The following is a 144,179-nucleotide window of genomic DNA, read 5'->3' as shown; positions in this document are numbered from 1 at the left end:
TTCCTTCCTCTTATTCCCATGGCACTTAAGAACTTTTAGACCTCCGACTAGTCATTTAACTCGAGGGTCAGACTATGTCTCATTCACTTGTGTGTCCATTCCCCAAGCCATGCCTGTCTAGGTGTTGACTCCTGTGCGGAGTGGCCACAATGCCCCTATGCATGTGGATAAGGCAGATGAGCTCAGCCCATAGCCTTCCAGCCCTCTTCCTCCACTTGTCTCTAACCTTCCACCTCCTCTACCTCCTTCCTGTGACCTCTTCTCCATGTTCCCATTTTCTCACACTGCTTCTTTCTTCCCCTAAGTCAAGGAGTGAGAGCATTGAGGAAGAGACGGATCAGTATCACGCCAGGGTCTCAGGCTGCCTCCACGGATTTTCCTGTGCCAGGCCATTTGGCTGCTGATTGCTGAACTAGATGAGAAAGCTCGGCCCCACCCAGGAGTCCTCCAGCTCCCACTACCTCATGTGTCCATCACAGCTTTCTGGATCAACAAACCCCTCCTTCAGTCAATAGGAGCTTTGTGGACTAAACAACAGATGCCATAGGGCCTAGAAAGCAAATAAATATGGTTATTCAATGTTATATCACACTGTGCATAATTCAGGAAATTCAATTATGGTTTCCCCAGCAACAGTAATACAACTTCAGGCCTGGTACACAGACCGTTTTCTGGTGCACACGGGGGTGGCCCTCAGCGCATTCCCATGGTTGGAGACAATGTGATCTGTCAGACTTGCAATTGCCACTGGAAACCTAGCTGGGTCCTCCTACCAAATCCTATGATTCCACATTTAAAGCTGTTTTTCAACATTTGGTATTAAAAACTTGGGGAATAAAAGGCACTAACATAAGCCCAGATGTGTGTAGGTATGGAATGATTAAGAATTACAGGCACAGATACAGAGGCTGGACACATCTGAAACACTGAATGGCTGAGCAGGACTCTCAGAATGTAAAGTATCAGGATCAGATCTGCCTACTGCTCTAAGGGGTTATTAAATTGGGGGTCTGCGATGTCCCTAAAGAGACCAATGGGCATAATGCTTGGGAACATAAATTCTGGTATCAGATTCCACAGATCTAAATTCTACCTAGCTCTTCCATCTATGTATCTATTTGACTTTAGGCAAGGTACTTACCTTTTCTGTGTCTGTTACCTCATTCATAGAGACAATGACATCAGTAAGAATATAGGGTTACAGCTGGGCTCGGTAGCTCAGCCTGTAATCCCGCGCCTTTGGGAGGCTGAGGTGAGTGGATTGCCTGAGCCCACGGGTTCGAGACCCGCCTGGGCAGAGAGACCTCATCTCTACAATAAATCAAAAAATCAGCCGGGCGTGGTAGTGCATGCCTGTAATTCTGGCTACTTGGAAGGCTGAGGCAGAAGGATCACCGGAGCCCAGCAGGTCGAGGCTGCGGTGGCCAGAAGCGGCCACTGCACTCCAGTCTGGGCGACAGAGTGAGACTCCAACTCAAAAAAAAAAAAAAAAAAAAAAGAATATAGGGTTATTCGTTAGTTTTGCTTTGGAGCACAGAGCATTATTGGATCTCTAGGCAGGATTTCCTATTGACAGCACTTAGCAATTTTGTATGACCTCTCTTATAATTCTGTTCTGGAGCCAGGATCAGAACTGGGACATGTTACATACGTACTAGCCTGAGTTTGTTCTTTTTTATTTTCTCAGCAAACTGTATTTCTTTTTCCACTCCCCATTCCTCTGTGAACTTTAATTAAGCCCTCTCCCATCTAGAGAGCAAGGCAAGGGTTAGGTTTTGTTTTTGGAAAGCCTCCCAAGCTTGCCCGGCAGCAGGTTTTTCCACAGTTTGACAGTTCCAGTTCAGCTCGGTGTTGCTGATTTATAAGACACTGAGCTCATTGGCTTTATCCTCTGTTCTCCCCCAGTCATTTCTCAATTGAGTCGCACTGGCTGGAAACATCTGAGAAAGAAATTTACTGAGAGATGCACAGACAGCCTATTCACATTTCATAACTTTTCGGGAGCCTTCCCCGAGGACCCAGCGGTAGCCAGTTAACTCAGGCACAATCTCTAGCTAGTGTCCCTTCCTCCATTGCCCCACCCCCTGGTACAGACAAATCCAGGCCCCCTTGAAACTCAGCTTTGTTGACTCTAATGCTAAGTGATGGAGCCAACACAGCTCATACTGTTCCCAGACCTTGCCCAGCCTTGCCCGTGACAGCAGGATTAGACAGGGAAATATGAACGGAAGGCACCCAGTGGATTTAGTGATTTAATTGTCTGAGCACTTAAAAATTCAGGATTAATTCCACTTTAAGTGCAGTTGCTTCATTCTCATTAACAGGAATCTGTTTAAAATAATTTATTTGGATGGGTACCCCACAGAGGCTCAAAAGAAAGTTTTTGCACGACTCATCTACCTCTTCATTTTCCTTCTCCTTTCCCCCTCCCCATCAATTTAGACTTAGCACATAGAAGCCTCTAATCTGAAACTGGTGTTTTCCACTAAACCCTCCATTTGTGCTTGAAGTAATTTGCAATGGCCACTTTCTGTGTCTTGCTCTCAGACATGTCTTGGTCAATTAGTGAAATGTCACAGCCGTGTGTAGTTATTGTAACTCCAGCTGTGAGCTGTTAATAATAAACTTGCCCACAGGACAATCCTGCCATATGGTTGATGGTCAATCAAGATTAAAATATGCATTAGGAGAAGAAAAAAAAAAAGCTCCTGTCAACAGTGAGTGCGTGTAGGTCACCGTTTGGGATACTGGCATGTAACAACCCAGTTTGGGTTAATGTTGTGTCGTGGGCTTCCTTGACTTGTTCTTACTCCACAATGTTTGTCCTGAGACATGCAGGCGTGATAACTAAAGTGACACAGCTGGAATCAGAAGACAAGTAGACAAAACATGGTGAAATGTATAATATGGGTCAGGGAATAGGGATTTGTTGAAAAGAAACATAACTCGGATTCTTGAGTAGAAAAAGGAGACAGATCTGGGTTTTGGTCATGGGAAATTATCTGTGTGCTACATGACAAATTTTATTTAATGGGAGTTTTGAGGCAAATTTTTAAAAAGCTGATTTGTGGCAAATGAGTGTGGGGGGGAATAACCCACTTGGGTGACTTCAATTAATTTCCTCTACAGGGTCATAGGACTTTTGAATTATTTCAGTTTGGTTTTGAATTTTGTTCTTTTTTGGGGGTGGGGGTTGGGAGTGTGAGTGGGGAAACTCTTGGCAAATAGCTGAACCTTGATTTTTGTTCCCAGATATCTGCCCTAGTATGGAAATCAAACGGTAATGCCAATCAAGCATTTACTTGTTTCGGTGGCAAAACTAATACTTATACATCTCTATGTCAGTTTCATCTGCAATTACCAAGAACCAGTGTAGAATGGTTAAAAACCATGTCAGTTGTCTCCATCAGTCTGTACTTTCTGTATGTTTAAATGACAAGCTCTAAATAGAATATCTATAATAGATCTCCCTTGATAATACCCTAGGAGCCAGACCCTGAACAGTGTTCGGGCTCTTTAATATGGCAGTTATCGGTCCAACATTTTTCAATTTCAATTTCAATTTAAATTAAAAACTCTACCAGGAATGGTAGCTTACACCTGTAATCCCAGCATTTTGGGAGGCTGAGGCAGGAGGCCTAGTTGAGTCCAAGAGTTCGAGACCAGGTTGGGCAACATAGCCAGACCTTATCTCTACAAAAAAATTTTAAAAATTAGCCAGGCATGGTGGTACATGCCTGAAGTCTCAGCTACTTGGGAGGCTGAGGAAGGAAGATTATCTGAGCCTAGGAGGTCAAGGTTGTAGTGAGCTTTGATCATGCCACCACACTCTAGCCTGGGCCATGGAGTAAGATCCTGACTCAAAAAGCAAAACAACAAAAACTAAGTAATCGAAAGCCCAGGTTAAAAGCAGTACATGCAACTTTTTCTTTGAATTCAAACACTGCATGTTCTCCTAAAAAAGATATTTTTTCTTCTTTCTTTTCCCTCCTGGTCACGAAGAGAAATCATTCAATTCTTACTAAGTTTCCTTTTCCTTAGAAAGAAGGAAGTGTTTTCTCCACCAAAAGTAGAACTTCTAATTGCTAGTCAGAAGGTAATCATGCAATAAAGGACTTATTAAAAGCTTGAAGTCCTGTTTACTTGCTGTGGAGTCTGGCTTGATTGCTTGATAATTAGAAACACCCTGCTCATGAATGGACTGGAGTCTTCCCTGAGGGAGTGCCCTTTCAGGGAAAGCATTATTTGTGATTATGCTTTCGTCATTGAGAAGGTAAATTACTTTTCCTTCCTCCCATTTTCTTTCTAGATTTGCCTTAAAATCATGAGAATCTGGGGAAGACTGCCCTCTCCATACATACATACAAGCATGTGCACATGTGCATAAGCGCGCGCGCACACACACACACACACACACACACACACACACACACCCAGGTCTACTCTATACTAGTTGGTTGATTGCAAAGGGTTTGCTGAATTTCTTGTCATTCTGAGACTGTTCCACTAACTGTGGTTCTCAGCTGGGTGCAGACAATGTCTAGAGTTGAGTTTGGTTATCAGAACTGGGGGAGAGGTGAGGTGCTACTGGCATCTAGTAACGGAGGTAAGGGGTGCTGCCAAACATCCTACCATGCACAGGATGCCCCACCCCCAACTGAGAATTATCTGACTCAAAATGTCAATAGTGCCACTGTTGAGAACTACTGCTCTACTGATCCACTGAATTTGGGGTGAAAGGGTAGATCTATGGATCAAGTTTCAGAATGGAAGCAATGAGACAAAGGGGTACCAAATTCCTCTTTCATCATCTTCCTTTTGTCCCACTAAAGAACTGCGACTGATTCACCCCGATTCTGCCTAAGCCAATGTTCTCCATGATGTTATAAAGCCGGAATCAGCAACCTGCAACCTAACATAGTTGCCACCTGTGTTTGTACAGCCAACAAGCTGCAACTGGTTGTTACATCTTTAAATGGCAGAGGAGACAGCAAAATGAATAATATTTTGTGAGCCATGAAAATTATATGACATTTAAATTTAATGCCTATGAATAAATTTTACTGGGACCCAGCCATGCCCATTTGTTTACATATTGACAATGTTTACTTTTGCAATACAGCAGCAGAAGAATTTTGACAGATGCTACATGGGCCCAAAGCCTAAAATATTTGCTATCTGGTCCTTGCTATAAAAAGTTTGCTGACCTGTACTATAAAACCCAAAAGCAATTATGTGTCCTGCACAATAGACAGACTCATTGATTCCTGGAGGTCCCGGGTCCCACAGTGACTAGGAAAGGTAGGTATATAATGCTGCATTGTTTCTACATACAGTACTCTCAGATGTCACCAGGTTGGTAGGAGGTCACTTACGTACACGTTGTTTTTCTAATCTTACCACTCATTATAACTTTCTTGCCTCAATAAAACTTTCATCAATGTGGTTTCAAAACTGGGCATTCCTCTCAATCTCCCTCCTCAGCAGTAGCCTGAATCAAGGATAGAAAACCAGAGGAGAAGGCAGAAGGGTTTGGATTATCCATCAACTGGATCCTCAGCCACAAGTAACTGAAAGAAAAATATAGAAAAACACAGTAACCACTAATTCCCAGACATATCCCTCCAAGATTGACAGGCTCTCACTATTTCAGAAATAGGGCAAAAACCCAACAAAAGCATTCATTCTCCTGGAGTCCCAGCAAAAATTGGGATTTAGGGATGTTTGCACATACCCACACAGATACAAAGAGGCTTGCTGGGAAAGGATTCTGCAAACATGGAGGTTATTGCTATTTAACCTCACCAATTTAAAATGAAAAGGAACACAACTCAAAAAGCCTGTCCCTGTCACCGTGCATGCCAGAGATGTTAAGCAGCCCCACACATATATATTCTAGTTTGAGACCAGACAAAGACACACACCAGAGGCTGTGAGAATGCAGAAGGCAGAGAAATCATTTCTGGATTTGGAGACAATAATGATAAGAAGATAGAGGAAGAGAAGGAAGCCATCATGGCTTATTGGTGTTAGAAAGTATTCTAGCACTTTGTAAGATCCTCACAGCAACCCAACATGTTGATAGTATTCAACTGACTTTATAGATGGAAAAACAGGGCTACAAGAAGTTAAGTAACTTTCCTAAAGGCACAGAGCTAGTAAGATAGAGGTGCTAGGATTCAAACCACAACTACCTGACTGCTCTATCCTCCATGTGGAAGGGATACTTCATAGCAGAGGCAGAATGTGAGCAGATTTGAATAGTAAGATACAGATGGGCAAACTAGAGAGGAAAGCATTGTTAATAGGATAAAGGTATATAAATAAGAGTACAGACCCTGGAATGGGTGTGTTACCTTAGGGGCTGCTCACAGATGGAATAGAGGGGTTTCTAAGAAGCACAGAGCTTGCACAGGGTGGACACTGGAAAGTTCTGATGAGGCCCAAATGTTGTCATGCAACCACTGTTAGGAATAGATATTGCAAAGTCTTGACATTGATGTTGAGTCCATGTGGAAAGAATGTGCTATAGTAAAGAGATGACTGTTATGGCAGTTTTATTCATAACTGCCAACACTTGCAAACCACCAAGATGTCCTTCAATATGTAAATAGATCAACCAGTACAACCATATGATGGAATGTTATGCAGTGATGATATGAGCAATCAAGACACCAAAAGACATGGAGGAAGCTTGAATGCATATTGCTAAGTGAAAGAAGTCAATCTGAAAAGGTCACATACTGTGTGATTCCAAGTATATGACATTCTAGAACAGGCAAAGCCATGAGACAGTAAAAAGACCAGTGGTTGTCAGACATCGGGGAAGAGTAGAATAGGCAAGGATTTTCAGAGCAACGGTATAATCCATATAATACTATAATACTATAATGGTGAATCCATATAATACTATAATACTATAATGGTGAATACATGTCATCATACATTTGTCAAAACCCATAGAATATACAGCACAAAGAATGAACCCTAATGCAAACTATGGACTCTAGTTAATAATAATATACAAATATTGGCTTACCAATTGTAACAAATATACCACACTAATGCCAGATGATAAAAATAAGATAAATTGAGGGAGACAGAAAAGAAGGCATAATATGGGAACTCTGTGTACTTTCTGTTCATTTTTTTCCTATAAATCTAAGACCTCTAAAAAAATTAAAAGAAAGAGACTACCGGACCACACCCAGATTGGTAGACCTATCTCAGTCATTAACCAGCTCTATGACTGAGTAAATCACAGTCTCTCTGGGTCTTACAGACCAAAAAATCAGTGCATGACCATAGCCAGAGGACATCCTGTGACTCAGAAAATGGACTTTTTGCCCAATTTTCTCCCCTTATTGAAGAGTGAAAGAGAGACAAGGGTGCCTGGGCCTCAGGGCATGAAGTGGAAGTCCTGCAGGTGTTTGGGTATTTGCAGCAAGGGATCCAGATCCATGATATTATTTCCCTCTTGCACATGAGGTCACTTGCATCCGGGGGTTCCAACTACCAGTGTGTTTGTGGTTGTGGGTTTTGTTTGTTTCAAACAGTTACCAAATCCCAACATCTTCAAATGTTTTAAAGAATGCTGATTATTTTGCAGCATGGTAGAAACTGACACCCACAAAATTTAAATTGACTTTAGAGGAGTAGATGTGAGAATTAAGTCTTCCTTTCTACACCCAGCTTCTGAGCTCATGTGCTGAGCTGCCTGACAGAAAGTTGGCCTCTCCAGGCCCCATGGCCACCATGGAAACGGTAGTGTGACTGGCAGCTCTCAGTGGGGCATCGGGGATGGACTAATATTTACAGCAGAGGCAGCCTCTGGTGTCACTGAGTCCCCACTCACCTCGTGAGACTGTAGCTTCCTGTCCTGCTTCACAGAGTTGGCCCAAAGGAGTGCAAGATCTGAGCTTTACGTTAAGAGGTCTGGTTTTAGCTTAATCCTTCAAAAATCACAATCATATTTAGCAGATCTCAGCAGGCACCGTATAAATAATAAGAAATCGCCCTGTGAGAATATGGCTCAGGAAGAAGGTGAACATAAATGCCAACTAAGATGGGTAATTTAACTTTACATGAAAACATATATGTTAATGAAAATGTATACAACTTTTAGATTGTGCCTAAATGTTCTATACATATAAACACACATATTTTTTAAGCAGTTTGGGTAGAGAAAATAATAACACTGACTTTTACTTGTGTGTGAACTTTGCATCCACAAAACTTAAACAGATGTGCATGTTTATGATCTTAAGGATGCACATATGTAAAACATTCAATAGTATATTTATTCACACAGTTGATTTAACTGAAAGACCCTGTATTTACATATTTCAATTGTTATGTGGGACAGTGCTACACACATTGTTTATGTATGTTGACATTTATGATTGAAAACCTAGTGGCTCTGTGGAAGTTAGTTCTTCATGGGTTTGAAACTATTCCAGACCTAAAACATCATGCCCCACTCAGGAAGGGGTAAGCAATAGGAGGAGAGCTGAATGTCAATTGGCTCCAAAATACTTCATGAGGTTAAATAGTAAAAAATTAAAATTAAAATTCCCCTGCTTCACACAAATCACAAAATCAGAGGTTATTTTCTCATTCGGGGAAAGAAAGCTCTCCACTTCTGTTGACGTGTGATATTTGAAAGAAGAGGTGCAGGATTTGGGACTGAGAATGGAGAGGTGGGGAGCCCTATATAAGGGTCCATCCAACACTTCTCAATGAGGATTCCAGAAGGCCTGGTCTGTAAATGCCTATATTGTCTTCCTGCTCTGCATTCACAGATTTTGCTTGCTACATCCACAAAAGTTTTCTTCTTGCATGCAAGATTTGGGGTTTTAATACTCACTCTGTTTGGAAAAATTCTAAAATCAGAAAGGATGTGGTCAGAAGTGTTGACATGTTTGGCCACACATGGAATACACAGCTCAGAGAAATGAAGTGGCACGTTTATCAGGCCTCAATGCAAATTCTCAAGTTTGGGGCCCGGTATAGATTTATTTGAGCTGTTCTGGCCAGAGGTGACTGTGCATCTTCATGGCCTTGGCTGCATACATTTACTGCCCTCCCCAGCTATGTTAGGTACCTCTACCCTTTGGCACACAGTATTAATGGCATGGACAGTTCTGCTAATTTCCCCTATCTTTATCAGTAATTCAGTCTTATGAATCCAATAAATATCAACCAAGACTCGAATTGGTGAATTCTTTGTCTTTCCTTTTGCTAGTTTTCCACACGTTTACAGCAACTTATCATACCAAGTAAGTGAGGCATACTTGTGCATGGAAGAGTGTCCCTTGGGAAGCACTGGTAACATTTATTAGATCACATCAAGTTGTTCTAGAAACATAATACATGCTGTAGAACTAATCTTCAGATGCAGAAACTGGAGACTCTCTCAGAACTTGACAATTGCTCTCTATTTTAAATGCCAATGAATGCGGAAACAAACAAGGCTAAGGAATTTTCTGTTCCACTCTGTGGAGCTGCATGACGTAGAGGAAAAGGGGATTTGAGTCACTGTCTCTGCTGCTAACTCTCACCTTCAGCATACATATCAAGTAAAATCAGATTAAAATGATCATCCAGGGCAGCTTCCGGGAGCTTGAAGATAACTGGGGACAGTATGCACGCATAGGAACTTCAGGCCTCTGCTGTCACCAGCGCCTCAGTCACAGTCCAGGACCAGCCCCACCTCCAGCCTAGACCACAACTGAGGCTCCTGTGGTAAGTCCTCATTTCACAAAGCCATGGCTTGTGAGAACTCAGCGTTTAGAAAACCAGTAGGCAAGTTCCAACCCATCTGCAAAGACAAAGTACATAATGGGAACCAACAAAATGGGAAGGGGAAAAGGGGCATCCAATCGAATAAGCCGATTTCAGTCATCATGGAAAGATAGGGTCAAAAGTAAGGAACACGTGATATAGGGGGAGTTCAGTCCTGCAAGAGAAAAATCATATTCTCTTACACCCTTTCCTGAGTCCTGCCCTCACTGTTTCTCCGCTCTGCCAAAGGGGAATTTGCAGAGAAGTAGACCTGCTGCCATTACAGCGGGTGATGTAGAGAAGCCCATGGAGGGAGAAGAGGGAGACAGGGGAGGTCAGACCCACCTTCCCACCACATTCAAGCATCACCACCATCAATCACTACTATGGAAGTTTCTTTTCCATACCTTTTAAGAGACCGGGAAAGCTTTATCTGAAAGCTTTATCTTAAAACTGGGGAAGGACAAGCCTATGTGTTTACATAGACCAGATGTCTTAGCTTGCAAACAGTTGTCCCTGAGTAGCTGCAGCTTGTGGAAGGGTGCTCACTCAGGCCTTCCCAACTCTCCTCTTGGGGCTGCCCCATGGGCGGCAGATGGAGGGAACCCACTCCTACGAGTTTGAGCACGTGACTGCTGTGTTTGTGGGGTTGATCGGGTCTCCCATCTCTACTATCTGGGAGAAGGATCAGTCATAGTTCTTTCCACAGTCATTTTATTTGAAAGCTTCAATTTGAATCCTCATACCTTTGTCCTCTCATCTGGAGTAGAAAGAACTTCTCCATGGGGCCTGAATTTGTTCAATTAGAGTCTCAGCATCTTCTGCTTTCTGCTGAAGTCAGAGATGGTATCAGGAGATGCAGTTGCAAAGTCCCTCATCTTGCCTACCTCTGAGAAGTCCATGGGGCAAGCTCCACAGAATACCAGAGACGTGCCTTGGAGAGGGAGACACCATATTCCACTCTCGACTGGAGGTCCACAGTGCTCCATCACTCCACACTGACAACCCTGAGGCTTCTCACTGTCAAGAGGCCTACCTAACTTCTTGAAGTTGGTGTTTCACAAACTTGTTTTATATAGAGCCTTGTCTTTTGAATCACACTTTCTACCATTTTGCAGAACTGATGTTCTGAAGAACCTGTCTCAGAAAGTGTTGCTGATCCACATGGTAGGTCATGTGGCATGCTCCAGAAAACAGCTCCCTTTCCATCCTCCTTTCCCTCTCTTCAGCTCAGAAGCACACGACCATTCCCATTAAGGCCCAAGATGCTGATCTAGAGTTATCAGCCCTGGGATCCCAGCCTTAATTTAATGCATTACCACTAATATCCAAAGAACACCAAGAGGTTCTTCCTATCTGCTTTAATGTTTTCCTGCCAAATCCTTTCGTTTCTTCTTCTTTAATAAAAGAACCTATGATTTGGGGCTGGACATGTGGTCACTCTGAGTAAAACTACAGTCCCCGCCCTCTTCTTACAGCTTGGTGTGCAACCCAAAAAGCGCTGGTGCAACATCTGGGAGCTACATTTAAAGGAAGGAACATGTGCCTCTGCCTTTTTCTCCTCTCTACTGCTGGAATAAGGATGTGATTGCAAGAGGTTGAGCAGTCATTTGGGTCATGAAATGGAAGCCACTTGCTGAGCAAGGCAGAAAGAGACTAGGTCCCTGACATTGTGAAGTAAAATAATGCTCTAGACCGACACATCAGGATTTCTTTTATGGGGAAGAGAAATTGACGTTTTTATTATTTAAAGCACTATTATGTTGCGATTTCTGCAACTCAACAAAGTCTAATCCCAACTGCTTCGGCTCCTCTCTTCAGCTAACCCTTCAGACTTCTCAAGAACAAACTGAAAGCCCAGATTATTTCCTAGAACAATCTCTCAGAAAGTCATCTTGACTGGGAACAAGTTAACCTCAGGTTGACCCCACCAAAGTTTCTCTCCTGATGATCATCTGCCCCCTCTATCCAGACTAGTTCTCACTCAAGATCTTTCACAAGAAGATCAGGAGACAGGGGCTGCCTGGGCATGCCTCCACACCACAGCAATTAGCACATCAGCAGACCCAAGTGGGTGGTCCTGTCTGAATGGCCATATGTTTTCCCACTCTTTGCCCCAGATAGCCATTCCCTGAGTTTGCCAAACTTTTGGTCTTCATGAGTTCCCCTGGCTGTGTTCCCATTCACTATTAGTCCCTTTCCCACAAGAACCATCCAATTTGTTCATTCGTATAAATGTACCATATATTCTAAGGGTTTCAATGTGATTTAGTTTCAATTCAACCTCACACAACTTCTAAGTTAACAAAAATTAACTGCTACCATGATCTTGCCCATCTATCCCATGTTTAAATCCTTGGTGCTAAGGCTAGGAATTCAAACAAAGGCACAACTCAGGCTATGTCGCCCACAGGTACTCTCTGAGCTGAGCAAGTCCTAGGCCAATGACAGTTGGCTAGACTTTGGTTCATTGCAAGAAACCAATGCATGATAATGAAGCCATCCAATGTGTGTGCTTCAAGTTGTGATGAATTTTTTTTCATCTCTTTTATGAAATATGTGAAAAGCAGAGGTTAATTATTTATATGTAATGAGGATAAAACTAGACGACTCTGGACATATACAAGCATTGGGTTATAAGCCTTTTTTGTTTATACCTTTATTGTAGCAGTTATCCAACCCAGTGTCTGGAATTAGAGTTCAAGGCAGGTGCCTGTCCTCTGCCATCAAGCTGCTTACAGCAACTGCATCCTCTGCAGTACCTAGCTTAGTGAAGCAGCTAAGAAAGAACAAGTGCTCCAGACTCCAATGGACTTGGTCTTCAATACTGAATAGCTGTGTAATTTGGAGCAAATTATTTCATCTTGCCAAGTTTTCATTTCCTCATTAAAAAAAAATAGGGGAAATGATACACACCTCCTAGGTAGTGCTGAAGATCAAAAAAGATAGTGTATAACATTTTCAGCAAATGGGAACTGTGATTATATCAGTCAAATGGAGTTTGCAAGAAGACCCCATGTCTGTAATTCGTGAATTCTTCTAGATATCACCAGGTCACCTTCTCTAAGACACTCAACCATGTTATTCATCCAGCCAAAAAGCACTAAGCATATATTACTACCAGGCACTGGAAGAGAAGTTAGGGACACTGAGATGTATTTGACACGTTTCTTGCCCTCAAGGTGCTTAGAATCTAATGGTGGGACAGGTCAACAAGTAAGAGCTATAAAAAGGTAAAGTTGCTCTGCTAGTAGTATTACAGAATTCAGCTGGTGCCCAAAGAAGGGAGTGGCCAGTTCTTAGGGTAGTGTGTAAAGATGAAGTCACAAAAGACTTCAAGAAAGTGGTGATTCCCAAAATGAGGCTTAAGAAACAGGGTCAGTATTAGTCAGGTAGCGCATCCTCAGGACATGTGACAGGGTAAGCAATGGCAACTGGAAAAGTACCTCTGGCTGGCCTGGGGAGAACCACAAATAATTCCCCATGACTGAGGGTCGACAGAGTGGAAGAGACCTGGGAGAGAGTTTGAGTTGGAAATGTGTCATAGGCCAGTGAGGGTGTTTCATCCTGATGCTACAAACAGCAGGGAACTCACTCAACAAATTCCAGTCACCACCCAACAGAGATGGACAGAGATACCCAAAGAAGGGACAAGGTGACACCACAATGACCTGGTTTTCTAGTATCCAGTGACAATGGGTTGTAGGGCCCTTGTCTTGTGCAACCTCTCAAATCCCCGCAATAGTCCATGTCCTGGTCCATCCCTTCCCACCTCAAACATCACCTACCTGGTGTTCCCCTTTCCTCAGGAGTTGGCTTACCTCAGATGATGGTGAATTATCTAAATTTTTTAATCCCAATTATCTTCTCAGTGCATGTCAGTTTATGTTATTTATTCCAAGTTATATATTTGCATTTAAACAGAGAATTTCAGGGGTCATGCTTTAAACCAATGAATAAAAACCCAAGCCCTAGCAGTTGAATTTCAAGCACTCTGGAAGTGTGCTTTACAAGAGCCTTCAAGCGCTCTGGAAGTGATGTTTCACAACCAGTCCTAGACTGTGGAATCAGCTCCTTTCTTGATGCTTGTCACTTGCACGAAAAAAACTATATGCCTCTATGCTGATTATACTCCAAACTTTTCTAATCATGACCTTTACTGCTACAGAATTAATTTTCTTCTATATTCTATTTGAAGCAACTTTAATTCCCACACTGATTATTATCACATGATGAAGAAACCAAACAGAACGACTAAACGCCGGCCTTTATTTCTTATTTTACACACTGATTGGATCCCTCCCCCTACTCATCTCTCTTATTTACACCCAAAATCTTCTAGGAACATTAAATATAACAATTAACACTCTTATTATACCAAACCTTCCCAACTCTTGGTCAACTAGTATCCTCTGGTTAGCCTGTATAATAGCTTTCATAGTAAAAATACCCCTATACGAACTTCACCTATGACTACCTAAAGCCCATGTCGAGGCCCCAATTGCAGGTCTTTAGAAAAAAATAATAATTTGCCTTTAGAAAGGCTAAGAAAATAGACAGTCACATTTATAAGCACAATTACGTACACTTCTGGCTCTGTCCCAGTGACTGGCATGTGGTAGCTGCTCAATATGTGATAAAAGAAGAAAAGAGAAAGGCAAGGAAGAAGAGAAGAAATAAGATCTAATTCATATTTTTTTACATGCCTTCAGCATAGAACTTGGTGACTAAAAACAGATATTTTTTCATTCCTAAGGGGGCAGGGCAAGGAACATAGATATCCAATTTATTGCTGCTAACTCTTTTATCCTAAATTTTGAAATATTTGAATGCACAAAAGGCTTCATGTTGTATGCTCTTTATTGGACGCGTAGATCTATGTTTATGGAAAGTCTTAATGTTTGAAAAGTCAAATTGCAAATATGATTCATTTTTTAAAGAGATCTTGATATATCATGTTGCATTCTAATAAAATTTTCATTACTGGCTGGAAAATGTAGATTATAATACTAACGTTTCCTATGGGATCCAATGATCAGAACTCCTTTGGTAAATGTCCTAGAGTTAAGGTTAATGCATCAAAGAGCTGTAACTTACTGACATTTAACACTGTCTGATGCAATATGAAAAATTCGGCAGCAAATGCAGGCTGGGCAGAAACTCTTCTTCAAGATTTGGAGTCTAGACCATTCACAGAATCTTTTCTCTTCATATTCTGAGATCAATGCAGTTCTGATATGTTCCTTGCAGATATACAGTGATTTAGGAAAGACAGCAAAAAATCATGGAAACAACATGGGACCTTCAGGCAGTAATACTACAACAAGAAATGAAACGTGAACTCTTTGAACTGAATTTTTCTGGGAAAGCACTTTCAAACTCTTGAAAGGGAAACATCAAAGTTTGAAGGGCAGATATGAAAAAGGTTCCCCCTCTTACACCAAAGTGACACAAATTCAACCTGACACACATTTATAGTGAGTTTTGTGTGCTAAGGAAGATAAAAAGGAAAAAGACACATGCTTATCCTCAAAGAACTTATTTCAATTATCTTTCAGCTGATTGAGACCTGTTTTCTAAATTATTGTTCCCTTCTGTCCTCTGCCTACTTCCAAAAGGAGGTACAGGATTTTTAAAATAGTCTTTTAAGATGCTCAACCTCTTTTGAAATAATAGGAAACACAAATTATAACTATGAGAAAATATTTTTTACTCATCAGTTTGGCAAAAGCCAAGGAGTTTAAGAACAGAATCTCTTGGTAAGAGTATAGGATAACAGGCACTCTTGAACATTTACGGTGGGCATGGAAAGAGATAAGAACATTACAGAAAGCAACCTGGTAGTGTTTACCTAAAGTTTAAGTGTGTATACAAGTTGATCCAACAACCCTACTTCTAGAAACATACTCTCTTTCACTAGTACTTTGCTCATGTTAAAGGATGTGTGTAGGTGTAATATGGCATCACTGTTGTCATAGCAAGAGATTAAAAGCCACCAATCTGTCCATCAGTTTAGGACATGTGTCAATAAATATGTTCATGAGTGAATAAAGAGAAGCTTTGACAGCTGAGGAAAACTTAAGATCAACATATATGAAATTAGAGTCAGATATATTTCTAGGTGAAAGAAATGAGGCACAGAAAGATTATATGTATGTTCCCATTTATGTTTAAAGAGGTGGTGTATACAGAGAGTGAGAAAAAAACGAGCTATGCCTAAAATATCTCTGGAAGGGGATTCAAGAAACTGGACACAGTGGCTACCTTGGGGAAGGTAAAAGGGTTGCTGGCCCTTGGAGCGGGAGAGAAACTTGTTGTGCATATTATCTACCTTCCTTGGTATCTTTTTACCATGGGCATATATTGCTCATTCAAATAATTAAATTTAAAACAAAGTGTTCTAGAAAGGACACTTCCAAACCAGAGATCTGTGGGAGCGAGCACATTGTTGAAATAGTCACTTCCACATCACCCTGTCATATCAGATGGAAAGAGTTCATTCTGGAGCACATGTCCTAAACCTAGATTCCCTGCAGAGAAGATTGAGGTGGCTCTGTCTAGGGGTCTTCAGGATTCACTTCCCAGGGTTCCATTTTGGAATGGTGGTGACTTCTTTCTGCCTTGACTATTGCCAGCATGAGAAAAAGTTATATTTCTCGGATTTCTGCACTCTAAGTTGTGCTTTGTGCTCACCAGGCAACTGGCCCAGTCGACCAGATGCCCTAGTTGACTGGGTTGACCAGATGCTTAAGTTAGCCAGATTGACCAGCTACTCAAGTTGGCTGGATCAACCAGATGCCCAAATTGGTCCATCTTTCCTTAACCCATGCTTTGTCCAATCTTCATGCCCTCAAACCCCACCTATCCACCTGGGGGTCCATGGGCAATGCTAACTGCACATCTACCTTGGATGTTGACCACTCTCTGTCTTCTGCTACTGCTGCTGATAAACACATCTCTGTTAAAGGACACCTCAGCCAGAGCATTTTTAAATTGCAATTATCTACATGTTTGTCTTCCCAGTTGGAATATGAACAAATTCTGTGGAAAGGAATCTGTCCATCTTAGTTTCCCCACACCAGACATTCAGTTGAGATGTTTAGTAACTGACTGGTTGAAGAGCCACTTCAGAGCAGATACCTCTGTACCCATGGGTCCAGACCATCACAGCAGGAGCCAGAGATGCCAACCCTGACAATCAGGCCTTCAGAGACTGTGCCTGCCCAATGGCAAAGGAGACTCCTCCTATTGGTTGCTATGTCTTTCCTGCTCCACCCTCCCAAAATTTACTCTCAGACTTAGAACTGAGAAAAACTTTACACAGTGAAATCTTCATGCTATGGAAAAGCAGGGTAGCTGTTCCACTGATTCATGTTCTTTAAATACCACATATCTAATACCAGGACACAGGTTGACCTGCAGCCTAGGGCATTTCCTTCCCAGGTTCCCCACCCTATTTATCCTGCCTGAGAAATTCCCACTCAGGGCAGTGATCCAGTGACAGTGTCCCCTGCCCTCCCCTGAATGCCCCCAAGGAAGCAATCCTGAATTCAGCAGTGAGCAGGCTTATTTACAAAGCCCCGCCTTTGAGAACAGCAGCTCTGTCCTGATTCCACAAAAATAGTCCTGTTTGTGAAAATGAAGTTTCGCTGGATGATACTTCAGATCTACATGCAACTCTCTGCCACACTTTTGCCCTTGACATATTGTGAGTAGTGCTGCCAGTGCCTCTAGCGCCAGCATCTTCATCCGAACACCTGGACAAGAAATGAAGTGCGGTAGCAGCAAACCTTACAAGGGTTGGTGTGGGCTGTGGGAGTCCTCAGTCTCAGCTTGAAATAGGATTCAGAGTCTGATCATGTCTGGAAAACTTGTGAACCAAAGGGCTTGGCTGTGTTGGCATGAGGAGTGTGGCCTAGAAGGAGGAAGGTTTGTGCTTCAAGGCCCTGAGCAGAGGCACTAATGGCCCAAGGAGAGACACAGAAAGGCTCCATCACAGTGAGCACAGAGGGGAGCCTGAGACCTTCCAGTACCACCAGAAGCTCAGACAATTAGTGTTCAGGGTAGCCTGAGAAGGAAGAGCATAAAAATCCCCAGGAATCAGCAGTGTCTAGTGGCTTTACAGGAAACAGACACCAACAAAGGACCCTGAGAAAGAACCTATGAGACTTGTGTCTGAGCCCATGTAAAACATGCCCATAAATAAAATCAGAAGACTTGGATGGATGGGCAGAGACACTGCCATCACACAGCCTGACACAATGAGGCAGCCAAATCTGACAGTTCACATCAAGGTGGTGGCCTTCTTATGCCAGGTGGAAGAGACCCGAGGAATTTTGGGCTACAAAAGCAAACAGACTGCTGCTTGAGCTTGCAGATGTCAGGGGTACTGAAAACTGGACTGACAGTCTCATTTCCAATGATGGCAGCTTCCAAAATGGAGAGCATATTCTGCCTCAGGCTCTCCTGCCCCACCAAGTCCGGTCCTGCCCTTCCTAGAGAGGAGGTTTGTAGGGACCAGTGAAATGCCAGCCCTCACCTTGTGTCTGCTGCTTCTAGAAACAACAGCTTGTCTTGGCTACAGACACCTCTCAAGATGTACCCAGAGCCTCGGTCTATGACGCAAAGAGAATATAACACTCGACAAGAGGAAATAAATCTGATCACCCAAAGCAGAGGCCAAAACCAGAAGGGCGGTGGTGGGTTTCCAGCAGTGAATAAATCCATGATTTTTTTTTTTTTTGATATACATTCCAGATGTTTAAGAGAAATCTAGAAGCCATTCAAGACCACATCCCTAGATTCCAAACCGGCTTCTCTGCTCATCTCCTCTCTACCCTAGGCAGCTCTCCTCTCTGTAGCAGGGTTGACATCCCCCAAAACCACTGCTTATTAATCCACTGAAGAGGTTCTCCAGCCATCACACACATTCCAAAATGCTTAGCTTTGCCTTTAAGAGTGGATGCACTGAATCAGTATTTCCAGGACTATGCCAGTTAAACATAAGGTGAGCAAGTTTACTTATCTATTCTTTTAAAAAAACCCTTTTTCGTCTTTGTTTGTGTTGCCTAGCACCCACTGTCCACTGATCATTTGTGGACATCTTGCCATCTTTTGAAATCCAACTCAGCATCACCACTTCCAGGAAGATTTTCCTGATTCTTTCAACTGGAATTGTCCTCTTTCTTCTGTAGGTCTTTATTGTCTCTGCTCTCTTCATGTGATTCCCCTCACATTACTTTGTGTTATGGTTGCTTTCCAATAGGCTGTATTCTTGAGAAGTGAGCTATATTTTGGATTTTCTGTACCACAAATTTTCTGATATCTCAGAGTACTTAGCATTATATCTCACATTTAATGGACACTCATAGTTTTTGAACAGGAAGTGGCCTGCTATGAATTAAATTGTATCACCCTGCAAAATTAACATGTTAAAGCCCTAAACTCCAACCTGATAGTATTTGGTATGAGATCTTTGGGACATAATTAGGTTTAGATGAGATCATGAAGATGGGACCCTCATGATGGGATTAGTGTCCTTTTAAGAAGGAAAACTAAAGACCTTTCTCTCTCTCTCTTTCCACGTGAGTACACAGTCAGAAGACAGCCATCTGCAAGCAAGAAATGGAGCCCTCACCAGAACCCAATCATGGTGGCGCCCTGATCTCAGACTTTACAGCCTTTAGAACTGTGAGCAAATACATTTCTGTTGTTTAAGCACCCAGTCTATCTATGGCATTTTGCTATGGTAGTCCAAAGTGACTAAGAGCCTTTAGTGGTCCTCTAAGCCAGCCTTTTTATTTTATACAGTGGTTAAGTACCAGATCCAAAGCAACACAGAACTGAGCAGGGATCAAAACCCAGTCAGTCTCCTAACCCCCAGCCCACAGCTCAAGCAAATATAACAAGCTTGCCAAATAACACAGAATGAAAGAAAAGGCCCAAAGCAATAAGTATATTTTTCTTAAACATGTCCATACCTTAAACTCTTTTTATCCTAGCTATGAAATAACAAACCAAAGGCCCAAGGGGACTTTCAGCAAGGTCTGAAATTGAGAATTTGGCTTGAAAGGTTGCAAGGATGAGGAAAGAAAAGGGGAGGCCTAACCATATAGTTATGACAATATCGTATTACAAAGTTATGAATTATGCAAATGAAAACAGCGGGATTCACAACCCCATGAGATTTCTTGTACCTGTACACAGAACTGTGTGAACAAGCATTTCAGAGCTTTGCTTTAAAATCTTCTGTTGCTACCACTATGTTAAACTGGCACAGGGTTTTACATCTCTCAAAGGACTTCCACATACATCATCTCATGGAATCTATGCTACAACCAGCACAGATATGACCAGCTCCATGGAGTTGGGTACCATCTTGAGCCTTAGTTCCCTGAAGTGGCCCGAGCAAAATCACACAGTGATTGGAGCTCAGACTGGAGTTCTCTGTGTCTACATATGTGAAAGAGACAGAGAAAAGAAAGAAAGAAACAGACAGATAGACACATACATAGACAGAGAAACAGAAAGACAAAGAGAGAGAGAGAGAGCTGGGATGAGGTTGATCTCACTTCACTACATACTTCAAGACCACATTCAGGTAAATCCCACAAACGTTCTGTGTCAATAGGTACCTGGAAGAGATCTATGACAGACCCGGGTTTAGCCCTTGCTGTGTCACCAATTCACTGTTGACTGGGATGAGTCACTTAACCTCTTTAGTTCCATTTCTTCAACTGTAAAAAAAAGGGAGGGGTGTTGAATAGTTTTGTCATTGATTCCTTTTAAGTTCAGACAACCTGTGATTTTCAAAATTAAACTGGGTTAGATAAAAAATCAGGCCAAGTTACTTCCAAAAATGCCCATGCCCTGAATCAGTTTCCCAGGAGGAATATATTATCCGTAATCCTTCATCTCCAAATTCTTCGAGTGGGGAGGTGGAAACAAGATGATGCATCTGGTCTGAATACAGCAAGAATTTAAGCCTGTCCTGTCATTAAAAAGCCCACCTCTAGCCACTGGTACCAACGTGGTTAATGTGACTTGTGATTTTGGAGGTAAATCAAATCCAAGTATGCAAAAGATAAAAAGCCTTACTCCAATGAGACCAGCAAAAGGCACATTTCTCAAAAACTCTTCCCCATGAAATTTAAGATCGTATGAGACCAATTTAGACCCTACTAGTAATTTCAGGCCATCAACAGCCTCAGATTGATAAATACCCAAATCATAGTAAATTAGAAAACAATGTTTATAGCACTAAAAATCACTTTATACAGCAGCTTCTGTATTTATTAACTGTATTTGTTACTAATAAAATACAGAGAGAATGACAGCTTAATATGTCATTCCATGAATATGTGTGTGTCTGTGTGTGTGTGTGTGTGTGTGTGTGTGTGTGTGTGTGTGTGTGTGTGTGTGTGTTTAGTCAGAGTCTCACTCTGTCATCCAGGCTGGAGTACAGTGGCACAATCACGGCTACCCCAGTCTTGACCTGCTGGTCTCAGTAATCCTTCTGCCTCAGTCTTTCAAATAGCTGGGGCTTCAGGCACATGCCACCATGCCCAGCTAATTTTTTAAAAAATTTATTTTAGTGACAAGGTCTCACTGTGTTGCCTAGGCTGGTCTCGAACTCCTGGGTTCAGGCAATCCTCTCAACTCAGCCTCTCAAAATTCTGGGATAACAAGAGTGCATCACCGCACCTGACTGAGTTTTTATTTTTAACACAGACTATTTTAAATTAATTTTTGAAAATTTCTTCAATGACTCTATGTCTTTAGAGCAACTAAAAACTTTCATTAGGAGAAAGACTTTAAAGCAGGGTTTTAAGAAGTGAGAAATAAAGTCATTGCCTAGAAAAGATGAGGGTTTAAAAAACAATTATGAGCCTGGTTCGGTGGCTCAGCCTGTAATCCCGCGCCTTGGGAGGCTGAGGTGAGTGGATTGCCTGAGGCCGTGGGTTCAAGACCCGCCTGGCAACTAGGTGAGACCTCATCTCTACAATAAATCAAAAAATTAGCCAAGAGTGGAAGCACGCACCTGTAGTTCCAGCTACTTGGAAGGCTGAGGCGGAAGGATCGCTGGAGCCCAGCAGGTCTAGGCTGCGGTGGCTGGGAGCGGCCACTGCACTCCAGTCTGGGTGACAGAGTGAGACTCCAACTCAAAAAAAAAAAAAACCGATTATGAAGATAATTTCAAGTTCCATAATACATAACTGTTGTATTCTGCATTAATTCATGTTGGCACACAGTGTGGAAATGTCAAGGAATCTCAACCAATGAGTTTCTTCTTGTCAGCAGATGTTCATGAGAAAGATAGCAGAAAAACTCATTCGTCAGAGGGAATGCAGTTTGGGACCACAATACAGCTTTTCAGATGTCCCACCTTCACAATTTTTTATGTACTAACCAGTGTAATTTCCAGTGTACTAACCACATGATTATCTAACATCTTAAGTTATGTTCATACTAAACAATGAAATTGATGAAATGAGAAGATCAATATGTAATTTTCAGTTCACCCCAAACACATTAAACTGTCAATAGCTACTTAGAATATTAAAACATTAAAATTAGTAAGTAGAATGTGGTTTCCAGGGACTAGGAAGGAGGGGGGTAATGAGAAGTTGTTTAGTAGGTACAGAGCTTTTGTTTTATAAGATGAAAAGAGCTCTGCAGATTGGTTGCAGAACAGTGTGAGTGTCTTAACTGTACACTTAAAGAGTGTTAAGATGATAACTTTTTATTTTATGTGTATTTTATGACAATTTAAAAATATTTAAAATTTTAAATTTTATTAAAAATGACATCGTTTTATAGTCTTACAGATCACATGTCTAGTTTAACAGATCACAACTGGATTTGCATATCTGCTCCTTCATTCAATTTGTTGCAATATATTGTTTTGATGGAAGCATATGAAGAATATCCAGCATCAAGGATTTTTTTCTAACATAGCAGTTATGTATTTAGAAAGGAGAAGAGCATTTTGATAGCTTTATCAGATAACTGTAAGTGATTTTTTTGATAGTATACCAAAATTCAACAAGTAGTAGCTTCTTAAAGATTAGTTATAATGTGCAATCTAAACTATACAAATTTTCTGTTGATATACTGTTACACTAAAATCTACTATACACCTTGTACATTGAATGAAATTTTTACCCATGCACAATTTTGTAACATAAAGCATTGGTCATTGGGGAAATATTGGTTCACTATACTATACAATCTTCCAAATATTAGCACATTTTTATTTCACAATATCACAAAATTTTGTGTTAATATCACCTCTGATATCATCAGAAAAGTTCTGAGTATTCTCAAACTATCAAGTTCATGGTGGTGAATATAAATTTTCCAAAATTCTAACTTTCTCTTGAGTGCTCAAATTTTATTATTAGCCATAAATACTACCAGTGATGTCCTTGACACAATAAACATAACTTGTTTATTCTTGTAAAAAAGAGCTACTGAATCTGCCAAGGCTAAATATCCACAATTTGTCTATTATTCTTTCAAACACAAATGAAGACTCATAAAAGAAATGAGTATACAATTCACAATTCAAACTATCACACAAATACTTTTCTTCATGACAACCATCATCTTTGGTGTGTCGGAAATGAGCTTTGTACACATCTCACCAGTTACACAGAATATTAAAAAGGTATTCTTTTACCTGAGTCAAGGTTTAATGAAATTAATGATTTTTCACTCTCTCATCAAGAACATTGTTAAGTGAGATTGACTTTTTTTTCCCTCCCCATGAATATATGGCTGTGAAGATACACAAAGACCACTAGTACAATTTGATTCTAGTGCTTTCATTCATGCTGAAGCAATTTACCTGCTATTGCTTCTGCATCATTGGTGCAAATGTCAGCACAGTGAGAATGGCAAATGACATTTTGGCATTAATATGAAAATGCTTGGATCTCACAAGTCCCCAGAAAGCAGTCCATGCACTATGCTTGGAAAGCCTCTGATCTAGAAGTTTCTCACAGAAAAGATGGCTCTGGAAACAGATTTCCTGGGATTGTATCCTGGCTTTCTCTTGAGCTGTATGGTGTTAGGCATGTTACTAAACTTTAGCAAGCCTCAGCATCCTCATCTCTAAATAGGGATACTAACAGTACCTACCTCCAAAGAGTGCTTGAAGAAAAAAAAAAGCCAAAGTCTATAATGTGCTTACTTCAGTGTCTGGCTCATTGTATGGAAGAAACATTAGCTTGCAATGCCATCTATTGTTGTTATTAGTGTTGTCACCTTCCCCTCCTTTGCAAAAAAAAAAAAAAAAATTTAAAGCAGGATTTATTGAGAGGACAGAAAAGTTCCCACAGTGGGAGAGGAACCGAGGGGGTTGCCCACAAAATATTATTAATAAATGTCTGATAAATGCTACCAAAAGAGTAGTGATCTTTTCATTTCTCGATGATGTTGTTATTTTGCCAAAAGATCTCATTTAACAATGAATCACTAAAGACACTGTCAATAAATGTTTGTTGAAGAATAAGGAATGACATATAGGAGGAGGCCATTGCAGATGTATCTTTATTTTTAGGAATCACTCCAGAAATGCTTCAGCTCCTTAATATAAATGAAGACTATAAAGATTTTTTTAAAGACTAAATGAAGTGTTTTAGTGCTTGAACATAATTATTCTAAAAGGGCTTCTCGACCCAAGACAACCTTAGGATAGCACCTTCAATCATAAAGAGAAAATTGAAACAGGTGGTATGTCAGGTATGGGACAGTAAAACAAAAATTATCCAAGTTAGTTACTGGGCATCTCTAAGAGAGGTTTGTGGTTTTTAAATGTTTCTCTTTTTTTTTTTTTTTTTGAGTTGTAGCCTCACTCTGTCGCCCAGACTGGAGTGCAGTGGCCGCTCCTGGTCACTGCAGCCTCAACCTGCTGGGCTCCGGCGATCCTTCCACCTCAGCCTTCCAAGTAGCTGAAACTACAGGCACACGCTACCACGCCTGGGTAATTTTTTGATTTATTGTATAGATGAGGTCTCGCCAAGTTGCCCAGGCGTGTCTCGAACCCGGGGTTCAAGCAATCCACTCACCTCAGCCTCTCAAAGCGTGGGATTACAGGCTGACCCACCGAGCCCAGCTTGTTTCTCATTTTTTAAAGGGAATAAATTGTTTCTCCCAAGACAAATTTAATAGAAAAGAAGGAATCCCCAGTTGTTATTCATGTTATCTTTTTAAATTTGGACAAAAAGCCGTGGCCTTTACAACAATGACAACAGAAACTTTTACAAAAACAGCACAACCTTCTCAATCTTAAAATCTTTAAAGACTGTTAGATTTCAGGTAATAAAATAGTTGAACAGTTACAACATTTGTCATTCTTCAAGCTGGGTGTGTAAATAATAAAGGTCAAACTCGGAAAACAAAGCTGACAATTCCATGGTGACCAGCCAGACTCCAGTTCCCATCATTTCTTCATATGTTGATAGACTTCCCCAGGAAGCCTGGGAAAATAACAGAAGTAACTCAACTTCCCCCAAGAGAAAAAGCTTCATTTTTCCTTGGCAGATTCATTCCTAATCACATAGCAGGGAACCATTATTAACATCTGGATATTCAAAAAGAGCCACTGAATTATTATAAAAATGTTTCAAATCATCGACCTAAAACTCAAATGATCTACAATGTGTACGATGCTTTCTTCCCCCTTTAGTCAGAAAGATAAATGGAGAAATTCTTTTTATTTCAACTTCCATTACACATTTGTTTTTAATCTGGGAAAATTCATGTCTGCCTACTGTACCTCCATATCAAAGACTAATATGTCAGCATTGGCTTCTGCTCCTCCCACCATGAATTTCTTCTGAGAACACATTTTTTTAGGAGTGAGATTACTGCAAAAATTAATTGGTTCAAAGCAACCATAGTCTACTACTAGAACAGATTCTAACACCAAGTTCAATTCTCTTTTAGCACAGCTACATGCTGTTAGGTTGAGTTAGAATGGGGCAGATCAAATATCCTCATGTTTAACCAGTCCCTTCCTCCTTTACACTGTTCCTAAAAATTTAACTGTCATGACTTATTACAAATGCACTCAGATACTATAATGCTCTTTGTCAAGCCTCATCCAAGTCTTAAACATTAGAAGCTGGCAGAACTTGATAAATATAAAAGTCACGCCTCTAGGTAAAGCTCTCTAATATCTTCTCATTTCTCTCAGGACATTGGAAAAATTCCCACCAGGGCTCTGCTTGCAACCCCATCAAGAATTGGTCAAACCCAGGTGAAACACTATTTTGGACCAACCCCTCCACCTCCCACCCACCCCAGCAGGGATGGACAGGCTAAAACCTTTGCAAGCAACATTTATTTAGGCAATGCCCATTTCAAACTTCTTGTCCTTCTAATGGGTACCAACTTCCCACCACTCTGCTTCACCTCCTACAGGACCAGCCCCTCTCCACCCACCTGCTCCAGCTTTCTCTCCTCCTACACTGCCCATCTCCAGCCACCCTGAACCAAGGCTCGACCGCAGGTGCTCTTTGTGTCTGCTTTTCCTGGTCATATGCTACTCAACTTTCAAGTCTCAGTGTAAGAGTCACTTCCTTGAGGACACTTTGCCCAGCTCTGCCTCTCTTACACTCAACCTCCACAGGCCTTCTCTGCCACACTAGCCACAATGGTAAATCACTCACAAGCTATCGAGGCAGTCCAAGCTATTGGGGCAGTCCGTCCGTTTAACGTCTGCTCCCCATGTGAGGTAATTGTCTGGACATTGACTCTTGCCCCAATCTCTGGCTTCTCTCTGTCCCTCCCTCAGGGAGTAGCCTCTGACCAAGTCTGGTCTCTGCATGATATGCATATTTCCATTGAGGAGTCACAGAATGCAAGTAATTGTGCACAGTTGAGAACAATGTGGGTGACACCTTTACACAAATGTTGCTTGCAAAGATTTTACTCATTGTGATTGCATCCACCATGTAGCAAGTTGAATAACTTGCTTGGCTATAAACTGCTTGCTGTACTATCCACCATATAACAAGCTGAATGAATAACTTGCTTGGCTATAAAACTGCTTGCTTCACTGGCAGGCTGTACTAGGTGCCTCCTGTAATTCTAATAAGCCAATGTCTTTTCCTGCTGACGCTCTGGTGACTTATTTAGAATACATAAAGGACCTTATACCCAAGCCCTCAGATTTGGGGCTACCACATTACACCCCACTTGGCCTCATAAATGCAAAAACCAGGTCTGTTTGACTAGTATAACCTCCCCAAAGCCTAGAAAAACATTCCCTCATTGTGGGAGAGAGTTTTTAATAAGGAAAATTCCTTCTAACTAAACTTTACATATGGATGAAATTCAGTGAAGTGAAGATCAAGGAGTGCTTCAGAGTGGACAATTTGTTACAGTCTAATGAACATAAGGTAGAGAAAGTGAAGAGCTGAGAGTTTTTGGTTGGCTGCAGATTTAGGAAGGCCAGCTCTTCCCTGACAGTTGTGTGGACTACCTATGTATCAAGCTAATAAACAGTTAAATAAAATAGTTCGTATAGTCTTATCTTGAAAAATATGCCTTCAAAGTAAACTGGAAGTCTGGATAATCAAACATAGTAAAATATAGAGGCTTCAATCAAGTTGGGTTTTTAGCACCAATATTATCCACATTTTAAAACTCTTAAGCAGGAGATAATTATTTTCTTCATCATGCACACACACATACACTCACACAGTATGTAGCTATCTGTTAAGAAAGAATGATTGTTGCCACTGTTTTGAAAAAAAAAAGATTTATAGGATGTTCATATCCAATTTTATTGAAGTGTAAAACCAATGCATATACGAACAGAAGTTCCTGTCTACAAAGAAATTGCTTCTCTCACTTAATCATCTTTCTTCTTTCATACCTATTGCAAGTTCAAGTCCTGCTGTGTCTCTCCTTTGTATATCTTCCAACTCTATATTCATTCTTTCATCCTTGGTGTCCCTCAACAAGTGATATTATGTGAGAGTCTTCAGGTCTCAGCCAACTATGACCAGCGTCCTCTTGTGATTAGAATGAGCATTTTGCATATTATCATGGGGGTAAGGAACCCAAAAAGTGAAGAAGAACACTCAGAATGGAACATGGGTACACATCAGTTACAAATTGGATGTGCTCCTGTAGTCTCATGTTTCCATTGGCTCCCATTTTCCCTTTGTCTTACAAACGGAAGTTTACTCATCTTTATTTCTGTCAGTGACTTCAACAAGGGTCTTTAATTATACCCTTTCCCCATCTTCTTTGTTAAGTAATTACCATAACCTTTATTCAAAACTTTGTAAGAAACTTTAATAAATGATTTATAATTAAATATAAAGGATCATTCGTAAATCCCTTTGAAAAGTGAAGCAATCTCTTACAATGTGAATAAAATCACACTGCTGAACTTGTTTTGTACAATTCTGTTGTTTCTGTGTTGTAATACAGTTGTAGCCCAGAAAAGCCTTTGCCCATGCTTCTGTTTGCTTACCTGGCACTGCACTCACTACTCTTTTTGTAAAAACAAAAACATACCAAAAAGTTAACTTGAAAGAATCTGACATTCAAATTGTTTGACTGACAATATTGGTTGAGACCGGAGGAATTGCTTTGAGTGTCGATTTACCTGTGTTGATGTGAGCTCTAAAATTTTCCTGAAGTGACTGCCCAGGCTGCAACTTGCCACATAACCAGTAGTGGAGGGAAGAAGGATAAAATTCCAAGGTGAAATGTATTAAACCCAGACTTATTTTTCAGCTTCTCCTTTGGCTCCGCCTCCAGTAGAACTAAAGCCTAATGATTCCAGGAAGTGAAAAGCAATTAAATTTCACTTGGTGTAAAGTTGAAGAAATTGTCCCATGTGAAAAGAATGTTTCTTTGCCACATTCCATAGGTGGCAATAAACAGGCAAATTTCACTGGTTTTGATATAGTGGTATGAGCTTTCACAGGGCTCAGGTTGATTTCATTTTAAAAAGTTGAATTTATGGGACAGAGGATTGAAAGGTTTGTACTGACATGTTTAAAACCCTCTTTTAAAAAGTGGCATATTGCATCGTTCCATTTAAGTGTTCACACCGCAGACTGAAACATAATCTGTTTACTGAAAAAACAACTTTTTATTGCCCTGTGAATAATTTCCCATTGAAAAAGAAAACAATGTACAGTATTTTAGTGCTTTGTGAAACATCTGGAAATTTTTCTTCAGTTGCTAAAGCTATGAAGAATTTGCATCCACAAACTACTAATTTTTTAATTTGACACAGAACAACTTCAAACTTACTATTGAACCAACCAAATTTTCTCCAAAAAGGCAACAGTTTCCAAAGACCCACTGAGGGCACTCAAAGAAACAAAGCAACCAATCCACTGCTAGGCAAGTCTGGTTTCAGGAAAGTCCATAAGGGGTGTTTTGCTTCTCTGCCTTCACTTTTCTGGATACAATGTAAAGTAGATTGCATTGGTGTGGGTTACCTCCCGCTGCTCTAACAAATAAGCCCCAAATCCCAGGGGCTTAACATATGGAAGTTTTTTTCTTACTCACCTAGCAGCCCTACGTGGGTGTGCCAGGTACGCAGGCAGCTTTCATGGGGAGGTGCAGGGACTCTCATGACTCCATCTCTGTGTCTGCCATCTTCCACAAGAAACTTAGCAACAAACAGTTTGCCGCCTAGAAGTGCGCCCATTAGTATGCTGACATTCCATTGGCTGGAACTCAATCACATGACCGAGAGAAAGGCGGGACTGCAGACTAGTCCCAGGAAGAAAGAGAAACCGGTTTGACACACTGCCAGTCCTTAGCGCCCATCCAGCACTTTACAAGATTAGTTTTTTTCCCCTAAATTCCAGCCCATACAATGCTCAATATTATCCAATCCCTATTGTAGGCTCTGTGTAAAGCACTCTACCAAAGATTCTGGGGAGTTTCTGAAATAACAGGTGCAAGGAAGCCACTGGACTTTAGACACTCTTTCCTGATCTCCTCTCCTAAGCCTGTTGTGAAATGGAACTAGCTATGGAGTTGTGAAATGGAACTAGTTGTGGAGATAGCAAATTAACCAACTCAAGTTCTCAAAAAGTGCAGGTTTTAGAGTCAAAAGTCCTTTCAGAATTTCATTCTGGTTTACCTTTTTCCCCAAGACTTTTATTTTTCCAGAAGAGAACTTTGTGCAAATGTGAGACTCAGGAGCTCTTTGCTGAAACATTTAAATAACTGTGGAAAGACCACAGTTATTTGAGTGCTGATGGGTAGGCACAACACCTAGACCTCAAGGGGATACGGTGATATGAGCCATTTCCCCTCAAGAACAGTTCCACCTAAAAGATAAGTAACTGAATGTTGTTTGTGGATTCTTCTGTTCCACTCTACACCTCCTTCTGCCTCAGTTTGTGTGAGCAGCCCTTCTCTGTGCTGCCATCAGATACTATCCTACTCCATCACCCTGTGGCAATTGTCTATTTCTTTGTCAGCCTCTTCCATTAGACTATAAATTCCATGAGGAAAGAGATCCTCTTATATATTGTTTATCCCCAACACATGTCACAGTCTCTAGCTCCTAATAGGTGCTAGCTAAATATTTGTCAAATGGGATTGAATGATACAAGTTAGAAAAATATAAGTTCTGGGCTGGGCTCAGTGGCTCAGCCTGTAATCCCAGCACTTTGGGAGGCCAAGGTGAGTGGATTGCCTGAGCCCATGGGATCAAGACCAGCCAGGGCAACTTGGCAAGACCTCGTCGCTACAATAAAAATTTAAAAAAAAAATAGCCAGGTGTGGTAGCGCACACCTATCGCTCTGGCTACTTGGAAGCCTGAGGCAGAGTCCAGCAGAGTCCAGCAGGTCACACTGATCTCTGGCAGAGATCACACTAATCTCTGGCAGAGATCGCCAGAGTCCAGCAGGTCAACACTGGGGTGGCTGTGAGCATGCCACTGCACTCCCGCTTGGGTGATAAAGTGAGATTCGAACTGAAAAAAAAATAGAAAAAGAAAAATATAAGTTTCATAAGACATTCAAAGAGTCAAAGATCTACTAGTGTTCTAAAGAGATAGTACCACACAGGGGTGGAAGGAGGAAAGATTTCCTGAAGCATTTGGAGTGGACTTTAAAGGAAAGGTAGGTCTCAACAAGCAGAACTTCTGGGATGACATTGCAGGTAGAGGCATGACATATGTAAATGTTTGGATGTGGAAAAGCAAAAAATGTGTTTGTGGAATAGTTTACATTCTTGTTTATCTTGCGCTTAGAGTGTATGAAGTGGGGGCAGATAGGAAACAGGAATGGAAAGGGGAGATTTGGCTATTCTAGAAAGGGTTTTGACTCAAGCTAGCAAGTCTCTATTTGATTCCATGGGCACAGGGGAGCAGGGAGAGATCATGTACAAAGAGGATCCATCAGCCAAGTGTGTAGGGGTGGAAAGTGTTGATGAGAGGCAGGAAGAGAAGAGACCTCTTGGAAGGCATGATAACAATCCAGATGAATGGCAAGGCCCTAAATGAGGAAGATGACAGTGAAGAGAAACAGAACAGAAGTCCAGGGCATAGATAGGATGGAGGGGAAACCCACAGCTTTTGACAACCAATCAGGTTTCAAGGAACGACGGTGAAGAAGGAGTGCAAGGTGAACCGCGATATGGTGCTGCCATTCATGGGAAGAGGAGTTTTGGAAGGAAGAGTTGATTTGGTGGTTAAGGTCAAGGTGAAAAATTGGGTTTAAGACATTTGGGTTTTGGGAGAGGCAGGGCAGTGTGTTGGGGAGATGGGACACCCAAATGAAACTGAGAGAAAACTGGAAATGCAGAACTGTTAGATAGTGGTGAGGATGGGTGATAAGGAGAGCCATTTGGCCCAGTCCTTGTATTCATGAAAGTTTTCAAACAGAGACTTTTGACATTTTTCTAAATGAGTGCTATGGTCTGAATGTCTCCTAAAATCATGGGTTGAAACTGAATCCGCACTAAGGTGGGACCTTTAGGGAAGTAAATAAGACATTCAGGCTCTGCTCTCATGAATGAATTAGTGTCTCATAAAAGGGCTGGAAGGAACTAGCACAGGCCCTTTTTGCTCCTCTGCTCTTCTTCTTGCCATGTGGGGACAAAACATTCCCTTCAGGAGGACACAGCAACAAGGCACCATGTTGGAAGCAAAGGTCTGGCCCTCGTCAGACTCTGAACCTGCTTTGATTTTGAACTTTACAGCCTGACAAACTATAAGAAATAAATTTATATTCTTTATAAATTACCCAGTCTCAACTATTTTGTTATAGCAGCACAACTGGACTAAGACAATTAGTTTAGCAGTCTTTTAATTCATACTGGTATTAAAATTTGGTTAATATAAACTTTGGAAATATATCACCATGTTGAATCCGAGTTGGTTTATTTTTCACTGTTCTAATGTATATGGAAACTTTAAAAAAATTACAAATGTCTTTGAAGGGCTCTGGCTAGGGGTTCCCTCATAGACTGCATTTACTTCCAATTGTAGCAGAATTTTCACTAAATTGTAACTGCTACTTCCTTACCTCCATCTCCTGGTCTCCTTGAGGGATAGAATGGTGTTCTGTAGCTGAAACAACAGTAGCTAATCTAAACTCTGGCAGAAAGAAGGCAACTAAAAAAAACTGAGACGGGATAATGAGAAAGAGGAAACCCAAATACATTGATGTAAAATAAGTACAAATATCAAAATGGAGGAAAATGTAATAGAAGAAATAAAAGTATCTTCCTTTCAAAAAGGGCACCAACACAAACTTATAGAATTTAGTAATCATACCTAACATATGACAGTTCTCAAATGCAAACCAGGTGCCATCTTTTGTGTGAAGCTTCCTGATGTTATCAGGGAAGTTCTGTCCAAGCTGGTGTTGAAGAGGGAGTGAGGAGATGAGAAATATCAAGAGGGAACACTGTCCCCTTTTTAACACGTGGTGTTCTTTTTAACACTTGGATGCCACTTTTGAATGCATAGAAACATCTCCAAAGAAGCTTTGGGCCACCTTTTCTATTCCTCTCTCCCTTTGGCTCCTGCATGAGCATGGACAGAGAGAAATGAAGTCAAGATGTGGGAGATTTAAATGGCCATAAAGATGAGAGAAAGCAATCCTGGCTTTTTTCTTCCCTAATAAACCCTGGGCAGATTGTTTCAAAAAGAAAGAACAGCACATTGCCCAATTATTATAAGAATATACTCTGTTACACCTGTTTTCCTACTCAAAGTCGACTTTGATGACCTTAATTTTACCTACACTACAATATAAATTTTCACTGAGATCTTCATCTCATCCTGACACCAATTAGCACATACATTTCAGCAGAAGAATCCACAGCAATTTAATACATACCTTTGAAGAAAAGGAAACGCTAATCAAAATGAAGACTGTCCCAAAACCAACTGAACAGGTGTGCATTTCCATAATGGCTGCACAATTCAGCAACGAGGTGGTGTTTGCTGCTTTTGCTTGTGAACTGAATTAGTAATCTTCACATGCCCTGTCCCGGTGATTGAAATAAATTACTTTGTTAAATTGCGAAGCAGGTTGACCCATCTGTTGGCCCATGAATGTTCAGATTCTCAGAGGGTTTATTATTCCAAATAATGACTGCCATATGCAGCGGTAAACAGTTCCTTTAAAACTGACTGAAGGATTTGGTGCTACTTTTGAAGGCAATTTATAAAACTATTCGTGTTCCCCTAAAGGATCTGCCCTTCAACTAAACTTCCAGAAAAGTTGTCTTGATCGGTTAATCCTGGCTGAGACACCTTGTTCGCTTTGGAAAGGAAAGAGGAAGGGAAGAATAGAAGAATACATTTCAGAATCACCCACTACACTTTAGGTGGCAGTACGTGTGTTAGCACTGTTCCATGAAGCCTCACAACAACTGTGAGAGGTGGATATCATTATCCCACAGAAAACAAGAAGTCAAAGAGTTGAGTGACTTATCCAGAGACAACTGCTATGTCGCAAAACTGGGACACGAACCCAGTGCACCTGGCTCTAAGACACATTGTGCTGTCTGACCCTCTAATGGCAGATTTTACAATGGGAAGTGCAGTGACAATACTGTGCTCACATGACTCTGACCCATGGGAAAAAAGAAGCAAACAGTATGTATGTCACTATTTTGATTCTGCTTGATTCTAATAGCACACACAGCCCCACTCTTGATCATGTTTGCCCCCTCTTCTCTAAGGAGAAGAGGCTCACTCTTCTCTTCCTGTTCTCCTTAAAGGAGGAAGAGAGCAGAGCTCTGAACTCACACTGGTAAGAATCTAACAGGAATGCTTTAAAGACAAAACTATGCAAGTCTTCTTTTCATATGTGGCTTTCCTGACTTTAGATCATCCTCATTTTCAAGTCCCTGGGGAGAATACATGCTCTGTTCACACAAGGTTCATAAACTGCCCCATCCACGGACTGGCCATGATTTGTTCATGATGTTAACAGTGACTCACCGTGGCTAGATTACAGATGTTAAATTGCTGATGGATGGCCCAAAGCCAGCACATGGTCGACTCTTCTGGCATTCAACTGCAGAATTAATCATGTGTGGAAAGGTACTTTTTTCCGTCTGTGAAAAATGAAATGGCTAATATACAGTATGGAATGAGTGCCCTGGAACAATTTCTTTCTTAACGGGAAAAAATAAAGCTATTAAAAGAATAAACTCCTGCATGTGACATGATGACAGTGGGATTTTTTTGACGAGCTAAATGAATAAGCTCTCTCTCCTTTGATTTATGCCGGCGCAAAGAATCTCTCAAGTTTCAAAAGGCAGAGAGCACGTTTGGAGATGCCGATGGTCTCCACTCCCTTTGTAAAGGGAGTGAGAGGCTAAGATTGAGCCAAAGTCAAGCATTTGACAGGCAGAGAGACCTGAAGAGGTCGGCACCCAAGTGCTCAGTCACAGGGGGGAGAAAGGGTGCCTTAGGGGGTTGCCAGAACCCTTGGACAAGGAGGTGTGCCCTCATTTCAACAGCCTCAGGCACCTCTGCATAGGCTGAAGCCAGGCTCTGCCTCTGTGGTTGGTCTCCTCCCAGGACCAGAGGAAATCAGACTTGCTCCCTTGCTGTCAACTTGAATCCCGAGGAGGGGACTAGAATTTAAGGTTGTTCTTCACCTCCACCAGCAATGAAATCAGAAAGAAGCAAAGCCCACATTAAGAACCTTAGAAAAAAGACTTAATATATACAGTAAAAATAAATTTGTGAGCCGGGAGCGGTGGCTCAGCCTGTAATCCCGCGCCTTTGGGAGGCTGAGGTGAGTGGATTGCCTGAGCCCGTGGGTTTGAGACCCGCCTGGGCAGCGAGACCTCATCTCTACAATAAATCAAAAAATCAGCTGGGTGTGGTAGCGCTGCCTGTAATTCTGGCTGCTCAGAAGGCTGAGGCGGAAGGATCGCTGGAGCCCAGCAGGTCGAGGCTGCGGTGGCCGAGAGCGGCCACTGCACTCCAGTCTGGGCGACAGAGTGAGATTCCAACTCAAAAATAAATAAATAAATAAATAAATAAATTTGTGAACATTGGTAATATCTAGCGAGTAAAAATAATTTAATTGGGTTATATATTTTGTTTATTTAAATCAAGAACAATGTATGTATGTTCAGAAAAGCATAAAATATCAGATAAATTCAAATTTGGGAAAAAAGTTAAAAACTATTCTACAAAATAAGCAATGAGTACTTTTTTAAAGTTGTGAAAGTCAAAAACAGACTGAGCCTCTGTCACAGATTGGAGTTGAATAAGGAAAGATCATAGATTGGATTCCTGACCAGCTAAAGAACATCAACGAGACAACAAAGAAATTTGTAGATTAATTAATAGTAATTAGCCATTCATCTGTAAATGAATGGAAGGTAATGCTTATCAGTATTAATTCCCTGTTTTAGATCCTTGTACTATGATTATGGAAGATGTTAACATTGTAGATACTTCTGTATTATCGTTGCAACTTTCTTTTTGTAAATCTGAAATTATTTCAGATTGAAAAGTTTTTGTTTGTTTTTAATAGGTGCTGATGCAAAAAAGACTACAATGAAAAGCTACAGCCAGAGTTCATTTTTCCTCTACCCAGTTCTGTTCCACAGAAGCAGTTACTTTTAATTCTTTCAGCTGTTTCTTAAAATAATTACTCATGCATCACCAAATATTATGTTTTTAAAAAACTAGGTTTCAATGTATTAATTTTACACAATAACTACTGACTCCCTGCCTTGAAGGGTAAGAATTTAGCACACTTTCAAATTATTTTGAAATAATTTTTTATTTTGAAAAAAATTACAAAGACCATGAAGAAAGTTTCCATTTATACTTTCTCCAACTTTCTCCAATGTTAATGTCTTATATAATCATGGTACAATTATCAAAACTGAGACATTAGCGTGGTATAATGCTGTTAAACTACAGATTTTACTAGGATATCTCTCGTCTTTCCAGAACTGTCTCTTTTCTGTTCTAAGATCTCATCTAGGACATCATATTGTATTTAATTGTCATCTCTACTTAGTCTCCTCTGATCTATGACAATTCTTCAATCATTCCTTGTTTTATGACCTTGACATATTTGAAAACTGCTAGTCAAATATTTTGTAAAATGGCCATCATTTTGGGCTTGTCTTATGTTTTCTCTGGATTAGAGTAAGTTACAGATTTGGGGAAGGTGATGTACTCTTTGCAACATTACAGTGGTATGTTATCTATATGTCTTATTACTGGTGAAGTTAACCTTGGTCACTGATTACAGTAGCATCTGCGAGCTTTCTTCAAGGAAAAGCTACTAATTTTCCCCTTTCATTAAAAGCATGTAACTAAATCCAGTTCACATTCAAAGAGAAATTAATTAGACTCCAAATTCTGGAGGAAAGAATACCAAAGAATTTTCAAACACATGTTAAATCCACTATAGTAATAAACAAATATTTTGAGGAAGATAATTGGAGGCTAGGCAAGTATCCCATTTCTCTTTAACATTTCACTCACTATTTTCAGCATGTCTTCTTGGATTTTGCCTACAGAAATCATTACTTGGGAGTTCTAATGATGATTTTTCAATTTCCCTCATTCTTTCATTTATTAACATTTCTTATTCCCAAGACTTGTCCCTTCTCCACCTGCATTTATTTGTTCAGTCATGTATTTATATCATTATGGATTTATGAATATTTGTTTTATTCTTTGGGTTATAATCTAATACTATCATTATTTATTTATTTTTCTCAGATTCTCCAGTCTTGACCTTTGGAAACTCTTTTGGGTTGAACTCTGTGTCATCCCATTCTTTCTTTTTTTTTTTTTCCCTTAACCACTTTTTTACATTCTGGTACCTAGAATGCTCCAAGCTCATCTTATATTTTCATTGCTCCAGCCCTAAAATTAGCCATTTTCCCAAGAACAACTGGTTATTTTTATTGGAGAATGGTATTTAGACACCCAAATCTGGGGCTTGGTGTGTCCACTGCTTATATATGTCACTGCTTCTAGTGCTTAAATAGACAGCACCAGGAAATACATGTACGTGTATTAACCAATATATATTTACTGCTATATCTGTTTAGTTGTAAGCATATTAAAATAAATATGACTTCAGACTGATGTCTCAGACTCTAGTCCAGCACCACAGAGTTTATTCTCACATCATTCCCTTACTTATCTGCAAATTCTTTCTTCCACAGTGAGAAACTTGACTCTCATGATCTACAATTGCTCATATAGGGATACAATTGACTTTTTATATTGTTCTTGTATCCAGCAACTTTGCTGAACTCATTTTTAGTTCTAGGAGCACTTTTGTAGATTCTTTAAGATTTTCTATGTAAACAATCATTGTGTCTGCAAATAGAGATGGTTTTATTTCTTCTTTCTCAATATTTATGGATTTTCCTTCTCAATTTCACTGAGTGAGAGTGATGAGAGGGGTGATTCTTGCCTTGATCCCAACCATTGAGAGATAGTTTCCATTAAGTATGAAATTAGCTGTAGATTGTTCATAGATACTCTTTATCAGGTTAAGGAATTCCTCATCTATTCTTTATTTGCAGAGTTTTTTCTTGAATAAATATTCAATTTGTCAGATACTTTTTCTACATCTATTGAGATGACCCTATATGGCTTTTCTTCTTTAGTCTGTTAATATGGCAAACCATACCCATTGATTATGGATGTTCAACCAGCCTCGTATTCCTGAAATGAATCTCACTTGGTCCTGTTATGCATTTTTACACATTATTAGAAGTAATTTGCTTATATTTTGCTGAAGATTTTTACATTTGTATTCATGATCGCTATTAATCTATGGATTTCTTCTGTAGTTTTAGAACTAAGTTTAAGAGTAGAATTTAATGACAGAAGATGATAGGGAAATATCTCTAAAGACTGCCTATCACTTTAGAACCTGAATAAAATGAGCATCAGACCACCAGATGAAGCAAAGTGAAGCTGAAAGATGTAACTTGAACAATGCAATTTTTAAAAAAACAAGAATTCAAAAAATTGATGTAAATACACACACATACACACACAATTTATATTCAAACCAAATTCTGTCCTTTCCTGGAGAATTAATGGGACTTGGGACAGCTGACTCTGGCAATACCTATAGCCTTCTCTCTGCTCTCTACAACTAGAACACATTTGGCCAAGGTCCTTCTGGATCAGCTACTGTGTAATAATGGCAATAATATCAACTGAACTCTCCTGAGACTTACTAATTAAATTTCAAAGTTTAATAAAAATAGAGTATACTTGTTTCCTACTAATATACTGACTTGTTTGGAAGTTGGGTGAATTTTAACTACACTTTCAAACTAAGAGGGATGGGTACATCAGATATATGGTGAAATTGAGGTCTATGCCCCTAGAATTAAGAAATCAGAAAATATTTACCTGAATATTGTGGGTATTAACAAATATTTATTGAATAAATATGTATATTTAAAGCCTATTATATACTTGGAATGATTGTCAAGACCCATGCTATTCAAATTTTCAACATTCTCTGTTTAGCAAAACAAAAATATGAATTTTTCTTTAATAGTCTCAATCTCTTTGAATTTCTACCCATGCATGTCCTAAAGGAAAACTCACCCCATGAGTTTCTTGTTTAATCATACTTATCCAAAGTGTTGCTTGTCAAATGTTCAAAGTAATATTTTATTCACACTAGTCTCCAGAGATATTATACTGCCATTGGCCAAGAGCAAATGAGGTCATAGCCTACACAGCCTGCTCTCAATTTCAATTTAGAACAAAGGGCTTCTCTTTAAGTGTGGCTGTTGCCCAAGACCATCCAGCAATGAAAAATTGGTCTGGAAATCTAATGCCATGAGTCTAAAATATCTGTATATGAATAACTGTTGTGACTTTTTGTTTCCTTCATGCCAGGCACTGTGCTAAGCCTTTTTAATACACATTATCTCACTTAATCCTCACCACCAATTCATGTGATTTCTGTCAATAGCCATCACTCTTTTTTAAAATAAGAAACTGCATCAAAGATCAGGAGGTAAAAGTTCACCAGAGATAATGATTCCCAAAATGATGCCTCCAATCTCTATCCTCAATAAAATTTTTATCATTGAGGTAATCATAAGTCCATCTCATAACTGAGATTTTGCTGGTAGTGGAGAAGAACACTCAATTTTGAGTGTTATAATAGCATGGGAGGAGGGTAAGGAAGAAGGGACCTGGAAAGTAACATTCACTGCATACCAACATCAACAACTGGACTGGAAACTTTATATTATCTCATTTAATTTGCACAAAAATACAGGGATCTATTATCCCCATTTTACAGAGAAGGAAACTGAGACTTAACACTTCAAAGGTAAAGGCAGCCATTAAGCTCAGGTCTGCCTGACTCTAAAACACAGCTTTATAAATACATTCAACGTGCTTCCTCTGCATTTCTTCTTGATTGAGAAAAGGAACCAATGGCTTGGACTGCCGTTCCTATTTCCTATATTATCACCTCTAGAGCACTGAAAATTGGGTTTCACATTTACAGTGGTAAAAACGTTGGTGGCCAAAGAGAATCCTTTCTTCAAACGCTCAATTTTAGTTATACCCAGAAAAATTTTATACTGAAAGGATCTCCTGCCTTTTCAGGGTTATTTGTTGAAACTTCTAATCAAATCAGACATTGGTAAATCTTTGCCAAGATTTTGTAACTGTAAACTGCACGAGCTCAGGAACTTTATCCTATTTATTATTTGTCCCCAATACCCAAAATATTGCTTAACAAAGAGAGGCATACAATAAGTATTTATTGGATAAATCAAAGTTTTTCAGGGCCAATAGCCCAACATTTAGCTCACAAATACTACTTGTGATATACAGTAATTAGCTTCGCCCCTATGTACATGTCTTGTGTCTATCCTAAGATCATAGCCTAAAGAGGGAAATCTCTCCCCAAGCCTTAGGACTAAATAGCAGCAGATGATACCCCTGGCAATGTTTGCAGCATAATGCCTGGAATATAGTAAATGCTCAATAAATATATATTGAATTAATTTTTGAAGAAGAAGAGCTACATTTATTCAATGCATACTCTTTGTCAGACACTCTACTTGCTTTACCTCCTAAAAACATCCTATACGAGACACTATATTTCCCATTTCATGGAGAAGCAGTGTAAGGTTTAAGGACGTTAAGTAACATGCTCAGATCTGTATAGTTAGTATCTGGTAGAGAGTTCTCAGCCTGAGTCACTCCACAGCATTTGGAGAACTTGCCAGTTTCCTTCCTTTCTCAAGGCCGTTGCTCTTCCCTCTCTTGGATCTTCGCATGGCTAACTCCTTATCATTCCAGGCTCTGTCCAGTGGCCCTTCCTCAGAGATCTTCCTAACCATTCCCCATTCTGTCCCATGATCCTGTTAGAGTGCCTCCATAGCATGCACCACCATCTAACATTCTTCTGTGCATGATTTCATTATTGTCAAGTGTCCCAACCAGAACTTGAGCTTCATTAGAGAAGTGACCCTGTCCGACTTGTTGGCCACTGTGATCTACAGTGTGGTGCTAAGCCCAGCACATCAAGGGACTTCCTAAATACTTGCTGAATTACTGAATGACTGCTGCAGGCCAGATAACCCCTGAGTGCTAAAGAGGACAGTACTTTGCAGGCCAGGTCTTTAGATAAGTATCTGGTGCATGACTGAAGTGTGTCCCCATACCTGTTCAGCTCAATTCCCATGCCAAGACTTCTCTGCCATTTCTGATGAGAAAATTGATTTATATGTGGGCCATTGAGCAACTTTTTTCATGCAGAGAGGAAGGTTCAATAACTTCATGATTGCAGTGTGCTTTATAATCTCTTCAATAAAAATTCCAAAGATGGAGTAAAAATAATTTCTATGCCTCTCAGATTGGAGCCACACCTAGCTTCTAAAGACCAAAATGTCAATTGTTCGTGGTTTCCAGAATGCTTCTCCACTGACAGCCCTAAACTGTATGTATCTCACAAGTTAAAATTTAAGGAAAAAATTTATTACAGAAAACTCACTCTGGCCTGGATCCAACACTTGATGGAGAATATTAATAATATTGCTTGGGCTTGACTCTCTTAAGTCTCTCAATTCCCCCAACACATGTCTAAAGAGCTTGATATATGTGACACAAATCTTGTTTTCAACCCACACAAGTGAGCTTATTGCCAGCATCATTGTTTTACAGATCTTCAACCAGATGGAGTGCTCTCACCTCATAGCCATGTTTCTTTCTTTGGAAAGCTTGGCAGTCTGATGACATCACCTTCCTCTCCATCTTCCCCAACTTTGCACTTTCTGGTCCAGTCCCTTAGAACTGCTCTGAGCTCACTCACTTTGAGGCATTGCTGTCTTTGCTTAGATACCCTCTCCCTCTACCTGTGTCTTCCTCTTACCTCTTTTGGGAGGCAGGGATCTGTGTTCCCACCTACCCTTGCTGATATTATCCCTAGGTTCACTCATTTGCAAATACTTCCCAGATTAACTTGGATGCCCTTGCTCTGAACTCTAGAAGAACTTTATACAGACCTTTGGCTTAATTACTTATGATAATCTACTAATGTGTTGGTTTCCCCAACTGAACAATGGGCTCCTGGCACTTGATAGATATCACCTCATAAATGACCAGGAACTGAATTTAGTGGTTCCCCATCCCATATTAAGTTAATGAAGAGGAAAAACATCACTCTCCTCCACTCACCCTTTAGAAAGTTGATTTCACTCATCAAATAAGAAGGCCCGATTTTCAGTACCTGATGTCACTCTCTCAAATCTGTCTCATTGTCTACAGTCACCCAAAATGATGCTGGTTGGAGATAATGGCCTCAGCAGCAGAGAACACATTGGCATCAAGAGCACGAAGGCATGCCTCAGATGAAAATGGCCTGATGCATGGACCAGAAGACGACCAGGAGGGGCAAGGAATAAGGAAGGCCTAGCTTCCTCATTTTTGCCCAGCCTTCATCTAACCAAATGCATACCTCTCTATATAAGTTTTTCCTTTAAGTCACCATAATCATTTCCATGAAATAAAAGAAATAATAATCATGTCCTCAGTAAGAGGTCAGTAGTCTGACTACACATGCCTAAAGGAGTCTATTACACTGGGAAAGCTCATCTACAGGACAAACTTGTGTGCTTACTCACAGTCACTATTAGCTTAGAAAACAATTAGAGAGCTTGTCCACCCCTGGGCCCATCTAAGACATTCCACAGCAAAGTTAGTTTAGCCAGAGTTTGTATCTGGAAACATGACCATACTCTGCCCACCTGGCACACACCTCACCACTTCCTAAACTCTGTAGGCCACAGAACCATCATGTCCCACATCTCCAAGGAATCCTACAAATTTTCCCAAGGAATCCCTGGGCTTTCTATCCCAGGCATCTATTCTCCATGCCAGTATCAACATATACGTTGTAGACTAGGAGGCAGTGTCAGACTTAGAGGCACAAATTTCTCCCTTGACCTTCTTTACCTGCTGAATCTCAAGAGCCTTCAGAAAGACTCAGTGATGAGACACCACAGTCAGCCTACCCCACGTGTTGATCTCTACTTCAAACTAGCCATCACCCTAAGGAACAAGTCTTCTTCCTGGAAATGTCAAAAGGAACTGTGATGTGGGATTAAAGAAAGGGTGCCTTCCTCTCTCTCCCATGGTTTTGCTACTTAACTTGGTCAATATATTTTATCACAGTTAGTTTCAATGATGAGACCTCTCACTGGGCTGCAGCAAGTCCCCAAATACAAAGTACAAATGATGTTCCAAAGCTACTGGCAGAGATTCCTTAACTTGAAAAGAAAAAGCCACCAAGGGTTAAAGAAGGAAATCTAACAAGAGGCCATTTCCGTAACTCAAAAAGGAGAATATTAACAATAATAAAGGAGAATGTCAAAAATAAAACTTGTGGACAATCTTCTGCTTAGAAAACAAGTGTGGATATTAAGGAGTGTAGGGGATTAAAAGTTAGCTTCACTCTGGAGTGGGCAGTTTTGATGAGGCAGGAGGAAGGAAACCACCTACTTTCTTCACTGGGTCTATTTCTACATGGGGACTACTAAGTTGGATTTTAGAAAATTATTGATGTTAAAATTATCAACACCTTGCCAATCAAAATACAGCAATTATCTTAATTCGACCACATAAGAAACCACCAGTCTACAGTATTAACTAAGGCAGCAGGTGTGACAACCTCCATGCTCTGTGCTGCAAAAATACTTACAAGAGGGAGGACCCCAAAAAACCCAGAACTATCTTTTGGAGGGTGAGCCCCTTGTAGTACAGGCTTTCCCCACTAAGTATGTGTTCGAGGAACCCATTAGCATCAGTGTACTAGTTAGTATTGTTATGAGAGGCTGTATTTGACTTCAGTGAATTTTTTTTTGTGGCAAACAGGTGACTGGTTCTTCCACCATGACAGTGCACCTGTCCATGCAACCCTGAGTGTTCAGCAGTTTTAACCAAAAACAGCATGACCCCCGTGCCCCATGCTCCCTATCCACCTGATCTTGACCTGAGCAACTTTTTTGTTGTTGTTGTTTCCCTGGATGAAAAACGTTCTCAGAGGGAAACATGTAGAAGAGGTGAAACAAAAAAACAGCAGAGGCATTAAAAGGCATCAAAACTGATGAGTTCAAAAACTGTTTTGAGTGGTGGAAAAAGCATCTTAATCAGTGTATTGCATCAAACGGAAAGTACTTTGAAGGTGACCAAAGTTTAAACATGAAAGAATAAATACACTATTTTGTATAAATAAATTCCTAAGTTTTAGGGGGTTCCCCCCACCATATACCTGTAATTGGTCTGTTGGGAGGAAGGGTTTGAAATAAATAAAATAATAGAGGGGAACTCTAAAGCATTCATCAAATATAAAGGATTCTGTTTTAGGAGTACTCAAGCTGTTATACCTGGCTAAATGAAGACTATTGTCATATCAAATGTGTGATGGAGTAAAGGATTTCCATTGCTTTTCCTCCACAGACTCTGTTGTCTTTTACCCTGTGTGAGTAGTGCTCTTGGTGCTGGAGACGCCATGGTGCACAAGATATGTAAGACCCGATCATGGAGTCTACTTTCTAGGGACAAGAATGGCGAAAGATGAATAATAATCAAGTAAATAAACCAACATGATTCTATCACAGAGTGGCATGTATCAGGGTGAATATAAAGCAAGGTGATACCATAGAGAGTGAGTCAATAAAGAATGATTAGCAGGGCCAACAGGGAGTTACAGTAGCTGGTCAGAGAAGGCCTCAGGAAGTTTTAAAGTAGCTCTAAATGGTGAGAGGTTTGAGGCAGACCTATGTAGGCAGGGAGAGTATCAAGTACAGAGGGCAGAAGCAAAAGGAAACCAGTGTGGCTGGAGTATAGCGATTGCAGAGAAGAGCGGTAGGGTTGGGTAATGGCCAGGTCATGCAAGCCCTTGTGACATGTCTGGTGGGTCCATCTCACACCATTCCTCTTTTCCTCCCTTCTCCCCCCCCTTTCTTCCCCTCCTCTTTCCTCTCTTCTCTTCTTTGATGTCTACCCAGTGTGAACCCGTTTCTTTCCTTCCCTGCATTTGAGGAATGTGTCAGCATGACACATTCCTCCCACGACAACATCATGAGAAGTAGCATCACATCTTGCTAAAAAAAAAAAAAAATCAACTTGAAAACACTAAGACTTGCTCTCTAGCCTCCCTTGCAGCTAGGGTGCAAGTGCATGATCTACACTCACCAATCCAATACAGAGGCCCCAGTCTTTACACTGGGAGCTAGTGAGGAAAGGCATGAATCCCAGAGAATCTACCAGTGTTCAGGTAATGCCAGCCATATCAGAATAGGATTCTAGGGAGCAATTAAGGCCCTATTTCAGAGTAGGGTCCAGTGTTTCATGTGAGGGTGGGTAGTCATGCACAGGGTGGTCTGGGATGTCCCACCATGGCAGAGCAGGGTCCTCACTAAATGGCTGTGGTGCTGGCTGCTGCTTGCCCTTCCTTGCTCCCGACTGCTTTCTGAGTCTGCACCTGCTCAAAGCTTTTATGTCCCTCACTCCTTTATCCTTTCAATGGCTTTCTCTGCAGCTTAAATCATCTGAGGTTCTCTTCTTTGCCCTACAACTAAAAACTCTGACAAAACATGATGAGAACTTGGAATTTTATTCTACAGACACTAAGAAGTCACTGAAGGGGTTAAAACAATATAACGTCACAGATGAAATAAGAATGTTTGGGGAAAATTCCTGCTCAATCTTAACACTACATTGTATTTCTCCTAAACGATGAGTTTGCTTTGGGCTTTTGGATAGCCTCATTTGGGTAATTGACAAGGTTTCTTTTTTATGTGTTCTCTGCTAGAAAACATAGAGTCCAGTTCAGGACCAGGACATAATGGAGGTAAATATATTGTTTTAGCCTTACTCTTGTTTCCGCATGGTCCTCACTGTTGCTTTTCTTTATCCCTTTATCCCTCTTTTACATTTATACTATCCTTTCCTAGTTTGCTTCACTGTCTTGCTGAAAAAAAGCTTGACTTTATTGGTACCTGTTACAGGAGCCACTAGCTGCATCTGGATATTTTGATTTCGATTTTAACTAATTAAAATTAAGTTAAGCTAAAAACTCAGTTCCTCAGTCACACTGGTCATAGTATGAGTGCTCAAAAACCATATATAACTAATAGCTACCTATCAGGCAGTGCAGATATAAAACACTTTCATCATCACAGAAAGTTCATTGGATAGTGCTGCTATACACTATAGTGTATATTATAATGTCATTTAACATAATAAATATGTTTTTTATTCTGCCGCCTCTCAGCATTCATCAGTTGAGGGCTGAGGTCCACTTAGGGAAGGGAAAGGATTATAAAACACCGTATTGAGCACAGGCTACCTACAGGAGCTAAAACAGGTTTCTCAACTCAGGCTATGAAAAGCTCTTCCCACCCCTCAGTAGGAAGGACACTTGCACAGTGATGTGTGCAGAAAATAAATATTCACATCACCCTCTCTGGAGAATAAACTCTAAGACAATAGGAATCATGTCTAGAGCATATCTGGGCATTGTGTGGACACTCAGGGAGGTATAGAGGGAAGAGATCAGAAACTGCCCCTTTCGGTATGAAATAGTACTATTTCTGAGGGCAAAACCTAGCAAACTTTCCAGTTAATTCTAATGTAAGTAGGAAGTTTACTATTCATTGAATAACAATAAAAATTATAAGCCATAATTTGACGACTTCATAGAGGTAAATGGTCTCTTGGAAAAAAAACTGAGGTCCCTATACCAAAATGGAAAAACAAGTGCATTCTTCCCCAGTGGTTAATAATAAATGATCTCTTTATTAAGCAAAATAGAAAAGTTGCTTTTTTCATTGTTTCAAGGTCAGCAAGACTAGGAACTGATTAGCAAGAGCAAGCAGTGTCTCTCAGACAGGAGGTCAGGCCAGATGGGAGCAAACATTCTCAGAACAGCAGTTTTCTTCTACAGCGATCTCTGGGAAGAGAAGGTAGCTGCTGGGACAGTGATCAACACAGTAGCAGCCTGGTGTGTTTTCTTGTCCACCCCTGGGGAGCTATTTTCTTTGTAAAACTACCGTAATTTTAATGGGCTGCCATTTGCTCATTAAAGTCATCCGGGAATTTAGTCAGCATACGGACCACAAAATAGGGCCTTGTATAATGTTTAGAATTCTGTCATTTAATAAAACATTTTATAAGCTCAGTGCGTACCTATTAACTAATAACTGTACTTCTTGGGGCTCAGCAGCCTACCCTGTGGGCTACAGTGCACTGACTACGACCAGTGAGTTATAGAGAGATCTTTTCCCAAGTTCCCATTTATCTTTATTATGACACTCAAATGTGGATGTTGCGTAATCAGTCACTGTTAAATTCCATCCTGGGAATTGAACCAGGCTTGGCTTCTTATCATTCAAAATCTTTTTGAGGGCAGCCTCCTTTGGAAGAGCTTCTGATCCCATCGAGGTATTTATTAACTACTGCAGAGGAGGAGGAAGAGGAGGAGGGAGAGAGAGAGAGAGAGACAGAGACTGAGAGAGACAAAGAGAATGTCACTGACAGAGCAGTCCTGAATGCTGGTGCATAAACTAGTTTTATCAGAATCTACCAGGATGGATGGCAAAAATGAACATCCTAGTCTCCAGCCCAGACCGACAGAATTATCTTCAAGGACAAGGCCCAGAATTGTGTAACAACCACTGCCTCCAATTTTTTATGATACATTGATTTGGGAGGCCCTTGGAAAACAGAATATTCGCCAGATTGAAGGGTGTACACTGTGTCCCCATGGTGAAATAGCTTTTAACAAGAAAAGAGAAAACAAAACAAACCCAAATACTGGCATGGTCACAGAATGCATCTCAGAGCCTCACTGCCAATTCCAGGAATCCTGGTTACAAAGGTAAAAATGTGAAGGATGCAACAGCCTCTAGCACCATGCTTAGAAAACACAAAGAAGACACCACTTGTTGACAGACTTGGGTTTCTTAGATTGTTCCACTAATTCAGAGTATCTTTGCCTTATTTATCCTTCAGTTTCTACAACTATGGGAGAGAGGGTTTACATAGCCCCAAATTCCAAAAGGAGGCAAGATTGCACAGTAAAAAAAGGAGGCCCAGGACTAGGAGGCAGAAGGATGGCAGTGTTTGAAACAGTGAGGATGAGCTTGAGGTGAGGCCAGTCAAGGAGCATGTAGAAAACTTCCACCCTTTGACTACCTTGTTTCAATAGCCTATTTCCCATGGTTTTCTTTAATATCTTTTCACCATAAACATACCAAATCAAGTCAGCATGTTACCCTAAAATTCATCCTGAAGGCATTACTTTTTGAAGTGATTAGGGAGAGCAATTTTTCCTTTCACCATTTTCCCACTTGTCTTTCTGATTGAGAGGTGGGCACTGGGGTAGAGGCGCATGCCCCCACAAGTTCCTAAGGGGAGAAAATGGTGCCTGAAGGAAATGTACTGGTGTTGTCCAAAGCTCAGAAATCAGCGACACAAATCATGACACATCAAGCCTGGTTCTCCTTGTCCTGCTCAGACATTCTGCTCCCCCATTTTTTGCCACTATTGTGGCCTTTGCTCCTCCCAAATATCTGATAATCTAGGCGTTATTATTATCCCCATTTTAAAGATGAAAAAACTGGGCTGAATGTGGTTGCTCATGCCTGTAATACAGCACTTTGGGAGGCTGAGGCAGGAGAATCACTTGAGGCCAGTGCAAGACCAGCCTGGTCAACATAACAAGACCCTGTCACTACAAAAAAAAAAAAAAATTAAAAAACTATCCAGGCATGATGGTGTGTGCATGTAGTCTCAGTTACTCAGAAGACTGAGGCAGGAGGACCATTTGTGCCCAGGAGTTGAGGCTGCAGTGAGCTACGATCGTGCCACTTGCACTCCAGCATGGGTGACAGAGCAAGACTCTCTCTCCAACAACAAAAACGGCAAAAAGATAGAAATCCTTAGGAGGAGCTTAGGGGGAGTTAAAGAATTTGCCAGAGTTATGGCCTAAATATTTCACTCATTCTTTGCTCCTACATTCAGACAATACCATCTGGGCACTGCAGGCTGCCAGCAATCTTTCCTAGTGATGAAAAAAGACACGGAAGGAAAAGAGAACATCACCTGCGGCAAACACAGTCTTTTCCCATTTACCAAAAACCTTCCAACAGGAAACCTTGCTGGTGCTGATGGACAAAAAGATAAAGTCATACTTACTTAGAACATAAGACGTGAGAGCCACTATAGCCCAGATTTGTAGATAAGATTTGCTACTCTTCTGTAACTGGCTCCATCTCCCTCCCACATCCCCACCCCACAACAAAAACAAAATTGAGATTAAAAAATGAAAAAAATTAAAATATCTTTACTTTCCCTCAAGCAACAATCAAATCTTTTTTTTAGGGCTTGTCTTTTCTGAAAGCTAAGCCCTCCCAGAGAGCATCTGGGATCTTGGACCCCTTCACAATAGGCAATTGATGATGGAGGACCCAGACCTCTGCATTCCTCGGGTGGCTTTTCTCCAGAGAGTCCCACCCACACTTGAGCTTTCTCTCGACTTCTCTCTCCTGGATCCTGCATCTCAGAGAACAAGGACATTCAGCAGGAGGCAAATTTGAGTCCTTTGGAGATTCTAAGGGGCTAGCTATGACCCAGCAGCACATCAAAGCGCCTGACATTTGCCCTGCCCAGACCCTTCGTGCCCTTTCCAAAGACCATCCACCCACTTTCTATGATGATTGGTATTGATACTTAGTGAGCAGTGACAATGCACCACAAACAATGAGAAACACAAAAGATCCTTTACCTTCCTCTCAGGGCCTTTGGGAGGCTGAGGTTATCCTGTAGATTAAAAAATAAGAATAGCTGCCATTCACTACACTTTTACCATGGTCCAGATCCTGTGCTAACCAACTGACTTTTAATCTTTACAAGAATGTTCATAGGTGGGAAGACATGGGTACCCCCATTTTACAGATGATAAAGCTGACACTCAGACCTTTCCAACCTAGTGAGTAGACATACTAAGATTACAGATTCTAAAGCCCAAGCTCCTAACTGGGATACCATAACTTCTCCTACTGCTTAGTAACTATCCATGACCAGGACAGGGAATATTATGGGCTCTGGGTGACACATATTTCCTGTTCAGGTTATCACCCACCTTGTTTTGGTAGCACTAATAAATATTTTTAAAGGAGAATCAACAAGATGGGAAACAAACTTCATATTTCACTTGCAATTATTTCACCTTTAGGCAGGTTTTGCAAGCACTCTACAAAATGAGGTATACAAGACAGGGAGTGGCAGGAAATGCCAAAGAGAACGAATATCTCTTCTTTCAGAGACACAGTTGTAATTATTCCAATAAAGTGTAATGAAATAATAAAACAGCCAAGCAAAGTGTGATTCAGGGGGACCTTTATTTTCTTCTGTATGCCTATTGCCCAAAAATGCCTTCAAACATGACATTTTCCAAGGTTTAGGTAAAAAATGAGAAAAACAAGAGCATTGCAATGATTATGCCTTTTATAAAACTAACTATGTTCACTTCAAATGGTTATTTTTTATTCTAAGATTTCTTTTTCTTTTAGTGTTATGATATTCTTTCTTCTTAGATAAGAGAAAGTGTTTCTTTTCTCTCTCTTTTTTTAATTGCCCTTACCTGACCAAATAAAGAGTTGACCACCTTATGTCAATTTTTCAAAAAACTCTTTTTAAAATTTTTCTCATTCAAGAAAGTCTGAGGGCAACTGTTTTTCATTTTTATAATTTTTCTGAGTAGCATGCATTGTCTTTGAAAAACTAATAAAAAATCATTTTGAAAGAAATAAACCATAAATTTTTAGGAAAACCATAAATGCACATATATCCTCCTTAGTATAAGTTTGTTTTACATTTTGCTTTAATATAGCTATTTCTGATAGAAAGCCTTCACTGGCAGAAAAATGCAGTAAAAGCAACACCAAGAAGGTTTTTTGGCAACGCTGAAAGATGGCAAGGGAATAAACACATCAGTAGGTCAAGTGAAATTTAACAAAAGAATATTTTTAAATTATCTTTATGGCGCCAAATCGATATAATAAAAATTTACTTGCTTATTGAGCAGTAGGAGATATTTTTCTCTGTTGCAGAAGTGAAACTTGAAAATATATTTATATAGCTCTACCAAAGTATAGACTACAGCAAATAATGCTAAATATCTGATGAAAAAAATTTAAGCTAATTATCTGTCCTTATGAAGGTAGCCTGACAGTCAAGGAACAAAACCTCTATTGTGAACAGACTCTATTTCAAGAGCAGACTGAGAGAGGATTTGGCAAAATGAAGTTTAGGCTTAGTCTAATTTCACATGCTAATGAGCATCTCCAGATAAAAGTTGCTTTATAATGGGTGCTAACCAGTTGGCAGATTAACAAGATTCAGACCAAACAGATCAGGAATGAGTCATGTTTGTAATAATACCATATGTCTAGATAGAAAGTGGGAGAGTTTGGTTTAGCCTATGTTGAAGGGATTTCTTGGGAACAACATAAATAAACATGAGACAAATCAGAGTATCACATAATCTTACAACCTTCGCCCAAGGAGACTGTGCAGGGTCCGTGTAACCCCTTATAATTCCTTTCAGTGTTGGAGAAAAGTTGTATCCATCCCTAGCCACGTTTGGCTATTTCCATTTAAATTTAAATGAATTGGCCAGGTTCGGTGGCTCAGCCTGTAATCCCAGCACTTTTGGAGGCCAAGGTGAGTGGATTGTCTAAGTCCGGGGGTTCAAGACCAGGCCGGTCAACTTGGTGAGACCTCGTCTCTACAATAAATCACAAAAATTAGCTGGGCATGGTGGCGTGCATCTGTAGTTACGGCTATTTGGAAGGCTGAGGTGGAAGGATTGCCAGAGCGCAGCAGCTCAATGCTGGGGTGGTCATGAGCATGCCATTGCATTCCAGCCTGGGTGACAGAGTGAGACTCCAACTCAAAAAAGAAAGTAATTAAATGAATTTAAGTTTAGAATTCAGTGATATTAGCACTTTTCAAGTGTTCAAAAGTCACATATGACTAGGGGATACCGTACTAAAGAGCATGGACATTTCTGCCATTGCAGAAGTTCTATTAAACAGTGTTGCTTTACAGCCAAAGATCTCACCCCATGAACCTGAACTTCTCTCATATTTCCTCATCTGAAAAATTAGGAAACAAATAATATCTGCCTCACAGGAATGTTAGGATAGAATCCAAAGTTTGCACTAATTCTTTGTAAGCTAAAACACATCAATGTCAACTATTTTGATGAGGGTGATGATGGCACAATTGATGATTATGAAAGGAAGCCCTCAGCTAGTTAGAAATGATTAGCAATCTCAGTCTTCACTCAGAGTAAGTACAATCCCAGATTATGAGGTTTTTCATCCAACAGTATGCTGTCTCTTTCTTCCTGAAAGCTTCTTCTACATTCCATGACTGGGGACAAAGACTTAAATGTAAAAAGAAAAGGTCTCAAGAATCCTATCTGAATACTAATTATGTGTCACAGCTAAGCTTTTACAAAAAAATTATATCTGACAGAATTCATGTTATCGACCTAATTTAGTGTTTCCCAAGTTGATGTCCCCCATCCCAAGGAGCCTGTGGTAGTATAAGTGTGGGGCAGAGCAGGGCAGGTGGAAAGGGGGGCGTGCATGGTAGGAAATGTAATATTAGAGTTGTTGCCATTATTACAAACATCTTCTCAGGAGTTGTATGTTTTCCAGGATGAAGCTAACCTCAGCCGAATGACAAAAAGCATTGGTGCTGTCTAAAAGCATATTTATTCAGTCTAATAATACTATTTGGCAGAACCATAAGCAAGTTTTGTTTTTATAGATCAAAAAGTCAAACACTGTCAATTTCATATGGTTCAACCTAATACTTATCTCAATTTGACCTGTAGCATAGGGGGCTAAGTGTTCAGGTTTTAGTTGATAGACCTGGGTTCGAATCTCACTCTTCTACTCAATAACTACATGTCTTTGGGAAATTGATAGAATATAGGAAAAACAAATGCCATCTGCAGTCTAAATCCATGAGAAAAGAAAATTAAAAAGTGATTTGGAGTAGCAAAAAGGTTGAAAATCACCGATCTATCCCTTGAAGTAGGGCCATTGTTTGCAACATACCACTGCCTTCAGGTAACTTTAATCATCTAGAACAGTGATCCCCAACCTTTTTGGCATCAGGGGCTGGTTTTATGGAAGACAATTTTTCCATGGACCAGAGAGGTGGGGAGGCAGGGGGAGTGGTGCAGTCAAACCTCACTGCTAATGATAATCCATATTTGCAGCTGCTTCCCAGTGCTAGTAACACCTCAGCTGTACCTCAGATCATCAGACATGAGATTCTCATAAGGAGAGTGCATCGCAGATCCCTCGTATGCACCATTCATAGTAGGGTTTGTACTCCTAATGCTGCCACTGGTCTGACAGGAGGCAGAGCTCAGGCAGTAATGCAAATGATGGGGAGTAGCTGTAAATATAGATGAAACTTCACTTGCCCACTGCTTACCTCCTGTTGTGTGGCCCAGATCCTAATAGGCCATGGACCAAGCACTAGTCCATGGCCCAGGGGTTGGCAACCCTGATCTAGTATATAGAGAAGAACAGAGCAAGTAAGCAAAGACTATCTCCTTAAGAAAGAAAGACTTATCAAAAAGTCCATGCGCTTCATACCTCAGGCATGATAGAAGCATCTTCACGTTTGACCAAGACAATTGTGCTTAAAAATTTACCCTGATGGTAGAAAGAAGCAACATTAACTGTAAAGACCAGATACAGAGTTAAATATACATATACTGAACTCCTAAGAAACCTTTGGTCTTGGCCTTTTCAACGGTCTGGCAATTCTACCATATTGCAATAATGCTAACTATCCCTACTTGAGAAAGTAGTAACAGGCCTTACACCATCAGACCATGTTTATGTAAAAAGAAAATCATTGCATTAAAGTTATGGTGCAGATGAAGGGAAGCCCAAAGTTCACCATGGATAAGGGAGACAGGGGAGAGAGGCTGCTCTGGGATCACGTGCCCATCCTAGCCATGCCTGAGGAGGGAAAGCAGACACCAGAAACTGTGTCCTTCAGGATACCTGATCAGTGCCAGAAGAGGAAGGTCAAAGCAGGCTGTCGGGTCTCAGAGAGAAATAGCACCATAGCCAAGACACAGAATCCAGACAGAGGGAGAAGTTGAAGAACCAAAAAATCTGAGAGCAAAAAGTAGCAGAGCAGACAATCAAAAAGTGGGCTAGAGGAAATCTGAAAGCAAAATTTACTAAAACTGTGGCTTTTACACAAGATGAGCATGTGTATATGTGGATAAATAAAATCTATTTAAGGGAACCAGAAACAGATGAACCTTTTGTACTGAAGACTCACTCATGTAGGATGTCTCATTTCAAACTACAATAAATTCCAGCTTATTACTAGAAATGAAGAAAATACAGTCTTAATTTTAAACAACAGCTTATTATTCATTCAGACAAGCTATTGATGTGACAGTATGGAGAAAGAGCACAGAATTTGGATTCAGACAAGCCTGAGTCATGTGGCTCAACCGTTTATTATGTTTGTGCCCCAGAGCACACACCTGAATTTCTGTGAACTTCAGTTTCTTCATCTTTAAAACAGAAGCAATAGTACCACCTTCACAGTGTCATAGTGAAGACTAGGCAAAGTCCACATGTAGCAAGTGCCAGGGTCAATAGCTAGTACTTGGTGTGTATTCAATAAACATTAGTTTCCTCTCTTCTCTGTATTGATGATTCATGTATTAGCAACTGAAAAATGATTTCTAGATTTATTTTCTCTGATTCTTGTGCTTCATCAGTCATGCCACCTTTATACTTGCTGAAAATACATTCCTTGCTAATAAGGCTGCCCTGTTTGTTCCTCCAAAGCAATGTAAATTGCAATCCCCATTTCAGACTTCCTTGGAATGAATAGCTGAGCCTTATTTTGGGTCTTTGTGCTGATAGTATCCTTTAGCCGAATGTCAACACTAAGAAGATTTCAATGTCAGCTGATGGCAGCAGGTTAGAAAAAAATCCTCAAGAAGCAAGAACAACCTCCCCTACACCTGTCCAAAACACAAAACACAAAAGCGGGCAGCTCCAGCCTCCCAGTGTGAGCAGCTGCTCTGGGCCAAGCCCTTAGCTCACCAGGCCCGACTGTTGCACCCTCTAGAGGAGCCCTTGATGGGACTTCAGTTGTTGGTCTCTGGATTTATCAGGAGCAGACATCTGCAGCCATGTCTGTGGGGACCACCCAAAGGGCAGCTGGAGAACCCTGGGGGTCCCTGCAGAATTTGCAGAAAGGTCAAGAGTCACATGCTCCAACCAGCTCACTAAAAGCATCTCAGGGAGACCCGGTGGAAAGGTCATCTTAAGATAGTGACAGGGCACAGCTTGAGGGGAAAAAGAGAGGAGGGGACAGAAGAATTTCTTTTTTAAGTAGCAAAAAGTACATCTGTTTCTGGCTCATTGTAGACTTTCAAGTCTGATTTTTATTTCAATGGCATTTCCTTGGCTTTTCCAGTTCATGTCTAAATCACAAAATGTGTCCATTGTGCACTTCTGGGCTTGCGTACATGTGCCATGGAGCACAACACTGCAAATGCATTTTCTCACTTCATTAAACATTGCTTTAAAATGGCATCCAAATGTCCGCACTCACAATCGCGTCTAGGGGAGATTGTGTTACTTTTTCCCCCCAGTGGGAACTGAAGGAACAGCTAAGTCACGAGCTGTGGTGTTTAATATTTTTCAATTTCACATGTCCGACTTTGAAAGCTGATTGTAGGGACAGCCACGCCGCTGCGCGGAAGGACTCTCGCTGTCCTGAGGAGGGTCCATTTAGCCTTGCAAAGCTCTGATCTCCACTGCAGCCGCCAAAACTGGCCTCACCCCCCGGGGAACCCTTTTTACTTCACTGGGTGAGGTGCTGACTCCACCTCCCCCAGGCAGGCCAGGACGCATTCTGCTGACTTAAGAAGATGCCACGTAAATTAGAACTCATGTAACCATATGGTTCAAACCTGCGGGTCATATTTTATGCACAAATGACTATGACAGGAGGTATTTTTGTGCTGACAAGTTGTATTTCATGCATGTTTACTTAGAATTCCATGCTATCATTAAAAGCCAAACAATAGCACTTTATCCTATTTTCATGCAAAAATTTCATTAAGTGTCCTTGTTAAAAAGATGAAGAAAAATTCACTCACATGACTTTGGCTTCCCCCTTAATGTTCTTATCCAAGTGATTGGTGGTTTGGTGGTTTCAGATGTTCTGACATTAGAAATTTGAAAGGAGTTCTTGAGCCCTGGTTTCCAGTCTGGCCAGTGTTGAGTGTGTTAAACAGCTATTTTATTTGGGTCCCCCAGATTGAAAGTGTATTAGTTTACCGACCACTACATGCTGTATAGTGACTTCTGAATGTTTGAAAACTGAACCAATTGATTCAATCTTCTATGACTTAATCTTGATACAGTAGCCAGTAACCTCCAAGGCCTCTAAGTTAAGAAAGAAAATAGTAAGCAAAATGCTAGTTGGGTCATTCTCCATCTTCTGGTCCTTTGAAGACAAACCTTGGAAAAATACTTCTCAAGTTTACTAGAATTCTGATAAAACCCACACATAGCAAATCCTAGAGACTTGGTGACTATTTAAAGGTTGCAGGAACTAAGAGACTTCAGCATAAATCCTGAACTCAAACTGGAAAAAAAAAAGTGTGTGTACACACACAAACATACACACACACGTTAATAATGCTTTCTGCCTTGAGAAAACGTCTAAGACTCCCACATTCTCCTCTGCCTTTCTAATTCAAAGGCAGATCCTATTTTCTCAATCAAAATTTACCATGTGGACTGAGAAAGGTATTCTTCTGATTTATGAATGAATTGATAGAAAATATTTTGACAAAGTTATCACAATTACTGTCACATTTAGTTCCATATTTAACAATTAACCCTTATTGGGGTCATTTCTTTTAATTCAAGACTGCCCTGACCATTCCAGGGATGTGGTTGCCAAAGTTGAAACCTTCTGAGAACCATGGGAAACTATTTGGAAGGGCTAAGAGACATATCTGCTAGCCCCAAGAAGGCAGTTCTTCACCTTGCACCAGCCAGGCAGACCTGGGTTTGAATCCCAACTGCACTTCTTACTTTTTTTAAGTAATTCCATAGTACCACCAAGCTGTTTCTTCACTTGTAAAATGGAATGAAATGTACAATGTTTAATGCACTTACCAAATGTTCATTTCTTCATACTATCCCTAACTGGAAGAACCACATAAGATTGCCAAAGGGTAGCTGCCCAGGAGGGGGAAAAGTGTGAAGGGACTGAAATTGGATTTTGCTTCCCTCCCAGGCACCTTTCTTCTAGGCGCTGTCTCTTTTCCCCAGGTGTGTGTCTTTCAAGTCTTTGCTGTTGATGGCTTAGGGACTGATTCATCCCAGGTGCATTTTAATGAGAGACTTTGCAAAAATTTAAAGCCTTTAAAGATTGAAGGGAATGATTTTTTAAATGAACACGTGTCATTCCATTACAAAAGTAATATATGATTACTACAAAAATAAAAAATGCAGAAAAGTAGCAGACGAATTGCCCATCATCCTCCTAATAAAACACAAGCAACATTAACATTTTGTTGTCTTTTCAGTATTACTGTTTTTTATAGCCTTTATTTGTGTGTGTGTGCACGCGTATATATATATATGTGTTTCTAAAAGAATATAATTATGTTGTCATTTTTAATTTTTACTTAGGACAACTTTGTGTCCTTCAGCACTGTAACCCAGGAAGCATTTTCCACATGATCATAAACTTCTCATAAATAATAATTGTTAATGGTTACAAAGTAAGGGTATTAAAAATTAAAAAAAGAATTTTACCTTTAAAAATGTGTCCCTTACTTTGTGCTTAACCCACAGTTTTGATTACCAGTTTTTAAAATGCATGTCAGTGATTCTCTGACCCCCTGCCGATATCTAAATCTGTTGAAAACTCTGTGAAAATTGATAAGAAAAGACTCTTACTTAATGCAAAAGTAAATTATAAAAGATCCATTACTTTGCTTAACCCACAATTTTGATTACCAGGAAAACACATCAAGACTTTGCCCTGTCCAGGAAGTACTGTGCCAAGTGCTGGCAAATATATTATCGAATTAGATTCTAGGGTCTCACCAAAAACTATGGCAAGATCAGTGATTCAACCCAAGGAACAGAAACTGGCTTGTGGAAAATATCAAATAACAACTGGGCAGAGCTGAGAGGAGATTTGCTGCAATGCTCATACTTAGTGAAAAGACCTTATGAGCAAAAGTAGACTGTTTTCTGAACTAGGAGCTACCATTGAACTTACCCTTGTATTATATTTCCTAATTCTTGGCATATCATATTAATGTACTGTCACTATTTGTTTTTGCCTTTCCAAAACCTAAAGATATAATTTTTACCCCTGTAAATGCCCACACAAAACTAATGTATGAGCAAAATCAGGTTTTGAACCAATTATAATGTGGGCAAGAAAAATGTTAACATCTTAAATAAGTATCAGTACCATTTAGCCTGTTGCTCGAGTTCTGGCACAGGCAGCACGAGTAAACAAGGAAGGACATGTATTGCCATGTTCTCTCTTCTCCCTCTGCCCACAACATGGACTTCAGACAACAGAGGAGATATCTGAGGCAAAGGAAGAAAAGGCTGGAAGATGGAACCCCTGAGGGAGGCCTACAGGAACCAGGGAGATTCCATGAGCTAAAGAAGAGGAGAGAGAGAACGTTCGGGATTTAAAAAATTAATCTTTAATTATGTGAAAGGATGTTTATGCAAGAAGGTGAGCTTATTTTTTTCATCTCTACTGGGGCAGGTCAAAAAAAAATGGACTTAAGCTGGAGTACAGTGGTTTAGGTAAGACAGAAGAAGGAATTTCCTGAATGTGGAGGTCGTTAAAAACTAAAATGAGTTACTAAGGGAGTCTGTGGACACTCTTCCTCTGGGGAACATTTAAAAATAAGATAAATTTTCTTCTGTCAGGGAGGGTTTAGAAGTAATCCAACCAGAAGGTCTCTCAAAGCATTTTCCAGCCCTATAACCTGAAGGCCAAATTCTCTCCAATTTTATTTCTACAGTTAACTAGACGTGAGATGAATGCCTGAAGCAGAATTCAGAATTTCAGATACAGTAACTACAGGCTATTGCTTTTTTGTTCTATAATAAGACACAATTTTGCATAAAAGACTAAAGTCGTAATCCTTCCTGGAAACCACATCAAGGAAAAAATCCACAACTCAAAACTTGGCAAATTAACTATTGCTCACACACCATCACTCTCATCCTCGAAAACACAAAATCCCATCTCCTTCTCTATGTTTTCTTGTTCCCTTATGCCTGCTGAGCACACCTTTCCAGTTCTTAATTTTATTTTTCCCAGGCAGTCATTCCAAATATTCCATTTTTACAGCTAGTCTGTTCTCCAAACAGGCTTTTGTAACCTAACCATTAACTACTTTCCCAGCAGTTATTTGGCTAAGTTTCAATCTTAGATATACTAAGCTTTAAAAAAAAGTTTGCATTTTGAAAAATTATACTCAAACACATTCCTTTCTTTTCACTTTCTCCTAAGTTTTAATCAAGCCAATCAGTGGATTTCATTACAGCTCCCAGGATAGAATATCCTGACACTGTGAGTATTGATATAACACTCCCCCTTAAAATTGACCAGCTTTGTTGAAGTTCCATGGTTTTCTTTTCTTTTAAATGCTTCAAGTCTCCTTTGTCTCAAGCCAAATCAGGAATGTTAAAAGGAGTTGATGGCCAAACCCTCCTTCATAATCACTGGTGCCTCCTCCTCTTCATTCTTACCCTACAGTTTTTTCTTTTCCCTTTAGCTTTTCTCTCCTCCTCCTCACCCCCTAACCCCAAAGCATTTGTCAAAAGTTCCCTCTGAGTTCTCCAGCCCTTTTGTCCAGCGTGAACTTTCTGAATTCAAATATAAAGAGAAGGAATTTGGCTTAGGTAAGAAAAGGAGAGACTGTCCAGGGTTAAGAGAAGAGGAAGGGGCTTCAGCTTTCTCAAAGTTATTTCTCGAGCAGGTTGAGAAAGGTCCTTGAAAATCTCACACATGTCATGGCAGGATTAGAGCAAAAAGAGCTATTTGGCCTCCTAAAGAAACAAGGTGAACTTATTCATCAGTTATGAATCAAAATAGATCATAATACTTAAACTATTCATGAAACTGTCAAGCGTGTACAACTTTGTTTCCAGTTGAAAATAAAGGTGGCCAAATTACAGTCATCAAAATAAAAGAAAATCATTATTATCTTTACTTCTGTAGAAACTTCTCAAAGAACTTCAAGTCTTAGTGAAGATGGGGTGAGGAGGGAAATCACCTTAATCTTTACATTCCATGAGGAAAGTAAAAGAGACGTGTTCTCTTCTTGTACAAATGGGGAAACCAGGAACAGAGTGATGATATAATTTACCCAGGGTGGCATATGTCATGGCAAGTTTCTCTGCATCATAATGTAGCACATTAACACTTCTCCAGGATGCCCTCTTAGGATGAAATGTATGAGTATAGTTAAATGGGTAATACAATGAAAAAATAAAAATTAAAAAGTGTATATATTTGTGCACAAAAATATATTAAATTGAACTTGTGAATAATATTTTTCAAATAATATATCATTAAATACTTAACACATGGAGAGGAGCTTATCAGTCATAGCTGGTTTTCTTGGCAGTAGTCAGTTTCATCGGCCTCTCCAATTCTGTAACCCCAAGACTCTATCCAGGTTTGACTGGAGAGATAACCACATCCCCAGTCCTCTTCAGGACACTAAGAGTTCAACTTTCCTTTCTCAGAAAAAGAGACAGAGACAGAGACCGAGATAGAACTAGAGACACAAAGATAGAAACAAAGATAGAAATAGAGAGAGAGAGATAAAGGTCACAGAAGATCCTCTGAATTGGTTCCACCTCAGGGAACATAGTCATACTCAGACACACTCAAAGACATGCAAACTGTTCTGGGATGCTGTGTTGGATGGTTAATCCTACTCTGTGAACTGACTATCCAGTCCTCCATGGAACAATCTCTGGGTTAATTGTCTTTTTATTCCCTGATGGTTGAAAGATGATAATGAGCAAAATTCTTTCATTTAACCCCTGCACTTCCTTACCCCAATTCATCCAACCAACACTGTTATTCCCAGATGAGAATTTGCATTTTCACACTTGGTCTGAGCTTTTGCCTTAAGACAACCAGCCGGTTCTGTCTTGATTCTTCTTTTTTTGTTTCTGGTACAGATTAACAGTAGACACACACTTGGACAGGAAGAATCCACACTTCCAGCTCATAGAAGCAGAAAGTCTGGTCAAGGGAGAGTCTGCCAAAGCACCGGTGTACCACAGGTGCCATATCCTCTGCCAAAACTTTTGGAAACACAGCTGGTCCCACTGCAGAAAAACAGATCACCCTTTGACCAAAAGCTCCAAGACATAGAGAGAAGAGAAGATGAAAGCTGCAAATCTCTTTGTAAATTATATATTATCTATGCCTAGAATGCCCAGAGGGGTCATGAATTTAGAGAACTCAACAACAACAAAAAGCCAATATCTGACACCTTCTGTTCCTTAAACTCATTACAGCACTGGGAATGAAAGTATGGGGGGGAGGCGCATAAATTATTTAGAAAAGAAAACGCTTTTGTTATTTTCTTATGTTTTCTTAGCTTTTCTCAACAGTCTCAAAACTGGTGGAAAAAGAAAAAGGCCTGTTTCCTAAATTATACCTTGAATTCTAATGATCTCTGGTCTGAGATTGAAATGATCCTTCATGCCTTTATGAACTAGACTGAAAAATACAGACTTCTCCAATCTTAACCCTTCCTTCTCTTTCTAAAATGCCATAAAGAAAAACAGAAAGGAGATTTAAAGCACATATTATCTGAGAAAGAGACTATTGGGTTTTATTTCCAAATCAACCTTTGAAAGTAATTAAACCCCTACACCATACACTGAATCGGGGAAATGTCTTGTGAAAGAGTTGCTGATCCTTCTCTGATACCAGAAATCCTACTACATATCTTCACATTTTATTCAGAGAAGGTTCCAGAAGCTCATCTCCACTGTGCTTTATAGCACTGAGCTGGTACCTGACAAATTGTAAATGTACAACGAACACGTAACTCTAATTCATTAGCTATGAACTCCTCAAGATGTCTTGCTCACCTCAATATTCACAGTAGGTAAGCATCCAATAATGCCTGATCAACTAAATGAACAAACGAATGAGCAATCATGTCTAAATCACTAACGGAGAGGTTTGCTCTCTTTCCCCCTTCCCAGTCCTCCATATGGCTGTTTCCTGAGAATTACTCCTTGTCGAGTTTCTTCTGCTAAGACAATTTCGTAATCAAAGGAATGCACCCTATTCTGAGAATCCTACACATTCTGTTTCTTATTTTGTCTGAGAAAGAATTTACTGAGGAGTCCTCCCTGCCGCATGTGGATTGAATTTCCATTCTTTTCTCCCCACTTCCACCTTTCTTTTATTTCTGTCTCCATCAGAGCAGAGCACTCAATATGCTGCAAAAATAATTTTCTGCAGAATGAGGTTCGGCCATAAGTCAAGGGCAGATTTATTAAGGCCCCTGAACAGCCTGTTCCCCGGCTTACGGTCGACATGACAGTTTAAATCTTTGATCACCCTTACATGTAACCCCTTCACTGCTGAACAATCAGATCTACCAGATGAGCAGCCCCACCTGGCACTTGAGATGAGTTGAAAACGGTTGAAACCCAGGTGGACAGGGCATCTTCACCAGGACCCAGGGGCATCCATAGTACTTTCACAAGCCTCGATGGCAATGCCTACTACACACCTGGGCAATATGCTATCACCTGTTGCTCCTAGGCAACAAGCCTGAACTGTCACTGTACTGAATACTGTAGGCCATTATAACCCAGTGGTAAGTGTTTGTGTCTCTAAACATATCTAAATATAGAAAAGGTAATGCAATGTGCTAGGCTATAATAGCTATGACACCACTAGGCCATAGGAAGTTTTAAGCTCCATTATGATTGTATTAAACCAATGTTGTATGTGTGCTCAGTTGTTGACTGAAACAGTATTAAGCAATGCATGACTGTATTTCCCCCTCCCACTGCCCACTACTCTTTTCTACCTGCTTCTGCCTCCAGAAGTCCACCTCATTGTTGTCTGCCGTGTCATGGGAAAATTCCAGTGCAACTTTTATTATCAGGATGGCTGTCTTGTGTAGTGAGTTTGTTGGATGTGATGCTCTGTGAGAGACTATTGTTTCTGTTGGTTTTTTGTTTCTGTTTTTAATAATGTTACCTTCTCTAAGAGTTTACCAAACATCCGGTACCATATAGACCAGTTTTATTAAAAACCTTGAACCAGTCGCGTGGAAAGGATGTATGGGTGTGATGACAATTACTTTCACATGTAGGTCAATGTTATTGTATATAGCACTTGGAGTACTTTGGGCATATCTCTCACACACACACACACACACACACACCCACACACACACACACACACACACCCTTCACAAAGCAGTGCTGAAAGCTGCCATTAAGAATAATCAAGTGTTTGCACAAATTAGAAGGCTCCAAGGAAAGTTCCCTCCATTCTTGCCAACCAAAGGAAAATATCTGAATTGTATGTCTCAGGTCACCTCCTGTTTTAGATTTCTTGGCCTAATTTTGCTTCCTTGATTTCCCCCAAACAAATGATGACTATTTCTATTCCTTCTACATGGATAGCACTTCACATGTATCTGAGTTTTCCCGCAAACATGACCTCATTCAATTCTCACCATCATTCCTGCAAGTAGATGTCATTGTCCTCATGCTACACACAAGAAAAAGCTGAGGTCTTAACCTCATGAGTTGCTCAAAGTGATGCACTAAGGTAGGTAGCAGTCCTCAAATCCTCTTTGGAGTCACAATCTCCTAACAAATAACTCCTTAAGAAATCATCACAATGCTGAATAGCTTGTGGAGTGGTGTATCAGTAAAATATTTCTTTTTTTTTCCTGAGTATTACAAATTCACCTAGTATATAGAAAAGCATAAAAAAAAGGAAAAAATGAGCGAAATTCCCCAAAGATAGCCAGGTTACCCCAATTTGGTACATATCCTTACAGACTTTTTTTTTAGTGAGAAGATCTTATTGTTGTCTTAAGGTCAGACACTACTCCATTTATTACAAAATATTCACAAAATGCTCCTTTAGCATATATGAACAGGAAGGAGGGATTATACATTGACAAAATAGCTAATGAGAACAACTCAGCCAATAAGCGTACTTATTGAAAGTAGTTGAATTGATTTGGCCTAGAATTAACCTTAATGATTTCTCTATTTCAAATATTAAAAGAGAAGGCAGTGCCTGTAAACTCCTGTTGAGTGATGCAAGAAAGTTTGGAGGCAAAAGATAAGATGTAGACTAGAATATAGATTAATTAGACAAAATATAATGCAATGGATTAAGGGAAGATTTGGTCAGGAGAGAATGATTTTTTGTGGTTATCACAGGGAGGAGTCTGCCTTCCAAATCTCCAGTCCAAGAACCTTAGCGTCCCTTGGTGGGAAATGAGGAGTTGCAAAAACTGGGGTGGAGAAGACAGGCTTGGAGAAGAGAGAACAACAATTTTCCAGAAATTGGGGGTTGATTTCCCCTTTCACAAAGAGAGGTAGAAAACCATGGCCAAATATGAGAACCAATACAACCACCATATGCACCAACCACAATATTGGCCATGGGGTATATTCCTCTAAAATTGCAGAAAATTAAAAGAATCTTAGAATCCAGGCACAGAGTGGCATCATCAGAAAAGAACTAGCACAGAAGTGCTTCGAGAGGTCGTACATCTTCTGTTTTTGTTTAGGTAAACATAAGTTCCTGCCCACACCCGTTGTTGCCAGACATCCTTGAAGAGATATAAGAATATATTTTTCTTTCAGTAGAAGATTAATTGTGCATCCACTGACTTGAGTGCTGGTGTGGTCCTCAGGGTATCACAAATCTGCTTGGAAGAAGCAAAAGAAAACAATACAGAAAGTACACAAAGAGCTGAAGAGAGCAAAATCTTCAGGACCCAGCTCAGTGCTATCAGGAGAAATAACAAAAAAGTAGTCCAATTCTGAGAAAGTTGGGTGTTTGCAAATACTCTAAGTATTTCCTACTTGGAGCGACTCATGTAAGTACACTGTGCTGTTGTTGGGATCCCCTGTTAGCCCTGCAGAAACAGCCTAAGGCCCTGCACTCTGTCCTCACACTAAACCTTGTGTTTATCAAAGGGGGAAAAAATGTCTGCTGGGCTGCCTTTTCGCTCCTGGCAAGTCCTCGATTGTCACTAACACCTGCCAGCTGTCCAAGGTCATCCACCCAGCTCACTTGCAGGGTATTTTCATTATCTGTCAGAACAGATGAGCTGGGGGAGCTCTTACTTGCAGAGAAATATATGTGCTCCCTCCCTAATTGCACCCATTCATCTGCTCCTTCTCAGAGCATTTTACTTGGGCCCTAGCAATGATTTCAGGCAGACGTTTATCTTGAGGTTTATGGGATATTTGGCCACACTTGCTAATACCGTGAACTTCTTTTTTAATCTATGTGCTTTAATGTGTAGTTGTAATAATATGTGTATCATTCCGTAAATGCTTTCATTATCAAGCATTTCAAAATAATGTTTATGATCGAATTTGGCTCCATAAATTTTTATTTATGAAAACAAGTTGCCCAAAAAGCATGTTTGAAAGCCACTTTCTCAACTTTTCTCCTCCAATAATGTAAAAGCCTAGAGTATGGCAGCCACATTGGAACAATGAGGATAACTGACAGGTTTTGTGCCTGTGTATTTTTTTTCTCCTGTGTCCCAAAGTTTCTAAGCCTTTAGGAGCCATCAGGAACAATGACTCTGGTTTAATAACTGTGAAATGCTATTGAACTAGCAATAAAAAATATTCTCCACCACCAAACAATATGATACTTACAACAGCCAGAATCCCTGCCAATCACAGGGCATTCATGCAAAAGTGGCTTGAGTTCCTTTAACAACAGGAGTGCCTCCTTGTAAAATGTGTGTGTGCACAAGCACTAGGGTTTGGCAACCCCAGAGAAGCCCTGCAGCCAGATACCACAGTTTGGATTGCATTGAACTATCGTATTTATGTTCACCTAGAAGGAAAACATCTCTCTTGTTTGCAGAAGATAAATTAAAACATCAGGGTTGAATGCTAGTGAACATGGTCTCTACCACATGTGGGTTTTTTTACTCTTTAAGTCCATTTTTCATAAATTAGAGCACATAGTCTATAGGCCCCCTAAACATTCCCAAGGTTTAAGTGAAAGGCGTGAGCAGGGCAAAAAGAGAACTCATTTAAAATAAACAAGGAAGGAAGAAATGACCGATTCCTTAAAGCTGAGAAGTGTTCCTTTCTGGGAAGAAATCCATAAGTTCCAGAGAGTCATCGACAAGACAGCTAACCAAATGACCGCTCATTGAAGTTAATAGCTATAGTCTCTTGATGGAGAATTATTTTCCTACATGAGATCAGGAGCAAACCTGATTTAGGCAAATTGGCTCTGTTTTGAAATACACATTAAGTGGAGAATTGGTGGGCAAACACCCTGAAATTGAGATATTTAGAATAAGTTGTCATACCAGACAATTGCACCATGTCTAGAAATCTAAATAAAGAAAAATGAACAAAAGAAGCATGGAAGATCATCTCAGATGCCATTTAGTTGGAAAAACCAGTTATGTATAAGCTGAAGTCACAGTAAGATTCCTGTTATTCTCCTGCCATGCGCTGTTATTATTCTCTATTCTCTGCTTGATGTGAATTGGAGAGTTGCTGCAACACAGATAAGATTTCTAGTTGGTTCTTTTCTGATCTAAAGGGGTGAAAGAAGAAAATCTCATGCAGTCAAGGTGAATCAGTACAGAGACCATACAGAAAAGCATACGATGTTCAGTATTTTCTTTGATTCTTGCAGTGTAACCATTTCTAAAGAATTTAAATAAGAAAGAGGTAGCAGACAAAGGGGTTCTAGAAAGTGCTGTGACAGAACTCTTCTTTGATTTTGGCACTATCGAGATATTTCAGATTGTGCCAGTAACATTTCGTAGCACAAAATATTGAAATTTTAAAAAAATACAAATCGTTTCATTAGTTTATGGAGTGAGGCCACACTACAGCAATGGTTTCTGGTGAGTATTGAGTCTCTCACTTGGCTATGGTCTCCCTGAGGAGAGGGGTCTTGTATGATCCTCAACTTCCTCACAGCACCAAGCACCATACCTATACATAGTACATTCTCAATAAGACTCCACTTTCTCATTAGCCGGAAATTTTATTCCTTTAACCATGTGAAACTTCTTCTGCAGATAAAAAATAGTCAAATGGTGGCAATTTTGTATGGTTAAAACCAATGCTTATTGACTACCTATATACTATTAGCTACTTCATGCAACCCACAAACGTTTCCTAAGCGGTACTGTGTGCCCGTCACTGCTGCTAGATTTAACTCTGTTTTACAAGTGAAGAAAGAGATATGTAGATTAGTTAAGAGATTGTCAAAACCAAGTAGTTACCTGAAGAATAGGGAATCTTGTGTAGTAGTCCCTAAACCTTGTATGTTAAAAATGGTTTCATTGTAAGTGAAAGAAACCTAATATAAACAGTCTTAAGCAGAAAAGTGGATTTAGTCGCTCATAAACTGGAAAGTTAAAGGGTAGATTTTTTTTCAGGCACAGGGGTTCAAGTGACAGCAAAAGTGTCTCTCTCTCTCTCTCTCTCTCTCTCTCTCTCTCTCTCCCATCTCTTTTTTCTACTTATCTCTTCTTTTGTGAGTTGGACTTACTAATTTTTTCTTGTCATAGGCTTTCTCTACATACAGCTTATCATCCAGAAGCATCCCACATCTGTCCCAGAGCCCACACTCCAACTCTCATGGAAGGATAGGATTGACCCTACTTGAGTCATGTGCCTTGGCCCAATCTCTGCCAATTGAAAGATGGCCAGCAAGTTTAGAAATGGTCATCCCTAGATCATGAGCCTATCCCTGGAGCCAAGGAGGAGGCTCTGTGATTGACAAGCCCTCAGAACCATCAAGGATAGAGAAGAAATAATCTCCCAACAGAAAGAGAGGAAGCAGCAGACAAAACCACAGATGTCCAATATCACCTTGTCAATCCAGCCCTCTAAGCCATCCTGCCGGAGAATTCTAAAACAAGGTATTTACTGACTCATGGGCTACATCTTCATCACAAAGTTAGTATTCAAGAGTCTGAAAGACAAATCACTACCTACTCCAATTTGGACCACCTTCTCTAACCCCCCAGCCACAAGATGTATCTGTTGTGTGTTTCTTATTAGGGCCAAGGGCTACAGAAGCTAGTATGCACTTTTGCTGAGCCAGATGGACTTGTCTGTGTATGAGCCAGTTAGTTCCAAGATGTATTATGTCTATGGACTATACTGTGGCTGAGTCAGACCTGGTCAAGTGTTTCAGAATTAGCAGCCTCTTATTTCATCGAATAAACTAAACGAAGATATGTGGGGGCATGAGTGCAAACCCAGCATACCTAACCAAACCTGCAAGAGGTGAGAGCCAGAGGGCAAGCTGTGCTGCATTTCTAGAATAAGACCAACATCACAGACATTTTGGAATTAATTTGTGGAGGGCAAAGGGTGTCAGAAAATGAAATTAAAATCGTCCATAGATTCTCTTACATTCTTATATGTTTACCCCAGGGTTTCTTGATAGGAAATAAAATAAATGATTAAGGGCACCTATAGATGTTTAATAGCTATTTATTGAACTAAACTGGATTAAATTTAGTGTTGTTTGTCCTTCAAATAGACAAGAATGCCATGGTTAGTAGACATAGCTGTCTTCCTAAAAAGAAAGTGACAAATCTGGTAGCAATTAGGAAGCAGTAGGCACAAGGTCCTCACAGAATTTGGCTATGGATGAAGTCCAGAGGATGTGACTGCATTCACTGTATGAGATGGTCTGAGAACACACGGTGGTAGGCTGAGGAAGGGGGAGGTCTGTTTTTCAAGAATACTCTCATTGAGCAAATATGCTCTGCCTATGTGCCCTGTCAAGGTCTTCTCTAATTTCCAGACTATTTACTTCACAGAGGGTGCCACTTTAATATCCTGCCACAGCTCTCTATGGTGACCATCAAGAGCAGCCTCAGGGAGGACCACGGCAAGTTTAGTAAGACAGAAGTCAAACATCTTAAAAGAATATGGCATTCAAGGTTCAGACATAGCCCTTCATAGACTTCCTAGCAAGAACATACAGGGGTCCAGAGAGCAAGGTGCCACCCTGCGGCTCTTGGAAGTCTTCAGTCACCTCTATAGAAGTCTAAACAGCCCTGGGGTAAAAGCTTTCCTGCAGTGTTGGCAGCTTATAAGAAAGCTTTCCCCAGGAAGTTTTAAAAGCCATGCACTCACCAGAAATTCTCCGTCAACCTTGGGCCATTTTATATGTCAATACAACCACGAGGTGGAGGATGAATGGTGGTGGGAGGAAGGAAGGCATATATTGTGGTTGATAAAGAATGCTGTTTCTAATTGGTTGAAGTCACCTTTTGCATTATTACTGTAGGCTGCAAATAGTGGAACATAATAATAATAATAATAGTAGCCGGGCTTGGTGGCTCAGCCTGTAATCCTGCGCCTTTGGGAGGCTGAGGTGAGTAGATTGCATGCCTGTAATTCCAGCTACTTGGAAGGCTGAGGCGGAAGGATAGCTGGAGCCCAGTAGGTAGAGGCTGCGGTGGCCGGGAACGGCACTGCACTCCAGTCTGGGTAACAGAGTGAGACTCCAACTCAAAAAAAAAAAATAATAATAATAATAATAGTAATCACACTTGCATGGCACTTCTGATGTGCCAGGAACTGTTCTAAGGGCTTTCTTTATGCTAACTCATTTAGTTACATAATCACCTTGGGAAGCACATATTATTATTACCCCTATTTTACAGCTGAGCATCACAGACAGTTAGCATTTGTCACCCAAGGCCAGACTCTGAGCCACTGTTAAGGGCTTTTGTCTTCTAAACAAGATAGAGAATACATGAGGGATGCACTTAGCACCTAGGATTATTATGCCAGCAATATATAATCAACATATTATATTATCAATAATTGTCATTACCAGATTATTATTACAAGTGGTGAATAATAAAGATGTTCTGATTTGACTAAAAATCACATAAGAAATAATAATGGAAAAACTGGATGGGCAGGCCAAGGCTCTGATGCTGTTTTCCACTCTGGGTTACTGATTTACTAGTTTGCAGACTTGGATTTAGTTTTCCCCTGGCACTTCCTATAGAGATGATTCCTCAAGTTTTTTGGTTTTGAGATATTATTATTATTATCATTATTATTATTTTAGAAACAGGATCTCGCTGTGTTGCCCAGACTGGACTTAAATTCCTTGCCTCAAGCAATTCTCTGGCCATAGCCTCCCAACAAGGAGTTGGGATTCCAGCCATGTCCGATTTCAGGTTTTGAGATCTTTAGATGAAACACTAAGAGTGGTTATTGCAGAATTGACACTTACGTTTCTGACTATTAAAATGGTGAGACTTTTTAAGAAAAATTTCAAACCTAAATCAGTCCTATATATATATATATATATAATTTAAGTATTATCAACCAGACTTTCAAACATTTCTATGTTTGACTCCAGAAAGGAAATTATGTTTATTATAGCATCCATCTAAGACAAAAGATTCAGCAACCATCACAATAAAAACCTAGCTGGATAGATGTCTTGCAGACATCATTTAAATATGAAGGCCGAGAAATGTATTACAGCCAATATCTGAATATTAGGCTCACCCACCCTCAAGCCACAGGACTGACTGTATGTGCTACTGAGTGGGAAAGATGTTTTGGTCATGTGTGGGCACAACTGAACCAACTGTGACAGTGTTAACTCCGTGTAGCTGGAATATGACTTATGAACAGCCTCTGTCTGCCTCTCTCCACACGCAGTCATAGGAGATGTCACAGGAAAGATGAAAAGCTGTTAGTTCCTCAATGGGCTTTTATTGACTGGATTTGGGTGTTGCCAGAACAAAATGGAGGAGTTAGGCTTATTTTTATTTTTTGGTTTGTCTGTTTATTTGCTTTTTAATCACAGCAATTCTCTGTGTACCATCTATGAAGAATTTAGGGGAAAGAGCGCTGTAATCTGAAGGGCTTCCCCCACCAGAGTACACATTGCCATTTTAAGAAGTATTTCTATCAGCTGTAAGCCTTTGCTTGCAAGTGTTTGTAGAGTTATTAATGTTAAAAACAGAAGCCAGGGCATCCATTTTAAGTTTCAGGCATAAAGAAGAAAATGTTTCCCTTGTTTAGAAAGCTTCTCTGTTTCCCAGCAGTGCTCAAATAGGATGTTTGTTTTAGGCTGAGAGACAGAAAGTGTAGGCAGGCAGACAGAAAGTGAACCGAGAAATAGCTTTAAAAAAAAAAAAAAGTGGCAGATCGTTAATAACCAGTGAAGGATGGACTCAGGAAGCCTCAGCGCAGAGCACATATTTCTGGGACTGGAGTTGAAGACTTCATTAATATTCTAGAGGAATACTATTCCCATGAAGTTTTCTATGGGCCTAAAATCTCACCCATAGTCCCTTCTAAACCCCTTGGGCAGCGGTAGGCTCTAAGTAGCTCACAAAACTTTGATTATTATTTGAGGAAAGATAAGTTTCTTTCTTTACCACATATTAGAAATAAGTTATTGTGCGTATTGTTAATCAGTGCAGGTTTGGTCTATTTTGATTCTCTAACTTCATATACTGTGCCAAAATGCTGAAAATCAATTTCTTTGGGAATTGTTTCCCTTTAGTAACATAGAGCGTGCCATATTTATTTTAACAATTTTTAGACCTACTTCAGCTTGACAAAGTTTATCAGCCTACACCAGAGGCCTTTCAAATTTCAGTTTAGTCTGTCTAAAACAGGCTTATCCCTAGAGGCCCATATGCATGGATAGAAGAAAACATAAAGTCTACATTTTGGCTAGAGAGGGATGGAAGGAGAGAAGTAGGAGAATTTTTCATTGCTTGATAGGCCAAAGTGCATACACTAAGTAACATGAGCGGCCCCAGGAACTGCTGGAAAATGGGCACCCCAACACCTAGAACTGGGCATGGGATACAAAGGGAAAAAAGAAGGGAAACAAAATTTTACTAACTCTGCCTACTTCGGAAATCGTGTTTTGAGAGGTAGAAGGTAAGCAAGTCAAAGAAAAGAAAACTGCTGGGGAAGAGAGGAGGATTGCTTTTATTTTATACAAAACCTCCGGAGGAGAGGGAAGAAAACAAGCAAGTAATAAATAACATACCCAAGTTTATCCCAAGCCCAAACACCTCTCAGGGCTGAGACTCTGCAGACCCTCCTTCCTCTCCAGACCCACTGCCGCTCATCTGGGGCAGTGGATGCCTTTCCTGCCTTAACACCCAGGTCTTCAGGCCTCAGTCAATATATCTGTGTAGGTATTTTGTAGCTGTTTCTCTGGCAGTCTGATAAGAACAAGCCCTGTTTGTTTAAATATCCACTTCTCCACTCGCTCTCTACCCTATTTGCACTCCACCCTCATCCTTCTCCAATTTTTTTTAATCCCTTAAAGGAAATGCCACCGAAACATAAGGAATTGGTCATTAGTATGTCTAACATTGGGCATTTTTTATGTAAAGCTCTGAATCTATAGTGAACAAAAGCAACTGTTCAGAACTCTCAAAAAAAAAAAATTGCCCAGCAATTTTAAGTTAATGGGCAAGATTAATGGATTGTCATATAATGTGAAGGGAAAGTTCTAGAAAAAAATGGAAGTGGCTCTACAAAATTGGTTTGGAATTGGAGTCTACCTAAAGGCCTTTCAGCCAGAGCATTTCTGTCTGCTGTGTTTTCAGCTAAGCGGTGTATTAATTTGAAAGCCATGCCTTGTGTGGATACCCAGCACTTAGTGGTTGGTTTTATGTTAAAAATGCTTAGTATGAAACCTGTGCTGAAAGTTTGCCCAAACATCTCATAGTTGATTGCAAACCCGAGTGCCTGGGGGCTCTGAGTCCACACCTCAAGAATGTTGGTGACTGGGGACTTTCTGGCTCCACACCTGGATTTGTCAAGGCCTCTTCGGGCTGCTGGGAATGTGCCCTGCCTGGGGCCCATGGCTCTCCCCATCAGCCCTCTGACAGATTAAAACACAACAGGGTCTGTTGCCTGACTGACACATTCCTCTCCTGTCTGCCTCTGAAAGGACTTTATTTAACAGTCCTGGAGTCGGGCTTTGACTGACAGATTGTGAAGGGTAAAAGTCATTCAGTTCCATTAAGCTCCGTAACTGCCCTGGAACAAAACACCTTCCAAAAAAAAGTGTGTTGGGGGGAGGGGAAAATAGAGCTGTGGAGAGTGGGGGCATGAGCTTTCTGGAGAAAAAGGGGGATTCTTTTCAGGTTCAAAAACAATCCTCCTCTTTGCCTTCTGTCTATCAATTAGGGCGGCATTCCCAGAGGGAATACAGGCCCGGCCTCATTGGTGTCATTCAGCTGCCAATCTCCTGACAGGGACTCCAAAGGGCCTCATGTAGTGCTGCGGAAACTGTCTGTCAGGCCATCAGCAGCTGCTATGACGACATCGCCTCTGTTTTTCTAGGACCATTATGGCAAGAGTGGGGGGAGCCCACCCCAACAGAGTCTGAGAGTCTCGGCTCCACATCTCTGTTCATATTTTCCTTTTACGACCCCCCACATCTCCTCAACCTCAGTGTGGATTTCTTCACAAAAACAATCCCAGATTTCCTTGCCTGACTGGGTTATGGGGTAAATAATAACTGGCCAGCCAAGGACACGGTCTTGGGTGTTAGAAAGGAGTTCTGCTTCTGGGAAAAATAGAGTCCTGACTGAATATGTTCAATGACTCTGGTTCAGATGAGTCCAAATAAACACGGTTTACAGTGAAAGGTGGCTCCATCTGCTGAAAGGCCTGCACAGGACGAAAGTGTGTGGAGAGCAATGACGCCCCGCAGACGGCGTCCTGCCAAGCCTTAACCTTGTTTGGGTTGCTGTGGGTTTCATTCCCCCCTGAGTTTTGCTTGGAGCCTGAAAGCTCCAGTGGAGTTCAAACTCTAAGCCAAACTCAGCACCAAGCAACCACTTCCCACTTCTCTGTTTTTCTGCCTCGCTCCCTGCTTTGCCAACAGCCAGACTCACACAGGCTGACTTGGGTTTGCCCCCAAAGACTCCTCGGCTTCGGCTCATCACCCTGAAGGCCCAAAGCTACTATCTGACTGGGCTGGGGGAAATCTCACTACTCCTTCCCACTCTCTACTCCCTCCTAACCACTCCAGATTCTGCCCGAGACCTGGGGAAGTAAATCAGAGCTTCCCTACCACTCCCCCCCCCGCGCCCGCCACCATGGCCACCTGCAAAGATGCAGGTTTATCTCTCTGTGCTCTGCAATGGCTGTGTTGGCCATGCCTGGTGTCTCCCTGGAAGTCTTTTCTCATTACAGGGAGCTACTTCCAAATGGTAATGATAGCACTTTGTACCAAGCTGAGAGTTGGAGCACGTTGCTGCCAAGCCCCACGGTCAGGCCATTGTGTTGCATGCTTCTGCTTCTATTATAGTTCTTCACACGTTCCACCAGAACCGAACAAAATGTTTAGCCAAACCCTGTAAGAACTTGTACATAAAGCTGTCTCCATGCTGACAGGACTGTGAAGTCTATCTCTTTTCTTCCCTAATTCTGGAAGCTCTGCAAAAGTCCAACACTTTCTGAGCATAATCTCCATCTGGGGTGCCTGAAATCTGTCTATACAGTAATACACTGGTTTCAGGCACCCCAATGTGGGGTGTTGGATATGTACCACCTAAATGAAGACTATGGCTGGGGAAATTCAGAAGTAACCAGATTTTTGGCTCTTGGAGTATATGAAGAGAGAAGCCAATGGACAGGATGAGAGAGAGAGGTTAACTTGATTGCCATCTTCCTGCACCAGTCTCAGAAAGATGCCTTCAGGAGCCAGTCCTTTGCTGTCCATACTGACAGAAACTGCAGCTGTCATGGGAAGCACTACATGTTCACTAAAGAGTGAACATTTCTACGCTGCTTTGCAGATCTGTGGTTGCTGTTGTTGCACCCTTTCATTCTGAAGCAGAGAGGAAATTAACCTAAGGAACGGGGCAAGAAGTCAAGGATACTCACAAAGAGCTCTCCCCTCCAGGGTCATCACCAGAAAAAGACTACAGTTGCTGGATCAAAGGACGCTGGGAGCATTTTGCTCAGAATGGATTACCTTGAAAACACCATTTGGAGTAGCCCCAAATGAGCAGATGCTTCGAGCTCCTGGATGCTGAGTGATGGCATGGATTCCCATCCTGGGGCTGACTCCATGTCCCCATTCAATGTCATGAAATGCCATCCTTTCTGTTTGTGTTTTCCACAAGAATTTCAGATCCAAGATGATGTGGTGCTCACATTTCTGGCCTTATCATCGACGGTGGGTTTCAAAAGTTTCTCAATCAAAGGTTCAGTTGTCTGAGCTCTAATGTTGAGTGTTCTGTACTGGAAAGACAACCATCTTTGTTTACTGCCTTTTCAAGCAATTCCTGGCTGTCTGTGCCCCCTTGGATTCTACAAAGTTCTCTCTGGCCTTGTGTTCCAACATCTATTATATTAGAAACTGTGCCTTTCCTGATTTTCTTTCCAATGTGCTAGCAAGAGTTAAGGGTCCTTTGGGTCCTCACAACAGTGATGCTTCATTCTATGTGTATAATTTTCATTGTGTGTATCTTCTCTCCTTGTGGTATTTCCCCTTGACAGATTACATCATGGATAACCTTCAACCAAACTTGTCACAGTTTAATTTTAACTGAATAAACACCACTCTTCCATCCTCCATTTTCATTCCCATGGAAACCATAAGGCTCAGTAAGTGACACTTGACATAAAGGTAGGCAACTTCTTTCCCCCATCTCCCCAACTCAGGAAAATTCTAAACCAGAAATATAAATGCATAACATGGCACTTTGTGTTGGTGTGTTACAACTCTTAGTCTGTCTCAGAATGGGATAGGAAGTAAGGACTTGAATGATCACTTTACAGCCCCCACTGAGACAAATCCTGTGAGGATGGCTCCAACATGTTTCTTAGAATGTTGTGAAATCTAAAATATCACATATACCTATGTTCAAAGGTATACAAAACTTCATGATTGTTAGAATTATCCACCGTCTTCTAATAGCCACACACAGAGATCTCTTGATAAGACAAAAATAACTTTGAAGGACATGGTACACAGAACATGTCAGAATAACCAAAAATAATTGACTGAAAAAATTCGATATATCATCCTTAAACAACAAAACTACATAAGAGAAGAGTATTCTTGGCACTTCAAGGAAGGGTTTTGGAAGAGCTCGTTTGAAAAGATGAATGGAATTGATCTATTAAAAGTACAGAGACAGCTGTCAGGACCCAAAACAGTAATGAGGTTAAGATTTCCCAAGTTAAGACTTTGATCTCAGCAATGCTCTTAGTCTGGGGATTAAAGATACTGGGGATTAATCTTCACTTTACTTTCCTAGACCCAATGGATTATAATATCATGACTTTACTAGAATAATCATTACATGGAAGAAGGCTGGCTTTTTAAAATGGGACTTGGCTAAGAAAAGCCAAGCCAAAAGTAAAATTAACCCTGCTCGGGAATAGTGAGTACTCAATACCCTTTAATAGCTGAGGAGACTACAAATCGAATCCAAATTTTAGGATTAACTTTATTTGCTTTCACATGACTGGCTGGTTTTGTAAAATGTCCTGCCCTTTAAGTTTCAAACAAATTGTTTTGTCCTTAAATATAGAAGGAAGGTCAGGTGTGGTGGCTTCCAGCACTTTGGAAGGCAAAGGCAGGAGAATTGCTTGAACCCAGGAGTCCGAGACCAGCCTAGGCAACATAATGAGAGCTTGTCGTTAAAAAATAAAAAAATTAGCCAGACGTGGTGGCAATGAGCCTGTTCCCAGCTACTCGGGAGGCGGTGGCAGAAGGATCACCTGAGCTCAGAAGATCAATGCTGCAGTGAGCCATGATTGTGTGTGCCACTGCACTGCAGCCAAGGCGACAAAGTGAGACTCTAACGCCAAAAATAATAAATAAATAAATAATAGATAGACAGATAAATAAAAGGATAAGGAATGAACGAAACAAATGGGGAGAACAAAGGAAAAGGGGAGAAATAAAGATAATTAAACTTGTCAGTAAGGTTAACAGTGATCATCCCTGAAATGTCTATTCATCAGCTGGCCTGAGAAAGCCACAGAACTCAAAGATGGGTCAGAACAGCACCAAAATGAGGAAGTCACAGATAACTTTTCTCAAGATGTTGACATTCTATTAATGCCTAAACTAAGAAATGAGAAAAAGTTTTCTCTTCTTCATAAAAGAAATTAGTATCACAGTACCTCCACAGCAAGAAGGAACTAATAGTCAAATTGTCAAACGAATTCTGTTCCATAATCTTTTTTTTTTTTTTTCCTCCTAACTTGAAACCTTTATTGCCTTTTGTGCATTTAGGAACTGAAGTTGTTTATACTAAAATGCTGGTTTGCCTTTTGTGGAAAAGCAAATTCTCACATGGCACAATGACTTCAGCTGCCCTGGGAAAGCATGTCTTTAACCAAGATTAAAAGTCCAGCACTGTTTATATGTTGAAAATGAAGGTATTTCATTGAATTTCATGATTTTATATTATAATTTTAAAGGAAGTGGATGTTAAAGTATTTCTGGCAGAAGATCTTTGTTTTAAAATGTTGTTCCAAAGTCCAAATCTCCATTTTTCTTGCTCTTCAGGCATTTTCTCCCCTTTATTTCACAGCATTAAACTGCCAATTCTTACTCCCTTCTGGAAGCTCCTCATCTTTCCTGGGAGAGAAGTTTTTTGAAATCTCTAAGTTTCTTAAAAGACTCTGGAGATGAAGAATTAATATAGCCCATCCTGATTTTCATTTTTTCCATATGCTTGATGAGAATATTTCATTTTATTTTATTTTATTTATTTTTTTCTTTGATTTGGAGTCTCATTTTGTCACCCATATTGGAGTGTAGTGGCCACTCCCGGCCACCGCAGCCTCAACCTGCTGGCCTCCGGTGATCCTTCCGCCTCAGCCTTCCAAGTAGCTGGAACTACAGGCGTGCACTAACACGCCTGGCTAATTTTTTTGATTTTATTGTAGAGATGAAGTCTCGCCAAGTTGCCCAGGCGGGTCTCGAACCCGCGGGCTCAGGCAATCCACTCACCTCAGCCTCCCAAAGCACTGGGATTACAGGCTGAGCCACCGAGCCCGGCTCGAGAATATTTTAAATGCCCAATTTTCCACGAGAATCGATTAATACTTGACCTATTTCCTAGTCATTTGACAGATGAATATGTGAATGTGGTACTCAGGCAAAAGGTTGACCAGTGACAATGGTGTAGGCCACAAACTCATGGTCATTCTTTTCTTCCCAATGACCTTGAACACCACAGCCAAGTCATTGTCCTCTCTAATTCCCAACTATATGCCATCAAATAATATTTCACATCAGTCTTGCCATGATAAAATATAAGTATGGCCTTTTCCTGAGTCCCTGGTAAAGATCTCTTATGAAACCTTGGTCTTTCTTCCCATTTCTTCCATGATCCAGGCCACGGGGAACATTAAGAGCCAAACTGAGAACCAGCCAAGAACCTAAAAGCAACTTGTCCAGTCAGACATGCTTATAAACATCAAGCAAATGAGAATTTTCCCTCAGTTCTCTTAGAAGTACATTTCACCAAAACTGAGCTTTCTCAACTTAAAATACTTGAAGTAGTTATCTAATTGGCTAGATAGAACCATTTTCTAGAACAGTTCATCACCATGTACTTTTAAACAGATGTCAAAAAACATAGTGTGCTCTTGATATTGGTTTGACATTTCCAATTTGGGCAGAAAGTGGTTTCCATACTGGGTTGACGCATTGCCTTTTCTAGACAAGTGTACTTTGTGATATCTGACAGCAGTAGCATGATTAAGCCACTGCAACCTGAATGCAATTTTCTCAATAGTGTTTTAAAAATATTTAAAAGAGAGTGGGATCGTCAACATAATAGGACAATGCAATCCTCCCTCCTCACCCTAAATATCAATGACCACACACAGAAAAAACCAGAAACAAGAAAGCTTTCCTTTTAGGTTTGGTTTGTAAAATCCAAGCACAAGAATTTTTTTTATATTAGAGTCCTCTTTATTACTGGTTTTCTATAACTATTTAGGTATAATTTCAAATCCTTAAAAAAAATTTGAAGTAAATATAAAGTAATGGCAAGGAGTCACTCTGAGATCAATATAACAGCAAAACACAAAAGTGTCCACTTACTAGTTAACCTCACCTTCATGTTTGTAGTATGCCATTGGCAAATCTGAAATGTTTTATTTATTGTATTTCCCCTCTGTGAAGTCAATTATCTTTACTATAACTTTATTTTCATCTCCATTAGTCAAAAAGCACATAATGCAATAAATGGAATCAACTGCTTAAATGCCCCCACTATCAACAATAGCACTTACAGCAGCATAATGGCAAGATCCTGGTAACTTGTCCTTGGCTGTTTTTAGAGGCCCAGTGTGAAGTGGAGACATTGAGCTCAATTATGTAGCTATTTTAAGTTTGGTTACTTGGCTTGAATGATTAGGATAATTGTCCCAATTATTCTCTGCACTTTGCGTGTGCAGACTCAGACTTTCAAATGTGATTGGGTATGTAGTGTTTAATGGGAAGACAGAAAACCTGGACTCTGTGTTTAAATGGATCTATGATTAAACCTGGAATTCTGAACAAGTTGCATCCTCTGTGTGTCTCCGTTTATTCATCTTACAAACAGTGAAAGAAATAGAAGCCCCATTTCATCATAGAAAATCTAGATGATTGAACTTATAAGACTTTTCAGCAGCTGTTAGAGAAAATGTCACATAAAATAATTCTATGTTTGCCCATATCTCCAAGAAAATAAAGCTGAAGCAGGACTTCAGTCCTGATGTTTTGTTTGGGGGTTGCAATCCCAGGAAAATAAATATGAAAGAAAGAGAACCAAAGCAGGGAAGGATACAAAGCAATGCAAAGTCCTGCAGCACTATTGGCCTTTGCTACACAATGGGCCTCCAATAGACTCAGGAGCCCATAGAGGGAGGAAGGAGAGGGAATTATCTGCCTGGTTCTCTCCCATCTCCTGTTTGCCATTTGTCAAAGCACATACCATACGGAAATTCATACCACAGGCAATTAATGTCCCCATGCTTCCAGATTGCATCATCCAGCCCCTCCGATAGGGCCCATGCCCTGCGGAGTGTCATTTCATCAGAGCCGGGAAGAGGTAGGAGAATCCAGAAGCTCAGGTGCATTGCCAAGATGGCATCAGGCAGCAGAACAATGTGGGCCTTACAGAGTGAAAACCACAGCGGGAACTCAATAGAGTGAGCAGCTGAGAGCCAGGAGACAAAACTGAGAGAATTCGAGGAAGCTCATGAGCTATTTGTCATGAAAATACAATTAGCCTGATTGGCTCCCTATTATGACGATGGATTTGGTATATCAATAAGCTATGTGGAGCTATCAAAGTGCCCCTCAATTTGCCAAAGTACACTGGCCCAAGTCAAAAATATTGAAATATCTGACTTTGAACAGCAACGTTACAATATTTTCTCTAAGTACATGATTTAAATAGAAAGAACAAAATATTAATCACATGCATGACTTTAAAACTTTCTAGAAGCCACCATGTCATTAATGGGAGACAGCATGGAGGAGAGAGCACTGTAATGGGAATTGGGCCCAGCTATTCCAATAACCAGCACTCCCTCCAGTCAGCAGGTGGGAATCTCTATGTTTCCAGTCATGATATTGGAAGTAAAACAGATGCAAAATCCATTGGCGTTGACCCTCTATTGAAGGCTTGAAGTTCTAGTTGGCAGTGGCTGTTTTGTATGTGTGTGCATATTCAATATTCATTCTTCCCTGTTTCTAATAATGATGCCCCAAATATCATTTAAGGGCCCAACCCCTTCCATAAGTCTCAATCCCTGCAGTGTAGGCAGGGCTGACCCCACGCCCTGCTCCTTTGACATGTACCCCAGACCCCACCAAGCAGAGTCACATGTTGGTTTCAGGAATGGTTCAGAATCCATCAGAACCAACTTGGCAGGGAGAAGGGTCTCTTTTTCCTCTGGATTTGGAACTTTGGCAATCTAGCAATCTATCATCAGGTAAAGTGCACCTGCATAATGGAGCCAGCACTGAGGAAGGCAGGGCAGAGACATGGAGGGAGACTGGATACCCCGAGTAGTGTTAGAAGCCTCTGGATTCAGTCAAACTTTTTGGTTACTGAGCCAATAACATCCGTTATTTGTTTAAAGTAATTTGAGTTGAGTATTCTGTCACTTGCAGCTGAATGACTCTCAACTGATACAGGGAGACAGATATGCCGGTAATCACAATGCAATGTGATAAATCTTAATGTGAACAGAAAAACTAAATGCTTTGGGAATTCTAGACAGACAGTGTTGCTTCTCTGGGTCTCTCTTGATGAAATTGCTTGTCTGCCTAAATAACCTTTAAAGTACCCCACCCTAGCCCCATCCCCTCATTCTATGGTTTAGAGAGGTGTTGCCTTGCTAGGGCCTTTCTCCTGGTCTCCAGAACTGCTACACAGGGAAGAAGCATATTTGGGCCATCTGTTTACTAGTAAAGCAGTGCAGCTTTCTCTGCCTTCTTGAAGATTCTGTCAGATTATTAACATGGTAGGTCACTGGTTGGAAATGCAAACCCACAGCCAATTAGTGGAAGAGAAGATGAAACTGCCAATGGATAATCACCACACCACCTGAGGCACTTTGAAGACTTACCTCATGACATTCCTAGGTCCTTAGGTATATCCCTAGACCTCATCCTGAAGAAAATGAATCACATATGTGTCTTCCTCTCCAAGGTGATGTGCACTGGTCTGGGTGAAGTATTGTAACTGTTCTATACATATATGAAAAGCATGTGAACACATGGGATAAGTGTCACAGGAGGGGTAATAAAAATCAGAGTTCCCAGAGCTGTCTAATCTAGCAGCAGACCACATTCCAGGGTTCCTTTCCTGCAGTGTCTACACTCAGGATATTATAAATGGGCACATAGTTCATCCATAAAATGGCTTGGAGTCCTGCCCTCAATATGTAAAGCCTCCATCCAGAGATGAGAGATCTTGCACACACTAAATGTCATATGGACAAAGAGGGGTTCTGCCCCTCTCTCTTCAGGCTGACTACACATTTCAAATGCAGTGGAAACAAAAGCGTGTCACCATTTCTGTTGCTACAGCTCTCAATAGAGATAACTATCTTCTAACCATCTACACAGTCCATCCTTTCAGCACACTCATCATTCTGGTCATTAAATAGTGACAATGTTATCTCGGGTAGCTACAATCAGAATTGAGAGAGTATGTTCTTTAATGCACTCCCAATACAGACCCACTCAATTTGGCTGGTCACCCTGAGGAAAAACATCAATTTCCTTATTTGTATCTGGACTTCAGGGTAGGGAGAGCAGAGCACTTATCTGTGTCAGATGTTCTACAAGCATTACCTTTTGTTCTGGCAACAGTCCTACAACATAAATACTCTATTATCACCATTTGGCAGAGAAGAAACAGGCACAGAGATTTCAATTAACTTGCCTAAGATCACACAGATAACAAACAGTGGAACCCAACATCCAAGGAGCTGCATGCAAGGCTATTATGCTCAGCTGCCTCCCCCAGTTCTTGATCTTTCCCAAGGGAAGATGCATTTCAGCCCTACATTTCAGTCCTACAACCTACTCAGTTTTTTTTTTTTTTTTTACTTGACAGATTTCCTTCTACAACTCCAGTCTCAACTCATCCCCCGACCAAGCTCAGAAATTTAAAAAAATCATCAGATAAGACAAGGTGCTTGTAACTAAGCTAGCAGTGTTATTCTCATTGTATTGCTGAAAATATAGAAAAGTTATTTGTGTGTCATTTAGCAAGTATCATACATATGGAGTCTGAGAGAATGTGTACTGTATGTATATTTGGGTAAATGTAATACATAGAATCTTCTCAACTCACAAATGTTGATTGCACTTCTCCTATGTGACACTGGAAGAATAGTAGATGCTTAGAGAATCTTTACAATGTAGACATGAAAACAAGTAACTCCAAATACAGAGAAGAATAAACTAGCTCAGTAAAAGTTTTATCAGCCAAATTCTTTGATAACAAAGTGGAAGAACTAGAAGCATAGAAAAGAGTTTTGAAGAAAGCAACATTTTTATTAAGACTTGAAGACTGAGAAGAGTTTGTGCAATTGTAGAAGGGAAAGAAAAATTCTAAGAAATACTGGGAGTAAAGAAAATAAGATGATACAATGAAGGCAATTTTCATCAAATGAAGTAGTCCAGCAAGTTTGGTAGGTGTGCGTCCATAGGGAACTCTAGGAGGAGCCAGACAAACAGAAGATGCCATGGTGTAGAAGACCTTTCTAGAGGACATCTATTGTCTTTGTCTGTCCACTATCCATCCCACCTTAAGAGAGCTGCTGCTCCAACACTGTGTGTGGTCCCAGCAGAGTTGTCATCACTGTGTCCAGGCACCCACAGTCATAGGATGGGCACGTAGCTCAGGAGATCATCAGAGCCAACAATAGTGACTTGTTCAACATGGACACAAGATTCAAATAGAGTCAATTTGGACTTCCTGGATTAATATAAGGATATCAAGAGAGAGAAATGGCTCTTTCCTCTGAGATTGAAAGGATAAAAATTCAAGGATGTTGACAGTTATCTTTCCCATTATCTGCAAAGAGGCCATCTGTAAAATGAAGCCATGACAATGAAGAACCAGGAGCCAGGAGATGACAAGAGAGAAACAGAGGCATGAGGGGACTGTCTGAGCCCCTGGATCCATCCTTGGACAAGCAGAAGATGCTGCGGTGTAGAAGATCTTTCTAGAGGACATCTGTTGTCTTTGTCCACCACCCATCCCACCTTCAGAGATGCCTTATGCTCTAGATCCATCCCTGGACTTCTCAGTTACCTGAGTAATTAAGTTTCCTTTTGGCTTAAGCTTGTTTAAGCTAAAAGGGCCCTGGCTAGTTCAGTCATGAGTGATAGACTGAAGAGTTTGGACTTACTGGTGTAGGGCTAGAGAACTGCTAAAAGTTTTCCCCCACTCTTGGGTGATTAGAGAACAGAGATAGCAGACAGAAAGACTATGGATCAAATAATATTTTAGGAAACAGGGGAGATTCTGGAGAGATTTTAAAACCTCCTATCTTCAGCCTCCCATCTTTGATCACAGGATGAACTTGTATAATAGGAGCTACTCAGGGCAGGGAAATACTTCAAGTGGGCACATCATCTTCCAGTGCCTCTGGGTAAGAAGACATATAAGCCTAACAACGTGCCTGCTGGGAGCTGGAAGGATCTGCCTCTAGGGCAACTTCTTACCATGCCAGCATGGCCTTCTAATTCATGGGAAGGAAAAATGTCAAACCAATATACAGTGATGATAGAATGACATACTTTGCTACCCAAAGCAAGATCCACACAAAATGATAACATGAGTTTGAGCTAGAAATTATTTGCAATATTGTTAGCAAAATGAGAATAGTAGATGTCTTACTTGACAGGGTGATAATACCTCAAGAGGAACAGGTGACTTGTAAGGTCAAGGAAGAGGGCCTGAAACAGCATTACTGTAGCAAATGTGAAGGGTCTGGTTACCTCCCTGTCTGAAACTCAAGACGTCTGAAGGAAAAGAGGTGCTGAAATCTCTGCAGTTGGCGGTGACACTTGAGATCATTGGCGATCCCACCTCCCTACATATAAGGACAGGGGATCATGCCTTTTGCTGCAAATAGCTTTAAGCCTTCTTGCCACCTCCAGCCCTCACATCTATCTTGGAGAAAAAAGACAACCACTTTGCTCTCAGGCTCAAGGCCAGTGCATCAGGTTTCTTGTCACTTTGAAAGTGACATAGGATGAACTTTTATTTAATCCCAAGTTAAAATGACCCCTAGGTACACTAATAGGGAGACTTCCCAGGCTCCCATCTTGAATTACAAGATGAACTCTTACCAAATAGGAGCTACTCAGGGTTGGGAAAAGCTTTAAGTGGACACCTGACCTTCTAGCACCTTTGGATAAGAGGACATATAAGCCAGGTGACGTGCCTCCTCAGAGCTGGAAGTCTCTGCTTCTGGGGCAACTTTTGGCCATGCTGATTTGCCATAGCAACAGGAGACTGAGGGTGGCACTGCCAGATCAAAACAGAAAGTTTCCCAGATTCCTAGACTTTGAACTCTGTATTCATCTCTGCTTAACCTCCACTAGCAACTCTATCTACTACCCTCCAGGATGAAAGACCCAGGAGAAGGAGGAAGCCAGCCGGTTGCAACTCAGCATAGGGGTGCCCAGCAGCACAAAATCTGCAAAGGAAGGTGAAGTAAGGGGATGGAGGAGATAGACCCCAGGACCCACCATGGCCAGGCTCAGAAGACTGAAAGCAGATGCTTGATCAATGATCTCACTGTATTTGACAAACCCTCAGACACTCATTTTTCACATTTTAATTTCATTAACAGAGGGATGCATCTTGTAATCAGTGGTGTGTCATACTTTTAAACCGACAGCTCTTTGTCCTTTACTGACGATTTATGAAACAACGGTGTGTTTTACAATTGGTGGTGTACTGAGTTCAACAAAATAGGGTTATCAGGACCACCTGTTCACTAGTGTTAAATTAAAAGTCCCAAATCATTCCAAAGAAACATTGCTATCATCTAAAAGGCCCACTACAGTAGGGAGAGCAGGGGTCACAAAACCAGAAGAGATTCCAGTGTAGCAAGAGAGATAGACGATCACGGCCACTCGGTTTTTCAAAAGTTGTAACATACAGAAAGAGCTATGGTCTATGAACCATGCACACTTGGAAAATTCATATTGCTGTTTCCTCTAGGAGGTCATCAACTCCAATGGGTATTTCTCATCTTGATGCCTGAGCTGAGGGCAAATGGTGACAAAGTTAATGTTAGGTGATAGGACGATAATTTGACAGTGGCAACAATAACACCTATTATCACAATAATACTTTATAGTTTTCAACTGTTTTCCTGAACATTATGTGATCTCGGGCCCAACTGGTGGTCACTGTCTTCCTTTTTACAGATGAGTACCACAAACAGCAGTTATTCAATGATACAGACGTGGCTTGACTCCTGAGAAATGTGGTCTTATGACTCTTCCACTATTCCACAAGAGACAAGGAAAATATTTAATCGTAGGTAGACTCTTTAATCTTTGCAATTCCCAAAAGAGAATAATGGTCACAATATGTCTGTGTTTTACCATAATCATAGAAAAAAATTAGTCACAAGGGCAGATGTAGGTTTTAAGTGACTATGTACAAAATGATGTCTACATGAATCCTGATCATTGAATTTTTTTTTTTTTTTTTTTTTTGGTTGGAGTCTCACTCCATCACCCAGGCTGGAGTGCAGTGGCATGCTCACAATCACCCCAGTGTCAACCTGCTGGACTCCGGGGATCCTTCCGCCTCAGCCTCCCAAGTAGCCAGAACTACAGGCGTGTGCTACCTTGCCTGGCTAATTTTTTTATTTATTGTAGAGACAAGGTCTCGCCAAGTTACCCAGGCTGGTCTCGAACCCGCAGGCTCAGGTAATCCACTGGTCTCAGCCTCTCAAAGTGCTGGGATTACAGGCTGAGCCACTGATCCCAGCCTAATTGAATTTTTAGTATGATAAATAATTTGTGCCTCAGTGGCACATTTTTCTGACTGTTAATGTGATACAAATTTAGCAAAGAATAAGAAGTTCAAACTGTTGAAAATATTTACACAATTAGCCCACAGCTAATAAATGTTTTCAGCAAACAATTAACACTAGAAAAGGCTGCAACAGAATTCTTCCTCCATGGAAGCAGAGAGTGAAATTGGGGAAACAAAAGAAACATGAAAAATATATATTAATACAAGATCATAAAGGATTTTTAGCTCAAGTAAGAAAGAACTGTGGATTGGGATTGTCAAGGCAGGCTTCTCAGAGAAGGAAGGATCTGAGATGGTCCTTAAAGGATGACTAAGATTTAACTCAGCTGACAGAGGGTGGGTGGCATGCTGGTGTCCAGCAAACAGGTGAAGAAACAAATAAGATCTTATATAGAGCTTGGCATGTTGCAGTGTGCTATGTGAGGATCATCAGTGGAAATGGAAATGAATCATGGTTTCTCAGGGATGAGAGAGAGCAAGCCTTTCAGGGGTGAAAGGGGGCTTAAAAATAGAGGGTAAGAGACAGTCCCAAAGGCAGGCTCTAAAGGGTCTAGAAAACAAGACTAGGGTACGTGGATTTTAACCTAGAGAATAATAAGGAGCCACTGAAAGTTTTGAGCAGAAAAACTAGTGGTAAGATGTTTGGGACAGATAAATTGTGACGTGCCTGTGAAGGGCCCTATAAAAACTTAGATAAAATAGAGATGGGGGAGGGTCACTGAGATAGGAAAGTCCTTGTCTAAGGTGGATTCTGACTTGAATCATGAACCAAATGCTCAGCCCTTGGATTTTAGACAGTCCGTGGGCTATGGGTGGGGATGCCCACAGTGGTTCAACTATGGTGTCTTGTACTCAGGAGAAAGGTCCAAACTACACACACACACACACACACACACACACACAGAGAGAGAGAGAGAGAGAGAGAGAGAGAGAGAGAGAGAGAGAGACTATATATAGAGAGAGACTATATAAATACTATATAGAGACAAATATAGAGATAGAGATGTATATTTTAAAGTTTTCTACATTGGTTAATAAATTTCAGCATCTACTGTTATGCATATGTATATATCTAGATGATAGATAGATAGCTAAATAGATAGATAGAATGTTCGACATCTCTTTCTGCCCCTTTTTCTCTCTCTCCTCTCTCTAGTCACACTCCTGCTTCCTTCTTTCACAGTCCAACACCTACCTTTTCTCAGTATTTTTTGACACTGAATTGTTCAAATAATGACAAAATGCCATTCTAACAACCAAAAACACTCCAATAATGCCTTGTCCCTGATATGCAAGATAACTGAAGATAGAAATTCCTGCTAAAACTACAATTTCCACAATTCATTCATTTATTCATGCATTTGACAATCATTTATTTAGTCTTTTTCATGTGTGGAATTCTGTGCTCAGTGCTGGAGATACAGCAATGAACAGGACGCCCTCTGTTCATTCATTTAATATGTGTTTGCAGAATCCTTGCTAGGTATAAAGCTCTATGCAAAGAGCTGTGTAAGACTTCAAAGGATCACAGTCTGGGAAGAAAGAAAATAAACCCCCCACTTGCAATATCAATATACATGAAATCATCTCAGTATAGGAAGTACATTCATGATTCTAGTCTCAAATAAAGTGTACCATTCCACACACCCAGGAGAAACCAAGGTCTGGGGAGGAAATGAAACCTTTATAACTGTCCTGAGCATGTGGGATTAACAAGTGCTCTTGTAAAGCTAAATGCCAACTGCAGAGCTGCCTATTGGCCAGTTTCCTCCTCCAAGGCATTTATGTTTATTTATTTATTTGTTTATTTATTTGCTAGATTTATCACATTTGCAGGCTGTGCCATTTGGCCTCGGGGTCAAATAAATCACTTTCAAAGCTTTGACATCATTCTTAAGCATTGTGTGCCCCCAACAGACTTTCTAAAAAGCTTTGCAAGAACAGAATTAAATACATTTTACAAATAAACACACTGAAAACAACAGAGTTTAAATGTGCTATTGAAGGAAAAAAATAAATTATAGGACAGAGCTGAAGATAGGATTGAAGTACTCTGCAGTACTTTTTAGAACTGGAAAAACTCTCCCCGTTTCCCCCCAAAATTGGGGAGGTTGTGGGATTCTGTCTCTCTTCTTCTTGGCATGTGTTCCTATTTCAGAGGTATGTACTCCATGAGGATTCTTCAGAAGGTACAGGAAGACAGCCAAGGATCATAACAAAGTACGTAATGGAATGGAACAGAAATGCATTTTTTAAAAAGCTGGCCATCTCATTTGGAAATTCAGCCAAGGGTAGGTTCTCCCATCTCCCTAGGCCTAAGTCTGTCTCTGGAAGACGTTAAATATGTATAAAGAAGTGGCTCTTTGGGTCCAGATTTAGGATATTATTCTGCAAGCATAATTCATATTATATTAAATTACCCTTTCATATATTCATCAAACATTTATTGAATGCTATGCGAAGAACAGATTAGGTGCCAAGGAATACAAAACAAATAAGGCAGGGTTCCTGATTTTAAGGAGCATTCACGCAAATTAAAAATTACCATATGTGGCCAAGCTCCATAGCTCAGCTGTAATCCCAGCATTTTGGGAGGCTGAGGCTAGTGGATCGCCTGAGTACGCGGGTTCAAGATCAGCCTGGGCAACTTAGTGAGACCTTGTCTCTAAATAAATCAAAAAATAAATAAAAAATCCTAGTTGGAAGGCTGAGGTGGAAGGATTGCTGGAGACCAGCAGGTCGATGCTAGAGGGGCCGTGAGGGTACCACTGTCCTCCAGCCTGGGCGACAGAGTGAGACTCCAACAACAACAACGACAACAACAACAAATTACCTTATATAGTTAATAACAATGTATGTATACTTGAAAATTACTAACAAAGTAGATTTTAGGTGTTCTTGCCACAATTAAATGTTAACTATGTGAGGTAATTCATCTTTTAATTAACTTATTTAGCCACTCCATAATGTATGCATATTTCAAAACATTGTGTTGTACATGATAAATATATACAACTTGTATTTGTCAATTTAAAAAAATAAATAATTTTATCATTGTCTAATAAATTCTATAAAAAGTTACTATGAGAGCCCGAGAAAGATGTCTGACATTAGCAGATGACTATTTCATTGCCATATAATCTCAATTTAACATTTTCTCATTTTTTTCTTTTCTGTGCTCTCTGGAAATGACAAGATGCATTTATTCTACTATAAGGCAACTTACTTTTCCCATTATCTCTTTGCTTTTTTCCACTATCTTTCTCAAATGATGACTTGTCTTGACTAAACTGGTTTACTATGGAAAGACATTTTTATGTTTAATCTGTAAGACATGTGTGTACTTTTGTTTTAGTTATAACCAACCTTCCACCATTATTTTGGATTAACCAACAGACTCCCAACTCCAAGTTCATTGGATAAGGGACATCCTATTCTACAGTTTCTACCACTACAACAAGCGACCAAAGACAGAAACCACATCTTTAAAATCTATGATTTCCCCGCTCCCCAAAAACAGGAAAGATAAATTGAAATTTAATAAATAGTTAATAATTAAGACAAACAGTTTCTAGGTCTTGTTATCTCATACAACAAATGTTCTAAGCCACTGAAATCTGAGCATTATTTGCTACTGCAGAATAATTTAGCTTAAGTGAACCAATACACCAGATGTCAACATGTAAACATGAGTAAATGGTAAGTAAATGATCATATCCCGAGCTTTAATAATCTATTTTATTGGCATCTACCAAATCCTTTGAAAAGTCAGATAGATCAAACTTTACTTTTTCTATTCCTGCATTCCCTTTAAACTCTGCTGGGTGTTTCAAGCAAAATATCGTTTATCCTTACTTTTTTTTTTTTAAGTCAGAGTCTCACTCTGTCACTCAGACTGAAGTGCAGTGGCAAGATTATGGCTCACCGCAGCCTCAACCTCCTAGCCTCAGCCTCTGAGTAGCTGGGACTACAGGCACAAGCCACTACACCCGACTGATTTTTTTAATTTTTCTGGTGAGATGAGGTCTTGCTCTGCTGCCCAGGTAGGTCTTGAATTCCTGGGCTCAAGCAATCCTCCCTCCTCAGCCTCCCAAAGTGCTCGAATTACAGACGTAAACCACTGTGCCTGGCCTATCCTTACTTTTTCTTTTCTCCCATATCCCTCCCTATAATCACTAACTAAGATCCTTCAAGTCTGGGGGGAAAAAATAAAAGATCCAGCTATTAAAAATTGAAGTCTTTGTTGTTTTGTGGTTCAGAAGCTGGACTAAGTTTTGATAAGGACTTTCTGTCTTTGGAAGAAAGACTATATTAAAAGGCAACCCAGGCTTTTGCTTGGGTGCAGTTGATCTTCAGAACTGCTTCAAACAGAAGGGGTAGGGAAATGCTCATTTTGTGACTAATTGAATTAGTGCCTCTCTCTCAAACATAATGAAATTCAAAACCATTTTATTAGTCCTCTCGGGACTCTTTTTAAAAATTCTTCCTCTGCTATATTAGATTAGCCCCATGAAGATGGCCCTGTATAAAATGAGGTCAGGCTCTCTCAGGGTATTTCTTTGTTACTCCTACCTTTACCAGGGCACATGAAGGTCATTTGTTCAGTCTTCCAATTTTTCGTCCAAATACCCCAGGAAGAGATCGGAGTATCTTCTAAACACCAGAATCAAACTGACCCTTCATTCTCTGCTTGCTCTCAGTGGCTGATACTGTGTGTTTCTGGATAAATCGTGAAACCATTACCTCCCACACCTTGGGTGACAGATTTGTTTGAAAGGAAATTATGTTTGTCTCTAACCAATGCTCTACATCCTCACCCTCTACTACCACACACTCAGAGCCTTTTAAAAACTTGGCTGTGTCCTGAAATGTCTTTTGAGAATGACTTGATGCAATGAACTTGGTGCATCCCTCCAAAATACATTTGTTTGAACCCCCAAGGTGATAGTACTGGTAGGTGCGGACTTTGAGAGGTGTTCAGGCCATGATGATGGACACCTCATGGAATTCGTGCCTTTCTAAAAGAGTCCCCAGAGTGCTCTCTTGCCTCCTCTCTGCCTTATAAGTATGTGATGAGAAGTCAGCAGTCTCAAGCCAGAAGGCCCTCCCCAGAACCTGACTACACTGGCACCCTGACCTCAGACTTCCAGCCTCCAAAACTATTAGAAATCCATGTCTGTCATTTGCAGGCCATTCGGTTGCTTTGTTATTGCAGCCCCAGACACATAGTATCCCATCTACTAAGCACATTACTTGGAATAAACAGCAGCTATTATTAGGAGTATGACTTTGGAAATACCAATTTGCAATCATAAAATGCCCTTCTTTGATGTTCTTTCCAGCTCCTTCCTCCTATGAACTTGTCTACACAACCTCAGGCTGGAGAGAATATCAGAAAGTTCTGCCACTACTAGCCATGTGACATTATCTAAGTTAACTGACTTCTCTCCCACAGTTTTCTCATCTGTAAAATGGGGTTCATTATTTTGTCTAATTCAGATGATGCTGTGAAAGTTTCATATGTGACTATATCTAAAACCCTTGAATCAATGCCTGGGGCTTGGTAGCCCCCGTAGAAGCATTTGTTATTTGTGTTTCTCCCCTACATCTATTTCTCCTCTCCCTTAATGCCCTGGTGAAAGGAATGACCTCAACCTCAGCCATTCACCCTCATTCACTCAAGCTAATGTTTCTTGACTTTCTTTCAAGAGCCGTTATATAAATTGTTTCCTATTACAACCAAGAACTTGTACAAGCTCATGTAAAAATTTAGCAAGAGTTTTGCGAAATGATTTTTGCCTTTGTCATGTACAATCTTCTCTGGTAGTCTCTACTTGCTACTCTTCTATCTTATTTCTTTTCTTTTTGGCTTTTAAGCCAGCCGAGATCCACTAAATTCATTTCATGATTTACCAAGGGTTGCTGTAGATGGTCTGAAAAAAACACTGATTCAAGCTAACTATCGTTCTTTAAACTCTGACACCTTTATGAGGTTAGGTACATCAAGAAGTCAATTTTAAAAACTTAGGTACAGAGAGGTTAAGTAACTTATACAAAGTCACACAATTTGTCAACAGTTGGCACAGGAATGTATGAAGATTGTTCTTAGTTCAGAAGCAGGAACTGGTGTAAGTCAGCCCAGTTGAATGGTATATGGATGAGGTATGTGTAGCCTGACTGACATTCAGTTTACACGTGTGTGGAGCAGGTCTGAGAGGACTGCCACTGTAGGTGGCAGAAAAGAGAGCCTAGTTAGGCCAATGTGTGTGTTTGTATCTTTGTCGTTAACAAAAAAGCTTTAAAAAGTGAAAAAAAAGAAAGGAAAAAAATAGAACAAAGCTTATAAAAGAATATGAAGAAAATTTTTTGTAAAATCATACAATGTATTTTTGTTTTATGATAAATATTGTTACAAAAGAATCAAAAAGCGCTTCAAAATGTTATAGTAAGCTGAGATTAACTTATTATTAAGGAAGAAAAAATTTTTTATAAACTTAGTGTGGCCTAAGAGTACTATGTTTATAAAATCTGCAGTAGTGAATAGTCATGTCCTGGGCCTTCACATTCACTCACCACTCACTAACTCACCCAGAGCAATTTCCAATCCTGCAAGCTTCACTCATGGTAAGTGCCATTTTTTTCTTCTTTTTTACCGTATTTTACTGTACCTTTTCTATGTTTAGATACACAAATACTTACCATTGTGCTACAGTTGCCACAGTATTCAGTACAATGACAGGCTGTACAGGTTTGTAGCCTAGGAGCAACAGGCTATGTCATATGGCCCAGATGTGTAGTAGGCTATACCATCTAGGTTTGTGTAAGTACACTCTATAATGCTCACACAACAGCAAAAACACATTTCTCAGAATGTAACCCCATCATTAAGTGATGCATAACTGCAATATCTTCCCCATTTTGTAGAAAATAAGGCTCAAAAACTTACCAGAGTTGTCCTAGCTAGGAAAAAGTGGATTCAAGATTTAGGCCAAGGTCTGTCTGGCGTCAAGACACAATACCACACAGCCCACAGTAGGTGTGTACTAAGATATAAAGAACAAGGAGCGAATGAGTGCTGCCTTTCTCCAAAGGAGACCCCTCATGAGCACCTACACACTCTTCCCCACCCCAGCAATCGGATGCTCGCCCTCATATGTTCTTACTCCTTGTCACTTTATCTTATGGTTGTCTGGACTCTCAACTCCTAGAGGACGGGGCCATGTCCACATAGTATTATATCTCTATGCCTTACATGCCAAAGTCACACAAGAAATATCCAATGAATTGATTGTGTTTGAATCACTCTCTGTCCCATTTAAACATAACAGAGGATGTAAGAAAGGGGTGGGGAGAATGCTACAACATTTGGTGGCAAATTTTATACCAATTTCACCCAGCATGCCCCGCCCCAGGTGTGGACCATGTGCCACCATTCCTTGCTGTACCTTACAAGTGTCTCTGTTAGACAGGCAAGAGGGTGGAAGCAAGATGGGTGGGATCCCTTTAAAAACAGACAAAAATATCAGCACTGCTGTTGGTGCAGGGGAACCGAACCAGCAACACTTGACCCCTGAGAGTTTTCAGATCTGATCTAATCCTCATCCTTCAAGCCAAATTCTCATCCACTTTGGACCGTGGCCTGGCTCTGAGTTCATATTAAATCCCAGGACCAGTGGCTTTGCCAATATTTTATGAGTTCCCTGGGTAACGCTTGGAGGGTTGCATTCAAGAGGCGAACAACTCTGACCACGGTGTTCAACACGTGTAATCCATCCTTCAGTGACTTCTCCACCTATCCAGGTCAGTGTGAACTCTTAGAATACATTCAAGGCGCTTCACAATAGGTCCTATATTTTTGGTGTTAACTCATATGTTTCCTCCTGCCTCCACCAACTAGTCTACTCACAATTGCTCCAGACATGCCCTGATCTACTTTGGGCCATGTCCATGCTAGCACTTCTGCTGGCATGTCTTTGAGGCCATGCTGCCTGCTGTGATCATCTCCTTTCTGGAAGCCCTTACTCCAAGACCACCTCTCTCATGAAGGCTTTGCTCCTCCTGAAGTTACTCTCTCTCCATTCTGAATTCTCATAGTATTTTGCCTATACCTCTCCTAACACAGCTATCACAATTATTTAGGAACTGGCTTTTATCAAGTGATAATTTAATGTCCTTTATTTTTGCCAGTACTTACTGAGGGATGCTAATGTCAGGCATTGTGCTATGTGGCTATGTACTTTCTCTATATTAATTCATTACATCTCCATTTTATCCATAGTATCCTATCTACCAAGCACATAACTTAGAATAAACAGTAGCTATTATTAGGAGTATGACTTTGGAAATACCAATTTGCAATCATAAAATGCCCTTCTCTGATGTTCTTTCCAGCCCCTCCCACCTATGAATTTGTCTACACAACCTCAGGCTGGAGAGGATAACAAAGAAGAATTTGAAACTAGTTCCGTCACTACTAGCTATGTGACATTGTCTAAGTTACTTGACTCCTTTTCCACAGTTTTCTCATCTGTAAAATGGGGTTCATAATTTTGCCTATGTCAGATGATGCTGTAAAAGTTTTGTGTATGACTATATCTAAAGCCCTTCAATCAATGCTTATAAAAGAAATGAACATGGGGATAATAGTAACCTACCGTGTTGGCTGTTGTGGGGATTGAATGAGGAAGACATGAAGCTCCTTACATCTGGACTTGTGTGAGCCTGGTGCATTGTGAGTGCTCAACACATGTTTGCTATCACCTTCATTATCATCATCATCATCAAATTCATTCTACAGATGAAGAAACTGAGTCTTAAAGTAATTTATATGTAGTCACCCCACTAGTAGAAAGTAGAGCTTATGTTTTAATGTGAGTCCCTTTAGGGCAGACATTGGGTGAACACATCTTCACACCCATTCTGAGTTTACCTGACCCAGAGGCATCCTTCAAGAATATGATGGTCAGGCACCGTGGCTCACACCTATAATCCCAGCACTTTGGGAGGCTGAGGTGAAAGGACTGCCTGAGCCCACAGGTTCAAGACCAGCCTGGGCAACTTGGTGAGACCTCATCTCTACAATAAATAAATAAATAAATAAATAAATAGCTGAGCATGGTGATGCGTGCCTGAATTTCCAGTTACTTGGAAGGCTGAAGCAGAAGGATTGCCTGAACCCAGCAGGTTGAGGCTGTGGCAGCCGTGAGCATGCCACTGAACTCCAGCCTGGGTGACAAAGTAAGACTCCAACTCAAAAATATACTCCAACTCAAATATATATATATATGGTGAAATGCATAAGTTCCCTCAGAAACCATCAGACCTTGCTATGTGGTTTCCACTAACTGCCATCTAATAGTTTATTTTCCCAGGTGAGGTAAAATGTATAAACCTTGTATAAGCTTTTCTGAATATAGGTTTCCTATTCTTCAATTCTTTTAAATGAAGTACTTTCCTTAAGCCATTAAAAAAAGAATACCCTCTTTCAATGCAGGATGCACGCAAATCCAACTATATTCACAATTTTAATGTGAGCAAAGCATGTGCTGATGACCCAAACTCTAAAGCCATCCCGCCCAGACTCATGCAGCCTGAGGCCTGCAGATGTCAACCATGTTATACACGCCCAGGTTCCCTCCCGTCTCCCTCATCTTTGTAATTTCAGCCCAGGCTACTTAGGTTTTGTTTATGTTGCCATAAATTAAAGGGCACACTTTTTACATGTCCCAAATACATTTCACTCACGGTGACAGAGTATGCGAAAAGTGGTTTCCCATAACCCTCTCAAATGTCCCTCTCAAATGTCATATTGAGGAGCGTGCTTCACAGCCAGGCACTCTGATACCTGAACAGAGGCATGACCACCTGAAATTAACATACGAGCGCCAGCAAGCTGCTCCTCAGGCCAGAGATGGAGGGAGATCATTTTCACAGAGGCATGAGCTGAAGTCTCTCAGCCAGGCAATGGTGCACCTCTTAGCTAACCATGAAAATCAGTCACATATGTCTCCCAGTCTCTTACACAGCTGTGATTTGACCACAATATTTCAATTTGTTTCACCAGCATTTTCTAAGTGACCTATGACTTCATCATAGTCCCAGATCGTCTCTCTGTGCAGAGGCCCCCACACAGAGACCTGAGGTCAACGATAATTGCTGAATCTTGAATATCCTGGGTCTCACCCATCCTGGCTTGGCCCCCACTGTGCTGAAACCAGATCAGATCCAGGGCTCTTGTCCACACTAGGCAAATAGCTGAGACTGAACTGCTTGCCCAAGAGGAGAGGCCAAAGGTTAGCACCTGAGAATGGGTGGGGTGGGGGGGTAGGGGGCAGGAAAACTCACCCCACCCTGCTTACAGAGCCCTGTTTTGTACAGCATCGTGATTACAAAAGTCACAGGCATACAAGATACACACGTTCATCTCAATAATGAAAACAAAAACACTGTGTCTTTCTATACCTCGTTTCATTTGACGTCCCTTAAACTTCATAGCAATCTGATGGCTCTGGGGTTATTATTTCTATTTTATAGATAAAAGCACTGAGCCTCAAGAAGTTTATGAGTTATGTGCCTGAGACTATTCAGCCAAATAATGGCAAAGTCAGAACTCAAATTGCTGGTGATGTGATTTGAATCAGGATCTATTTTATGTGTGAGGGGAAGAGAGAAATTCTGGCAGAAGTAGTCAACCCTGATCATGTGAGAATCACTCAGAGGACTCTTGAAATTAACACTCCCCTGATATACATCCCCTGGTCCACTCTAGGCCAGTTGCATCAGAACCACTGGATGAAAAGGCTCAGATAGGGGTATTGCATAAGCCAGGGTTCTCCAGACAAACAGAAACAATAGGTTGTGTGAGGGGAGAAAGAGATTTATTTTTGAAACTTGGCTCATATGATTATAGAGCTGGCAAGTTCAAAATATCCAGCATACTAGAGACCCAAAGAAGAGTCAATGTTGAGTTCAAATTCAAAGGTCTTTTGTTCTATGCAGGCCTCCAACTGACAGGTTGAGGCCCACCCACATTAGGGATTGCAATCTACTTTACTCCAAATCCACTATTTAAATGTTAATCTTATCCAAAAACACTGCCACAGAAGCATCCAAAGCAGAGTTAAACCAAATATCTGTGCACCAAGGCCCGATCAAGTTAGCACATAAAATTAACAATCACAGTTATTTTAAAGCTCCACAGGTACTTCTACTGTGCAGCCAGTGTAGACGATCACAGATCTGTCTTTTCACTTCCTCACAACTGTCTCCAACCTCTTCAAAACCAACCATCTCCTAACCATTAACAAATTGTCCAGGGTAAAAATAGACGACGTATTTGTCTAAACCAGGTGAGGTACCTGTCTAAGTACCAGGTACTTTTGTGAAAAGTAGCAGAGCGGCTTCCGTGGGATGTAGGTGCAGCCAAAAGGTGTATCTGTGGTTTTACTAGAAGGTATGTAGTGCAATCCCATCATGCACAGACCATTTTGGCTACAGATTCCAAGTGGCTTCTGGTGAGTGGCCAGTGTGTATTCCCTTTAGACTCTTCCCTAAGCCCTCTCAAAGCAGAATTCCCTATCTCAGAGGATTTGATTGTTTTAAATTTGAGGAAAGTCAAAATGAAACAGACCATTTGCACCTGGCCTATAGCTTGATAATACGTATTGGAGGCATGTGTTGAAGATGGCAGGAAAATGAAAGCTGGGCAGAGCATTTTCTACACCAGTGAATTCAGAAAAGCTGATAGAACTGGCTGATGGCACATTTGCAAAATTTAGAAACCATCTCCCTTTTGACGGAGAAAGTCTGAAAATACAAAGCGTTATGCCACTGAGGCATCAAGAGGTGGTATGCCTGTCTTATTTGGCTTAAGATATCAAAATTTTGGTATTTTTGTGATGTATTATTTTGAAAACATATAGATGTAACTTATATGTGGTTAACTCAGAATTAGTGAAGTTCAGAGCAGCAAAATTATTAGCTAGAGTTTGGGTCTTCAGGGTCAGGATCCCTGGGTGGAGTGTGCCGTCTAGCAGTCTGAGCCTGATTCCTGGGTGACATGCCCCTCGCACCTGGCCCCCCGGGATGCAAGTCCTGCCACTAGGTCCAGGTCAGGGATTATTGCTGAGTGGGCAAAATCTATCTTTGATCCCTCCCCTCCTTAAAGATTTTTTTCTCTTCCCATCCCATCTTCTGGCTTAGTTGTTCTCTTGCTCCCTTCAGCTTACACCAAAGTTATTGACTAACAATGATTTTTATCTTAATCCTTCAATATCCCAAGGGGATTTTTAGAAAGGACTTCTTTTCTGGTAAAATGACAAACCATAGGATAATCCCAGTGGGTTAGGTAAAAGAATTTGGGAAGGATGCATATTGGAAGGCCTCCTTAAGTAATACCATGTGAATGGCTATTATGTCTTTCAGTGGTAACACTGGTAACTTTACCACTTGCTATGGCTGAATTGTCCTCCTAAAATAGATATGTTGAAATCCTAACCCTCAGTATCTCAGAATATGACCTTATTTGGAAATAGGGTCTTTTCCAAATGTAATAAAATTAAAAAGAAGTCATTAGAATGGAGCCAACTATGGTTTAAACGTGCCTTCTCCAAAATTCAGGTGTTGAAACTTAATGACCACTGCAATGCTACTTAAAGGCAGGGCCTTTAAGAGGTGACTTGGCTATGAGGGCTCCTCTCTCACGAATAGGATTCAGGGCCTATTAAAAGAGGCCTCATGTAGCATTCAGCCAGCATGTCCTTCTACCTTCCACCATGTTCCTCCCGTCTAAAGGATGTGGCATCAAGTTACCATCGTAGAACAGAGAGCAGTCCTCACCAGACAACCGAAACTGCCAGTACCTTGATCTTGGCGTTTCCAGCCTCCAGAACTGTGAGAAAATAAGTTTCTATTATTTTTAAACTTCCCAGTCTCAGGTATTCTGTTACAGTAGCACAAAATGAATTAAGACAGCCCTATTGGCAAGTGTCTTTATAAGAAGGGCAAATTCGGACACAGGCACAGACACACAAAGGAGGTGAGGTGAAGACACAGGGAGAACACATGTGAACATGAGGGAGTGGGTTATGCATCTACAAGCCAAAGACTGTCTAAGGCTATGAAAAGTTAGGAAAGAGGCATGGGACAACACTTCCAAGTGCCCTGAAGAGGGAGAACAGCCCTGATGACACCTTGATTTCAGACATCTAGCCTTCAGAATTGTGAGGCAGCAAATTGCTGTTGTTCTAAGCTACCAGTTAGAGGTACCTTGTTACAGCATCCCTAGGAAACTAATACAACCACCCTTTTTACCTTTTATCCCAAAGGCTCTTGTTTCAATTGTCTATTGCCCCCAATAAAGCTGCAAGATAGCCAATCACACAATCTCAGTTGCATGCAATAATAAATGTCAGTTGAGCTCATCCAAGTCTGCAGGATCCAACTTATTAGGACTGAGCTCAATTAGTCTGAACTGAGCTGGGCTCTCTTAAGAGATCTCTGTCAGCTGCAGGTCAATCAATTAATTGCCCCTGTCAATAATAGTGGCTTGCTTGTTCACATGTTTGGGTGTTGGTTGGCTGCTGGCTGATAGGTGGGTTTTTCACCTATCTTATTTTCCAGCACACTAGCTCAAACATATCCCTCTCAAGGCAACAGCAGAGGGCAAGAGCACAAGCAGAAATAAACAAGTACCTTTTCAAGCCTCAACTTGCATTGTGGCTGCTAACACTCAATTATCCCAAATAGGTCATATGGCTGGGCCCCTTGTAGAGCACTATAAGACAATAGGACTATGGGATAGGGAGAGAGAGAGCATGGGGACCATCAATGCAATCAATGCAATGTTTGGCTTCAGCTCTGGCTTCAGTTTGGAACTCTCAGAAACCAAAGTAACAAAAGACCCTGAAAAAGCCCCTACCATTTGTTCTGGTCTGCCCAGAAATCTACCTTGTCCAAGCATAGCACATCCATCCAGCTATTCAAAACTCCATGGAGATCAACCCTAGGCTAACAGCTCTAGGGATTCAAAAATAAGTAAGAATTGGATTCTATCATAAGAGACTTTAAAATACAATAGGCATGAATCAAAAAAGTGTAAACATAATAGGGACCTTGAGAAGGGCCAGAGGTTCCAATAATTTGGCACAGTTGAAATTGTCAAATATCATGATCTGCAGAAGTATCTAAGATCATAGTGAATTTTCCAGAAATCTAAGGTGACATGATGTTCAAAAAAAAAAAAGAGTAAAACAGACTATTTCATAAGATTAACTTTGTTCTATTTCAAAAGCAGTTGTTTATTCTGAAATCATGTCCTTTCTACCTCTGAAATGAACATATTAACATTTATATAATTAAAAGTGGAAAAGAGCTTTGTTATGCATTTGTAAAGATCATTACTTGGCAAACTAGAAGTTGTCAGTCCAAAATCTATCCTATTCTAATTCCCAAGTTGCTTCTCGGTTTTACCCCAATATTGTGTACACCAAAGCTGGAGAGGGGAGAAAGCACTTCTAAAGGAGTTACTCCACGGAGAAGGAACCATCTGAGATGGGCCTTGAAGGGTGAGTTGATTTCCAACACAGGAAAATAACTGTGAAATGAGGAGAGTCTGGAAAAGGTGTAAAGGGAGGGAGGTAGCCTAGGACATTCTATCCAGCCAAGAGTAAGCAACCAGAGTTGCGGGAGGACAGGGACATGTGTAGAAACACATGTCAGCTTGAAGTTTTGGCCTGGCTGCTATCGGCTTCTGGAAACTCTTTCTTTAGCCACCATTTATGAAGTTTTCTCACCACTGCTGCAGACTTTGTGACAAGCTATGTCTTCCACCTGCCAGTAGCCTTTACTAGGACTCAGCCTTCCACATCTTTACATCCAGTTGCTTCTTCTTCTACAGGAAAGTCAAGCTGATTGGATAGGAACAAAGCTAAATGTCCTGTCCTGAACCATACTCCCACAAACATTCTTTGAGGTTGTTCTATTGTGAGCCACCCCCACAGGCATTCTTGATGCAAAGACAACATTCTCATCTCAACTGAGCAAGAAGACTAATAGAAATTATGATGATTATTTATTCAATATTTATTAGTTCAAAGGCACAGATTAAAAATAGAGCTCTTTAAACCCAAGTCAATCTGACTCAGAAACTGGTGTGCTCCTCCATCCCCCCAAAACACACATAGGTGTACTATGATAACCACCATGATGTTCTTACCACTCTAAATACTATTTAAAAAGGAAAGGAGGCCCTACATCTTGGTTGATGTCAAGACCTCCTAACCCAGGTTGAACCATCACTTAGGAACCATGGTTTTCTTTTGAGCTAGAATTCTAAGGTTGAGTTTAGATTAGAAATCACCTCTGTTCCTCTGGCATAGGAGATTTTAATACTTCATGTTAGTTTCCACTTTGGAGTACCCTAGGTCAGAGTTACCTTAAAGGAATCACTGCATAATGTCCCACGGCATTTAGTGGCATTCGAGGATAGAGAATTCTATTGTCTCCATTCCACCTGTGCTGCCTCAGGTCCCAGACTTCAGGACTGCATAGTGAACGGAATTATGACATTAGTCAAAAACAGCAGGTGTACCACACAGAACCTCTGAGCACATGAAATTGAGTGCTAATGCATAGTAACATTTTGTACACAAATCCAGGATAAGGTTAGCATAATACTCTTTTTGAAAAGTTTCCAAAAGAAAGCGCTTTTAGTACAAAGACTTTCATTTACATAACACCTTACACTTCTCAGCATGCTCTCACCTCATTTGATACATACTAATTGCTAGTTAGTATAGCAAACTAATGTTATCCTTTGGTACAGATGAGAAAGCCAGCAGTTGATGGTAATTAATTCATCTATGCAAAGTTGAATGGTCTGTCTGTCACTAATGGGTATGAGACTAGAATTCAGAACAAGTATTTTTGTGGCCGTCTACTTAGATAAACACAATTAAACAGTTTTGTTGGCCTGTTTTGTTTTGTTGAAGAATCCCAATTAATCAACTAGATTATCTGGAACTCAAGAGGCTTTCTAAATGGAACAGTTTCCTAAAGCAATTCCAGACCCTGTGGGTGGGATCACCCAGTTGACTTAACCAGTAACAAGGTCTGAGTTACAGAAATGGGAAAGAAAACATACTTATTCAAATATCCGGATACACTTTCGAGCCTGTAGAACCTCATTACCATGAGTGTTCTGACCCAAATCTAATGGGCCCACTGCCAGGGAAGAGTCTCCTAGCCCAGTATCATAAGGAGGGTTCTACTGGCAATGGCAACTCCAGAATTCTATATAGAAGGGTCTTCATTAGGGAAGAAAGTCCCACTGGAAGGTGTTTGTGCGGGCATAGTGGCTCACACCTGTAATCAGCACTCTGGGAGATCAAGGAGGGAGAATTGCTTGAGCCCGGAGTTCAAAACCAGTCTGGGCAACATAGTGAGACCTTGTCTGTACAAAAAAATCAAAAAATTAGCCAGGCATAGTGGCCGTGCCTGTAGTCCCAGTTATTAGGGTGACTGAGGTGAAAAGCTCACTCTAAGCTGCAGAGAGCCAAGAACATGCCACTGTACTCCAGCCTGGACAGCAGAGTAAGGATAAAAATAATTAAATAGAGTAGCTTTCAACTACCTTTGCATAAAACTGGCAAAACTTAAATTGTACCCCCAAGACATTAGAAACAGCAGTAATAATGGCATTGGCAGTTGTAGTAGTAATAGTAGTAATGGGGTGACCAGTTTTTCCCAGTATGCCTAGAACGCTCTCATTTATAAAACTGAAAGTTCCAGAGTTTTCACTCAGCCCTTCCCAGGCATAGTGAAAACAATTGGTTACTCTAAACGCTAAACTAATAATAATTACTATTATTATTATTATCAGCAATGGCTAGAGGGGACTCTGATGGGTTTGTGTGGCACTTTAGACCTCAAAGCTACCCTCTTAGTGTTGCCACTGCATGAATTGAGTAATGCAGTGGCAAGGTATCAGTATGCAATGATGCTGGTCCCCTATGTTGTCATCCATCCCCAGTAGCCATGTTTCTTGTCCCCATCTGGGTGTCTGGCATGACTCTACCCATGTGGCCACCAAGCCCCACCTGACCTACTGCAAGGTCTCACTGGGCCTAGTCCTTCTCAGAAACATCTGGTCCCCTCAGAGTATAGAGAACCCTTGGGGCTGTCCCAGGCAATCATTTCTACTTTGGGTTCTTAATTCTTCCCCAGGGCTCTCTCTAGGAGCTGAGGGTCCTCCTGCTGTCAGATGCCCCGGAACACCTTTGGAGTTTCTTTTGTCCCAAAAGACAATAATCACTTCCTATATTAGGAAGCAGAAAACAAAGGGGATTGGGAACTCTGAAAGATACAGGACTGGAGATGTATCCTGAAGATGTGGTAGGATTTAGATGGGAACAAGCAAGAAGAAAGGTATTTCAAGAGGGGAAGCCGCGTGAACAAAGGCCTAAAGGGCACTAACAAAAGTAGCTTGGGGACTAGGAGACAGGTGTGCCCCTAGGAAGGGTTAGCAGAGATGGAGACCAAACCTTTGGTGATGGAGAAGGAAAGACTTCTGTTCTTTATTCAATTCACCAGTGTTTCTCCACCAGGAATGATTTTGTTCCCAGAGAACATCTGTTGATGTGTGGAGACATTTTCTATTGTCATGACTGAGAGTGGGGATGTGATTTGTTCTGAATATTTATTCCCCCAAAATTCATGTGCTGAAATCCTCACCCTCAAGGTGATGGTATTTAGAGGCAGGACTCTTTGAGAAGTGATTAGGTCAGAGGGTAGAGCCCTCATGAATGGGATTAGTGCCTTCATAAAAGAGGCTGAGATCAGGATTCTAGGTGAATGAGTGCAGAAACAGAAAATCAAATATTGCATGTCCTCACTAATAAGTGGGAGCTGAGCATTGGGTACATATAGACACAAAGATGGGAAAATAGATACTGAGATGGCTAAAGTAAGCATGGGGGCAAGGGTTGAAAACCTACCTACTGGGGACATGTTCACTATTTGGGTGACACCCAAGCTTCGCCATCACACAATACACCCATGTAACAGATGTATACTCCCTGAATCTACCTCCTGAATCTAAAAGACAGAAAAATTTTAAAAATAATAATAAAAGACCTGAGAGACCCTTTGTCCCTTCCACTCTCTGAGGTTAGAGTTGGCTATCTGTGAGAAAGTGAGAAAGTGCATTCTCATAAGACATCAAATATACTGGTGCCTTGACCTTGGCCTTCTCAACCTCCAAAACAGTGAAAAATAAATTTCTGTTGTTTATGAGCCAGCCAACCAGTCCATGACCTCAATGTCAATAGTGCCAAGGTTGAGAAACCTCACACTAGACAACAGGGACCCACTGGAGAATTTTGAGCAGGAAAATTACAAAATAATATTGGTGCTAATACCTTCATAAACATGAGAGGAAATTAGCTAGCACAAGAATATATCTCACTTTATGCAATGGGGCATTGCCTTTAAAGTTTTATGGGAGTTTTTTGGTGTGTTTTTCTTTTTAAAAAATCATTTTAGAAATTCAATTTTATCTTAAATGTCTTACAGCAACTACCAGAAAATCTAGGGGGTGAGTATACTTACAAAGTGAAGAAACTTTTCCAATGCAATCATCATTCCTGCCACAGCATCCATTCAGACGAATTCAAATGGTTATGTTCTAGTGACTCTTAAGGTGGATACACACCTAATTTTCTCTTCCAGACCCAGAAGGACAACAGAGACTGCCCCTCAGGAATGGAGGACGAGAAGCCAGATTCCCTGGCCCCTGCCCACTCTGACCCATAGCACCTCGCATTAGATCATTGATTGGTTCCAGCATCACCATTTCTTTTTCTCCATGATTCATCGACTCTTAAATGCAACTATTTCTTCACCCTGTCATTGTGGGATACTTAATCCAACATTTTATTGAAATCAAGAGATGTTATCCTTGCTGTTGCATTGGAAGGAGAATATGATTCCTTTGAACACTTCAAAAGTTCATTTATGTTTCACAGTAACTGCTTTCAAGTTTTCAAACAATAAAATAAAGGATTTCATTTTCCTCTGGCTAAAGCTTGTTTTTACCCAGGCTTGGTTTCCTTTCCTTTCCTTTAAAAACCCTCAACACATCTAAGTACACTAAATATTTATGAATGTAATTTACGAGCTTTGGCTGTTTACTTCTTGCCAAAACTGAAAAGTATGTCTGTGTGTGGCCTGAAAAATCTCAACTATGACAAAGCCAAAACAGAGAAATGAGCAGCTACTTCATATAAAAAAGAGGGGGAGAGGGTCAAACTTCAAAAAATTCAGAAATTGCTCATTCAACATATTCAGACTGGCACAAAGGAAAATAAATAAGTAAATAAACTATCCCCTCCAAGAAGCTGTCCTATATCAGGTGTTCTGTGGCAAACTTTTATTAAGAGCATCAGGAGGGAGAGCAGACGTCTGGAAGACAGGGGCCTGCAGCTTGCTGGGCAGCCAGAGCCAGACGTGCTGCCCACCTTGGCCCTGTCCCCCAAAGCTTTCCTCAGCCGCCGGCCTCGAGCTCTTAGCATAGAGGGAAATCAGCAGATTGCTAATGAATTCCTGATCCAACTCCAATCCCTCCCCTCCTCACACACATTTCTTTGGAGAATCAAAACCCAACATCTGGAATTTGGCTTTTCACTGTCACAGGATGTCTCAAATGCTGGCTCTTGTTTCTAGAGTTACATAATTTCTCCTAAGGAGCTTTATTCTCACTTCAAAAAGGGAGAGTGAGAGAGATTGCAGAGGAAATGCCTATGATATTAAAAAGTCATAAGCACTCATCTGTGATAACGAAACAGCAGTGGCACTGGACACACATAGGTTCTGATGGTTAACGGGTGAACTTGAGAGAACGGGGCCTGGAGGAACTGACCATAAACGAGCAGAAATGAAGAGTGTGAGGAAAAGTGGTAAATGCCTCGTGATGTGCAAACACTGTGGTGATGATTTAAACATCTCAGAAAAGAATTAAAGAATCACTGGTTTGATATGCATCTGGTTAGCTCAAAAGGGCTCACCCAGATAATCTTACCAATCTTCAATCATTGGTTGGCTTAAAGCCTTTAAGCCTTGCCACTAGACACTTCTTTTATACTGCAGAGGGGCCACCTTGGAAGCACATACTGGGCTGTTCAAGAAAGCATCCAAAGCACTGCAGGGCCCTGTCTATGGCAGCCAGGCCTGAGGCCGGCCCACAGCGCTCGCTGGGCAGACTTTGGCTTTTCACCCAAGATTCCGCTGGCCCTGATGAGTGGAAATGAGCTTTGTAAACCTGTGCTTGGCCTCTCAAAAGAGGCAATTGACCTAATGACTGATTACTTTCTTGATATGGCTCATTGAACTGGAGTTCCATTCTCCCTATTAAAGGAGAACAGGAATAAATACAATCCAAGAATCATTATAAACAAGAGTTTCAATCTCCCCCTGCCAAAACTTTTACCACAGCTTTAAAGTGTCCCAGTGCAGAAAATTCCAGGAAAAAAAAAAGACCCATTATTAAATGCTCAAGTATTTTAATCTCAAAAGGTATGTAGGACCTCTGCCTTACCCAGAAATGAGGGCTGAGGAGAGTTGTGTGTATGTATTTGTGTGTGTGCATGTGTGGTGTTAGGTGGGTGTGGTGGCATTGTTAAATATTTAATCCTCTTCAAGGAGACCTTATTGAGAAGCAGCTTAGATTAAATTTCTCTGGAACATCAAGATCTCTCTCCATTCAAGGTGTTTAAATGTAAGAAAGGTGTCTAAAATTAACATAAAGTTATCAAATTTACAACAGAAGACTATATGCCTCGGGTTTGGGATTCGGTAGTTAACAGGTATGGCCCCTGCCCTCAGGAAGCCTATAGTCTATCAGGAGACCCAGATAATAAAATAGGCAATGACCATTCATGGCAGTTAGTGTCAATTAGTGTCAATTATTGTCATGAAGAGAAGTTCAAGAACCTCCAGACGCAGATGTGAGAGTCACTTAACTCAATCTTTGGAGTTCAAGCAAGGCATCATGAGAATAAATGACATCTAAGCTGAGATCAGGAAGAAGCAAGGCAAGAGTTTATAGAGAAAAGGAATAGAACATCAAGGCAGAGGTAATCTCATTTGCAAAGTCCCAGAAATGAAAGTACATGGCATTTGACTGGAATGTGTATGATGAGTGATAAACAAAAACAGATTTTATAAACAGAGACCCACACACTTTTCTGTGAAGGGCAGACAGTAAATAATTTAGGATTTATGAGTCATACAGTCTGTTGCAACTATTCAACTATGCCACTGTAGCTAGAAAGCACTTGCAGACAATATGTAAATGAATGTGTTCTAATAAAACTTTACTTATAAAAACAGGTGGCAGGCTGGATATGGCTTACAATCTGACTTTGCTGTCACTTGAACCTTCACTGTTAGGGATTGAGAGTCATATACCAAGAAAGATCAAGTCCTCTCCCTTAAGAAATTTGCAATTCTGTTTGAGGAGATAAAACTTACAAATTGGAAACATTAAACTGTTCCAAGTGTGGTCCTCAGACCAGCAGCATCAGCCACACTTTGGCACCTGGTTAGAAATGCAGAATCTCAGGGTCTTCTGACCTAGAATCTGCATTTTATTTTCAAGAGATCCCCAGGTAGGCAGAAATCCATTAAGGTGTTTTAGCTCTATCTTTGACGTACTCATATTTGCATGTTGGAAAGCTCCCTCTGGCTATAGTACTTCAAGTACACAACAGTGAGCCTCTCCCTAAATGTTTTGCCCTCAGTACCTAGCTTGTCTCCCTCTATTTCCAGCACTGATGAGGAAAATAGACCACAGAGAACAAGACAACAGGAATGGTTTCTCTTTGCGCCCACCCTGAGGAAGCTTGCCGTTATCCCACCGTAGCAAAGGCTGACATTCAAAAGATATTGGAGGCTTATCTTCATTAAGCTTCTAGAGGTTGACACATTGCATATATTTCTGTGTCCACTGAAGCCATTCTTCTAGGGACCTTTTATTCAGACGAAAGGTGGGCATTGTGTTTCTGCTGTCTGTTAGGTCCTTGTTTGTCCTTCCATACCACCAGTCTTCTATGCCAGCTTCACCTCCAGAGGCACTTCTGGCCACATGGACTTGATGTTGGCTTCCAGACAAGCTGGTGCAGGCAGCAGCTCCAAGCATGAGCAGAATAAAGCCCTTTAATTAGGCAAGAAAGGGACTCAGGCCAGCTGTGCACACTTGAGGGAAGATATCCATCAAAGAATGCACCTCCCTCCCTTCCCTACCTTTTATTTATGCTTTAGAAAATCTGATTAAAGCAGAGTATGGCACTCTCCTAACTTTCAGTCACTGAATACATACAACAGAATTGCTGGCCATGAACTTAAACACTCACAGGCACACAACACTCACTTGTGCACAAAAAATAAACATGCACATACCCTTTTTTTCTTGAGGGTTTCCAGGACTTATGGACTTTGGGCATGCCTGTGGATGCTGTACTCAACATGATGATGGAAAGTTGATCAGAAAATGTCATTCAGCTGCTTTGGTTAGTTTCTTATTTCTTTTCCTCTACTTCTGATGACTATATTTTATTCACACACCTTTCCTGTTCATTTTGGCTTGTCCCTGGGGATGGTTCACTCAGATTATGCTGATGTGAGCAAACTCTGTGAAGAATTTTTCCCTGCTGTTTCACTGGTTTAAGGTTAGACTGCTACTTTATAGTCTAACCTAGCAGCACCTAGATGATGTATGGTCCCAGAAAAGACACCCTGTGGGGCTTGGGGCTTGCACAAAATGGTGGCTGGGCATTTTCTGGTATAGTGCATGCTGAGCTAATTGTGTCTGTAAATGCACATTGCCAGGCCAACTTCTCTGAGTGAAGGAGCTGGCACCCGACACATATGAACTCATGCACCCAGGAACCAATGAATACGTCATCAATCCTACTAGTATATTTGATATATGATAGAGCTTAACATTTTTTTTTTTTGAGTTGGAGTCTCACTCTGTCGCCCAGACTGGAGTGCAGAGGCTGCTCCCGGCCACCGCAGCCTCGACCTGCTGGGCTCTGGCGATCCTTCCGCCTCAGCCTTCCAAGTAGCCGGAATTACAGGCGTGCGCTACCACGCCCAGCTGATTGTTTTATTTATTGTAGAGATGAGGTCTCGCTGCCCTGGCGGGTCTCGAACCCACGGGCTCAGGCAATCCACTCACCTCAGCCTCCCAAAGGCGCGGGAGCTTAACATTTTTTAAATGGGATAAACTCAAGGGCACAGTGGTTGGGAACTTGGGTTCTGGGTTCAGCCTACTTCAGCATGAATCTCAGTTCTACTTTCTAGATGTGTAACTTTAAATGTTACTCAGTTTCCTCATATTTTAAAATAAGGATAATGATAGTATCTGCTTCACAGAGTTATCATGAGGATTGCATGAAAGAGTACACGTGGAAGAATTGAAAGAATGAATGGAACAAGGCAGCACAAATAAATGTCAGCTATAATTCCCAGTATTTACTATTATTAACACTTTCCCTCTAGTTTTTGCTAATCTATGTGTGTCTCTCCCTCATAGCTGAGTGAAAACTTGCCTTCTCTCAAAATCTTCCCTAGTTAGGCCCAATCAGCCCTGGTCAAAACTTTAGTTCAAGTTTGAAGAGGCCTCCTGGGTGGCTTTGATTTTATTAAGTTTTTTTTTTTAATGTTTTCCATTTGCAAGTTTTATCTTCTCAAGTATAATTATAAATTTCTTAAGGGAGAGTACCTGATATTCTTTTGGGTATATGACTCTCAATCCCTAAGATTCTTAATGCTACACACAGAATAACATCTTAATCTTTGATGAATTAATTCTATTTAAGAATATATAGCATAATGTGTACCACAAGTGACATGAACTTGGTTCAGTTTATCATCTGTGATCCCGTGATACAGGAGGAGCTAGAATTTCCTTTTGTCATTAGAGTTCTCAAAATTCCAGTTCTGTAGCCAGGCTGCTCACATTTGAATCCAAGCTCTCCTAATTACAGTTGTGTGATTAGGGAAAGTTTCTTAAGTCTCCCAGCCTTGATTTATTTATCTATAAAATGAGAATCATTAGAGTATCAATCTCATGCAACTTAGGTAAAGATTAAATGGGTTAAGGCATGTTAAGTGCCCAGAATAATGTTCAATAACATTGTCATTTATTATTGTCTATAAATAATTTGGTATGAAATTAATAGTATAAGCATATTTTCAAAGAAAGATGTTACCTTAATTAGAGGAATAAACTGATAAAAAGTTTATAATATATTGATTTTCTAGCATGACCAATAATTACATGCCAAATAAGTTACATTTGATGATGATGTAATTGTTTTTCCCGTAGCATTATCCTTCACATGATATCAACTCTTTGATCCTCCAAAGGAAGACTGCTCTACGTGGTCCTCATGAGACTGTCTGTCTTAGCAACCACCCCAACCCTGTGCTCTTGTCTCACCACAGGTGTGAGCACATAACCAAAATGAACCAATCAGAGTCTTTTTGCCTATGGGATTTATAGATCCTGGGAAGGAAAATTTCCTCTTCCTCTGGGATCAAGAGTTGCAAGGATCACACAAGGTGCTTTCAGTCACTTTGAATACCTTTGAAAAACAGAAGAAACTACAAGTCTATGTCAATGCACAGCACTGAGAAATGGAGAGAGAGCAAGAGAAAGAAAAAAAATCTAGAAAGGTTCAATGAGCCCCTAGACCCAGACATGACTGCACACAGCTCAACCTCTAGGCTTCCCACATCTGTGAGCCAATAAAATTCCTTTTTGCCTTAGCTAGTCTGCATGATCCCTTCTGACACTTGCAACCAGAGGAGCCCTGATTGAAACACTTAACTGTATGAGTCATACATCCATTAAAACAGGTCCAACCGAGTCAGAAGAGTTTACCTCAATTTGTTAGTATTAAGTGAAACCAGTACAATCTATTTTTTAAAATTCTATTAGTAAGATTCTTAATTTGAATTAAAGAAATCTTGCTAAAAGGAATTGTTTTATTATGTTTTATGTTTTTATTTTAAGCAGTCATAAGTAGACGCTAAAGTAAAAAGGCTAGATTTTTAAAAAATAAATACAATAGTAAATATGCAAAATAAAAGTGAACTAGATTTGTTGTTCATATACCTATGGAAAAAATTAAAATATATATGGTATGTATGCACATGCATATGTAGATCTATATTATAGTATATACACTGAGAGACAACACATGAAATTATTGAGTCCCAGCAAGATATTCTTCCAGTGCATTGTACATGTCATTTCATTTGGTCTTTACAACAGTTTTCTTCAAGGTAAGCAATCTTATCCCTGCATGACACATGTGAAAACAGAGACAAAGAGGTTGTATAATTTGCCCAAGGTCACATAGCTGCTGGATGACAGAGGCTGGATTTAAATCCAAGCTCACTAGTTCCAACAACCATGCGTTCTTTCCATTACACCACACTGGCTGCCTCAGAAACAATTGCCATTACCACCTTCCCAGTGTCAGGAATAAATTCAGGTGCTATTACTAAGTCCTCTCCACATATACTCATGAGGAGCAAGGATCGCTCAAACTGTGCTCAAATTCACAAAGTGAAAGTAAAAAGCCCCGTGTTAGCTAATCTCAGACTCACTTGCTTAGAAGGCCAAGATCTGCAGGGGAGGCCACAGGGGAGGGATCCCACCTGGGAGATCATCAAACCTTACCACAGGCACCTTCTGCCCCTCAGTCATTTGCAAGCTTGCTCTAAAATAGATGGGGATCACAGGACGGAGTCACTGTGGTATTGGCTTGGAAAACATTGACTCAGACATATACTCAGACTCAGATAACCATAGTATTTAGAAATACTGAGGTAAAATGTAAAAACAACAAAAAAAGTAAGACCATCGGGGAAATTAGAACACCAGACATTTGATGCTACCAAGGAGGTAATGGTATGTAGTCATGTTAAAACAAGAGTCCTTATCATTTAGAGAATAATCATCATCCTAAAATATTTGTGGATGAAATGATACAGTGACTTGGATTTGTTTTAAAATAATCCAAGAATGGAGAGAGATGAATAAAGTGAGACTGCAAGACAGGCTGTGCAGTGATAATGGTTGAAACTGAGTGATGAAACGGGGTTTCTCATCCCGTCTTCCCAAGTTTTAGATATCTTCAGAATTGTACCTAATAAAAGCAAAGGAAATATGAACATAAGATCATACTTTTAAAATGGAAAGTGTCTGGCTTTTGGAGAAGGGGCAGGGAGGCAGAGGCCAAGGCTCAAGTATGGAAAGAGGTGAGACACGAGACGATGGTTTCCATTATAAGTCCCGTGGTATTGTTGACTTTTCCCATTATGTGAACATATTCATTTGAAAAGAAATTAAATTTTAAAAGAAATGAGAAAAGAACAAGGACATAGGTCAACCAATCCTTCCCTACCCCATGGCAGAGATCACAAATCAGCCTCTGCCTGATTTCCAGTTCAGCCTGGAAAAGCCCCTGGAATCATCTTCCTTACTGTCTGCCAGAGCTGAAGTCCACCCTGGAATGATGAGTGCTCACAGATCATGTCATGTGCCTCTCTCATGCTTTGCCTGTAACTTGTTCTCATAGTTCAGACAGGCTCATATCTACCCAGAATGCTCATCCTCTAATGCTCCAGGACAAACTGGTCACTCTACCAGAGATGTGAGGGCTCCTGGAACCTCCCCACAGGCCCTCAGTGTGAGGTTGTCACCCCCAACTTGCCCTCCACCAGCCTGGGCTGACACACCTATTTCTGCCGGAGCCCCTGCTGAGCCAGACCCACCAGCTCTCCTTCATCTGCTGCAACATTTTCCAAGGATGTGCTTTATTGCAGACCTCAGAAAGCGATGAGTGCTAACAGATCCCAGACCTGTGCAAAAGGGAAATGTTAGAGCTCTATTTGAGTCGACTTCTGGTGTGTGAGGGGCTCTTCCACATTTAGACAGAAGTGAAATGCCAGTCACTCTTTTCTGGATGGGCTGGGTTACAACTCTCCTGGGAGGTTTAACTGCATCAGCATAAACTGAGGGTAATGAGCAAGGTCTGAGGGTAATGAGTAATGGTCTCCATTCCTTTCATGGAGGAACATTCCTTCAATGTTGTTCAGTAGGCTTTGGGCCTGTAAACCCATGCCATTTTTATTTCTAGCCTTTTCCTAGTTCTAGGCTCCTCAGTCAATCCCATACTCAGGGCCTATCATTAATCCCAAAAGTAGGGGCATTCGTCAATTATTTCACTTTCATTGAAAGACTGGGAAACAAGGGGGAGGAAGTAACAATGTATTGATTATCTCTATGGCAGGGCATAATTCTCGTAGCTTCCTATTTATTTCATACTATCCATCAATCCTATGACTCAGGTTTTACACATAAAAATGCTGAGGCTCAATGGTTGCATAGCTAGAAAGTGCCAGAAAGTGATTTAATTTTAGGTCTTTCTGAATTCAAAAACCTCTGTTCTTCTCCATCCTGATGCTCCAAAGAAGTCTGTGCACACTCAGTCCCTCACCAGGACAAAGCCCCCAGTGTCAGACAATTTGAAGTCAGCATATATGCCCTACTAGAAAGTATTCACCATGGAGAAAGGGGATTGCGGGAATATTTGAACCCATACTTCAGGCAGTGTCAGGCCCCACTTCCAAAATCAGTTTGATGGAACAACTCTCTGTGTCTCTGGGAGATACTTGCTCTGCATCTCCAGCATCCATGTTGTGTCTATTCACGTTTACATTCCTCACTGTCTTCACATAGACCATGACCAGGGCCTTTTCGTGTGCTCTGTGGATCAGGAAAAGTGAGCCTGACTTAAAGAAGAAACAGCAGACCAAGGAAATAAAAAAATCCAATCAGAAGTTCATTATGTAATTGACAGAGTTATGTCATCCATATGTGGCACTGAATTTTCAACACAGGCCTGTGACTCATCTTAGAGATATTCAGTCCACTGAGACCCAAATCCTAGGACCGACATTCATTCTCATGCTGAGAATGATTACAACTCCAGGAAGTGCCATTCACACATTCTGTAAAAGCAAGCAAGCCTCCACAGCTATACAGGGTAGCACCAGGCTTAATATACCTCTCTCAGTACTGATAGAACATTCAGATAAAAAATCGGTTAAAAAAATAAAGATGACTGGAACAACAGGATCAACTTGACCTAACTGTCATATTTAGAACGTCCCACCCAGCATCTGCAGAATGTACATTTTTCCAAGTGCATACAAAACATTTACCAAAATAAACCATAAACTGGTCCATAAAATAAGTCTCAATAAATTTTAAAAGACTGAAATCAAAATATCTTCTTTGATCATAATAGTATTGAAAGAGAAATAAATGCAAGAAATATAACTAGGAAATCATCAAACATTTAGAAATTAAGCAACACACATTTAAATAACCCACAGGTCGTCAAAAAAATCAAAATTTCTAGAAATTAGAAAATATTCTGTACCAAGTGAAAATATATTAAGGCTTGCAGAACGCAACTCAAGCAAAGTTAAAGGATATTCATAGAACTAAATGCATACATTAAAAATATTTTTAAGCCAGGCTCGGTGGCTCAGCCTGTAATCCTGCGCCTTGGGAGGCTGAGGTGAGTGGATTGCCTGAGCCCGCGGGTTCGAGACCCGCCTGGACAACTTGGCGAGACCTCATCTCTACAATAAATCAAAAATTAGCCGGGCGTGGTAGCGTGTGCCTGTAGTTCCAGCTACTTGGAAGGCTGAGGTGGAAGGATCGCCGGAGTCCAGCAGGTCAAGGCTACGGTGACCAGGAGCGGCCACTGCACTCCAGTCTGGGTTACGGAGTGAGACTCCAACTCAAAAAAAAAAAATTTTTTTATTAAATTAAGCAAATGAATATATATTTTAAAAATTTAAAAAGACTGAAGATTAATAATGTGTTGCCATCTCAAGAAACTTGGGGAAAAGTCAGCAAATTAAACTGAAGGAAATTAAAAGGATCGCTATGATAAAGTGCATAAATTAATAAAATACAAAATAAACAGGCAATGGAGAAAAATGAACAAACACAAATGTTTGGTAGTTTGAAAAGATAAAAAAAGATTAACTCCTTGCAAAATTAATTTAGAAAAAGAGAAAACAGAAAACACAAGTAACCAATTCCAGAGATGAAAAGATGGCATCACTACACATTCTACAGACATTAAAAACATTAATGAGGCAAAGACAAAAGGGAGGCTCAAACTTTACCTGTACAATGACCACTTATCTGCTTAATCCTAAATTGTACCCCACATCTTTAAAATAAAATAAATAAAAATATAAAAACATAATAAGAGGATATTACAAAGAACGTTATGACAATAAATTTGAAATGCTAAAGAAAATTTAAAATTCCAGAAAAACACTATTTACTCCAATTGGCTCAAGATAAAACAGAAAACTTGAATATTCTTAGATCTGTTAAAGAAACTGAATGCATAATATAAAGACATTCACAAAGAAAACCACATACCCAAATAGCTTCATTTGTAAATTCTTACACAAATCTTTCCAGAGAATATGGAAAAAAGAAACACTTTCTAACTTTTTAAAATGAGGTTTATAACATTGATACCACAACCTGATATTTTAAAAAAGATTATAGATGCAAAAATCCTAAGCAAGATATTAATGTGTTAAATTCAAAAATACAAAAAAAAAAATTCATCATGACCAAGCAGATTTATTCCAGGAATGTAGAGTTGACTTAAAGTTCTAAATAAATTAAAGCCATTCACCCCATCAATATAATGAAGGGGAAAAAATATTCATTTTAATAGACACTAAGCATTTGATAAAAATTCTATAACTGTTGATATCTTAAAAAAAAAAACTCTTAGTAAATTAGGAATAGTACAGAAATTTCTTAATCTGGTAAAAGGTGTCTCCAGACACCCTTATAGAAATTGGCACTGGCAACCAATTCCTAATCAAAACCCCAAGTGCCCATGCCATAAGAGATAAGATAGACAAGTGGAACTTCATCAAACTGACAAGCTTCTGCAAAGCCAAAGAAACCATCAAGGAAGCAGCCCACAGACTGGGAAGGAATATTTGCCAACTGTATATCTGACAAAGGCCTATTATCTAGGGTCTGCAAGGAACTCAAACATACCTAAAAGAAAAAAACAAATAGCCCCCATTAAAGTGAACAAAAGATATGAATGGACGCTTCTCAAAATAAGACATTTGAGCAGCCAACAGATACATGAAAAAATGGCCAGCCTCACTTGTCATCAAATTAAAACCACACTGAGATACCACCTAACTCTAGTTAGGATTACCATCATCAATAATTCAAAAAACAACAGATTCTGGAAAGGATGTGGGGAAAAGGGAACACTTCTACACTGTTGGTGGGAGTAGAAACTAGTACAACCTCTGTGGAAAACAGTGTGGCAATTCCTAAAAGATCTAAAAATTGACCTCTTATATGATGCCACAATCCTCCTACTGAGAAAATACGCTGAGGAGCTCAAATCACTCTGTGAAAAAATACCTGCACACGCATGTTTACTGGCTGCATTATTTACAATAGCAAAAACATGGAACCAACCTTGCTGCCCATCAAAAGAGGACTGGATTTTTAAAAATGTAGTATATATACACAATGGAATATTATGCAGCCATAAAGAAGAACAAAATTATCAACTGAGTGATCTGTCACAGAAACAAAGAACCAAGCATCACATGTTCTTACTCATAAGCGGACCTTGAACTTCTATCATAATTCTATAAGAAAGGGATTGACAGTAGTGAGAAACTGCCAGGGGAGGCATCAAAAAGGGTAGCTGCATAATAAACATTTGTATACCTAGCCCTGAATTGTACCCCACGTATTAAAATTTTTTTTAAAGTTATCTCCAAAACTCATCTAACATTCTCCCCTGACATAAGAAATATTCTTTATCCTTTCTATTCAATATTATTGTGTAACTCCTACACATTACAATAAGGCAAGAAAAGAAACAGAATAAAAGATTTGAAAGAAAAAATAAAACATTATTATTCATAGAGGACATGATTAAGTGTACAGAAAGAATCCAAATGAAACTATAGACTATTATTAAGGCAAGAAGGTTATTGGATACAATAAATAATTGCATCTTTATTGGAAACAATCAGAAAATGTAATTTCAGAAACACCAAATACAATATTATTTAAAAATCACAAAATACTTAGGAATGAACCTAGTAAAAATGTGCAAAATCCATACACCAAAAACAACAAAGCATTGCTGAGGGAAATTTTGAAAGACTTAAACAAATTAAAGGATAGACCATTTTCATGAATTAGAAGACTGATCCAGTTAGGATGTTGGTTTTCCTTGAATTAACTCATAAATTCATTGTGATCCTCATAAAAATTCCATCAGGCTTTTTGTGGAAACTGACAATCTTATTCTAAAATACATATTAAAATGCAAATACCAACTTTGGTGATTTTAAGATCAACTCTGAAGAACTTATATGATCAGATAACAAGACTTAAAAAGCTATAGAGTATCCACAAGGGTACCTGCATAATGAACATTTGTATGCCTAACCCTGAACTGTACCCCACATCTTTAAAATAAATAAATAAATAAATAATTTTAGAAAGTTATGGTAGTAAAAATGATGATGGAAGTACAAAGACAAATGGACTAATGGAATAAAATAGAAAAGTCAAAAATATACTCAAACATATATATAGTCATCTAACTTACAATTTTAAAAAACACATTGAAATTCAATGAGGAGTTTTTAAATAAATGGTTCTGACTCAAATGAATCTTCATATTGTAAAAATGAGGATTGTTTGAGGCCAGGAGTTCAAGACCAGCTTGGGCAACATATCAAGACTCTGTCTCTACAAAACTAAAAATAAAAACTACAAAAATGAACTTTGACTCCCTACTTCGCTATATACAAAAATTAATTCAAAGTAGATCGTAGAATCAAATATGAAAGTTGCAACAATCACATTTCTAGAAGAAAACATAAAAGAATATTACCATAAACTTGGTGTGGGCAAAGACTTCTTAATCAGAACACGAAAAGCAATACTATAAAAGTTTGAAAACCTATACTTCCATAACATTAAGAACTTCTGTTCATCATAACACAAAATGAAGATAATTAACAAACAGCTATAGATTTGGAGAAAATATTTATAATTCATAGATCTAGAAAAAAAAGCAACAACAACTAATATCTAGAATATATAAAGAGCCCATACAAATCAATAAGGCGAATGACAACCCAATGTTTTTTCAATGGACAAAATCCTTGACATTCACTTTATAAGAGAACATTCAAATGACCAACAAGCATATAAAAGTTGCTCAACAGCCGGGCTCGGTGGTTCAGCCTGTAATCCCGCGCCTTTGGGAGGCTGAGGTGAGTGGATTGCCTGAGCCTGCGGGTTCAAGACCCACCTGGGCAACTTGGCGAGACCTCATCTCTACAATAAGTAAAAAAACCAGCTGGGCTTTGTAGCTCACGCCTGTAATTCTGGCTACTCGGAAGGTTGAGGCAGAAGGATCACCGGAGCCCAGCAGGTAGAGGCTGTGGTGGCCGGGAGCGGCCACTACACTCCAGTCTGGGGGCCAGAGTGAGACTCCAGCTCAAAAAAAAAAAAAAAAGTTGCTCAACATTATTAGTCATCAGAGAAATGCAAATTAAAACCATAATGAGATATAATTACACGACCACTGTTAAGGACTTTTTTTGTGCTCCTTAAAAATTTATGTTGAAGCCCTGACTCCCAATATGATGGTACTTAGAGATGAGGCCTTGCTTGGGAAATTAAGTTTAAATGAGGTCATAATGATGGGGTCCTGACCCAATGGAATTGGTATCCTTATAAGAGAAGGAGACAATAGAGGGCTCTCTCTCATTCTCGTGTACAGAGGAGATGACACAGCCAGAAGGTGACTCTCCAGAAGCCAGGAAGAGTCCTCACCAGAAACCAAATTTGCCAGCACCTTGATCTTGGTCTTTGAACCAGCTTCCAGAACTGTGAGAAAATAGACTTCTATTGTTTAAGCCACTAATCTGTAGAATTGTGTTATGGCAGTTTGAGCAAACTAATACAACCACCAAAAGAGCTAATATGAAAGGACTCACGGTGTCAAATGTTGATGAGAATATGGACCAAATGGAACTCTCATGCAGTTTTGGTGGGATTATAAGTTGGTGCAATCACTTTGGAAACTTTGCCAACATCTACTAGAGCTAAAAATAAAACCTACCCTATAATCCAGAAGTTCCATTTCTGGATATATTGACAAAGAGAAAAGAGTACATGTGTGTACTCAAAGATATATATGTTATTATATATTATTATATATAATAATATTAATATAATAATTATATATTTATATATATGAATAGTCTTAGCACCTTAATGTATAATAGCCCCAAACAGGAAACAACCCAAATTTCTATTAGCAACAATATGGTTAAATAAATTGTGGCATATTTATGCAGTGAAATTCTACACAATAATTTTTTAAAATACACATGGATAATTCTCACAGACATACTATAAAGTGGAAAAAGTCAAACCAAAAAGAAAACATAGCATATGGTAAGCTTAAGAAAAGACAAATGTAACCTATGGTGCCAGCATTCAGAATAGTGGTTGCCTTTGGTGGGTATATTCATATAGAGGGAGAATGAAGGAAATTTCTGGAGTGCTGGAAATACTGTAAATCTTGATGTGAGTGAGTGGTTCCATGGGTGTCTACACGTATGAAAATTCACCAAGCTGCACACTTAAGATTTGTGAACTTTACTGTATGCTATTTATAAAAAGTCAAAAGAATATCTTGACTATTGGAAATCATAATGACTAATTGTCTTTCACGAATTTATCTCCATTTTGGTTTGGACAACATTGCACAGAGTCAAGTGGACATTGGGAAATATACTGTTTATCAAGATTGTCGTGAATCATCTCATACGAAAATTACTATGTCAGACTGAGTGTTTCTTCTTTGTAATTTATAGTTTGTTTGTGAGCACTGATGATATTCATTTCCAGTTCTTCACTTGATTCTATATTGTGAAGCCTGTCATAACTTTGGATTCACTCTGTCAGAGGAGTCCAGTCATACAGTTTTATGAATTCAAAGTTCAAGAAACTCCCTTATAGCAATGAAAACACACTTAACCAACTGTTGGATTCCTACAGTGGCTTAAATCTCTGTGGAAATACTATTATTTGTTCTTTTTATTATGTGTTCATTCTGAAGACTGAAAGGTAACTGTCTCCAAACAGCAAGCTTTCCTGCAGACAAAGAAAGGAGTATGTGTGGTTGTATATGTATCCTGCGAGCGTGTGCATATAAACTCACAAAGTTTGGGATAGAATTATATCTTCCTAAAAAGATAGTGAAAGGCATTTTTTGCTTCTCTTAGGAACATAGTAAAGGTAAGAGGAATATAGCCACATCATTTTGTTAAAAAAGAAACAGATTTTTATGAAAATATAGGTTTTTATATACAACTTGACATTTGAAGACAGATATTTTTACCAACGAGACAACAAAAAACAGTCAGGACTGTTTGATTGCGGCTGTCAAATTCCCAACTAAAAATAGCTAAAGCCAAATAAAGAAGAGTAATCAGGAAGGTACTGGAAGGTTCATAGTGTCAGAGACCAGAGCTGATACTTTCTGGTCATGTCTTTGCCTCTGTGGGCTGTTCATGCTCTGTGGGCTATTCATGCCACATTCTCCAGTGCCAAGGGGATTTCTATACTACAGAGAGCAAGGTCGGAGACAGCTCTGGTTTACACCTTTCCAACTTGAGCAGAAAGGCACCCTTACTGCCAGAATCACCTTCTAACATTCTGGGAAAGGCCTCTGATTCTCCTGGCCAGTGCCGTGTGTCCATGCTGCCCCAGTCATTAGAGCTTACAGAGCAAGAATGGGGCAGAAAAAAGCAACAACTGTCCACAACAGGTACATACCCTTTCAAAAGGCTGTACACCCCAATTCAGCTTAAACGTTCACTTCTCCAGACACCCTAGACCATGTCATCCTCTTGGATTTCTAGAAGGTGTCGGCTTTCCATCTTTCATTCTTTTCCACTGAGACAGCCCTTTCCACAGTCTGTCAACACTCTCGGCCCTGATCTCTACAGCACACACGCAAGAAGGCTTGGAACAATCGAAAAGACTGACGGGAGAAAAGACTATGTAAAACATTTCACGTTTGGAAAATGAGTAGCTTGCAGACGCTTCAGATTTATTTTAGTTTGATTCACTTTAACATCCATAAATAGTGTTGATCAAATCTGTGTGCAGACATACTGCACAGACACACACACACACACACACACACACACACACACACACACACACACACACGTGCTTGCCACTCTCATAAGACAGGATAGTCAAAAGCTACCTAGGTTCACACAACTCGGAGGATGCAGTTCCACATGGAGTGACTAAGTGAAGCTGTCCAGGTAAGGAGTCACAGCACTTGCGAGCCAGGAGTGAAGAGTTTAAGCCTCACGTAACTGGCTAGATGATTCTGAGAGACTTGCTTCATCCTGCTGGACCCATTTGCTCATTTGTTAAAAGGGGAAATTGGACTGGACCAGAGGTCAGCAAACTAGAGTCCCCAGGCCAAATCTGATCCACTGCCTATTTTTATGAATAAAGCCTTATTGAAAAACAGCCATACCTTCCCCGTTAAGCATTTTCTGTGGCTGTTTTTGTGCTACAATGGCAGAGTTGAGTGGATGCAATACAGACTATATGATTTGCAAAGTCTAAAATATTTATTATCTGGCCCTTTAAAACAAAAAAATTTTTTTCCAAGTCCTGATCTAAATAAGTCCTCACAAAACCATTTCCCTTGAAAGGGAATTATCCATTTTAGTAGTTTTTAAAATCTGAATCATTCAGATAATTGTCACATCTCTAGCTCTCTTTGCCTGAGCTTGTTTAACCCAAGGCCCATGGATCCATGTCCATACAGGCAGAGACTAGTGGGGGATTTATCAGTCAACTGAGCATTCAATCAGAATGAATAACCAATATTACTCATATTTTCCCTCAAGCAATTGCAGTAGTAATAGCAAATATCCAAATACTTGTCCCACATTCCCCTGTTCATTTATCTCTGGTCATGGAAAGATTTGAGAAGAAGTGATGTCTCATCTGCTCAAAGTGAAATGGGAGCATGGCCATCACTGTTTTCCACATGGATGACAGTATCTGGGTAAACAAACAAGGAAATGGATTTTAGGGTCTGGATGTTCTAGTTTGCCTTTCAAAAATAACAGAATTGTCACTGAAATGCCATCTAGCTTTATATTGTGTACATACAGCAAGAAAGGGCAAACAGCACACATAAAACACTATACTCATATCTTCCCGTGTTCCTCTTTATTAGTGCATTAAGATTCTATGAAGTCTGCGCCTCTCAAAACTTTTCTGTGTAACACCATACTGACATATTGGGAAAAACCAGAAGGGGGTCAGCAGGACACCACCTACACACATGCACACACACACGTACACGTTTCTGACCAAAAAAAAAAGAAAAGAAATCCAAAAGCAATAACCAACTCAAAAATGCCAGGAAGCAGGGTTATAAATTTAACACAAGCAGCTCCCTCTTCAAACTCCCAGTTCGTTTATCAAATTTTAAAAACGAAATGACAAGTTAAGATTATTAGTCAAAATATATAAATAAGTCACCTTACATATGTGATTTTCAAGGTCTGTGAATGATTTCACAGTGGTTAGTTGTAATAAGTGAATACACAGGCAACCTGGGTTTGGAGCAAAACTGGTTCAGGTAAGGCTGGAAGCCTGCCAAGCCCCAGACAGCACAATTAGCTCAGAGGGCAGACACGAAGCTGGACCTGCACACAGAGGCCTTTAACACGGCACTTGGTGAGCTTCCTTTCACAAGGCAGAGCTGACATCTTAGCCTTTGCTTGGTCTGCGTTCCGCTACACGCAATTCTGTTGTTTATAGAAAAAACTTTTTTTAGACGTCTCCAAAAAACAAGGATTAAGTCAACTCATCATAAATTCCTTCTGCTAGAAACCAACTCATGGAAAAACTTTTTGAAAATACAGTTTGTCAAATGCTTTGGGTTTTAACAAAATGCCAAGATCTGGGAGTCATAAATTATCTGCTGGACCAGGAGGCCTCACAGAGAGTGAGGAACGCTGGAGTTCTGTGTTCAAGATGAATTGCTGGAAAGTTCTCCATCTTAAAAAATCGGTCCTGCTTCTTTACCTTTTTAGATTTACACAACATCCGATGTTAACAGCCCTTATGTGGCTGCCACATGCCAAATGTAAATAGAAAAACAAGAATAAAAAGTTCTTTGAGCATATTCCCCCCAGCTGGCCCAGTGCCAGGGCTGTCGCACAAGCCCCCCCCCCTCCGCCCTACAGGCATCATTCTGTCGCTGCTGTTCATAGTATTAGTGGTGTTGGAACATAGCCAGCTGTCTTCCTTTTCAAACCAATTTGTCCAATAGCATGGATTATTGTGTTAGGTAATCTGTCACTTCTCCAAAAAAAAATCTTTAATATACTTTACGTATCGCTCGCTGAGATTTGAAGGCATTTCGGTGATAACATCTCATGCCTGATTTATTCACCTCAGAATAAGTCACCCTTATTTGGCACCTTCCCAGCCGCTAAACAACAAAATCATTTTTAAGTATAGAGCTATGCAAATCTAAATTTTTTAAGATTATTTATGCAGAGCATGCAAACATTGAAAGCAAATCTATACCAGAAAAGGAAAATGATCCTCATAACACGTCTAAAAATCATTTGTGATTCTATTATAGGAGTAGTTTCTGCAAAGGTGTTCAGGAAGTCAAGCTTCTCTAAGCAATTTCCTCAGTTCCTACATTTACTTTGTGAACACAGACCTAGGAATGACAATTTTTTATAAGGAACATTTTCAGTGTGTGCTCAGAAGAAAATATGAGTTGTTTTCAAGAAAGACATTTGCTAGTTGGAAGACTGAGTCCTGTTCTCATATTTCTCTCAGTTTCCCTAATTCAAGACCTTACACATATAATTGCACAGTGATGTTACTCAAGTTTGTGGTAAAAACAGCAAGATTTCTTATATACCATGCATGATTCCATTTGAAATTGCATTTCTGGGATGTAACAGAAACCTGACTTGAAGCAAAGAGGATTTACTTCTCTAGTGTTAGCAAGTAGTCCTGAGGTGGCTGGTCCAGGCACACATAGCAGTTCCACGGAAGTGGCTGGGTCCCAGCCTCCTGCTCTCCCTCAGCTTATCCTCATACTTCTTACCTCATGATCACAGCCTCGCGGTTCACTTACTCTTTCCCATCCACACAGAATGAAAAGGGAAAATGAAGAAGGTGACACTAGCCTGCACCAGAAAAGCAAACTCTTTCCCCAAAATGCCCAGCAAATCTCTGCTAATGTTTCACTCAGGAGCCTGGGATATGAAGTGATTTAGGTGGAAACCTTGCCACCCCAAATAGGATTCAGGTCTTTCTCGTAAGGAAATAATGAATGTTGGAAATGTTTCTAGCAAGGTCCACCACAATGCATAAGAAGTCGTACATCTCTATTAAGAGAGAGCTATGCCCAGACTTCAGGGGACAGGCTGGCTTCTCCAAGACTCTGGTAAGCACCAGAGACATTCACTCCCGAAGGGGGACCATTTTGACCTGACTTCCTTTCTTAGGGGGTGAAATCCTGAGTTAAATACCATACTTTGCATAAAGTGGGCAATTATGGGATCAAAATGCGATCACAACTAATGTTGGAAGCAAGTGGCTTCAGGGTTTTCTTTTACAAGATTGACCATAAAACATAACCACACAAATAGCAGTTTTTTAAAAAACACTCTTCATAACACTCTTCACTTCTTTCCTGTTGAAATTATCAGCCTGCATTATCCTATGGAAAGGGATAATGTTCTGGTCCAAGGTAGTGGAAAAAGTACTCTCTACTGGAGCAACAGGAGGGAGTAGGAAGGGAGAAAGAAAAGATAATGTGCACTCTCTTTATAAACAGAAAAATAAGGGAATAATTATCCACTTTAACCAGTGAGTTTCCCTTAAAATGATTTTTTAAGAGCAAGATTCCCCAATAAACTTACAAGAGCTCAATTTATATGCTTCTTTATAGAAGCATGTCTAAGTGCAAAAAGTATAACCTGTCACTAGTACTTTACAAAGACTTGCCAAGATGGGCAAAATGTTAGTGTTTGTTAAAGCTGGATAATGGACATGCAGGGGTTCTTTATGGCCTATCTTCTCTTTTGTTTTGGGTTTGAAATTTTATCTAATGCATTTTCTAAAAGACTTGCCACCAGAAAACGAGAATAAAAGTTTCAATTCCCTCTAAAATAATAATAATGATGAAAAGATGAGTACCTCATCTTCTCACTTAAGGGGGAGTGTACTTTGCAAGGAACATATCCAGGTCAGTAGGGAAATTCAGAATGGTGACTCATTAATTCATAAAAGCTATTTTCAAGTTCAGCAAAGTTTTCTGCTGTGGAAACTGAGCACTCTTTCGAGGCTATTTAAAAGCATAGGAATGTGTGACTGTGGTTAGAGATGTTCTTGGACGTGGGAAAAGAATCTCCCTGGAAATTGTGCCTCTCTCCACCTTTTAGCTGGACACTAGCACTGGATGCTCAAAGCAAATGACAAAATGCTGTACTCTTCTCTCCAACATCCCTTTGTGATTATAAGTGGCAGGGATCCCTTCTCTTGCTTTTGTAGAAGTAGCTTTTTAGAGGAAAGTTATGGTTTATACACAACTGACTTCCGCAAATAAACCATCCTTTGAATCTATGACTGCACAAAGAATTTCTTTCTCTTAGTTTATTAACAGATCCAACCATGGCTTTTAAAACCTTTATCTACATCCCAATTATTTCCTTCATTCACTTATTTGTTTGCAATGCAAACCAATTTATTATCATTTTCACATCACACATAGATCTTCCAAAATATATTCCAAAATATACCATAACCTATACACCATTTCCATTTTTTTTCCAAATAGCAAATGCATAACCAAACAATTAAACCAAAAGTTTCTGCAGTGAAAACCAAGTTAGTAACATTTCTAAATTAATTACTCTCTTGGGACTGAGGGGCCAGGGTGATTTTTAATTGTTGCAATTTTTTTTCTCCAAAGTTCTATTTGGAGCACTATTTTTAAAAACTCTCCAGTTTTACAAGTATTACAAGGCCAAAGTCGCATTGACAAATGAAAATAAAGTGTTAAAAATAGAGCTTTGCCCATCAAGTCAGCTTGCAAAGCAAAAAAGACCCATGGGCAGCTACAATCTTTGTATATATTACCAAATTTGTGGTGGGAAAATGTCATATTGCTTAGTTTGGGTTAACTGTTCTTGTCCATACTTGTATGAGATGTAAATAAAATACATATGGTTAGGGCCAATTCTGCCCTATTGAAGATAAAAGCACCAAAAAAGAAAATGTTGGCAGTTCTCTGTACACCACCAGGGCAGTTTAATTTGTACCATACTTTGCCACGTCAGTGGAAATGGAGATCTCTGGAGCTATTGTGACCTGTGATGAAGGTGATTTGGGGAGAAGGAGAGTGAAAAAAATCTCATCAAACTGCATAAGCAAGCTGATGCAGTATTATAATTCCGTAAAAACCTGCTTCAAATACAAATTTTCACAACTATAAAGCAGAATAGCTCTCATGGCCACAAAAGCTTCCTCTCTGACAATCCTGTAGTTTGAGCAAATTCTCCAGGGCCTCCAGTGAGTGGTAGTCCCGTTTAAACAATGTCTCCAGTGTTAACAGCCTATTTTTATGCTTAATAAAAAAAATTTCATTAGATGGCCACCAAAGAGGATTGTGGAGAAAATACCCTTTGTTTGAAGAATGTCATCCTTTATTAAAAGTTTTATGGAGAAGAAAAGGAGAGACCCATAACAGGGCACATGGAATGGGTATGAAATGCAGAAATACCCAAGAGAGAGGCCCACACATTGCAACATTCTTGGAAGGAAGGCTTGTCTTTGAGAGATGCTAACCAGCGTGATGTGAGTACCGCAAATTTATTACCCTCAAGGTCCTCTGGCAGGAGAATATGTTTTAGAACTTGCTTTATGCCCTAATGAAATCTCTGTGTTGTTCTGTTTATAAGCCAGATGCACGTGGTCTGCACAGGGCAGTGCTGGATTGGTGCCAGCAGGGCATCACCACTTATTTGATGTGTAGTGAGCACATGGGCATGTTGTGCTTGAGAACTGGCAGGACAGATTCCAAAGAATTTCTTTAGGAGCTCTACAGAGGATGGGTATGGAAACGCTAAGATGGAAAGATCTTACGGTAATGTTTCAGGGACACCATACCCCCGGCAGTGCCGACAAACAGTATGGTCAAGTCACTGGTCCAGCAAACAATAGGCATCCCAGAAGATCCAGCAGCTTCAGACTCAGGAGATGGAAGGGACTGGAGGAGGTCACAAAGCCCATCTCTTGCCCTCCTCCGGCAGGATGTCAGAAGAGGTGGCATCTTTTTTTTTAAACATCATCTATTACTCACTTTAGAATCTACTTTGAGTAGGTTCTGCTAGACATGGTGGATCACACCTGTAATCCTAGCACTTTGGGAACTTGAGATGGGAGAATTGCTTAGTCCAGCAGTTTGAGATCAGCCTGGGCAACAAAGTAAGGCCTCATCTATTAAAAAAAAAAGAAAAAAACATTACCCAGGCATGGTGATGCATGCCTCTAGTCTCAGCTACTCAGGAGGCTAAGGCAGAAGGATTACCTGAGCTCAGGAGGCTGAGGCAGCTGTGAGTTGTGATCCCATGATCATGCTACTGCACTCCAGCCTGGCGACAAAGTGAGACTCTAACTCAAAAAAAAAAGGAAACCTTCTTTGGGTAAGTTTATTGCTTTGTTCTGTTTTGTCTCCTTCACATCTTCCTCCAACCCTCTTTGCATGCCATTTGTATGAGGTAAATCACTATGTGTATCGTTCCACAAAGTCAGCCCAAGAAGGCACCCTTATGAGATTTCAGAGTTCAGTCTATTCATCTATTTCCATGCAAAATATTTACTGGAATCTTGACGTTTGTACGACAATGTCTTTGTGAGGCAACTGAGTACAATGGAAAGACCATGGAATCTGAAGTTAGAACCTGGTTTGAATCCTGAATTTGCTCATTCATAAAGTATCAGTCTCTAAAGTCTCTTGTCCAGACTCACCTTTGCTTCCTCTTTATGACACCACATTGGCAGCTCTCTTTGGTTGTCACTTCAAGTATCACTGTGCTTAGAAATAAATTGCTCTCCCAACCTGCAGACTACAAGTACAAGAGGAGGTGTTTATTGGGCTTTGCATTGTTGTCTCCCAGGTGTGATAATTGACTGTAAGTCAGTAGCAGAAAACCAGTTCATCAAAAATTGATGTACTGAAAATCAACTGCCGGATGATCCACTTATCTATATGCCCAACTGACTGAATTTTCCAAATTTATTGAGCTATTAAAAACTAGTTTCTTTCAACTATTTATAGGGTTTACTGAAATTTGTACTGGGAAGAACGGTTTTTAATAGCTATTGAAATAAGATTTCTTCGAAGTTCTAGTTAACTGTGTTTCATTTTCTCTGGATAACAGCATTGATCAAAAGGAAAGAATTATATGGTGGCTTGGCCTCCTTAATATTGTTTTTAATATTAAGAAAACATGGTTTATTGTTAATAATCAAATTTTATTGTTTTACGAAGTAATTTTTTAGCTTATGCTGATTTCTTTCTCATTTCCCTTTATATAACTCCAAGTTCAAATTAAGATTTGTTCCAAGTTCAAATCAAGACTCTGCCACTTCAGTGTCTGAGTAGCCCTGACCAAGTTGCTTCATCTCTCTGTGTTCTAGTTTTCTCTCTGTGCTCTTGGAATGATTAATGGTGTTTATTAATATGTGTGAAGTGCTTAGAACAACAAAGGGGAAAAGGTAAGGATCAAATGACCACAAACTACTATGGTAGCTTTTTTTACATCTTATATTAAAGCATTTCTCCCAGCACTTTGGGAGGCCGAGGTGAGTGGATTGCCTGAGCCCGAGGGTTCAAGACCCACCTGGGTAACTTGACGACACCTCATCTCTACAACAAATCAAAAATTATCTGGGCGTGGTAGCCCACGCCTGTAGTTCCAGCTACTCGGAAGGCTGAGGCGGAAGGATCGCCGGAGCCCAGCAAGTCGAGGCTGTGGTGGCCAGGAGCGGCTACTGCACTCCAGTCTGGGTGACAGAGTGAGACTCCAACTCAAAAATAAAAATAAAAAAATAAAGCATTTCTTCCTGACACTTGGTCACCTTTAATAGATTTGGAAAACATTTTGTTTCACTTCTCACTCTCTACAGAAGGAAAAGTCCTTTTCTGCCCCACCTGTAGAAAGGTCACATCTTGAATACACCTTTGTAAACACATGTGTCTGCATCCCTGTCCCTGCTACACAGTGAGCAGAGATGCAGTCTATTCATGTCTGTGCCATCCCGCCTGTTAGCGCTGTGCTCAGTGCCTGGTGAGCCTTCCACAAGCCTCTGCTGAATGAACAGACAGATGACACAACGTACTCCACACGTGACTGGTGTCTAGGCTCGTCTCTTTTGTGTTGGTTCTCATGAGCTTCCATTTTGAAGAATGGCCTTTCTGTGAACTCCTGCCCTCGTTCTGGAATACCCCCTCTTCTGAGTAAACTGTTCCCATCTCCGCTTAGTCTCCACACCCTTCCCTGGGAGCCAGGGAACAGTATTGCATGAACAGGCATTCTTATTCTCAGAGGTGCCTTCCTGGGATGAGGTGTAAATTAATGCCAGCCTGACCACTATGGATCATTAAAGACCAGATGGTAAATTTTGCAAGAGGAGCAACTGAACCCTACTGGCCTGGCCCGCTTCCAACCCGGATAATTGCCTCCCGACTATACAATATCCCCCTTCTCATTTCAGACACAGAAAATGATTTCCACTTCATCCTCTGAAAGCTAGCCAGGCAGGGCCGGGACTGACTTTTCACTCCGCTGCTGTTGCATGGACACAGGATAGTGTGGCAGCATTCCTGGGGCATGGAGGGCGGGGAGGGGTTGTCTGTGAAGTGCTCTGGGGCCTGTGGGGCCACATAAATCCAAGATTTTAATCATATACTTGGAAAAATAAGACTGAGTCAACTTAAATGAAAACATTTCATCTCCCAGTGCATTTAAAGTTTTTTTAAGTTACAAGAGTGATCAGAAGTTTATTGTGTCTTAAAAAATGGTGTAATTCGGACACAAATTGTTTTTGTTAGGCTCATAGAAATATGGCCTATTCCCAGTTTAAGCTGTCCCTGGAGGGGGTCCACTTTTGACATTAAAGCTACAAGGGGTGGGAAGGGGTGGAGGGATGAAAAATTACCTTTGGTGTACCATGTGCACAGGTGGGGTGGTGGATACACTTAAAGCCAGACTTCTTTGCCACCATACAATGCAGCCATGTAACCAAAAATTATTTGTACCCACCAAACCTATTGAAATAAATATAATAATAATAAATTTTTAAGCTACATAAAGCAGTTGTGGATGGATTTCTGCCAAACAAATCCCACTTCTTATCATTATGGAGGGAGGTTGGGGTACACCAAGACCCTCGGGTGCCCACTCATCATGCCACTGCCTTCACAGGGGAAGAACTGATTGGCAAGATGGATGAAGCAGATCAGTCTGCCCATGCAATTTCCAGGGCCAAATGCCACAGTTGAGAGTACTGAGGGTGGGTCTGATCGGCACAAAGGTAAACAGAGCGAGTCCGAAGCCTAAATGAGTAAGGACTGGTGAGGAGCACTACTCCCAGAAGGCCCACAAGTCTTGACCTTTCTATGTGAGATTACCCAGAGCACGCCAGATTCACTCAAAGTGGGGACATAGTTCCTGAAGTGGTTTATGATTATGAATTGGCTTGCCCCTCTTGGAAAAACCTGTTGCCCAGAATTTTTTACACCTCCCTTTGTGTCGTTAGCCAGAGATATGGTTTGTATGGAATGGACCAAAGCATATTTTCTCCACCCAGAAAAATGTCACGAGGCCTCAGAAGACCACGCACAGCTTATTGCAGGAACGTAGGGAAGCTCTGACTTGCCCACAAACACATTCTCTTCGCCGGTGAACTTGGCTCAAACTTGGCTTGGAGAAGCCATGTCTTGACTCAAGCTAATACTTAGTAATAAAGCTTCCTGGGAAAGTAAGACTGCCAAAGTTTAAGTGGTGGGTTTTTATGACCAGGATTATGGTCCATTAAGGGACGAGGATGAAAACACCAGCTTGTTTCATTTTGATCTCTTCTCTAGGCCGAACCACCATCCTATTTCCAATTAAAGTTCCACAAGAAAAATGCTGACGTTTCTCCTCCAGAAACAACCTTCCTGGCTCTTTCCCAAAACACCCACCATTGTCTGAAGCACATGCTCACAGCATCGAGATTCTGCAACCTTGTTAGCTTCAAGAGGATAAATGGCCTGTAAATAAAATGTTCGCTTTCCATCGAGATTTTTTTTTTTAATGAGAAAAGAGAACACATGAAATATGTTCAGTTTGAATGGGAGGTGAAAACTGTGTTCTCTGATAATAAAGAACAAGAGTCCTTCCCATTGATGATCTGAGCTTTGTGCGGCAAGAAGGGGGACGTTGACACCTGACTATTGCAGTCAAGTCACATGACTATGAAATTCAGCCTCCACCCTTAACTGTCCCCATGACTCAGGTAAAGAGAATGAATAGCCTGGTTCTTTCATTCTTCTCACATTAGTGAATTCCAACAATGACTGACACACTTGGCAAAGAAAGTCTCCCTCTTTCCCAGACATGGTCTGGTCACTTTTTAGAGCAAGGTGCACAGATGTCTTAAGGACATTCTAGACAGATCCTAGTGGATAAGAACACTGGCAAGGAGAATATTAACAACTGTTTCTTTTTATTTTTATTTTATTATTTCTTAATAATAATATGTTGTCCAGGCTGGTCTTGAACTCCTGGCCTCAATCTTCCTGCCTTAGCCTCCCAAAGTGCTAGAATTACAAGCGTAAGCCACATCCCACCTTAAGCAACTATTAAACAACTGAGGAAGGTTTGGCTCTGTCCCACTTTTGAAGGGATGCCAATTTGATAAGCTATCCTTTGAATTTTTTGATAATAAATGTTTTAAAAGTTTTTTATCATGCACTGAAATAAATTTCAGTCTAACCCAAGAGATCTCATATGTACGTAAGGAATCTCTTAAAGGCTATTTGAAATGATATTTTTTTTAAAAAACTAGTAACAAACTATTTTTATAAGAAATATTGAAGAGTTCTATCAAGAAAATCTAATAGGTTGCAAAATAAAGTGATCTTTAGGTTAACACAATAAAGTCCAATTTTTCCCCAAAAAGTTCAGCAATTTCTCTTTAAGAATATTTTTATCAAGCTGGGAGATTTCAAATAAATTCAAATTGAAAACAAAACAAGGTAGAGGTCCCAACATTACCTAGCTTAGATATATTCTGTTATGTCAACACTTAATAGATAACACATTCACCTGTTTATAAGAGAAGGAAAATATCTTTCATGGGCAACCAGACCAAATGTTTTTTAATGGAAAATTAAGGGCATACACAAATTCCTGCAACAACTATAGCTTGAAATCAAATTGCTTTTCTGTCTCTCTCCTTTTTCCCATGGCCCACTCCATAAAACATTTACCCCAAATGATTGCTTGTTGTGTTTCTGTACAGGAAGGCATGTGAGGCATGATATTTCCATAGGGAAGATTTTCTTTATTTCTTTACTCAAGCTTTAAGATTTTGAGAATGGGGGAAAAGGAAAGATGTCTGTGGATGTGGGCTTGGATTACCCCTGGCTAAAAATGATGCGAGAATTTCCTTCTAAGTAGGACTTTCTTTCTCCAGAGGGTGTTCAGAGAGGGCAGAGGTGGTACACTGGCATATACTGAACTCGGAGGGTTGATGCTATCAAAATTTGAACTTGGAATCTGCTTTTATGTAATTACATATGAACAGATAAACTGCAAATAGTCACACACACATACACACACACACACACACACACACACACACACACACACACACACACAATCTCTTTCAAGTTACTACACCCAAAGGAGAACTAAATAAACAGCTAGAATTTTCAGGGAGAATCAGTATTTATTATGAAGTGTCTTCATTTGCTCAGGCTGCTGTAACTAAATACCATGGACTGAGGGACTTGGATAATAGAAATGTATTTTCTCACAGTTCTGGAGGCTGAGAAGTCCAATGTCAAGGTGCCAGGAGAATTGGCATCTGCTGAGGGCTCTCCCACTGGTGTGCAAATGGCTGCCCTCTCACTGTGTCCTCATGTGGTGGAGAGTGAGAGAGGAGAGAGAAAGAGAGGCGGTAGGGAGAGTGCTCTGTTGTCTTTTCTAAAAAGGACACTAATTTATCAGATCGGAGCCCCACACTCATGACTTCATTTAACCTGAATTACTTAGGTAATAGCCTTATCTGCAAATATAGTCACACACTGGGGGGTTAGGGCTTCAATTCGGGGAGAGGGGAGGACACAGTTTAGTCCATAGTAGAAGGATTATATTCAAAATATTTAACCACTGGGCACAGATACCAACCTATCAGAACAGATGCTTAACACATCTGCTGCTGGACTGGTTCAAGCGAGCAGAATATGAGTTCTACCCTTTGAAACTGGAAAACAAAAGAAGTGTTCCTCTTGGCCTCATCCTGGAAAATTCTCCACAGGATATTTGGTATCCCATCCACTAAACACTTAGGGTCACCTCTCAGCATCATGACATTTCTGAATTCTCCCTGGGATACAGTCCTGCTGAGAGCCACCGTCTTAACCAAGCTGGACTACTCACAGTCTCCAAAACACTCCAAATAATAACACTCCATATAATAATTCAGAATCACTGGTATTCTGTTCCTTGTAACTGAAACGTTCATCTGATCTTTCTTCTTTGTCCACTATTCATCCTTTCTAACTTTGTAAAGACTCTCTCACATTCACCTTAACTCACAATTCCCATTTTGGGCTTTGAAGCTTGCATTCCATTATCTGATAAATTGATGTACAAATAACTGAAAACCTGAATAACAGTGGTTTAACACCAAAAGGCAAATAAGAAGTCTGGGAAAGGGTCATTCCAAGTCTGTTTTAGTAGCTCAATTTTATTACTCAAAATTCATGTATTTTCCTTACTTTAGCTCAACCATCTTCAGCATGTTGGCTTTTGCTAATTGCCTCAGGGTTGCAAAATGGCTTCCAGAACTCTAACATCATGTTTCACACCACTGTTCTAGTTAAACAGGAAGAGAGTGATCAGAAGACTTTCTCCCAAACATGTTCTGTCTTTTTTATCTGGGAAATAAATCTGTACTCAGACATCCCCCTGTGTCTCATTAGTCAGAACTGTTCTACAAGAACACTGCCTCAAAGAGTCTGAGTGAGAAAGTGAGTCTCTATCAAGGGGAAATATGCTACCATGGTCGGCTTCGCCACAAAATACTATATGGCTGATCATATTCACACACACAGACACACACACTCCAATCAAGGTACTGAAGTAAGGAAGAAGGGGGAAAATGGCAGTTTGGTAGGCATCTAACTGCCTGCATACCTGTAAGTCTATCTCCGTAAAGTGTCTGCAAACCAAGCCATCAGGGATTGGGTCTCATTTGCTTTGGTTTCCTCAGACTCCAGCACAGCAAGGAAACACAGTTTTCCTCTCGGAACAGAGTTTGGACTTGTTTTACACACTCAACAAAAGGCTACTGGCATACCTTTGATCAAGACTAGGTTCCAGCCGTCCCTCTGTTATGCTGGTTCCTTCTTTCCCACTGAAAGAAGTCTATGGCTCAGGACATCTGAGAAGGACAACATTATAGGGACAACTACTATATTATTGATTAACTTCATTACATTTTTTTCAAGTAACAAAAACAATATATATTTGTTTCATCAAGGCAAAAATTTTCGCTTCACCTCATTTCAATCCTCTTCCAGAGCATCAACTAATGTTAACAGTTTGGCATATAACATTTTACATTTTTATCACTACTCATTCAAACTTGGATTGTCTTTCTATATATTAGCACCAAACAATAAGAGACTGAAATTTAAAAGAGAGAGAGAGAGAGAAATAGACAAATCTGCAATTATAGTCTGAGGCTTCTATATACCTCCCTCAGTAATAGATAGAACAAGCAGATAGAAAATCATCAAGGTTGTAGACTATTTCGTCAACACTGTCAATCAATTCAATCTAACTAGCACTTATAAGATACTCAACCCGGTCATTGCCACCACCATTGCCAAGTCATTGCTGCCATTGCCTTCTAAGCTATGGTGTGGTCATGTGCTCTTTGAGCTATGGCCAGGCCATGTTTTCTTAAGCTTTGGCCCCCTTCCCTACCTTGGGAATTTACTTATTTACTTTCTAAATAAACTACATTTCCTAATCCAAAAAAGAAAAATATATACTCCATCAAACAATAGAATACTCTTTTTTTAGTACAGACAAAACATTTACCAAGATAGACCATATTCTAGACCAGAACACAAGTTTTTAATAAAATTAAAGCAATTCAAGTCATATAAGGTATGTTATCTGACCATAGTGAAATTAAATTAGATATCAATAACAAAATCTGAAAACACTTAGAAACTAAATAACATCCTTTTAAAACCTACGGGTCTAAGAAGAAATCAAAAGAAAAATTCAAGAGTATTCTAAGTTGAATGAGAATGATAATACAAACTATCAAAATTAGTGGATGCAGCAAAAGCATTACTTAGAGGGAAATTTACAATCCTAAATATCTGCCTATGCTAGGAAACAAGAAATATCTCAAATCAATAACCAAAGTCTTCTTTTTCTTTAGTTTCCACCTTAAGAAACTAGAAAAAAAGGAGTAAATTAAACCCAAAGTTAGCAGAAAATAATAAAATAAAAAAGATCAGAGCAGAAATCAATGAAATAGGAAGGAGAAGAACAATAGAGAAAATCAATGAAACCAAAAGTTTGTTCTTTAAGAAAATCAATAAAATTAATAAACTCTTAGCCAGACTAATGAGATAAAATAGAGAAAAGACAAAGCTTAACAATATCATAAATAAGAGAAGTGACATTATTACAGATTCTACGACATTAAAACAATAATAAAGGAAGATTACAAGTTTATGCCAATAAGTTAAACATCTTAGAAGAAATGAGCAAATTCTTAAAAGATACAAACTACCAAAAGCAATTCAAGAAAGATACCCCAATTATGCTAACTTGATCATCATACATTGTATGCTTATCAAAATATAACATGTACCCCATAAATATGCACAAGTATCATGTATCCACAATAAATACACATTTTTAAAAAATGTTTTAAAAACAAAGTAGGGTGGGATCGGCCATCACTGGGTACTGCTAGGGAGGAAGGGGGGCACATGACAGCACAATGGGCACCTGGTCCACTACCAGGGGGAGTAAGGGCCAGCTAGAAACCCAAACTTGACCTGTGTAAAGCCTACTTATATAGCAAATTCTCATCTGTATCCCCACAAGTCTATAATTTTAAAAGTAAAAGAAAAATAAACAAAACATGCTTACCTCCCTGAGGAGCATTGTGCAAGAAAAAAAATTCAAGAGAAAACAAATAAAATGGTAGCATTATCTCTATTATGGAAATTTAGGCCAGCTGTGGGTGACTCACACCTGTAATTTCAGCACTTTGGAAGGCTGGGGCAGGAAGATTACTTAAGCCCAGCAGTTTAAGACCAACCTGGACAGCATAGCAAGACCACCTCTCTACAAAAAATTTGCTAGGTGTAATAGTGCACTCCTGTAGTCCCAGCTACTTGGGAGGCTGAGGCAGGAGGATCGCTTGAACTCAGGAGTTCAAGGCTGCAGTAAACCATAATGGCACCACTGCACTCCAGCCTGAGTCACAGAGTGAAACTCTGCCTCAAAAAAATTAAAATTAACATTAAAAAGATGAACCATTTTTTCTCTAAGATCAGGAACAAGATGAAGATGCCCATGCTCATCATTTCTATGTAACATTGTACTAGAAGTTCTAAGCAGTCTAATAAGGCAAGAAAATTAAATAAAAGACACAACGCTGTGAAAGGACCAAAACAAAACAAAACCAAACAAAAACCCTTTTTTTATTCATAGCATGAAGGTCTATGTAAAAAAAAATCCAATGGAATCCACAAAAAATGCTATTAGAACTAACAAGTGAGTTTAGCAAGGTTATAGGATTTGAAGAGCAATATATAATACCGTTTATACTAGCTTAAACTAGCCTGTCTTTATACTAGTTGAAAGCTGAAATTTTTAAGGTTTTTATTCATTTCTAATTGACACATAATAATTGTACATATTTATTGGGCACAGTGTGATGTTTCAATACATGTTTGCATTGAATTATGATCAAATCAGGGTAATTCACATATCCATTACTTTAAATATTTACCATTTCTTGGTGGTGACAACATTCAAAACCTTATCTTCTAGCTATCTTGACATGTACAAGCCAAACACAGAAAGATAAATACCGCATGATCTCACGCATTCGTATGTGGAATCTAAAAACGTTGATCTCATAGAAAGTAGAACAGAGGTTATCAGGACCTGGGGAGGGATGAGTCAAAGGAAGACGTGGAGAGGCTGCTCAATGGGTATAAAGTTACAGTTAGAAAAAAATAAGGTCTGTGGTTCTTGTTTTATACAGTGAGGTGCCAATAGCTAATAGTAATGTATTGGAAGTTGAAATTTAAAAACAATACCATTTATAATAGTATTAAAAAATCAGAACTAACTAGGAATAAATATAATAGAAGATGTGTAAGACCTTTACACTGAAAACTACAAAACATTGCTGAGAGAAATTTTCAAGTCTTCCCCCCTGCAAAAAAATGGAGGGATATATCTTGTTTTTATGAATCCAATGACTCAATATTGTTAAGATGTAAATTTTCCCCAAATTGATCTTTGGCTTGAAGACAACCCTTTTAAGATTCCAGCAGCCTTTTTTTTTCTATAGAAGCTGACAAGGCAATGCTAAAATTTATTTGAAAATACAAAGGACCTAGAGTGTCAAAACAATTTTGTAAAAGAAGAACAAAGTTGAAGATCAAATGCTCTCTGATTTCAAGATTTATTACAAAACTGCAATCATCAAAATAGTGTGATATTGGTGACACTCTAGACAAATAGATCAAAGGGAGAGAATAGAGAATTCAGAAATAGATCCACATGTATACATGCAATACTGATTTTTTTTACAAAGCTGCAAAGGCAGTTCAATGAGAAAGCAATACTCCTTTCAGCAAATGATGCTGAAATCATTGAATATCCATGTGCAAAAAAAGAAAATGAACTTCCATCTGTAATTCACACTATACATAAAAATTAACTCAAAGTGGAGTGCAGCCCTAATGAAAATCTAAACACATAAAACTTCTAGAAAAAAAGGTGAATATTTTGTGACCAGGGGCTAGGCAAACTTTTTTTAAACATGGGGGAAAAAAGCATGATTCACAGAAGAGAATAACTGATTAATAGGATTTCATCAAAATTAAAAACTTCTGTTCTTTGAAAGAACATAGGAGAATAAAAAGACAAGCCACAGACACATAGAAAACATTTGCAAATCATGTATCTGAAAAAGGATTTGTACACAGAATATAGAAAGTAATGTCAAAATTCAATATAAGAAAATAACCCAATAGAGAAATAGGTAGATATTTCATCAAAAAAGATACACAGTTGACAAGCCCATGAAAAGATGTCCAGTATCATTAGTCTTTAGGGAAATAAAAACTAAACAACATGAGGTACAATTGCACACCTATTAGAATGGCTAAAATTTAAAGAACTAGCCATATTAAGTCTTGGCAGGATGTAGTGCAACTGAAAAATCTTACATACAGGTAGTGGAATGCAAAATGGTACAGACACATCTTGGAAAACAGTTTGGCAAGTACTTAAGAAGTTAAACATATAACAACTATAGGATCTGGGTATTTAACTCCTTGGTTAAACAACTCCTAATACATACCCAAAAGTTGAGAATGCAGACACAGACATGTAAACAAAAGTTCATAACAGCTTTACCTGTAAAAGCTAAAAACCAGAAACAACCCAAATTTCCATCAGTAGGAGAATAGAGTTTTTTAATTGTGATGTACTCATACAATGGACTAGCATTCGGCAATAAAAGGGAATGAACTACACATACAAGAACACAGAGATAATCTCAAATTAAAGATGCTGATTCAAAGAAGCTAGACAAAAAACAAGAGTACGTATTGTATAATTCCTATGATAGACTGAATGTTTGTGTCTCTCTAAAATTCACATGTTGAAGCTCTAATCCCCAATGTGATGGCATTTGTAGATGGAGTCTTTGGGAGGTAATTAGGTTTAGATAAGGCCATGAGGGGGTGATACTCATAATGGGATGAGTGCCCTTAAAAAGAGGGACACCAGAGTACTTACTGTCTCTCTTCCCATGAATGCCTAAAGAAGACATCAAGTGATCATGCAGCAAGATGGTGGCCTCCTACAAGCCAAGAGAAAGGGCCTCAGAATGCGGCCTACCTTACTGACACCTTGATCTTAGACTTTCCCAGTCTGCAGAACTAACTGCAAGAAATCATTTTTGTTGTTTAAGTCATCCAGTTCACCATATTTTGTCAGCCTGAGCTGATTAGCAACATTCCATTTATATAAAGCTAAACAAAATGCAAACTAATCGATATTGACAGAAAGCAGGTCAGTGGTTTCTCAGGAAGGAGGATGCAACAGGAGAGGTGTAGGTGGGTGTGATGACCAACTTGCATGAGCAAACTTTTGGAGATTATGGATATGATCACTATTTTTATTGTAATAATTTCACACACACATACAAGGAGGGACCCAAAAACATGGAATTTATTTATAAAAATTGTGTATTTATTCTTACATGTTTAAACCTCAGTCACCTTCAATGTACTCTTCGTGTGCTGCAATACTTCTGTTGAGATACTTCTTCCACAGCATAAAACAATTTTTAAGCTCATGATTTTTGATGCCTTTTAGAGTTTCTGCCATTTTTTGTATCACCTCTTCCACATTGGCAAAACATTACCCTTTAAGGACTTTTTTGATCCAGAGACACCCAAAAAAAAGTCACTCAGGGCGAGATCAGGTGAATAGGAGGGAGGGGCACACAGGTCATGCTGTTTTTTAGTCAAAAACTGCTGAACACTCAGCATGATGTAGGCAGGTGCACTCGTAAATCACCCACCATGAAACTGTCAAATGCTTGAAAGAATCTCCAAAAAAATTCACTGAAGCCAAATTCAGCCTCTCACAACAACGCTAGCTGATACATTGATGCCAATGGGTTCCCAGAACACTTACCTACTGGGGAAAGCCTGCACTACAAGGGGCTCCCCTCCAAAAGATAATTCCAGGTTTTGGGGGGCCCCCTTCGTATGTGTGTAGATAGACAGATAGAAAGATGATAGATGTTAAAACTTACCAAGTTGCAGACTTTAAATATGTGCTCTTCACTGTATCAATTATACCTCAACAATGCTGTTAAAGTTTCCACAACAAAGGTACTAGCAACACAGTTTTCAGTAAGCACCACTTTTTAAAAAATTAAACTACTCCTTAGCATATAAAGAGCACCTAGTTGATATATTTCGAATTAAGAATACCTTTTGATGGCAAGGTCAAAATGCTGAAGCCATTAGTTTCCCTGCTATTCACAGTTGTGCCCTGTTATTTGTCTCTCAGGGATACTGCACAACTCAACTAGATGATGATAACAAAATAACTGCTTCTATTTTACATACCATTTTGCAAAGTTTTTTCATTTAATTCTAACATCTACCCTAAATAGTATGACTGAGGAGGGTAGTTCCGTTGTCCAGATCCACAAAGCTTAAGTAGGAGGTGTGAGGTGGCATTGTTGTCACCTGATTCTAAGTCTGTTCTCTTGTCATTCTCTGTTCTTCCTTTACCCTGGTGCCACACTGAACTAGAAACAGCAAAATCTTGGGCAAGACTCCATGAAATTCCCTACCCTCGCCACCCCACGAGGAATAAACTCCCTATCACTATCCAAGCACTTCCAGATTGAGCTCAGTATTGAAATTGCAAGAATGAGACAAGAAATAGTCTTTCTATCCCTACTTTAGAATGATTGATACACTACACTGCAAGAGAAGATTTCTGGGTTTCATAGGGACACATATAAAAGACTCAAAATTTATTTTAAAAGTAGAGAAATTATAAGTGTTTGCTTAGAATAATAAAATACAATGAACATTAAATAAATGTGCTTATTGAGAGCCCAAAATTGGCTGACTCCTAAACAAAACACAAAATCAGACCTCGATGTCTACAGAAAATTAAACTGCTTCACCGACAAGTTTATGAAATAAATATAAAAACAGATTCATACATTATTCCAAGTAAAGATAACAGATGCAGTTCCTCTTTAGACTTAAACTCACATGCCCTATTATTAAGAGCATTAATAGAAATGTCCTCTGAATGTTTACAAGGTACTTACTCAGTTTCTACACTGAAAATCAGGACATCTTGGTACTGAAAATATTTCATGCCCAACAGTTATACAAAACCACTATTTCTTCGGTTTATAGCCTCTCTTAATCTCTTTGTGGAAATCTCCAGACCTCAACTACATTCCTTGAAATTTTACAGGGCACAGGAGAAACAGAAATCAGCTCAAAATGAATATGTGTATTCAGAAATGCATTGAGATTTTTCCAACTTTTCAGGTACCTCATACAAATTAATCTTCTTAAGGGCCCTGGTGGTCTCTGAATCACCGCCTCACTTCCCCAGTTCTCAGCACCCCCATTGTATTCTCTTGATAGGAATAACTGCCAGATCATTAGGGAAGAAAAAGTTTATTGAGTCAAGATCTGGGACGGCCCCCACAAGGTCAGACACAGGTACCACCAGTTTCACATAATTTTTGCATCTGTACCAATTTGATTTAAGGCTCTAAGTGGAATTTATTGGTGAGCATTGTATTATAAAAAGTGGTTTATACCATATTGTCTCATATTTATTATGATTCAGTCAGAAGTGAATTGTACACATGCTCTCTGCAATAAGCTGATACAATGGGGGGCGGGGGGAACATGACTCTTGAAAAACGCATTTGTTCTCCTTTTCATTGTCTTTAATGGTTTACTTGGGTAGAAGAAAAATTGCTTTAATGTTAAAACTGTATCTTTTCCTGTGGCACTGATCACCTAATGGAAATTATTAGAACAAAAAAAGCAGAAAGAAGTTGAGCCTGATATGCTAGGATAACAGTAATAGAGAAAAATAGAATTGTTTAAAGCAAAATGTGAAAAATAAAGAAATTGTTTAGAATCCCCAAGAAGAAAACGAATGTGCAGAAATGTAGGATAAACCATTCTGGTTTATATTGTATCTCTAGCAGGAGTTGCCAATCTTTCAAAAATTATCCAAGGGGCTTGTCCTCGTGCCTCTGGCATCCTTAGGAAGAGAACAGAATAGATGCCACTACACCGTCTCAGGATGGGCGACAATTGAAAGTAACTTAATGGCCACTGAGAATTTCTCCAGTTTCCTTTTTTAGAATGTAAATTGGGCATTATCTTTTCTATACCAACCCTGCCATTATTCGTCAGAAATTTTTAAATCCCTGGTTGATATATCAATAACTGAGTCACCATTCCAAGACTGAATAACATACTCTAAAATCATAGGAACATCAGAATCCCCTCTGAGACTACAACCAGGTTCCGATTTCTAGACTATTTCTCCTGTAACATGCCCTTTGTCATGGTTGCATGGTTGTAACAGAGTACAAAAGAACACTAAAAACAAAAAAGTGTGTTTCTTAAATGATTAATATACAAGAGTTTAAGACTTATGATCAGAGGTGACCCTGGTAGCTGCCTCGGGACCAGGAGATCAACTATAGTTTGGTCATTTTTTTAACCTAAGATTTTTATAAAGGTCTTATATAAGTCTTACACAGTGATTTGGGTTTAGCTTGGTTTGGTTGTCTCTGCCTCTTACCATGCACTGTGTGGTTCAATATCCTAGATAGTCTTTTTAAGTATGTATAGATAAAATAATATGGAGTCTGGAATTTGCATCAAAATAGTCTAGGAAACAGGAAATCAAGGAGTTGTATATGAGCAAGATTGGTCTTTGGTTGGTAAATTTCAAACCTAGGTAATGGGTACAAAGGGGGTTCATTATAAATTTCTCTCTACTTTTGTATACATTTAAAATTTCACCTAATAGAAGTT

This window comes from Carlito syrichta, unplaced genomic scaffold (genome assembly GCF_000164805.1).
Source record: "Carlito syrichta isolate Samal-C Ts95f unplaced genomic scaffold, Tarsius_syrichta-2.0.1 Scaffold305867, whole genome shotgun sequence".
Taxonomy (NCBI): Eukaryota; Metazoa; Chordata; class Mammalia; order Primates; family Tarsiidae; genus Carlito; species Carlito syrichta.
Note: the sequence above shows the minus strand (reverse complement) of the source record.